The sequence below is a fragment of the Canis lupus genome, chromosome 28, assembly GCF_011100685.1.
Source record: "Canis lupus familiaris isolate Mischka breed German Shepherd chromosome 28, alternate assembly UU_Cfam_GSD_1.0, whole genome shotgun sequence".
NCBI classification, from domain to species: domain Eukaryota; kingdom Metazoa; phylum Chordata; class Mammalia; order Carnivora; family Canidae; genus Canis; species Canis lupus.
The window spans coordinates 30,506,033-30,650,211 of NC_049249.1; the positions used below are offsets into that span (position 1 = coordinate 30,506,033).

At 41.5% G+C, this 144,179-nt stretch overlaps 1 long non-coding RNA gene and 1 pseudogene across 1 annotated transcript; one reads left to right on the plus strand and one right to left on the minus strand.

Annotated features, from left to right (window-relative positions):
• Nucleotides 1-27,018: 27,018 nt before the first annotated feature.
• LOC119866504 lies at nucleotides 27,019-82,679 on the minus strand (annotated as a pseudogene).
• A 22,409-nt stretch (nucleotides 82,680-105,088) lies between these two features.
• Nucleotides 105,089-125,121, plus strand: LOC106557946. The gene is made up of 7 exons (XR_005380300.1): nucleotides 105,089-106,605; nucleotides 109,362-109,875; nucleotides 114,393-114,471; nucleotides 115,090-115,264; nucleotides 120,049-120,201; nucleotides 124,487-124,601; nucleotides 125,039-125,121. It is a non-coding gene; the product is annotated as an uncharacterized LOC106557946 (long non-coding RNA).
• The last annotated feature ends 19,058 nt before the right edge of the window (nucleotides 125,122-144,179 follow it).

The window sequence follows — 144,179 nt, forward strand, 5'->3', positions numbered from 1 at the left end:
TAGCAAGGGTTAGGGTCAATATAGAGATGGCGGCACTAGAAGGGGAGTCCTTGATGGTACTCTCACAAGTTTGCATGGATTACTGGGGACTTTGGGTAAGTGGCTTGGCCATTCTGTAAAATGTTATAAACATGTTAGTCGGTGGTCTTGGTCTCTACTCCTGAAACCAAAGACAATGCTGGTGAGAACCCACGGAATCCATGTGCCCTTGCAAAGATCCTAGAGAATGTGTGTTGAGCCTTAAATGACACCCAGCTCCATAGTGTCACTCCACATGCAGACCTCTCTTTCTATTGCCAAGATGTACCTTGACTCTATTTCTGTGTTTCTAGCTCTCTCCTGGGTATTCCCACCCGGAGGTAATGCTATGACCCTGCACATAGCACAATCAAACCCAGAATAACTATCTGTCATCTGCCCTCCACAGAGAGCTTTTTCTCCTAAATCCTTATTTCCATCCATGGCATCACCCAGTTCAGCCAGCATCTGACTCGAAGCCCCCTGTCTGACTGTTGTTTTCCTTGCTTTTTTTCTTTTCATTTGGCCATTCTCTGATTTTTCCGTCCCAGAGAGCCCTCCTATGTCACCCTAGATCTCTTTTCTTAGACTTGGACAAATAAACTGCCACCCAAATTTCTTTTCTCAGGGTAACATCACCCTCCCTAGTTTGGCATTCAAGATCCTACCTAATTGGGCTCTCTCATCGATTCAATCCGACCTCCCACTGCTCCCTTAAAGTTCTTAACTCTAACCAGCCGAACTGGCCTCCTCCCCACTCACCGAACACACAGTGATTTCTTCTTTCTCCTCCAAGATTTCTCGCCTGCTGTCCTTTCCCCTGCAATAATTCCCACTTCTCCAGCCCTGGCCCTGCAGCTCCAAAGCCCGTCCACTCTTCAAAGTCCAGCTCAAACAGAACCAGCCAGGGAGGCTTCCTCGATGTCTTGTACTGGAAGCTTGGTCTCCCTTGCGTGGTGCCAGGGAAGCAGATGCTCTGGAGGCAGGCAGACCAGGGCTTGAACTCTGCCTCTGCTATGACAAGCTTGGGCCTATGAGCCTCAGTTTCCACCTCTCTACAACGAAGATGATAATACCTATGTAGGATTCTTATGAGATGGTGTTCACCGTTTCTAGAACAGGGCCTAGTACGTCTGTGTAGCCTGATGAGCGAGCACTTCATCCTCTCCATCCTCTGGGTATTCTTGTTTGGCAGCCTCTGCACTGGCACGTATACACCAGGCTTGAGTTTACGGTTATTCTGGAGAGGCGTCATTAAGGGGAATTCAAATTCTGGCTCTGTTGCTTGTGAGCTGTGTGGTTTGAGGTAAGTTACTTTCCCTCTCTGTGCTTTAGGTTTTTGATCTGTAAAATGGGGATCATAATAAGAGTACTGACATCACAGGGTTATGTAATGTAATGTCATATAATCACCTAATACATAGGTTTGTCAAACATTTTTTTTTTTTTGGTAAAGAGCCAGCTAGTGAATATTTTAGGCTTCATATGGATCATATGGTTTCTGTCACTACCACTCAATACTCAACACTGCCGTTGCATTGAGAAGGCAGCCAGAGACAATACATAGATGAGTGGGTGTGGCTGTGTCCCATAAAACTTTATTTACAAAAACAGGTGGTGGGCTGTGGTGTGCCAACCCCTTTGTTAATATATATGCTGCTCAGAATGGAGCCAGTACTCAATAACTGTTAGTGGTCATTATTATTGTGGAGTGTGTTACATTTGCTTTATTTGCTTGAAAGTCTTAAGAGCAAGTTTTATGGCTCATTCAACATAATCCGTGTGGTCAGCAGAATAACAGCTCCCCCCAAAGATGCCCATGTCCTAATGCCTAGTACCTGTGATTATGTTAGGTTATATATTATCCTAGTGAGTTTGAACTGCAAAAAACAAAAAGATCATGGGCTGGGTGGCTTGAACAACAAACATTTACTTCTCACAGTTCTGGAGGCCGGGAGCCCAAGATAAGGGTGCCAACGTGATCAGGTCCCACTAAGGATCTGCTTCTGGGTTGCAGACTACTGATTGCTCATTGTATCCTCACATGGTAGAGGCGTCAAGAGAGCTCTCTGGCCGCTTCATATAAGGGCACTCATCTCATTTATCAGGGCTCCACTCTATGACCCAATCAGCCCCCGAAGTCCCCACGTCCAAATGTCATCACATTGGGGGTTAGGACTTCAACACATGAATTTTGCAGGATGGGTATGGGAGGGCACATTCAGTCCATAACACAAGACAAAGGGAATTAATGTTGCAGATGGAATTAGTTTGTTGATCAGCTGACCTTAAAATTGGAGGATTTTCTTGGATTGTTTATAATCACATGGGTCCTTAGAAGAAAAAGGAAGAGGCAAAAGAGAATCAGAGAGACAGGGTCTGTTTCGTGTTTCTGGCTTTGTGGATGGAGGAGTGGGGCCATGAGCCAGGGCATGTGGGAAACTTCTATTAGCTGGAGAAGTCAAGGCAACGGATTCTCCCCAGAATCTCCAGGTAGGAGTGCACTCTGCTGACAATTTGACCTTAGCCATGGGAGACCTATGTGGGATTTCTGATAAGCAGAACCTTAAGATAATGAATCTGTGTTGTTCTAAGTCCTGCAATTGTTATAATTTGTTATAGGGGGAGTAGAAAATTGATATAATCTCCAGTGCTCCTGGTGCAGAGAGCACACCCTAACCATTTGTTGAAGGGATATACTTACTCCTGTCTCGTGTCTGGGCTAAGAAGTGCTTTGACAACAAGTACTCCTGTCATAAACACTGATAGGCTTATCAGGCATTTATCGTCAGCTGTCTATCACCGTGTCATTGCGGAACAGTAAATAATTATTGACTCCTCACAGCACTCCAGACAGAGTCTGCTCTGGGACATTCATTTTCCTTTTTTTCCCCCTCTGTTCAATTTCCATTTCATAAATTATTTTTACTAACCTCTTCCCAGGACACCATTTGAAATGTTGTTATGTAATACTTCATCTCTCCCCAGACTTAGTGATTTACCAGAAAATTACTTTTCCCTCTCCTCTCCATTTCTATGCTGTGTTTTAATTGTGCAAAAATGGAATTTGTTGATTTTTGAAGTTGCCTTGTCTATTCTGAATCCGTTTGTCTCTGCTCTTCCCTGTTGCCAAATGTGAGCACTTTTCTACCCTTCTGGAAGTTTTTCCCAACCTCTTTTCCCTGATTCCCAGAAGAGGATCACTGGTACCATCCCCTGAGTTCTTGGAGAGCAGGTGTAACGATGTTTCTTAATTTTGCTTTGGCTTAACAAAGACTAGAGTTCCCCAGGAGACAGAATCTGGTCTTACTTGGAGCTGTTTGGATATTAATGGTTCCTCCTGATTCTCACTAAATTGGCTCTTGTAACAGCAAAAGGTTGGAACACCTCTTCTCTGCTATTGACTGAAATGTAGGTATCCTGAAAGGGCACTTACTCCTGGGGCTGTTGTATCAGCTGCACGACACATGCATCTTTAGCTACAGTGAGGCACCTGCGAGTGGTTACCAAAAGGAAAAGGCTGCTCCCCGCTCCTCAAAATGTGCAGACACTAGTGAGGAATAGATTTCTACATGCAAAAGGGTTGCTCCTCTTCTCTTCCCAGATTGTAGCTATATCACATTCTTCAGCCTCTGCTGGAAGGTAAGGGCGACCACACAGCTGAAGTCTAGCCAAGGAATTAGAGTGGATATGATATGGGGGGTCTCCTTCCGGCCTGGACATGACAACCCCAGTATGCTCCCCCACGTCCTTCTCCCTTGCAGGCTGGCTGGACTGGACATGACCCCCAGGGTGACCTCAGCAGCCAGGTGCTGCAGAGGGCACAGCAGGGCTGTGTGGAGGAAGATGGTCCCGCCGTCCACTTCCCCTGCCCAGGACTTCCCCTGCCCAGGACTGTCACTCGAACAAGCCATAAAGCCCACTGCGTTGCTTTAGTATGTTAGTTGGCATTACCCTAAGGAATGTATTAGGTAAGGCATTTTGAGATGGTAAAAGTGACATGTTAAATTTTTAATAGTTTTATGTTAGTTTCCATGTTTAAGAGGAAGATAAATCTGGCACGCCAAAATCATGATTTCATGCATGTTATTTTAGGGCCTGGCTAAAGTAGGTATTTAAGTTCAGAAAGGGAGAACTCGGGGAAAAAAAAAGGTAATACGGGTATTGTGTAGCAGAGTGTCTGGCCAACGGTGGCTGACGGAGCGGTGCCTGGGGAGGCAGGGGGCTGTTGTCACACCTGTGTCTACAGTTCCGGGGACTTGTGCCAAATTGTTTCTTCAGTTTGGGCCTTAGGTTAGTTAATACATTTGGACACTTCCAGGGGTTCAGGTGTTTATTGCTTTTTTCTTGATACTTGGTCCCTTTGCAGTGATTTTCACTTATAAATAAAAAAATGATCATAAAAGAACAAATACCTTCTTATATTTTCCTCCTGCGGAGCTGCGGGGGTGGGACTTCTGAGTTGTCAATGTCCCCTCCTCTCTTTTGGGCCTCAGGTACAGCTCTGAGTTGTGTTCTTCACTGTGACTGTTGTAGACACTGCCACTGTCCGTGTTGGAAGGGCCTGCATGCTCCCACGCCTGCCTCCCCCCTCTCCCTCCCCCCTCCCCCATTCCTTCCCATCTAGGCACTGGCTCTCACAGATTTATATATGTGATAGATTTAGATGTATCCTTGGAAATATTTAATATTATTTTGTATATGTTTTGGTTTACCTAAATGCTACCATGTCATAAATTCCGTGCTGTTGCTCACCTTTTTTCTTCAATGCTATTTGTTTGCGATCTATTTTGGTGCCAAATGGGCATCTTATTCACTGCTGGTTTCTTCAGCATAGCGTTCCATATCACGTCTTTCTATATTTCTCTTAACCATCTCCCCAAATCGTAGGTGTTGCAGAGCTGCATGTCCTTTAGTTACATGATCTAGGGCAAGAAAGAGCCTGGGCTCTGCCTTACAGAGAAGACCAGCCTTTCTTTCAGCCAGGATAAAGTGGGGCTGGCTGTGTGCTGCCTTCACCCCTAGGTTTTCATCTCTGCCTTTTGTTTGTTTCTTGTCTCCTCTGTGTTCTCAGGGATGACCCTGGGTTGTCCAGAGTGTTCTTGTGGAGGTCTGCAATCATTTCGATGGGCTTCTGGGGGACATCAGAAGTACTCTGATTCGTTGGCCAAGACTAGTGGAGGATTTGCAGTATTCTCTAAAGGCCCGTCTATAGAGGAACATCAATACTGGCACATGCTTGATACATGCAGCTACAATACCCACCATTTAGCCCTTTAAGTATTACCTTAACTTCCCTGGCATGAAGCGGTTCCTAATTCTACTGAAGCAATAGAGGTTGAATTAGTTGGGCTGAAAGGGTTGCTTGCAGGAATACAGTTTAGAAGGTGAGACATCTTGGCCAACTGCATCATTAGATATTTAACACGTGATTCCATTTATTCTTCCAATAGCTCTGTGGGCAGGTATTCTCTCCTTTTTATCAATGAATACATTACATATCTGAGCGGTAGCAAAAACAAACGAGTGTGGGCATTTCAGAAGAGTTCAGGATATGTCACCTGGGATTGTCAGAGTTTGTTCCTTAAGACAAATGGATTGAATCTTAGAATGTGGTTTCTGATCGGTTGGTGGTAGTTGCATGGAAAGTTGTGTTGAATGGATTTGGAAATTGTAAACAGTTGGGTTTGGAACATCTGCTATCGGCATGTGGGAGAGACAAAGCAATGACTGTGCCACCTTTCTGCTCTGCAGTTGTAATTTTTATTTATAATCACAGCAGTGTAAGTTGGTGCTGAAAGCCCTGGACAGTGGTTAACATGATCTGAAAATGAAAATATTTCACATGAAATACTGAAAGCCTGAAAAATCATCTAGGCCCTAAAGTCTATAATTTGAAATCAAACTGTTCCATATCAAATTTCTTTAATTAAAAAATTTCTATTTGCCCAGTCTGCTTCTCTGAGCTCAGAAATAGGAAGGGCATTATTTTTGTGAGCTAGTAATTACAGGCTCTGGGTTGAAGCCCTCTGTAAATTCAGAGTCTACTTGACTGTATTTCATTTAGCCATGCCCTGGATCTGACAACAGATGCTTCTCAGCAAAATGGCAGAAATGGGGTTTTGTAGAAATGAACATAAAAGAGATAGAACAGAATTTCCAGTATTAAAATAGTAGAAGCAGTTAGAAAAGTAGAAAGCATAAAGACAAATGTTTTATTTATAATTTTATCAGCTGCCTTTATAAATATAAATTTAAATTTATAAATATAAAACATTTATGTTTATAAACATAAAACATAAATAATAGAAACCGAAAAGTAGAGAAGCAGAAACAGGAGAACTTTTGGCTTGTATTTGTGATCCTTTCCCAGGAAATCCTTATTTTCTAGATCTCGCAGAATGAGCCTCTTGCTTCAATAGTGGGCTTAAGTCAATGGGAGGTTGAAAGCCGAGGCCAATTGTTTAGAAAAGCCAAGAGTGCTGATTTTATACCGCAGGCTGGAGAAGTCAGCTCTGTGCTCTGGCTGGAGAGGAAGGTAAATCTCTGCATGCAAGATTTCACACTGATGCAGTAATTTCTGGAGCAGAAGTGTCCAGGATTGGGACTGTGGTCTTTCAGGTACCAATGATGAAGTCTCTGGGTTGATGGATAGGGTCCACTAGAGGGGGGCTGCCCACAGGCTCTGAGTGACATGCAGGGCTCTTGCCAAGAGAGAACACATTGGTAAGGACAACTATTTTATATTAATTGAATGGTTCATTTATTTAGCATTCAACAGTGAGTTATTGAGTCCTTAGGGAATGTCAGGCACTGAGCTATGTGTTGGGATTCATTAGGGAGTAAGATAGATGCATTCCTGCCCTCTTGGAGGTTACCCTTTGAATAGGGAAAAGACAAAACAAACCAAGAAAGAAATGACTGGGCCATTTTCAGTTGCAGTGGAAATGACCACAAGGGTGGGGGTGTGTGCAAAGCCGGAATGGACAGAAGCACACCTTCTGTGTGGGAGACAATGCTAGAGGAGACCATTTGAAGCTGGCAGTGGGAAGAGCAGGGAGCCAGATGAAAAACACATGGAAAATTTGCAAACCAGTTATAAGAAAAACTCGTGCATTTGGATAACTCTAGGGAATATTATGGAGGCAGCAGCAGTCTTTGGAGGCAGCAGACTGAGCTTCTAACCCATGTTGCCATTTATTCTCTCTGTGGTCTTGGAAACATGACAGTCTCTCAGAGCCTCATTTTGTAGGGAGTCAAGAGATTAGAGGTAATGATGTAGGTTCTTAACCTAGTCCCTGGAGGTGCAGCTCTCAGCTCTGGATGCTCATTAGAACACCCAAGAAGCCTTTCAACATCCCAATGCCAGGGCTGCTATCAGGCCAATTATAGCAAAATGTTTACAGGCAGGGCCGAGGCACCGGGGATTGTAAAAGCTCTCTCCAGGTGATTCCAACATGCAGCTGGGGCTGAGAGCAGCTGGTTGAGCTCTCGGCACTCACTCTACAGCACCGAAGCACCTATACCTAGGATTTGAAAATCTGGAAGTGCTCAAATCTTCCCAAATCCTGAATTCTGCTTTATCTCTCAGTCCCTCCTGGCTTCTGGTCAGTTGATCCACTGGTCAGTTGATGTACAGTGTTCACACTGAGAATTCCCAAAGAAACTTTTTAATGAAGTATAATATGCACACATACCCTTAAGTGTAGCTTGAACAAATGTCATGGAGTGAACACACCTGTGGAACCAGCACCAAGGCCAAGAATCAGGGCATTATTGTTCCCCTAGGAGGACTTGGCAGTAATTACCTCTACCACACCCTATCCTCAAGGCACCTCCATGTTGTAGGGTATATCAGAATTCTCCTCCCTCTTAAGGCTGAATAATATTCTGTTGAATGTACATACCACATTTTGTTTGCCCATTTATTTGTTGAGAGGCATTTTGGATACTTCCAGTTCTTGGCTATTATGAATAATGATGCTGTGAATATGGGCATGCAAATATCTTTTTTAAGATGTGGATTTCAATTCTTTTGGATATATACCCAGAAGTAGGATTGCTGGATCATAGGGTAGTTCTATTTTTAATTTTTTAAAAAAGATTTTATTTATGTATTTGACACACAGAGAGAGCACAAACCGGAGAAGCAGCAGGCAGAGGGAGAGGGAGAAGCAGGCTCCCTGCTCAGCAGGGAGCCCAATGTGGGGACTCTATCCCAAGACCCTGAGATCATGACCTGAGCTGACAGCAGACGCTTAACCGACTGAGCCACCCAGGTGTCCCTATTTTTAATTTTTTGAGGAACCTCCATACTGTTTTCCACAGGGGATGCAACAATTTATCTCCCCACCAACAGTGCACAAGGGCTTCTAATTTCTCCACATCTTTGTCAGCACTTATTATTTTCTGGTTCTTGATAGTAGCCATCCTAATGGGTGTGATGTATTGATTTCTTTTGAAAAGCACACATTTCTGCCTGGCTTCAGTGCCCTCAGGCTTCACCTAGATGCCTCCTGTGTTGGATGGAAGAGGAGGGCAACTGATGACCAATGCGGCGATGTCCAGAGTGGCCACCCGAATGGGTGATGGCAGAGCTGACATTCAGCCAATGGCGGGTTTTAAAAGATGAGAGAATGCACAGAAAACTCTGTTGAGTGGCTTGGAATTGACTGCGTTACATGTTTGTGCTCAAGTTTTAAAAAATCTGCCACAGGGGAGCATCGTCAGGCAGAAACAAAAATTATCAAGCTGAGAGGCTGTTAATTCTGTATTGATGGTACGTTTCAAGGTTTAATGATATTTTTCAAATATTTATTGGGATCACATTTTTGTAGAATACAAGACAAGAAAGAGCTGCAGATTGGTTGGTATTGAGTGTGTCTGCCTGAGCCCCCAAAATGAGGAGTATTTAGTGAACGTATTTTTTCCCCCACTTACAAAAATGTATTAGCTTAGGCTGTCTTAACAAAATACCATAGACTAGGTGGCTTCAACAGAAGACAATTGTTTTCTCACAATTTTGGAAGCTGGGAAGTCCAAAATCAAGATGCCAGCTAATCTGGGTCCTGGTGAGAGCTCTGTTCCTGGCTTGCGGACGGCTGCCTTCTTGCTGTGCACTCACAGGGCGGAGAGTGAGCTCTGGTGTCTCTTCTTCTTCTGATGAGGCTGGTGCCCAATTGGATTAGGGCCTCACCCTTATCACCCCAGTTACCTTTTATTCCCTCCTCATTGGTCCCTATCTCCAAATAGAGTTACACTAGGGGTTAGGACTTCAACATATGAATATTTTTTTTCGAGGGGAACATAATTCAGTTCATAGCAAAAGGGAATAAAGGCTTTTCATAAAGAACCTAAACATTACAGAAATAAATAATGTAGAAAGTGAAAACCCCTTGTACTTATATCCTCCATATGAAACCACTGGCTAATAGTTGGTGTATGTTCTTCCAAATATCATTTATGTGTGTGTACTAACAGTTTTTGAAAACACGCACTTAAATGCTGAACATCAATGTGGTTTTTAATGACTCTGCTTTTTACTGTGACTTCCCGGAGAGAGAACTCTGCAGTCTGCTTTTCCTGTAAGAATCAAAGACTAATGCCACAACCAGGGTCACAGGAGGCTCAGCCAGAAGAAAGCCCTGAGTGAACCCAAACATGAAAGACAGTCTGAGGAAGAGAGACTAATGCACACATCAGCTGAGATTCTGCTCTCTTGAAATTCCTAGGCTTGCTCCTCTGCTTTCAGAAATAATTGTTGAGCTGATAATACATTTTCTCATGCTGGCCTCTCTCCTGCTCAGGAGCAGGCATGTGATAGACTTGCACAACGCCCACTTGAGGGACCTGGTTCTACCCAACAAGCACTTATAAACCAAGAGCCACTCACAAAGGAGAGTTCCCATAAACACTCTGCCTCATTTTGCAGATGCACCTGCCCATGACCTGGATGTGATCCTCCCACCTGCCCTGCCTTGTTTTAATACTTTTGTTCTCTGGTTCTCCTGTCCGTGTTGATGTCCTATTCATGTATACAGGCGATTCTTGTTATTAATGGAATTCATGGTTTATAAAGTTGCTGTGAATTAGCAAATACTGAACCGTGGTTCCTAGAAGAAATATAGGGTTAGGTTCCTGTGAGCCTCAGGTCACAAGACTTTTGTCAACCAATTGATATATAACTTTGTTTTATGTGTGTTTCTTTTTAAAGACAACTATGTAATATATACTGTTGATTAAGTAACACTCAACTCACTTTACCTCATGCCTGAAGGCAGCTTTTATCTGCCACCTGTATTTTCTCTGTAAGGCACACCACCACTTTCTTGCCCTTAGAAATGCTAGATGGTGCTTCAGCACTATAATGTATGACATTTTAAACAGTGAAATCACAATAAAAAGCACAAAAATGTAAAAAAAAAAAAAAGTGCATTAAATGGGCCGTAGTGAGAACTGCAGCAAGGGGACAGAGGGGAGCCTCATGCTAGGAGCATGCATGTCAGGTGACTCAATTTTTTTGCTGCTTTGTACATGCCTGGAATAATCACAAAAGTGATTAGAATAATCACAACAGTGCTGCAATGATTTGGGGGTTACAAGTAAATTTTAGCAAGTAGGTGAATTCACATATGGGAATCTGCAAATGAATCTTGCAATGTATGGCCAGCTCAGGAATGGGGAGACCTTTGAAGAGTAGCATGTGGAAACAAGGAATTCTAGCCTCAGAGGAGGATTCCCGGTGGTGACCTGGGAATCAGGCTGGCTCTGCCCCCAGTTAGCTGTGTGATGATGGGCAAACCCAATGTCTACTATGAGCCTTTGTCTCCTCCTTTATAAGCATGGGTTTGACTTAAGTCTAAGATGCCTTTTGCCTCTAAAGTTTGGTACTTCTGAGTTCTACTCTCAGGTAGAAACCAAATGGGTATAATGTGGATCACTGTGTTCACCTGCTGCTTTGAGTTAAAGAAATAATCACCTTTCTGTCCATGTCAACCCTGTGGCATTGTGTTTTCTCACATCAAGATCTTGGGCTTCAAAATAAAGTGCAGAAAAGGCTTTTCATACCTTGATGTGTAAAAAAATATCCCAGCTTGCAATTGCATCAAGAGCAAAGTGACAAACAAGACTTTGACATATGGAAAGAACATACAATTCTAGAGCCCAGGGTGCCTTTTCCAAGAGGAGGAGCAATTGAAGGTGTTTTTAGCATGAATTCAGGTTAACATAATCAATAGAGATGAGTAGCATGGTTAGCTCTTCACAGTGGAATAGATGTAATTTTGCTCAGCAGGTGAAATGGTAAGAAAACCTGACAATGCTTTCAGAGGGAAGATATCCAAGAGTAGAACCACAATGCCATGTTTATTGTGAAGTGAAATGATTTTTTAGAGGAATTAATGACTACCCAGCATGTGAATATTCAGCCAATAATTTTTAATTAGAGTGGGACATGTTGTCATAACACAAGTTTATTAAATTATTAGTTGACTAAAATATTATGCAGTTGAAATTTCCACTTTTCCTTTTTATAGCTATGAGGAAAGGTGTCAGAGGGTTGGGATGGAAGGGAAGGTGACCCTTCCAGGTAGGCAGGTGAGAAAGCCACCAAGGAATATCCTGAAACTCATGCTTTCTACCATGTTTTTAATTAAGTTGGCCCAGTTCCCATTGAAAGGTGAAGAAAATCCATTAATGTGTTAAGGTGCTTTATTTTTCTTCTCAAATCAGAACCCCATTTGTCACTGCCAGATAAGAAGTGAAAAGGTCATCTTCTCACTTTGAAATTTCTGAATCATTTAATAGCTAATTTGTACTGCTAATTACTACCTTTCACTTCTGTAATTATTTTGAATTATTGTCCTCCTGCTATTATTAATGGGTAGAGCAGGGGACAATAAAATTTGGCTCCAAGTTCCAATTGGTTAGCCTGGCAACTGAGCCACTTCAAAGTGACTGGCAGAGAAAAATTTGCCATCGAACTCAGCTTTGCTGGGTTGGTGACAAAAAATCAACAGCTGAAACGTTATTTGCATTTCCCCAATCTGGAACTACTTTTCATTAATATTTTGTGTGGAGACTCTTTTTTTTTTTGGCTGAGCACCAGCAATAATGAAGTTAAGCACACTTCCCCTGCTATTCTAATTGCTTTTGTAGTCCCTAGATATATCTGGGGCTTAATCAACTATCCACAGACCTTCCGGAATCAGCTCACCAGCCACGTGGCCAGAGTGCTTAGGAGAAATCCTGGTCAAAAGCTGAGAACTAATTAGATGACATCTTGGGAAGAATTTCAATGTTATGTTTCTGGAATGAAATTTCTGTGAACATAGCCCTCTTGGCCTGGATTTTAAGGCAATTTGGTGAAATTTTCTGGATTGACCTTAGACAGACAATCACGTTGGTAGGATATAAAAGGTACCAGAAAGGTTTTCCTGTCTCAGATTTCTCCCAAGCAATAGCTAGAGAGTCTAGATTCATTCTTTAAAATCCAAGGCTCTTTTTTTTTTTTAAGATTTTATTTTATTTATTAATGAGAGGGACAGAGAGAGAGAGAGAGAGAGAGAGAGAGAGAGAGAGGCAGAGGGAAAAGCAGGCTCCATGCAGGGAGCCTGATGTGGGACTCGATCCTAGGTCTCCAGGATCAGGCCTGGGCTGAAGGCGGCACTAAACCACTGGGCCACCAGGGCTGCCCGGCTCTTTTGGTTCTTAAAATGCCCTGTTTATGAGAAGATATCACCAGGAAGCCCAGCATTGTAAACATTTATCAACTCCCACCTCATCAAGGCTTCCAGTTTGGATAGGGATGGGGAGGCCCCTGATGGGGAAACAGTTGGGAAACAAACTTATCTTGCTCTGTAATTTTGCCAGGGTAAACCCTTCTCATAACATTAATTTTTTTAAATTGGTGCACTTTCTACATTATATAGATTCATTGATTTTATTCAAATAGATTGAGGTGGCTACTGCTAGATGTAAGTGGAAGAAATGGTGTAGATCTGCCAGGTGGAGGTTTGAAAGTGTAGAATTTGAGAAGTACAGCTTGGACTGCCTTAGAAATGATGGCTGAAGGGTTAACATGGTACCAGGTTCGTTTGCTATGGAATAGAAGTGACAGCAGCAGAGAGCATAATATCTTCGTTTTCCAGCATTAATGATTACCATCTGTCAGCTGTGGAGAGACCTCACAGCATTGTGGAATAAGTATAGGGTTTGAGATAATAAATATAATAGCTACCATTTATTATGCTATTGCTTCTGAGTTCTTGCTGTGCTCAGTTTTGTTGTTGTTGTTGTTGTTTTTTTTACATGCATCATCTCATTCCCCTGTCTGATGGAGGTATCATGATGATTCGATCCTACAGATGAGGTACTCAACCAAATTCTACATCGTCATGTGGCTAGGAAATGGCAGGGTTCCTGGACTCAAATTTCAGACTCAAGTTTGTCTCCAGAGCCTACGTTCCTTAACATTATGCTGCTATTTTGAAGGACCCAGAAAGTTCTTTCTCTGGGTAACAGGAAAAGGAATAGTTATATTGTAAGTAATAAAAAGAAGGCTTGTGCAGATCACAAAAAACCAACAAATGTTGAGGAATGAAGGGCCTGAATTTGTTGCTGCTGTGACTACAGGTCCAAGTATCTGACCTTGGTCTCCTCCTGCCCCCCACCCCCTGCTGGGTGCCTCTAGTGCCCCCATCGGTGACTGTTCTCCATCCCATTCTTCATCTGGCTAATCCATGGGGTTCAGTCCCACCTGCTGCCAGAGAGACCCCCACCACAAGGGCTTAGTTATAGAAGTAAGAGAAAGATAACCCCTTCCACCTGGTCTTCTAGTGTGTTATTCCCACAACATGATCTGATCCCAGGTGTGTGCATGGTGTGCTGGGAAGTCAGGTTTCGTGAGTGAAGGCCTTCAAAAACTGAACTGCTGTGTCCTATTTCTTTTAAAATATTAATCAACAGACTATTTTTTAGAGAAATGTTAGACTTCTAGAAAGTACAGAGCTGAAAGTACAGAGTTTCCATATCACCTCCCCCAACTCGGCCCTAGTCTTCCCTACTGGTAACATCTTGTGATAGCCTGGTACGTATATCAATATATTACCAATATCGACATATTATTAACTAAAGTCAGTAGTTGACATTAGGGCTCACTCTATCTTGTAGTTCTAGGGGTTTCGACAAATGTAAAATGATCCCTATAAAAATGGCTATTCCCAAATAGTACAGTCTCACTGCCTTCAAAATCCCCTGTGCTCCCCTAATTTTTCCTTCCTCCTCCCAAACCCCTGGGAACCACTGATGTTTTTACTGTCTATAGTTTTGCCTTTTCCAGAATGTCATATAGTTGGAATCATACAGTATGTCGCCTTTTCAGACTGATTTCTTAAACTTAGCAATATACATTTTGAGGTTCCTTCAGAACTTTTTGTGGCTTGACAGCTCATTTTTATCATGAAATAATATTCCATCGCATGGATATATCTCAGTTTGTTTGTCCATCCACCCGTTAAAGGACGTCTTTGTTGCTTGGCATTTATGAATTAGGCTGCTACAAACATTTGAGTGCAGGTTCTTGTGTGGACCTCAGTTGCAACTCATTTGGGTAAATACCAATGAGCAAGACAGCTGGATTGTATGGCAAGAGTATGTATAGCTTTGTAAAAACTGCCAAATTGTTTTCCAAACTGTCTGTACCACTTCGCATTCCCACCCACAATGAATGAGAGTTCCTGTTGCTCTGCATTCTTGCCAGCCTCTGTTGTGGCCAGTGTGTTGGATTTTGGTTGTTCTAATTATAATTAGCATGTAGCTGTATCTTATTACAGTTTTAATTTGCAACTCCCTGATGACACAGGATGTGGAGCATCTTTTCATATCTTTATTTGCCATCTGTATATCTTTCTTGGAGAGATGTCCAGATCTTTTGCCCATCTTTTAACTGTTTATTTTCATTTTCTTATTTTTGAATTTTAAGAGTTCTTTGTGTATCTTGGAAGCTGGCCTTTTTTAAGGTGTGTGTTTTGCAAATATCCTCCCTCTGTCTCTGGTTTGTATTTTCATTCTTTCAATGGTCCTACTTTTTCCAAGATGTCTCTCTGGGTGCAATATCTAGTGACTGCTTTCAAGAAAGCACTGGCTTTCTTTTTTCTGTCTTTTATTTATTCTTTATAGCTGTGTATCACTTTTTAATTTTTTCTTCCAAATTTTCATTTAAATTCTAGTTGGCTAACATATAGTGTAATATTGGTTTCAGGAGTAGAATTTAGTGATTCATCACTTACATAACATGTGCTCATCATAACAGGTGCCTTCCTTAATGCTCACCCCCCACCCACCTCCCCTCCATCAACCCTCAGTTTGTTCTCTATTGTTAACAGTCTCTTATGGTTTGTTTCCCTTTCTCAAAAAAGCACTAATTTAACATTCTTTTTCTCTACACCCTCCTTGGCAGAGCTGCATCTGTTTTGAGATTTCTAGTAGGTGTTGTATTTCATAAGCAATATTGTGGTCAGTTTCTTGTATGCAGAAGGAGAGTTTAGGAGTCCAAATTAACTGATCCAACACCAACTGGTTGAATGTCTGCAGTGTGTGCTGCTCCCAGGAGGGCACTGGGCGATGGTGGTGAGCAAGGCACACACAGACTCGTCATCTTGGGGAACTTAGAGTCAAGTGGGAGACAAAGTGAAGCAATTGCAGCCTGGTGTGGAGAGGAAAATGGAAAGGGAAGGTGTTCTAGGGGTGCACAGAGCATGGACTCCTGACCAAGCCCAGGGTTTCAGAAAAGGCTTTGCACAAAAGTTTCAGGCTACAGAGGTCACTAGGTTTTTGAAAACTAGGGAAGGTAATGGAATTTGCCTTAAATTTCCCTTAAATTTCTTTAAAAATTCTACTTTAGGATTCTTTAGGGCTGATCCTAAATCAGTGGTTCTCAAACATCCTACGTTTGGGAATCCTCTGGGAAGCTCTTAACAATTATCCATGCCAAAAAAAAAAATTACCCTTGCCAAGCCCCATGCCAGCCTGCTTAAATCAGTCTCTGGGGGTGGTGCCTGGGCCCCCGGCATTTGTTCAAAGCTCCTAAGACAGTCTGATGCATAGTCAGGGTTGGAAATCATTGCCCTGAAGGGAGGGGATCTTTGCCAGACACTCCACCTCTATTTTTGTGATAACCTTGTGTTTTTAAGTTCAGGCAGGCTCTGTATATGTATGTATATATACATATGCATGTAGACATATGTTTCTGGGTATACAAACCAATTGTGCTAAACAGGGTGTATTTGCATGCTAGATGAGAGTGTATCCTGCAGATGAGAATGCACCACACTTCCTTGTTTTCTTTGCTAGAGCTCATAGCCAAATCTGCATTTAGAATTAGATTCACTGCAGGGCTCATGGCTGCAGCACACCTGTGTTTTGATGGCTTGCCTACTCTGGCATGGGTCTTCTGTTCTCATTTATATTTTCTCTGGTTCTGGCTTTTGTTGGTGTTATACTTTATTTTAAAATTTTTACCAAAAATTTCATTTGGTATTATATTGTGTTGTAAATCTCTTTCATATCATTTATGGAAAATGAGGTTTGATTTGAGTAAAGAAATAGAGTAAGTTTCATAGCATCATGCCAGGCTTCTGGTAATGACTTAATAAATGTTTATGATTGAGTCGATGTGAAAACATTTTTGTCGAGTTTCCAAAGTTAGGAAGGTATGAGATAGCGTGAAGCCCAGCCACCTGTCATTACACCCCCTTTCCACATGTCTTAAGGAAGCCCTGGCCCTGCCTTTGACCTATAATGACCAAAACCCACAGGTGCTGAGGAGAGGGCTAATGAGAAATCTCTTCTAACTGATGCTCCATGCCCACCATCCAGGTAGAGAGACCAGCTAGACAGTGAAATGCATATAACTGGGAGACTAAAGCTCAACTTGGCCTTTATAAGAATTTCTAATGGGAACTTTCTGCTGATGCCAGGTTCCAATGGCTGCCTCCACCAGCCTGGAGCTCTGCGGTTCCTGTAGAGGCTGACACTTTTGAATTGATTAGTGGCTTAGAATTTTGGCTTGTTCAAAGACCAGGGTGCACTGCTGTGACTGGAGTCTGGGTGGGACAGGATCACAAGGAGTAACACATGGGTCATGGGCCAGGTAACCAGAGTCTGTGCTCAGGACAGGTGGGCATATGAGGTACTTTTGAACATAAAAGAGGGGGGATTATTATCAGTGGTGCCTGGAAAACAGGCTTAAATCATGTGACCATACTGTATAGGTCATGAATGCCTCTGGAAGATACTTTTGGCTTGATGAGCCATTGTCTATATAAACCTGCCACTTTTTGGCAGGACCTCACCTACACTGCACATGTGTTTAGGGACTTTGCCTTGATGGCTGGTCTTGGAGGGGTACCTAGGTGTGTCTAGGTAAGCAAGATGTGCTCCTGCTCTTGAGGGGACAAATTGTGTATTCAGGACCTTGCAGTGGGACATGTTTCAGGATAGCACAATGACAGAGTGAAGGTATGCACAGAGGAAGATAATCAAGTTTTTTTTTTTTTTTTTTAGTGCAATGGAATAAAATACATGTTCCAAAATTTTATTTTATTTTATTTTTTAAAGATTTTATTTATTTATTCATGAGAGAGAGAGAGAGAGGCAGAGACACAGGCAGAGGGAGAAGCAGGTTCCATGCAGGGAGCCCGATGTGGGACTCAATCCCGGGACTCTAAGATCATGCCTTGGGCTGAAAGCAGGTGCTAAGCCACTGAGCCACCCAGGGAACCCTGTTTCAAAATTTTAATATTTTAAAATTACACAAGTCACAAAAATACATTTTTATTGCCAAAACTTATAAAATAGTATTGAGAATGCAAATCGAAAATCTTGACTTTGCTATCCCTCTCCTTCTCCTATCTCAGACCCCTCCTGAGGGGATTGGTGCGAGGACTGCCAATCCTTTTCTCCTGTTTTTTTTTTTTTTTTTCTTAAGGATTTTATTTATTTATTCATGAGAGACACAGAAAGAGAGAATGGCAGAGACATAGGCAGAGGGAGAAGCAGTCTCCCTATAGGGAGCCCAATGCAGGACTCAATCCCAGAACCCTGGGATCACACCCTGAGCCAAAAGCAGATAGATGCTCAACTGCTGAGCCACCCAGGTGTCCCCTTTTCTCTGGGTTTAAAGGTGGGGGACAGTGTCAGTGGTTGAGTGTGTAGACTCTAGAGTCAGGCCAACCAGGTTCAAATTCTGCCTCTGCCAGTTGCCAGTGATGGGACCTGAACTTAGAAATGTCTCAGATTTTTCCAACTGTTAAATAAATGCGGAACTAATATACTTTTCTCATAAGATTGCTGCAACTGTCTAATGAGAGAGACGAGGTAAAACTTACGAAGAGCTCAATACAATGGTGGCTGTGGCTATTGTTACAGAAAATTTCCAGACGAGTTTGTGGGACCATGAATTGGGGTGGGTTTTTTTTTTTTTTTCTGTTAAACTCATCCAATGTTTATTGAACAGTGAACCGTTGCCAATACTGCTGGATCCTACAACTCACTCACGACTCATTCACTCAGATCCCTCTCCCGGCCACCCGAGATGGAAGCCAGAAGCAGGACCACCCCGAAGGCCTAATGCCGGGGAGTAGCCAGGGGGCTGGGGGATGCGGGGAGGTGGGGAAGGGTGGGGAGGGGAAGGAGCAAGGCAGGTGGGGTGCAGAGCTACACTCCTGGAGGCTGCATGCGCGCACACACACAAACACACACACACACACACACAGAAGCAAAGACCAGGGGCATCAGTTGCTGCCCCTACGTGGCAGTCGCGGGGACATCAGGGAAAGAGGAGAAGAGGGCAGGATTTGAGACATGCCAAATCTGTGGAATTGAGTGATGTAGCTACCATTCAGGTGTGTGGGTGTGGGTGTGATCTGATGGCCGCACTGTTGTCTTTTTTTTTTTTTGAGAAAAGGAACTCAGAAGCAGGTGGGGAGTCAGCAGAAGGGAAAGGGATGGAGTCAGGGAATCTGATTTCAGACATTATAAGCTGGATATACCTGAGATGGTCAGGTGGAAAGTTCTAGAAGGCAGTTAAATATTCGGCTTTGAAGGCCAAGAGAGGGTCAGGTCTGGAAATGGGATTTTTAGCACTTTTCTAAGTAATTTACATGTAAATAGAAAATGGCATGGAAGAGTGAGATATTTCAATTTCTGTCAAAGTCATGGATTCAACAGTATTATCATGAAAACTCATCTTTAGGTGGAAGGCAATACACAGATGGCTTTATACACAGCTAATCCGGGCAAACTCTCAAACGTACTCTAACAATATATGGGCAGCTAGTGACTGGCACCACACGTAAGATGATGTCAAAGTGCTGTTGACTCACCTTGATCAAAGAGTGTGAATATTGATAAGTCATGTGGCTTACAGTTTTCAAGTAAGTCTATATGTTTTTGTGTTATCTTACGTTGATATTTGACTAATAAGTGGGAAGCCACTTATTATTGGAAACTGACCAGTGTAAGAATTAACACAGAATATGTGCTATTGGTTCTTATATCCAAAATATTTATATTTGAGGTTTGAGTCTCCAATTTGGGTTGGTGAAATGGACAAAATTATGATATTTTTTGCCTTACGTGTTGCTGATGGGAGTAATACCAGGCAACACCATGGTTTTAATGTTACTGCTCAATTGAGGAGTATGATTAGAGCAAGACTATATCTGTATGTATACATGCCCCTATCTCTGTTATAATGGAATATGTATTATAGATAATATTATATTATGATGTTGTAATTATAGAACTGTAAGTTATAAGTTATAGTTAAATATTATATAATTATATATAATCATTACAATGTATTATATCACATATAATAATTATATAATAGATAACACAGAATAATATATGCAATATATTATATAAAAAATACATACGCCAGTTACAGCATCCTCTCTTTGGACCTTCAGATTAGGGGTTGTAACAGCTCAGCTGCTATGACACTATTCCTTTGGTTGTCTTAGCCACACCTCTGCAAGTAGTACCTTTGTAAATAAACCCATCTCAAATTATCCTATTTTAAGAATGCTCTTTCCTTGTGGGACGTTCTCCTCCTGGCGTGATTTTGGAGCCAATTTCCTTTCTGTGGAGTTTTGCCAAGGAAAGAGAAGAGGACGGTGTCTTTGGATGAACTCAGGACCCCCACGAGGTGCTCGTCTTTTCTGGACCTTGTGATGAGTCAGATACCAGGGTTGCTTTACCAGGTTTTCACACTGGGAGGGTCTGTCTCTGGAGGGCAGGACTTTGTGGGACCAAGGATGCAGTAGTGGGCAGAAAAGCCAAGCCTGGGAGAAGCCCTGATCACCAGCTGCAGACTGGAGCCACTCCAGGCAAAGGAAGAGCCACAGGGTGTGAATTAGGGTTTGGTCATGGCAGCTGCCCAGGCATTTACTGAGTCGTTTTTTGGGTTGTGTCCTGCAGTCCCTCCCGGTGACACAGATTTGGGCTGCCTTTGTTTCTGTGTTTGATGCTGGGTAGAAAGTCATTTTTTTTGTTCTCTCATCTTCTCTCAAGAGGATTGTCTTTAATCTGGGTCGCAGTGACAGTATTTCCCCCCAGAACTTTTTGGACAGTAACTTCAAAGTCAAATGTAAGTCCAGCTCCTGCTCCTGGACCTGGGAGGAGCTCCGTGGTTGTCAGTCTTTGCCTACTGGCAGAACTGCTGGGGAGCTTCTAGAAACTCCCATCTGGGTTGATCCAGTGCAGAAGTTCCAAGGCACCTAAGAACGTGATCCCCTTAGTTCCCACCACTCTGGAAATCTGCAGAAATCTTAGGTGTAGCTTTGGATTTGACATGATTTGCAAGTAGAAAAACCCCAGCTTGCATGTGGGTCCAATCCCCCCATTTTACAGATGGGGAGACTGAGAGCCGACTGATGTGAATGAGATCACATGCTTGGACTCATGTCACAGCTTGGACCGGGGACTAGGACTTCCAGCTCCAATCCGGCCTCCTGGAGGTGTCTCAGAATTGGTGACACTAGAGGTGAGACCTGGCGAGGAGGACATCAGGCACTTTTGGAGCTCAACTTAGTTCTCCTTGGCCCAATGGATGGAATCTGCTCTCGGGGTTGCACAAAGGAAGAGGGGAACGGAATTCTTCTACTCCTAGTGCAGGTGCCCTGTGCAGATGGGGTCACCTCCCTCGTAGCCACACACACCATGGAAAGCAGCAAAAGGCCGCAAAATGGGTGGAAATGGTTCTGAAACCACCTCCATTGCATTCCTCTCACCTCTTAAAATGTATGTCATTGCTGTCTGAGAATTCTCCTTTCTAGCAACTTCTCGGGCATGTTACCAAGCAAAGCAGTACCTTTGGGGAAATAAAAAACCACCTTTGAATTAAACCTTTTGACTATATATACATATATATATTTATTTATTTTTAAAAGAATAGCAGTTCACTGGCTAACACTATGCATTTGATGAGTGAATTTTATACTGTTAATGAGGTGAGTCAGAAGAGCTATTTTTAAAAAGGGGTTAGTTATGAATATGATATGCATATTTTTGGAGATAAAAAGGCCTTATTTCTATAAAAAATTGAAATGGGAAGGGACGAGGCAGAAATGCTGATAACCCCCAGGACTCCTGATGGGGACTAAATGTTACTGCCGGTGGCAGAAAATTTAATGTCTGAAATAAAAATAATTTCGTTGCTTCCTGGACAGAGACCAGAGAGCATGGAAGCTCCATGGGCCACTGTGAGATTTGTCATTTAGTTGTAACCGATTTCCATAAATGGGATTTAGAGCTGGATTTTATATATTAAAAATTGAGTGCCATGGATAAAGAGCAGTTCTAATTTCAATTACTTGGGCCTTTGTGGTCCGTGCGGTGAATATTTAGCGGCTGAGCACGCAGTGGTTTCACAGGTGCTGTAAGTGTTCCCTCAACTTGCCCGCTGGGCCCCTGGGGACCCTTTTCCTTCTGGTTGTAAACCTTGTTTAGAATACAACTCTCCCGTCGTCCCCAAAGTTTGGTGTTTTGGGTCACCGAGGCTGTCATGTTCTGTGACTTGGTTGTGGCAAAGATACCTCTTGGTGGCCTGAGATGAGGAGGGAGATGTGGTGCTTCTGGGTGCTTCCCATTAAATAGGGTATTTTTCCAGGAATGTATATGCCCCTGTCCACTGTTTCATTATCTGAGCAAGCTTTAAAAAATAAAAACAAAAACAAAACAAAACAAACAAACAAAACCTCTCATGCAAATAGTTTTAGCATTTTTCTGATTGTAGAAATAATGCTTATTGCAAACATTATATATATTATATATTTTACCACCTGTAAAATGTATATTTAAAGAAACAGCCATGGAGGCACCTGGCTGGCTCAGGAGGTTAAGTGTCTGCCTTTGGGGGCAGGTCATGGTCCGAGGGTTCTGGGATTGAGACCTGCATGAGGCTCCCTGCTCAGCGAGGAGTCTGCTTCTCCCTCTCCCTTTGCCCCTCCCCTCTGCTCATATTCCCTTGCTCACCCTCTTGCTCTCTTTTAAATAAATAAATAAATAGATAGATAGATAGATAGATAAATAAATAAATAAAATCTTAAAAAAAGATAACCATGAACACTCCACCCAAAGATGTCTTCTGTTCATATAATATTTTGATGGAGGGGCATCCAGGAGTCGTTTTTATGCTTAAAGATATCCAACTCTACACATATATATTTAGAGATAAACATGGTGCCACACCATAAATGTACTTTTAAAACCTGCTCTTTCTATTTAACAACACGTTGTGGACATACTTTGTTAATGCTAGGATTTTTTTAAATGCCTGTGTTGTATTTCATTGTATTGATCTTCTGTAATTTATTGAATCAGCATCTTATTGGTGGACATTTGGGTGATTTTCAGTTTGTCATTATTAAAAACGGCCCTGAAATATTTATACTCATACCCTGCATCCTTATAGATGTCCTCAGGACAAGTTCCTAACAGGTGAATTTTTGGGAAATAGTAAGCGATCTTTGAAGCTTCTAAAATGTACTGGCTCATCCACTTGCCCCACAATCTTTTAAATCTTTGCGCAGGAAGGGGGGAACTCATTATTTTAATTTGGGTCCCTTAATAGTTAAGGTTTTTGTTTTCTCCTCTTGTATTTATTCTTTGTTTACAAGAAGATCAGCTCATGCAAGTTGAGACTGTCATCTGCCCATTTTCCATCTCCTGTTCCTAGGCGAGTGTTTGAGACATAGAAGCAGCTCCAATATGTTGAACGTTGAATGAATTATCTTTCCTCTCCTTGACTCATTTTCCCCCCTTAAAGGTGCTTGTCTTTTTATCATTGCTTTTGAAGAGCTTTTTATATAGATATTAGCTTTTTGTCATAAGAAGTGCAAATATTTTTCCCAGGTGGCTCTTTATGTTTTAACTTTGAGAATTTTTGTTTTACACGTGGAATTTTTTGCCCAGGGTCACTGTATCAATATTTTCTTTAGCTTTACCCTTCCTGTTCAGCTTGAGAAAGGGCTTTCTCGGTCTAGAGTGGTAAAACTGCAACCTTGATTTTTTTATTCTAGTTAGTTTTAATCATTTCATTTCAACTTTTAGGTCGTTAATTCATCTGAATGTGTTTTGATGAAATACAGGGATTTACCTTGAATTTTTTTCTTCTCCCAAATGATTTACCAGTTGTCCCAGTAATCTCATCTTTCCCCCCATGGTTGTAAGATTTTTGCAGACAGGGAGCTGGGGAGAAGGAACTAACATTTATTGGGGGACTGCAGTTTCCCAGACATGGGTTACCTGTTCTGTATAACAGTTCTGATGGAACCCTGCAAGGTGGAAGTCACCTCCAATTTGCGGACCAGCAGGTAGAGGCTTAGAGAGCCAAGAAGTTTGACCAGAGTCCGTGAACTCAGGCCCGCAGGCCCCCAACCCCTTGCTCTTTCAATGGCATTCTGCTGCCCTTTCCATCCAGCCTCTGTGTATCTCAGAGCCCAACCTGAGTTCCACCCAGTAGTGGGGTTGCAGGCATTTAATTTGCTAACGCCAGACCTTGCTAAGGCAATAAAAAATGAAATTCTTGAGTTAAGAAGTTTAGCGAAAAGTAGTATTTTGGTGGAGAAAGCAAAGGTATATTTATAGCCTCCTTTCTATTCCTAATAGCTGAGCATATTTTTCTCAGCTCCTGGACTTGGAGTTTCCAAAGAAAGGTGCAGCAGGTAGAAGCAGAGAGTATACATTTTAAGCACTTACACGGAAGGAAGGTTATAGTGTGGGAAATAAGGATAATGAATGGTATTTAAGATGTGCAAAAGGCATTCAAAGTCATAAATGTTTGGTGATTTTAGGATGGCAAGCATTATTATTTTATTGTTAAGACACAATTTGCTCTGTTAAGCTGAGGTCCGGCACTAAAAGTGATAAAGTTATTAAAGAAGGCTGCTTTGTTCAGTAGCTAGCTGGGCTTTGTGTGTAGTTTTGAGGCAACAGCAGTATTTTACCATAATGCTGTTTCTGAATCGTGAGCTAAATATGAATAATCATTTGAGCATACTTTTCATGATGCCAAGAATTTAAATTCTGCAACAGTGTTCATCACTGACAAGGCGGCACGCTAACACCTAGAACAATGTAAAACAATTGTGCATTTTTAGAAGCTTGTATTTATGCATATTGGCACATGAATCTGCATTTTTATGTTCATTTATTTTATTAGGCCACAGTTAATCTGAAACAAACTTGGACAAAATAACAAAGATTTTGTATTTTATAAAGCTAAAATATAATATGTGATATATTTTGTTTTCATAATTATAAATAAATGTTTCAAAAATAAATAAGAATAAATATGATGTAATAGATAATAGAAAACAAATGCTACATAAGTCACAAATATACTCTCTATTACATATATTCTGTAATTATTATAGATTATATGAAATATATTATCAATAATACATTTGGGAATTGAAAGATGGCACGATGTCATCTTTTTTTAAGATTTTTATTTATTCATGAGAGATAGAGAGAAAGAGAGGTAGAGACACAGGCAGAGGGAGAAGCAGGCTCCCTATGGGGAGCATGATGCAGGACCCTGGATCAGGCCTTGAGCCAAAGGCAGACAGTCAAGTGCTGAGCCACCCAGGTGTCCCATCATATTTTGTATATATTCTCTCCTGGTGCTGCTGGCTTGCTTGTACATTTTCTTCCCAGTGTCTTTTTTTTTTTTTTAAAGATTTATTTATTTATTTGGGGGGGGAGAGAGAGACAAAGAGAGAAGGGGGGGGGGAGAGAGCGGGGGGAGGGGCAGAGGGAGAGGGAGCCAAGCCAACTCTCCACTGAGTGAGGAGCCCAATGCCAGACTCAATCCCAGGACTTGAGATCATGACCTGAGCTGAAATCAAGAGTTGGACGCTTTAAAAGACTGAACCACCCTGATGCCCCTTTATGGTGTCTTTCTAAGAGCATACACCTTCATTCTGAAGACGTTTATCATTTGTTTTCTTTGTAAATGCCTTCTATGTTCCAAAAATTGGTTGGCTATACCAAGATTCTGAAGATTTTCCTCCTATATTTTCTTCTAAAAGTTTTATGGATTACCTTTTACCTTCAGGTCTCTGATCCATTTCAAATTAATGACTGTGTATTGTGGGAGGTATATGTTAAAGTTCATTTTTTTCCATAGGGTTATCAAATTGTTCCTGTGCTATTTGTTCAAAGATTCTATTTCCCCATTAAATTACCTTGGAGCCTTTACCAAAAAAAAAAAAAAAAAAAAAAAAAAAGAAAAGAAAAAAAAAGTTATATGTATGTGCAGCTCCATTTCTAGAGACTGTATTTTGTCTCCTAGGTATGTCTTCTATTATCTGAGTCTGGTACCACATCTTAATTACTGTAGCTTTATAATAAATTTTGAAATCAGGTAGGGCAAGATCTCCAAATTTAACCTTCTTTTTAAAATTGTTTTGGCTATTCTTGGTATCTCTACATAAATTTTTTTTTAATAATTAAGAGATTTTATTCTAGTAGCTATAATTACAGTGCTTGTTTGTCGAAATGAAAACTGAAAGCAAGTATACAAAACAGTTGATTACTAATCGTGTATTGAAAGCAGTAAGAGGTTCCACGACACCAAATAAACCAGTTCTGAGAACTTCCCCAAGATAAAGTTGAACAGCTCCAGCTTCTTCAGTGTTTACCAAAATACAAAAGAAGACAGTAGAGGTTGTTGTTTCGATGGCAGATCTGACCCTTGCAGGCTGAGGGAGTGAAAGCACATGTAGACAGGGGCTCCCGGGGCTCGGGGCTGAGGCCCTGGGATGACTGGCCTGCCCGCCCGCACTCCTGCTGGTGAGACCCCAGGTGGCCCAGAGGAAGCCAGAGTGCCCACACTGCCTCCAGGGAGGCTTGGGTCCCTCCAAGGGGTCCGTGAGCGGTAATGCAGCCCCCAGCCCATCTCCTGGGTGGCCGTGTAAGCACAAGTACAAGCACAAACACTAGGGGGATACAGGATGACCCGAGACAAGAGCGATCACAGGGACCCTATTGTGACTATGCAGAATGGACTGTGGCTGGTTCTGGCCCGTCTCATGTTCCCAATGGGAAATGGCCCACTGGTGGACTGGACTCTGGCCGCCCCTGCAGAACCTACACTAGGCACATATCTCCCTTCTGTGTGTTCAGGTGTTCTCCTTTTCTTTTATTTGTAACGATTTTAAAAATGCACTGAGTTTGGGTTAAAAATCAACCACCAAAATGGATCTCAACATAGACCTAATGCCCAGAGGAGGCCGTGCCAGGCTGGTCCCACACAGCGACTCCCGGGGGCCCCGTGTGCCCAAATCCCTTCTCAGTATTGAACGGTGGGTTGATTCTCTTTGTACAATAGGAAAAGCTGAGTAATATTGCATAGGAGTACCAGAAACTGCCTCGTTGGGAACACAAAACTATTTACATTAAATAAAAACCCGGCTGCAGGCTGCGTCTGCACATTTACAGCGTGGTGGAGCACACTGTGACCGACCGTGGAGACAGCTTCTGGCACTCACACCACAGGAGAGCAAAGCAGGGTGGAAGGAGGGAGTGAGGGCAGGGGGCGCGGAGCGGGTTGGAGAGCCAGGCCAGTCCCTCATAGAGCCCATCCCCGCTGGTGGCACAGGTGGCCTGAATGCACCAGTTCCTGTGGCGCAGGGAGTGCAGCCCCAGCTTGTCCGTGATCTCAGCCACATCTGTGGCCTTCGGGAGGTCCTGCTTGTTGGCAAGCACCAACAGGACGGCATCCCTGAGCTCATCCTCCGCCAGCATCCTCATGAGCTCCTCACGGGCCTTGTTCACACGCTCCCGGTCATTGCTGTCAACTACAAAGATGAGACCTCATGTATTCTGGAAGTAGTGGCACCACAGAGGCCGGATCTTGTCCTGGCCACCCACATCCCACACGGTGAAGCTGATGTTCTTGTGCTCCATGGTCTCCACGTTGAAGCCTATGGTGGGAATGGTGGTCACCATCTCCCCCAGCTTTAGTTTGTACAGGATAGTGGTCTTCCCTGCAGCATCCAGGCCCACCATGAGAATGAGCATTTCTTTTTTTTTTTGCCAAAAAGGCCCTTGAAGAGGTTAGCGAAGATATTTCCCGTGCTGTAGACTGGTGGGAGCAACACTGGCCAGAGAAACCCTCGGTGGCCGCAGCGAGGCTACTGCTCCGAGCCAGGTGTTGGTTTTGCTCCCACCTCTACATACATTTTTGAAGCAGCTTGTTGATTTGTATAAAAATGCAGTCTGGTATTTCTATTTTATTGTGTTCATTCTGTAGACCAGTTTGAGAGAATTGATATCTTAACAGCATGGAGACTTTAAATTCATGAACACGGTGTATTTCTCCATTTAAGACTTATTTAGTTTTTCTCACCAATATTTTTGAAATTTCAGTATATGGGTCTTGTATATCTTTGTTTAGATTTATTCCTAAGTATCTTATGTATTTGATGTCGCATACAAATGGTATTTTTAAAAATTTCATTCTCAATTGTTTTTTGCTTATATCTAAAAATAGAAATGATTTGTATATGTCAATCTTATATTCTGGGGCCTTATTATATTTATTCACTCTAATGATTTTTTTTCATTCTAATGATTTTTAAATAAATTTCTTAGAAGTTTTCTGTATATATATAGTAATTATATATATATAATTATATATATGACATATATATATATATAAAATTATGTTGTCTATAAATTATGACAGTTTTATTTTTCCCTTTCCAATCCTTTGCCTTTTATTTTTTTATTTTGGTCTTATTGCATGGTTAGAACTTTCAGCACAAAACTGGATAGAAGTGGTAAGAGCAGGGGTGCCTGGGCGGCTATTGGTTGTATTGACTCTTGGTTTCAGCTCAGGTCATGATCTCAGGATCCTGGGATTGCCTGTGTCAGCCTCCATGCTCAGTGTGGAGTCTGCTTGAGGATTCTCTCTCCCTCTCCCCCTTCCCCTGCTTATGTGCTCTCTCTCAAATAAACACATCATTAAAAAAAAGAAGAAGAAATGGTGAGAGCAGACACCCTTACCTTGCTCCTAATCTTAGGAGGAAAGCACTTATCATTTTGTCATTAAATATGATGTCAGTTGTAGGTTTTGTAATATTCTTTATTCCACTGAGGAAGTTCTATTTATGGTTGGCCAAGAATTTTAATCATGAATGGTTGTTCAATTTTGTCCAACTTATTTTCTGTTAGTATTGAAACAATCATATTATTTTTCATCTTTGTTTTGTAAATACAATGAATTATACTGGTTGATTTTCAAATATTGAATTAATATTGCATTCCTGGAATGTACTCTACCTTGCTGTGATACTGTCCCTTTCATTAATTGCTGAGTTTTTCCCTTCCAACATTCTGTTGAGGGATTTTGCGTTTTGTTCATGAGAGATATTGGTCTGTTGTTATTTTTTCTTGTAATGTGTATGTCGGGATTTGGTATCAGGTTTATGCTGGCTTCATAAAATGAGCTGGGAAGCATTTCCTACAATTCTGTGTTCTGAGAGAATTTGTGTAAGATGGACATTATTTTTTTCTTAAGGTTTGACCATGTCTGGGAAGAACATGAACGACTCTTGCTCATGACTAGGAATAAAGTTGCCGAATCTCCACTGGGCATTGACAATGAGACTGGTGGATCAGAGGCAGGTTATTACCTACAGTACAGCAAAAAGCAGGAGAATTCCCTGCCTCAAGGGAATGTGGTGATATGGTGCCATCAGAGGGTGGTTATGCATGTGTGAGTTGTGCTGTAGCTGAGAAACCCAGGACCTAGAGCTCAGCACCTTCTTTTAGCAACCAAATAAGCTGGTCTTCCTTTTCTGGGGAGAGAGTAGGCCCATGGTAGTTACTCTGTGGTTGCTTTGTCCTATGTTAACTGCCCATGTGAGGGGCACAGACCCTCTCAGTGTTAGGGGATGATCCGGTCTTCACGTTGGCATGCTCACCAAGGACATGCAGGGATGCAGCATGCAGGCTGCCTTTTCAGCAAAATCATCTGGGCATGAGGTTTTCTTTACAAGAAAGTTTTTGGTTATAGGCTCAACTTCTTTAATAGATATTGAGCTTTTCTGATTTTTAAATTTCTTCTTGAATCAGCTCTGGTAATTTGTGTCATTTAAGGAACTTACCTATTTCATGTAAGTTGCCAACTTTTATTAGCGAAGTATTCATGATATTTCTTTTGTATTCTTTTGATATCTGTAGGGCCTATTGTCATTTCTGAGAGTAATAACTTGTGTTTTGTTTTTAAAATTTATTAGTTTTGCAAAGAGTTTATGAAGCTTGTTGACTTTTTTCCAAGATCAAACTTTTGACTGTATTAAATTTCTCTACTTTTCTAGACTATTTTTTATTTTACTGATTTCTGCTTTTACCTTTATTCTTAGCTTGTGTTTAATAAGTTATTTTTCTAGCTTCATAGTGTAGAAACTTCAGTCTCTGCTTTTAAATCTTTTTTCTTTTTTTCTAGGATAGGCACTTAAAAAAAAGATTTTATTTATTTATTCATAAGAATACACAGAGAGGAGAGAGAGAGAGAGGCAGAGACACAAGCTGAGGGAGAAGCAGGCTCCAGGCAGGGAGACTGACATGGGACTCGATCCCGGGTCTCCAGGATCATGCCCTGGGCTGAAGGTGGCGCTAAACCTCTGAGCCACCCAGGCTGCTCTAGGATAGGCACTTAAACAATAGTTTCCCTCTAAGCCAGTATATCCCACAAATTTTGATATTTTGTGTTTTTATTACTATTAAGTTGAAACACTTTCTAATTCCCTTGTGCCTTCTTTGATTCATGGATCATACAGCAGTATATTATTTAATTTCCAAATATCTGGAGTTTTATATTTATATTAATTTTATTTATTTTTGTTAATTTCTAATTTAATTTCATTAGGGGTAGAAAACTAAGATGTTAACCTGTTGAAATTTATTGAAACTCATTTTACTCTGGAGTACATTCTCTGTGCACTTGTAAAGAATGTATATATATTTTAAGATTTTATTTATTTATTCATGAGAGACACAGAAAAAGAGGCAGAGACATAGGCAGAGAGAGAAGCAGGCTTGCTGCAGGGAGTCTGGTGCAGGACTTGATCTCAGGGTCCTGGGATCAGGACCTGAGCCAAAGGCAGATGCTCAACCACTGAGCCTGCCAGGTGCCCCCCAAAATGCATATTTTGATGTTGGTTTTGGTGTTCTAGATATCAATAAATCCGATTGGCTTATAGTATGGTTCAAACCTTGTCTGTCCTTAGTGAATTTGTATTTACTTGTTCTATCAATTACTAAGAAACATATCAAAACCTCCAATTATGATTGTGGGTTTGTCTTTTCTCTTTTGGTTCTGTCACTTTTTGCTTCATATATTTTGAAGCTCTGCTCTTTGGTGCATTCATGTTTAGGATTGCAGTTCTACTTCATGCAGTGATTCCCTTATTGTTATAAAATCTCTCTATGTCTTGGGATATTTTATTCCCTGGAGTTTGTATTGTTTGATAATAATACAGGTACATCAGCTTTGTTTTGTTGCTGTTTGCATGGTATATTATTTTCTATCCTTATACTATCATCTTGTGTCTTTATTCTTATGTTCATAATAATTAACAATATCACTTTAAAAAATTATTTGAGACCGAGCAAGAGAGAGAGAAAGCACACAAGCAGGGGGAGTGGCAGGCAGAAGGAGAAGGAGAAGCACACTCCTTGCTGAGCAGAGAGGCTGACATGGGGCTCGATCACGACCTGAACCAAAAGCAGCTGTTTAGCCGACTGAGCCACCCAGGTGCCCCAATAATATCACTTTTAAAACATTATTTTTAAAGATTTTTATTTATTTATTTAAGAGAGCGAGGGAGAGAACATGAGCAGGGTGGAGGGGCAGACTCCTGGCTGAGCCCAACACAGGGATCATGACCTGAGCTGAATGCAGATGCTTAACTGACTGAGTCACCCAGATGCTCAGATAATATTGCTTTTTGTATACTCTCTGTCATTTCTGGATTTTATTCCTTAGTTACTTTTTTTCCTGCCTCTTTTGGGGAGTAACAAATATTTTTTAGTGTTCTCTCTTATTTCCTATAGTGACTTCTTGGCTATATTTTTTATTGTTTATATTATATTTTGTGGTTGCTCTGGGGCCAACAATACGCATCCTTACCTGATCTAAGCCTGGGTGCTAATATTGTTCCACTTCCTACTTCAGTTTTTACACTCTCCATTTCCTACTTCACCTTTTCCACCCAACAAACCTAAGGACTTTAAAACACTTTAATTTCTTTTACCCACAGCCTTTCCTTTGTGCTCCAGTGGTCATACATTTCACTTTTTCATAATTATGATCCACAGCTTACAATGTTTTTATTTACTTTAAGCCATCCTTTTAGGACTTTTAAAGGGATCAAGAGAAGAGAAACACAGCCTTTTATGTTTATCCAGAAATTTGCCTTTGCTGGTATCTGCACTTCTTCCTGCACTTGACACCCATTTCTCTTCAGTCTGAAGAACACCCTCTAGCCTTCCTCCTAATGCAGGTTGCTAGCAATGAATTCCCTCAACTTGAAAAAAAAAATGGAAGTGTGTTCATTTACTCTAATGTTTGAAGGTTGTTTTCTGTGGGTATAAAATTCTCAGTTGACACTTTATTTTCTTTCAGACTTTCCAGGTTGTTTGTCATGATACTGAGTTTATGCAGGACTATTTGTCTATACTCTTCTTTTTCCCAGGCTGGTTCTCCCACATGTGCATGTTCTTTGTCTGGTTTCTCTGCATTCTCCCTGTTTGGTGTGCAATTCTTTGCCCTCCTGGCTTCCTGCTCTTCTGTGCTGATTCCTATCTTGTTACTACTCATCTATACCTGAACATCTCTTTCTTTTCCACATCTCTACTGAAGAATAGTTGGGTGTGGTAGTGGCAGTGACCCAGGAGTCAACTTCAGAAATTACTTTAGGATGATTCTCTTACGTAGACACCACACTCTGTTAAGTTTTCTGTCCAAGGGACATGTTTCTTTTCTATTTTTGACATTTAGGGGAAACTGTACTTGTGATGGAGACCCTCAGTCATAAGCCTTCTGGGTCATGACGTGGATGGACTTTCCCGCCTTCTCCCTCTCCTTTCTCAGCCCTCTGGAAGAAGCACCCTTGGCCAAGAGGCTGGGTCACAGACAAACAGTACATCACATCCTTCTTCAGCTCTCACTTCACTGCTGTTCTGTACTGGCCTAGTAAGCATCTACAGGAATATCATTCCTTGCTTCACACAAGCCTCACCAGGCTCTTTCCATCTTGGTGTTCAATAGGTGAATCTTTCAGTAAATAACATTTTTCAGGAGGCTTGTGTCCTGCTATGGATCTAAGGTGTTATGTATTAACTCATAGAGTTCTGTTTCATTTTGGCCTATAATTTACAATATTTGATAGCTTTTATTCAAATTTTGTGTTTTGAGGTTATAGCCATTACTGTATTTCATTGACAATGAGTTTTTTGTTCTTTAAAAAATATGTATATATAATGTATATATGTAATGTATATGTATATAATGTATATGTGTATATATAATATGTATGTATATTTTGTAGGTTTCTATGTGAGTTATAAAGAACAAAAAAACCCCTTCCTTTATCATATCCAACTGAGAATCCACACACTGTTTCAAATGGCTTTCATCTAATTGGTTGATGTAGATAACTTTGATAAATAAAATGCCAGGGGAAAGGGCAAATCTGTAGAAGCTTCTGAAATGAAGAATTTAACTCTATGTAACTTTGTTATTTGGCCAGGATTATCTGTCTCTCATTCTAAAATTTGCATTGTGACAATTCTAACTATAATCAGTTCTCAATAAAAAGTGTTACTCATGCTCCATTTTATTTATTCAGAATATATTTATTTAGCACTAACTATATGTCAAGCACTGTGCTTTGTGCTACTTCAAAAGGGCAGTATCAGGTTGGGGAATGTCTGGATAATCTTTACAAATGAAAGTAGCGACTCAAGGTGATGGTCTATAGTACCTTGTGTAGAGTTGACTCTCAGCACACATATGACAGATTAATGTATATATTTCAGTTATCAGTTTTGGGCCATGAAGGATGATATCTTCCATTGTCCTTGGGGTTCTCACTCACCATTCATAGTCTGATGCTAAGACCTTATTTTCACTTGATCATATTTTGAGTTAATTTCTGAATTTTGAACTTCTTGACACTGCCTTAAAATAATAGAAATGGCACACTCCTAGAGACTCAGGGGAATCCAATACAGCTTTAAGATTGATGACAAGGGGACAGAAAGACTTCTGAATAGATGCTAAATGACTTATGTAAATAAGTGTTTATAAGCTCTTGACAGTTTTGCATGGTGAGATGGGTAGCATAGGGACTCCTTCTCAGCCATTTCATCTTAGCTCATTTATCCTTTTGCCAGTCTTGTTTTTGCATACTTTCATTTGTTTTCATTATTTCTTCTGGATGCTTTCCATATGAGTCTTAAACTTTTTGCTCCAAACTTTGTTGATACCCCCCTGATAATAATCTGAACTCAATCAGAACCCAAGTGAAACATATACTCCACATTCAAAGGGGAGAAAAATCAGATTCTGGGGATGCAGTTGGCTCCTAAGCAAAATACTGAATCATTTCCCCAAAAGGGGAAGGTAAACAAGTCACTTAAAACCTTTAAATGGGGCAGCCCTGCTGGCTCACCAGTTTAATGCCGCCTTCAGCCCAGGGCCTGATCCTGGAGACCCAGGATCGAGTCCCACATCAGGCTCCCTGCATGGAGCCTGCTTCTCCCTCTGCCTAAGTCTCTTCCTCTCTCTCTCTCTCTCTCTCTCTCTCTCTCTGTGTTCTCATGAATAAATAAATAAAATCTTAAAAAAAAAACCCTTTAAATGGGTAGCTCAGCTTTCCATTAAGCAGACTGTACATGTGAAGTGGGAGATAAGAGAACCTGGAGCAGTATATCTTGAGATGTGTCACTGATTTGAGTTAAATGGAGAGGTGGGATGCTGTTTACCCTCCCAGTGAAGAGGCGGTGTGGTGAATGCTTGGCTGTTTAGAACACGGAAAGGCTTATGAGTTTTTCTACACTAGGAGGTAAGGTGAATGCTTAAAATGGCCGATGTAAAGCCTAGCCAATTACAGAACCCAAAAGTGAGCAGCTCTGGTCCTCTGGTCTGTTGCATTTGGAAGAAGAGCTGACAATTAAACTGTCAGGCCAGGCAGATGACACACTGAAATTTAGAGCTGCATCAGTCAAAAATATAATATTTATAACCAACCAAATTTGAAAGAACATTGTTAGGCCTAAAATATCTGAACATGTAATCTCTCAGCACAGAGAACAGACTTGATAGGATCTCATCAGACAGCTAATGAGTATTTGAAAAATAGAATAGGAACACGAGCGTGGTCAGGAGTGATTTGAGCCTAAGTTGCAATGTGGAAAGGAGAACTTTTGGATGCTCACATAAGCCAAATGTTTTGGAGAAGCAGCAGTTGCATATATTAAGAGGATCAGTGATATTTTCTTGAAATGTAGCAAGTCACAGGGAGTCCTCTCCAAGCTACATACTGCAAGACTTCATCCAGGATTTGAAGGAGCCCTTTCCAACCAGATTTGATTTGATTTTTAAAGATTTTATTTTTTTATTTGAGAGAGATTTTGAAAGAGAGCATGAGTGGAGGTGGAGGTGGGGGGAGAGGGAGAAGCAGATGCTTCACTGAGCAGGAAGCCCGACATGGGGCTCAATCCCAGGATTCCAGGATTGTGACCTGAGCTGAAGGCAGAGAAAGCAGATGCTTAACCCACCGAGCCACCCAGGTGCCCTTCCAACTGGATTTTAAATTCCATGAGGAACATGGTAACTGGCCTTCTCTAAATGAATGCTCAGGTTTTTCCTTTTGGCCTTCTGGAGCTGCCAGACTTGATTTTCTTGTTTCTGATTTGCCCATTTTACATGACTTCATTGAGAACCTTCTTGCATTAAAATGGCAAAGATATTCAAATCCTGAACAAATGTCACTTGGGCATGCAGGGCAGGTCTTCCATAGATTATTGGTAATAACTTAAATTTCAAAATGAGTGCTGCAAGCTTAAGGGGACTTATGCTGCACTTGACCTCTGAAGAGCTCTCATTTTATGAGGTCTCCTGGTCCCTGAGATGCCTGAAGATAGCACAATTTTCATAGTTATAAAAAAAAAAAAAGGTTTGTACCTAAGCCTGGGGTGGATTTGAGTTTTCTCAGAGGTAAATTTCAGAAAGAACTCTTTCCATCCTTTTTTCCTCTGTTCTCAGGAAGAACCCTTGCAACTTGATTCTTCAGGTAGGATGTGCTACACCAGGAAATCAGCAGTGGATATGAGTTTTGCTGGCCCTGGTCCCATGTTTTCCTACTGATTATCAAGGATGCTGAGGGCAGATGGCCAAGGAATCTGATGTTGGGACTGAAAGGGGGCTTGGAGACAAATAGTCTGAACAAGTGCTTGGGATACGAGATCATTTTGCTCCATTGTGTTTAAGATTTCATTACTGTGTTAAGCTTGGAATCACATCTGTGGCTTTACATTAGCTCAGAGAATTACTGTCATCTTGCAATGGAATAGTTTTTTTTTTTTTTTTTTTAAACAAATGCCCCTAATAAATCTCTTAGCAGGTACTCTAGCAATGGAAATCTTATTTGAAAAATCATCTCAATGAAATCTGGAGCTTAATATGTATTGGAATTATCTATTGATTTCACTATACACTGATAATCTTTTTCCTACTTTTCATAATAAAGCTAAATACAATTGTTTAGTTAAAAGTTCTCTTTCTTTACATTAGGTTTAAATTAAAAAAAAGTTTTCTAATATTTGCATCTACAAAAGCAGTGTTTTTCATAATTTCTTTAGCTTCCCTAGCTGCTGACAATCTGTCTCTCTGCATAGTGCTGGAAGGCTTTCAGGCCTGGTGTCTGATTTGAGGTTGACAAGGAACCTTGACCTTGGCAGCCACAACAGAGTGGGTTTATGGAAAATTCTAGATACTGTAATAGTCAGGATCTATTTCATTTTTATTCCTATTTCCATTCCAGTGACTACAATTACTCATCTTTCTTAAAAATGAAGACATTCCCATAAAAAAATCCTAGAATATGATAATGTATAGACATAGCCTTGGCAATAAATTAAGTGGAAAATGTGAAGACTCAGGCAAAAATTTGGCTTCTGTATTAGTCAGGGTTTTCCGGAGAAAATAGAACCAATAGGATGGATCGATCTGTCTATCTATCTATCTATCTATCTATCTATCTATCTATCTATCTATCATGAAGGTTTGGCCCAAGAGATTATGGAGGCCGAGAAATCCTACAGTCTGCCATCTGTAAGCTGGAGTCCTAGGAAACCTGGTGGTATAAATCTTAGTCTGAGGGTGGGAGAAGATAAGACATCCAGTTCAACAGTGAGGCAGAAAAGGGGGGAATTCTTCCTTTTGTTCTATTCAGGCCTTCAAAGGATTCGATACCCACCCACACTGGGGAGCACAATCTACTTTACTGAGTCCAGCCATTTAAATGCTAATCTCATCTGGAAATACTCTTATAGACCCATCCAGAAATAATGTTTACTGGGGGCATCCCATGGCCAGTCAAGTTGGCAGATGAAATTAACCATCATAGCATCTTTTCGATAGTCTAAAATAGCATTTTTTGATTTCATTTTTTTTCTTTTATAACCTACCATCAGCCTCTGTTAGTATTGAATTTCTATTACATGGTAACTGGCAAAGCCTTGCTACTTATATCAGGTGGATCATAATGAAGAGTTGGTCTCTTAAAAATTGGTTCTAGGTTATGTGCACCAGGCATAAAAAGAAATAAAGCACTGAATACTTATCCAGTTAATTAGGTCATTGTGGACAGCCAATGTGAATAATCTAATATGGTGCTGAGGCAGAGGGCGAAGGAGTTTAAGGGTTCCTGGGATCAAAAAAGAGGCAGCCACCTCAGTGACCTCAGTGTAAAGGCACATTTCAAGTCCTCCCATATGCCTCATCCAGCAGGTTTATTTGGCTGAAGATTTAGGTCAGCCAAGTCCTGGGAAATGAGAAAAGGTTTTTGGACCAGGATGGATTCCCTTAAAGGAGCCAGGAATCCTCGATGCTGATAACTCACATTTGTTCTCTGAACATCTTATCTTGGTTTTGTAGCCTGGAAGGAATTTAACTGTCTCCTTCCTGCCCATCCTAATCTCATATCCCTTTTTTATTTGAGACCCATTGCCCTGGGCAGGTGCTCAACTTTATTTGCCCACTTGGATTCTGACTTACTTCTCCAGGAAGATTGTTGATGTGTGTGTGTGTGTATGTGTGTGTGTGTGTGTGGTGTATACATGCCCCTTGTTAGGGCCATTTGTCTATTTGCTGACCTGCTAATTTAGCCCTCCTAATTTTCCTTATTTCTCAATTCCCTGTTTTTGTACCTTCCAGGCATCCTAAGATTCCAGGGGAGATAATGGGAAAGGTGAGCAGCTGTGTGAGATTATGACAGCCCTCCCATGCCAATGTCCTTTAAAGTACTTCCACTCTTGGCAAGGCAAGGGTCTGAACCATCTTTCTCTTTTCTAATTGGACATACTTCCTTCTCTATCCCCAGGACTTATGTCTTAACTCATAGTCACTGGATATGTGGCCGAAGTGAGACACTCCAAGCAAAGTGTGAGTTTTAAACAGAGAAAACTTCATCCCTCCATTGCTGGAGACAAGCCACTGAGTCCCTGTCCTGTCTGATGAGGAGCAGGTGCAGAAGAAGCTGCTCTAATCAAAGCTAAATGCACACATCTTACTGAAACCTGAGTTTGCTGTGCTTTATAATACCTTAGTTTGATGGTAAATGCAAATGATAAATAGACCATTATATGCACTTCATTAAAAAGTGTGTTTTAGCTCAGTCATAACTGATGATAATGGAGTGCCAGCTGAACACTAAATGGTAATACACGATTGAACTGGAGAGTCTCCAGCTGTCTCCATGATATTCTGGATACAATAGAAAATAGATTAGATTATCCCCAGAGCATGCTAGGACTCTACACTAAGAGCTCTTTGTTGAGATATATGATAATATCCCTGGAATGGTGTGGAGAACATCTTGGTTTGATGATGTGTTAATGTTGAAATATGCATGGATGTTGATTTTTTTTGAAGAAGATGTTATTTACTTATTTATTTTAGAGAGAATGAGAGAGAGAGAGAGATAATGCACGCACACAAGTAGGGGGAAGAGCAGAGGAGGAGGGACAAGCAGACTACCTGCTGAGCACGGATCCCAATGCAGAGCTTCGTCGCAGGACACTGAGATCATGACCTGAGCCAAAATCAAGAGTTGGATGCTCAACCAATTGAATCACCAAGGTGCCCTGGATGTTAATTTTGATGGTGTTTTATGAGGCATCAATGCTATGGGGTTTTACCATTTTCCTATGAACCATTCCTTGGTATAGTTAATTTCTGTTGGAGATTTTAGTGATTTGATTAGAAGTTTAGAAGATGAGATTAGATAATCATCAAAAAAGATGATACTATAGTGCCAACATTAAGGTATGGAGGATAGGGATCAGAATTATTTGAGTTTGAAAGGCAGCCCTACCACTTTTTTTGTTGTGTGATATTAAACTTTAGGCTCCTCTGCTGTGAAATTGGGATAATAGTAGAACCTTCCTCCTCTAGCTGTCATGAACATGAAATTAGACAATGACTCATTCCTATAATGATTGAAATAGCCAGATGAACTGTACCTCCAGAAATGGATTCTTCTAGTCTATCTAAATATGAGGGAAGTGAATAGAGGCACTGGTCATTTAAATCTAGGGAGACTTTACAAATGGTTTTCATGTCCCAAATGATGTCCAATGTGGTTGAAGGTGATCATAACAACTTCAGACTCAGTGAGTTTTTGGACTGTAGACTCAACTGTTTTTGCTCATGCTCACATTGCCAGGACTTAGCACAGTGCTTGGCATATAGTAGCCATGAAAAATATTTGTCTCTCTGCTCTCAGTTTTGCCTTCTTCCCAACTTTCCTTTACTCTTCTTCCCAGAGTTTTCTTTCCAAATATGGATTTAAACCTGTCTTTTACTTGCATACAGAAATGAAAAGAGAGGTTCCCTCTTTTTAAAATTATTTTTTATTTTTTCTATTGGAGTTCAATTTGCCAACATATAGCATAACACCCAGTGCTCATCCCATCACGTGCCCCCCTCAGTGCCCGTCACCCAGTCACGCCCACCCCCCACCCATCTCCCTTTGCACCACCCCTTGTTCATTTCCCAGAGTTAGGTGTCTCTCATGTTCTGTCTCCCTGTCTGATATTTCCCACTCATTTTATCTCCTTTTCCCTTTATTCCCTTTCACTATTTTTTATATTCCCCAAATGAATGAGACCATATAATGTTTGTCCTTCTCTGATTGACTTATTTCACTCAGCATAATACTCTCCAGTTCTATCCACATCGAAGCAAATGGTGGGTATTTGTTGTTTCTAATGGCTGAGGAATATTCCATTGTATACATAGACCACAGCTTCTTTATCCATTCATCTTTCATTGGACACCGAGGCTCCCTCCACAGTTTGGCTATTGTGGACATTGCTGCTATAAACATTGGTATCCCGGTGTTTCACTGCATCTGTATCTTTGGGGTAAATCCCCAGCAGTGTAATTGCTGGGTCGTAGGGAAGTTCTATTTTTAACTCTTTGAGGAACCTCCACAGTTTCCAGAGTGGCTGCACCAGTTCCCATTCCCACCAACAGTGCCAGAGGGTTCCCCTTTCTCCACATCCTCTTGTTAACTTTCCCCATTCTCACTGGTGTGAGGTGGTATCTCATTGTGGTTTTGATTTGTATTTCCCTGATGGCCAGTGACGCAGAGCATTTTCTCATGTGCTTGTTGGCGGTCTCTTCAATCAAAGGTTCCCTCTTTACTGGGAGCATCAACAATTTGGAGAATCTCAGTCTAGACCTGCCAGGGCCCTGCCCATTGGTGGAGCAGAAAGCAAGAAAATCAAGGGCTCTAGCCAGGGTCCCAGCAGGAAATGGACAGTACAACCCAACAGGAGCAATTTGAGAAGAATTCAACCAATGGATTATATGTAAAGGTATATGGAATGGACTTAGGGAAACCAGTGAGGGATAAGACAGTACTCCAGGCTGCTGTCACCATCCCTATACCTAAATAGGCAAGGAGGGGACAGTTCCTGGAACCTGGGAGCACCTCCTGATGGGAGCCATGGCCTTTGGCTGCAGAACCTGACTGGGGGAGTAGCTGAGAAATAACCTCCCTGATCAATCTCATTTTCTTTCTGCTTTAATCTCCTACTGGTGACTCCCCCTGGGACCAGGCCAACCAGAAGCCAGAGTGCCATGCAGAGGTAACACAGCCCAGAGCTGGGCGGGAAAGGGTGGATATGGGGCTGGAAGAGCCAAACACGAGATACCCAGCATCTTATGGAAGTAAGTTTGCCATCTTGAACCTCACAGAATGAACTCCTCTCAATGGAGAACAGAAAAGCATGCTGGGCAAACAAAAACTAAGGGAATCTTCATTCTCCACATTGAGAAGAAGCTGGAACCAACGTCCGTTGACATTGAGCCTTATTTTCTTCTCCTATGGTTTCCTGAGGTTTAGAGCTTGTTGTTGCTGTGACCACCGACACCATATTTTATCAAAACCTTTCAAAACTTACACCTGAAACTATATATGCCTGGCTTTTAAGTGTCTATAAATAGTTTCTTTAATTTGAGCATTCCTTACAAATCTGAGGACATTTTTAGTTATTTTTCTTCTACCTCCTATAGGTAATTTATCTTATGTAGTATTTAAAAATTACCTATAGAATGCCATGGCTCTTAGATCAGTCTCAAATGAATCTCTGGGTATACTTTTATATCTCTGGTGTTAGATTTATACTTTTCCCATTGGGTCCTTGCATATCCTCTTCTATAAAGTTTTCAGGTCACAACTGATGGGCTTTTATAGATATTCAATTCACTCAATCAATTTCACCTTGTGTAGAGAGAATTAGTCTTCTGAGTTTTCTGACATTAGCAATACATAAAAATCCTATAACAAAGTATGCTCTCATCTCTTTGAAAATGAGTAATGAGGCATGACAATTTCTTTCTGAAGCAATAATCAAGAAAAAGAGCCCTGCATTTAATTCATTATGTGAACCCATAGAAAGAGCAAAGGAAAAATAAATATTTTCACCCATTTGAGTCAACTTCAAGCCTAAAATTATAGGTTCTTGCTACTTGGACTTAATTGCTGTGACAAAGAAGCACAAATTGCTGTGATCAGATCTCTCATGGAATACAAAAGCACGAATCCTTGACATTTTGGAGAGTAATATAATATAATCATCTTTGCCTTAACCTGAACTGATTTTCTTTCATAGTGTTTTTTTTCTTTTTTTAATATTAGAAATGAAGACAAACCCAAACCTCAGGAAATTTAAGTGAAAGTCCTGTTACTGAAAGATTGTCTGTAATAGGTGAGAAGAACTTAGGTCATACCATTTTGCAGTACTCAAATTTATAATAAGTAGTGAATATTCTTATGAACATCAGGATTTGGTTAATTTGAAAGTTGCACACTTTCTTAATACCCCCAATTTAAATGTCAGTCTTTGTTATCAGCATCAGTATGGTGGTTGGAACTGGGTGGGTCTCAGAAACAGTCGCAGGTTGAGGAGAAGAAAGGCCCCCTTACAGGGTCATGAATAACACTCCAAGGAGGGGCAGCAAGGAGTGTGGACAGTGGTGTGGGGAGTGGAGTTAGTCTCTCCTTGCCCCCTCCAAGTCTGTCCCAAGAGAACCTGCTTTTGCATCTTGGGGTCCTCTTCTGACTCTATCCTTGTTTTTAATGTCAGAGTTTCATTCTTTTTTAAGCTTTATAAAAATTGTGAAATAGTTCAAGCATGCAGAAAATTTCAGAAAATAAATGCATGTGCCTACCACACAACTCTCTCAAATATTATGATTTACCATAGTTGCTTCAGGATGTTTTTCTTTTATTAAGAGAAAAAGCCTCATTGTATGCCTGGTGTGGGGTGGGTATGTGGAGAGAGTAGGGCAGGACTTCTCTCCCCTACTCCTAAGGCTTTTTACTCCTGTAAGGGGCTTTTTCCTGCTCTTGTCATTATTATTACTTTGGGGCTCAGCCAGCCCATGATCTTAACCACCCCATACCTCTTGGATGCCATCTGCCAACTCCTGGTCAATCGTGAGGCTGAGCATTATTCATTTATTTTTGGCAATTCAGGCTTTTCCCGGGTTGTCTTTTCTCCTTATTGATTTGTAAGGATAAAGAATCTTTAATCCTTCTGTGTGATAGGTGATAGATATTGATCCTTCGTCAGTGAAACAAGCTGCAAATATCTTCAGCTGCAGTTCGCCTTCTAACTTTATAGCATCTTTTCTTACCAAGACCTTTAAAGTTGCAGAGTGCTTAATTATACCAATCTTTCCTTTTATGGCTTCTTGTCTGCGTGTTCCTTCACAGGCTAGTGAGGGAAAGGCAACAAAGGTGCTGAGGCCGAGACCATGGTTGGGTCTTTCCGGGCTTGGGTCAGTGGGCTCACCTAGTGGCAGGAGCAGAGGGGTGAGCTCCATGCTGTCCTCAGAGCCCGGGCCTGCCAGGCATCAAGCTCCCAGCTCTCTGGCCACCTGCTCTGGGTCCCCAGCACCCCAGTCTGCTGGGCACGTGAGCACAGGAGTGGCTTGGGGGCCAAGCTTGTCCTTTGGGGGTCCCTATGCTGTGCAGCCAATAAACTAACAGGTAGGCTGCACTTTTTGGAAGCAATAAGAAAGTTGGATTCAAATGTCCTTGGGAAAAAGCCTTTATAAAATGCAGCCAAAGAATCTATACTGACAATATGACTTTGCAAGGCAATCCTAAGAAATCCATTTATGTAATCAGAGCATGAGCTCTCTCCTTGTCCCAAGCAGCTCCAAGCTCGATTCAGTCTGCACAGTGAATCGAGAATCCCACAGCCTCAATTTACTGCTTGCAGCCGAGGCCAAGGCCATTTTTCTCTCTTCAGAAGCATTCATATGGCCTTAATATTGCAGGGGTGAGGGGCTTTCTCTGCTCCCCCTGCCTGGTGGTAGATCTGTGCCAAGGCAGAGATTTCATCTCTTATCAGCTGCATGTCCCCACAGGCCCAGCATAGGCCTGGGGTGGGCACGTCGCAGCTGGCAGCCCTGCCTCTGGTCAAGCTCCCTGTTGCATTTAAGAGGACAAGTGGCTCCTTGGTGCTTGTAAATAATATGTGGCCTTGGGAATTGGTGGGACGCTCTGTTCTGTATGTGAATGCTGCCAGCAGTGTGACCTGATCAGAGACAATTTGAGCCCGGGAATAAGGGGTGATCTCTATAGTCACACCCTGTAATTTGATTTTGGTTTTCAACAGGTAAGAGGACCCTAACATTGCTTTATTTATCTTTTTAAGAAATTATTATTAGCTGATGTATGGGTGACCTGATGGAAACAAACCTAAAAGCGGGTGCTGGTATCGAATGTAGCAGAAGGAATGGGACAACATGGGACAAATAAGCACACATCGAGGAAGGCCAAAGTAGCAAGCCAAGGAGGCATCCATTCAACTAGCATTTGTTTCTGGAACTTTCAGCTAAGTTATCTCACTGGCTTCTTAAAGGAACTGACCTTTATTGAGAGCCTTGTACCTGCCACCTACCTCCCACTTACTCTCCTCCAGCCCTCCAACAGCCCGGTGAAGGAGCAGATGTGGTTCCATTTTTAAGATAAACTTTTAGAGCAGTTGTAGATTTCTAGGAAAATCACTAAGATAGTGCAGAGAGAGCCTATGCACCCAGACCTAGTTTCTGCTATTGCTAACATCTGACATTAGTATGGTACGCTTATCACAATAAACGAATCAATACTGATCTATTATTGGGATGCCTGGGTGCTTCAGTCGGTTAAATGCCTGCCTTCTGCTCAGTTCATGATCTCAAGGTCCTGGGACCCAGCCCTGTGTCGGCTCTGCAATTAGCAGGGAGTCTGCTTGAGATTCTCTCCCTCTTCCTCTGCCCTCCCTCTCGCTCACTGCTCACTTGCGTGCGTGCACTCTCTCTCTCTCAAACAAATACATACGCACATACATAAAATCTTTTAAAAAATATTGTTGTATTATTTATTATTATTATTTTATTATTGACCAAGGTCCATACTCTACTCAGATTTCCTTAGTTTTTTACTCAATGCCCCTTTTCTGTTCCAGGATCACATGCAAGACACCACATTACATTTAACCATCATATCCAGTTTAGGCTCTTTTTGGCTATGATAGTTTCTCAGATTCTCCTTGTTTCTGACATTAATGGATTTGAGGAGTATTGGTCATATATTTTTAGAATGTGCCCCTCAATTGCAGACGGTATGTTTGTCTGATGTTTTCCTCATGATTATAGGTTTTTGGGTGGAAGACCACCCAGGTAAAAGGCTGTTCTCATCATGTTGTATCAAGGGCACTTCCTTTTGCTGACAAAGAAACTGAGGCAGAGAGGGGGCAGTGGCCTGCCCAGGCCTCCAGGAAGGTCCAGAACCCATTTGAACCTGGCTTTGTCTGGTCCTTTTACTCCATGACCTTGTTCTCTTGCAGGGCTCGAGAGGGGCATCGAGATTCCAGGAAGGTGGTCCCCTCCCTCAAATAGCTACCTCTTCCCATGCTGAGCCCTTGCTTCTTCATCTAGCCACTATAGGTGTTTCAAGTCTGTGAAGGAGGTGGAAGGGTGGGGAGGTGTGTCCTAAGTGGGGATGGGGTGACCCGGCCAACTGAAGAACCCAGATGTCCCCTCTGCCCTTAGTGAGGGCCCACCCCACCTTCAATGGTGTTTGAGATTAAAATGTTTATTTCCTTCAGGTTTTCTTTGTTTTTTTTTTTTTTTTTAAGATTTTATTTATTCATTAATGAGAGAGAGAGAGAGAGAGAGAGAGGCAGAGACACAGGCAGAGGGAGAAGCAGGCTCCAAGCAGGAAGACCAATGTGGGACTCGATCCCAGGTCTCCAGGATCATGCACTGGGCTGAAGGCTAAACCACTGAGCCACCCGGGCTGCCCTCCTTCAGGTTTTCAATTAACTTGATACACTTACAATCATAGTCTGACAGAGTTAATAGCCAAGGCAATGTCTTCCTACTACCAGTCATCTGGCAGGAGGAGTTCTGGATCAACTTTCTAGGCTGCTAGGATTCAGCTATGACTTTGAGAATCAGCTACAATGACTTCTAGTCTGTCTCTCTTCTTTCTAAGTTTCCAGTTCTTGAGAAAAACCATTAAACTGGCTTGACTTTGATAAGCTCCAAACAAGTGGCAGAGTCAAATGGCACAAACATAGCCTCTGGGGGCCCATCCTGTATACTGGGACCAGAGAGGGTTGGGGAATTGCTCTATGCTTACGTTTCTGATGTACAAATAATGGTTTTCAGAGCATCATCCCTGGACCAGCTGCATCAGTATCATCTGGAAACTTGATAGAATTACAAATTTATCTGCCCTGTTCCAGGCCTGCTATGTTTCAAACTCTGGGGGATGGGATCCAGATGTAGACATCATCGTGCTTAGCCTGTATTTGACTTTTTCATTTCGTGTCCCTGGATATTGCAAATAGAGTCTCCTTCAAGGCAGGTGCTCGGAGCCTTTGCGTTAGTAGATGTGCTGTTAGGGTGTGCTTGGTTGGCAGGAGTCCAGCCCTGCTATCTGCTCTGCTCCTTCCCATTCCCTCCTGGCAGGTAGCTGACAGTTTTTACTTGATAAGAACAAAAACTAAGCCAGAGCCCCACGGTCTACTTAAATCCTACTTGGGATGGTATGTAGGTCATATCTTTTCCAGTTATGGAAGGACCGAAACAAAGGACTTAAAATTTGTCAGGCCCCAAAGGGATTTTTCCACCCATGAATCTGAAAACTCCAGGAATTGGTTCTCATTTTAGGAGAATCTGGAGCACGGTGCTCAAATGATGTCACCAGTGCCCCTGCCTCTAATTTCCTTTTGTGCAAATTTCTCCTTCTGACAATTCCCTCCATGTGAAGATCCCCAGCAACTTCAGGCTTATATATTCGTCTGGCTTACGATCTCAAGGAAAGAAAGCTCCTAATGCTGCCTAAATCCACACTAGTCTTCTGGTCAAGCATCTCTGATTGGGTCTGTTTGGATTATGTGACCTTCCCTGGGACCATCACTGTCTCCAGGAGCTATACCCCCTATGTGGTGGATGTGGGACCTCCTGCTTGACAACTATGGAACCATGCCCACTGGAAGTGAGTTAGAACCAGTGGTGTCCTAAATGTCTACCAGCCCACACTGCTGAAGGGAAATGGAAAACCCTAATTTGTGTCATTGGCTGATTTCCACAGTGTAGTTGTTCTTACTGTGGCTGATTTCAAGTTACCAACATGGTATCACTGAAGGTGGGTTGGGAAGAAATGCACTATAGCACGGTGTTGTTATAGATCATTTTCTCTAGGCAGATACCTAGAGATCATTTTCTCTAGGCAGATGTAAACCACCTCAAAAGCAAAGATAATGAATTGCAAACTGTAGTAAAATAATTAGGAAGTGATGAGTTTGGAGGTACTGTTGCCTTTGTTTTTCCATAATTTGTTCAATTGTGAATCTACATAAGTTAGTTTTTCAATAATAGCAGTGTTTAACAACTAGCTCACAGAACTGGAAATTTAACGGTCACCTCTCTCAAGCTGGTACAAGCCAGGTCCAGCACACCACTGGTCATAACCCAAGAGAGCAGATAAAGAATGGTGTGACAACTCTACTAGCCATTTTTTCCCCTTCTTCCAGATGGGGACAATGTCAGATTTCCTCCTGGCAGGTGACTCATCAAGGTCAATGTGTATTAATAATTTAGCGCCCCCAGGTCCTTATAGATACCCTGGCCTGTAGCCAAGTGGAGCTCAGGTGTGAGAATACAGCATCAGTAGCTTTTGGGCATAAGGTACAGTTCAACATAAATTTCTCAGCAGAGAGAGACAGCATTACTTTATTTAAGTCTTAAATGCATTTCACAAAGTTTGAACTAAGCAGAAACCTAGTCTCTTGCTAGTGCCTAGCTCATCAGAATGATGAAAGTTGCCAAGATTTTCACTTATAAAAATTCACATGTGGAGGAAGGAGTATTGAACTTGTGCCTGCTAATCTTCTCATTGTTGGCAGTCTTGCTCTTCTTGAATTTACGGGGAAGGTGCAACACTTCATATCTCCTGTTTACTCCACCCCTCAAGCTTCCTCCCGCTTAGAGGGGCTGAGGCCAGAGGCCAGGAAACCAGTGGGAAGCTACTGCATTAGTCTCTGCAAAACACAACAGGGCCTGAACTTGAGCATGCCAGAGTGGATGGAGAAAGGTGCCGGATGACAGGCTGGGTCAGAGCAATGACCTAGTGACCTACCTTCTAGCCAGAAGAGAGCACAGGACACAGATTCGCATGCTTAAAAGAAGTAGATCATGTGAGTATGAATGTACTCTGTATTCCAATAAATTTAACACATTTCTTGGAAAAAGCTACTTACCAAGAAGAACTTAAATTATTTCATGATACAAGTCAGATCCTCTCCAGCCCCATCCCCTGCCTCCCATGCAGCATAAAAATTTCACTTGTACATCAGGTAATGTATAAGATTTAGAGATGCAAAAAAAAAAAAAAAAAAAAAAAAAAAAGAATGAAGCACTATTTTACTGGGGATATTTTCAGTAGGTAAAATTAAGAGAGTTAAAGAATTAATGCATACATAGTATGTGGTATATCTCAGTAAATATAGGACCACTTGCAGATGATTTATTATCTACAAGATACCTGGTAAAGGTCAACAGTAGACATTAAATCAAAGAAAACGTGTGATCAAAGAAAACTCCTAGGGCAGCTTGCTTAAAAAAGAGTATTAATGTAACAAAGCTGTGTTATTTTCCCTTGAATTGGCTGAAAGCATCAAACCATTTCTTCTATGGAAATTGAATCACCTCTTCATCTAGAGAACAAAGTGGTCAGACAGGGACCAAACTCAGGTATAAACTCAGAAAGGGCACTGAGTGTTTCTGCCAGAAGCAACACGGCTCCAGCTAAATCATGGTCGCATGATCTCTATTAAAGAGAAGTAAAAGGACAAAAGAATAATCCTTTAGTGCCTTTGAGAAACTGTTGAAAGTCTTTCTAATGTCAATCAAAAGCCCTGCAATGTACGTCACTGTACGCCACCAGCAAACACCCTTCCAGTGCACCCTAGAACAATCTTTATAAAGTGAAACCTTCTTGGGAATATGGAAATGTACCAGCAATATCTAACATACCAATAACTGAATTTTTAAAAAATGGCAGGTACATCTTTCCTTGGATCTTATTTCTAATACGTTAATGAATTAGTGTCAATTTGTTTATGTTCAGATTTGGCTTTGGGGTTCTAGGAAATTCTGCTTCTGCAGAGACCAGGTAGGATATTAGAGCTCCTTCTTTGGTTATGCCGCAGCTATTACTGGTTGCCACTGGCTGGATACCAAGTTTTATAAGCATTTTCTATGGGAGGTATCTCATATATGTGGTAACTGGGTCCCAGAGAAGTCAGGTAACCCCTGAGTCAAGAATTGATGGCTTTGGGCTTTGAACTCACATGGATCACCCTAGAATTTGTCCTCATAATTACTACCTTATATATATTATACCTTGGTTTATACTACCTTATATACTAGTAAATAATAATAATACCTAACATAAATGGTGTACTTTATAGTTTGCAGAGTGCTTTGCCAAAGACGCTCAAATTTGAGCATAATTCCGTGACTGTGGTGATTTAGAATTAATTGCTGTAGCACTCATTTTAATTGTTAACTTCACTTCATCCCTGGGGGAGAAGGTGAAATGATTGGGCTCCAGAGTGAAGGGTGTGTGTATACTCACCCTGGGATGACAGGATTTTGGTGGGGCTCTCTGTGTCTCTTCCCTTATTCCTGTAAAGCTACCTCTCTTGATATCACACCCAGCTCTTAGGCATCCAATTGCTGGCTGACTGCTCTACTGTTTTCAGCATTGCCCTGGGGCATTGGTTGCCCCACATCTGTTCCAACTTAATTAGGCCAGGACTAGTTTTGGAGGCCAACCTTTGAGGTTTGTTCTGTCCCCTGTAGGCTCTTCTTAGCTGCTTCTTTCCTTGGTTCTCTCTGATGAAGTGGCCGGCCTGTGCTTTAGCTTGTTTTCCTTAATTAAGAGGAGCTATCATCCCTCTCTTATTTTCATAGGATCAACATCTCCTTTGTTTCCAAGATGACCCTTAGGCTCAAACTTTCCCTTCAAATAAGGTCGGTTCCTTTGAGGACTGCCCCCCCCACTCCCCATTCCTTGCCCTTGCTGCCCCCTCCGCCCAGGCAAATTCTCTGAGTCACACTCCAGGCACTGGGTGGGCAGGAGCTCCTAGTCTTCTTGGCTTCCCTCTGTCAGCATGGAGCCTCTGCTCTCTGAGTGGGCTGAGTAAGGGCAATGGGGGCCCCACTATTCTTGCCCGATGAGCCCTGAATAGTGTCCATCCTATGAGCAGGGGATTTGTGGAGGAAAGAAAGACCCTGATCTTTTGACTGAACTCACCAGGAATTTAGCCTCTTCAGTTGGAATTGGAGAGGATGAGAAATGCTGGCAACCTGCTCCCCCTAGTGAGCTGTACCCTTGTTTAGAAGCTAAGGGGGAGGGGGAGTTCTCTTTTTGGCCACAGTGGACCAGAGTGGATGGGTTGGAGTAGGAGCTGAGATGGTGGGGGAAGAAAAAGGGTTATGGCTCAAGTACTATGGTCTTTTACAGTTCTTAGTAAGTTCCAGTAGATTTTCTTGAATAAATGTTTATTTGCTACATGCTCCTAAAACAATTTTCAGAGATTTTAAATAGTTGTCTGTTTTTAAAATAGTTTTTCACCGGTTACACTTATTTCACCAGGAAGCAGGTCTACAGAGTTCCTCACTTTGCTGTCCTGGAAGTGGGACTCCCCAGTACTACTCTTGTCATGAGCATTTTATAGATGAGAAATCTGAGGCACAGAGAGGTTAAGTGACTTGCCTAAAGTTACACAGTAAATGGCAAAGCTGGACTGCAAGACCATGCAGTCCAACTCATAAGTGGGCACTGGGCTGAAAGCAAGGAAATTTCTCCAGGAGATGGGACACCCATATCTTCAGGTGGAGGAGAGGCTTGAGAGCGAGTAATACATGGAAATTGTACTGAAACCTTTGCCCACTCCCCCAGCACATCTGTGTGTTGAGGCCTGTGTCACATCAGGCTGACTTCCTTTGATCAGCCTGAGGCATCCTGAGGGAGGCCATGTGCATTCGTTTCTAGCAGGCTTTTCTTTTCTTTCTTTTTTTTTTTTAATTTGAGATTTATTTATTTTTATTTATTTATTTTTTAAAATAAATTTATTTTTTATTGGTGTCCAATTTACCAACATACAGAATAACACCCAGTGCTCATCCCATCAAATGCCCCCCTCAGTGCCCGTCACCCATTCACCCCCACCCCCCGCCCTCCTCCCCTTCCACCACCCCTAGTTCGTTTCCCAGAGTTAGGAGTCCTTATGTTCTGTCTTCCTTTCTGATATTTCCCACACATTTCTTCTCCCTTCCCTTATATTCCCTTTCACTATTATTTATATTCCCCAAATGAATGAGAACATATAATGTTTGTCCTTCTCCGATTGACTTACTTCACTCAGCATAATACCCTCCAGTTCCATCCACGTTGAAGCAAATGGTGGGTATTTGTCGTTTCTAATGGCTGAGGAATATCCCATTGTATACATAAACCACATCTTCTTTATCCATTCATCTTTTGATGGACACCGGGGCTCCTTCCACAGTTTGGCTATCGTGGCCATTGCTGCTATAAACATCGGGGTGCAGGTGTCCTGGCGTTTCATTGCATCTGTATCTTTGGGGTAAATCCCCAACAGTTCAATTGCTGGGTCGTAGGGCAGGTCTATTTTTAACTCTTTGAGGAACCTCCCCACAGTTTCCAGAGTGGCTGCACCAGTTCCCATTCCCACCAACAGTGCCAGAGGGTTCCCCTTTCTCCACATCCTCTCCAACATTTGCTGTTTCATGTCTTAACTTTCTCCATTCTCACTGGTGTGAGGTGGTATCTCATTGTGGTTTTGATTTGTATTTCCCTGATGGCCAGTGATGCAGAGCATTTTCTCATGTGCTTGTTGGCCATGTCTATGTCTTCCTCTGTGAGATTTCTGTTCATGTCTTTTGCCCATTTCATGATTGGATTGTTTGTTTCTTTGGTGTTGAGTTTAATAAGTTCTTTATAGATCTTGGAAACTAGCCCTTTATCTGATATGTCTAGCAGGCTTTTCTTTAACTGACATCTTTGTCTCTGCAGTCAGGGATTCGGGCTGAACAAAAGCTGGTTTGGTTCAGGTACATGCAGGCCTTCATTGACACTCCTCCTGAGATACCTCCCACTCTGGCCACTTCCTAGGGCTGGCCTCAGACTTGTCTCTGGTCACCAAAAATGTCCCATCATGTGCCCTCCTCCCTCCCTCCCTCCCTCCCTCCCTCCCTCCAGGCTCACAGCCTCCTAAGGAGAAAGCTTCAGATCCCATCACCTGAGCTATAAGTACCCTGTGAGTCCTAGTACCCCCCTGGAGATCCAAAGCTTTTCCCCAATGACATGAGGCCAGCAGTGAGAATTTCAAACCATAGCAACTGCTGGAAAAGTCTTTTGGGGTGGGTAGAACTCTGTGGCATCATCCTGCCTTTCAAATCATACATGGCCTATTTTGCAGAGCTGTTTAGATACCTAATAGCCACCTTAGCAATGTTGAGCTCTTGAACTTCAGCCCCAAACCTGTTCTACCAGGTTTCCTTCTACCCTTCACACCTCCCTCTACCACTTGCCAATCCATCGACCATCTCCTCTAAAACATGTCTCGCATCTCCTCCTTCCCTCCGCTGCTGACCCCATCCCCACCATCGTGCTTCCAGAAAACCAGTCACCACCTAACTGGTCTCTCCACTTAATACACTTTTGCCCCTCCCCCATCCATTCTCTACCCAGCTGCTAATCATTAAAAAAAAGTCAATCAGGCACATCTCCCCTGCTTACAAGCCTTTCACAGCTTCTCATAGCCCTTAGAACAAGATCTCAACTTTTTTTTTTAAGATTTTATTTATTTATTCATGAGAGATACACAGAGAGAGGTAGAGACACAGGCAGAGGGAGAAGCAGGCTCCATGCAGGGAGCCCAATGTGGGACTCGATCCCGAGTCTCCAGGGTCACACCCTGGGCTGAAGGCGGCACTAAACCACTGAGCCACCTGGGCTACCCAAGAGCTCAACTTCTTAATGGCTAGCAAAGCTTGTGGACTCTGGGCCCTGGCCTCCCTCCAGCCTGGGCCAGCCCTCTTTCCTCGCTGTGCCATCTTGCTCTCCTCTGGCCACACTGGCCTTCTTTTAGCACCTGTGCCAGTGCCAAGGCCTTTGCATGCTTTGCTCCCCCTGCTTGTGAGGTAGGCAGAGGGGCTTCCAGAGACAACCTCTTCCTAGTCCCCAAACCTGTGAGATGTTTTTTGGATGGCAACAGGTGTTATTAATGCAGATGTTATTAATAACAGGTGTTATTAAATGTTTTGTATTTAAAACAGTGGCCTCTCTCATCCAGGTGGGTGCAATATAATCACGTGAGCCCTTAATAGCAGAGAACCATGTGGAGTTGGGGGTAGAAGGGATGTAGTATGAGGTGGAGATGATCATCGTGTGCAGACCCCATGTTCTGCTGCTGGCTTAAAGCTGGAAGGGGCAACAGGATGAGCTGAGAGGGGCTGAGCACTAGTGAGAAGAAGGGAACTCGGCCCTCTAAGCACAAGCAAGAAAGTTCTGCCACCAACCAGAATGAGCTTAGAGGCTCATTCGCCCCCGGAGGCTTTAGATAAAGCTCAGCCAGCTGATGCCTGGATTTTGGCCTCGTGAGACCGAAGCGGAGAAGCCAGTAGACGCCTTGGATTCTGACCTACAGAACTGTGAGATGGTAACTTAGCATTGTTTTGAGCTGCTAAATGTGTGGTCATTTGAACAGCAGCAATAGAAAACTCAGTTTTCTGGAATGTTCTCTTCCTATTTTCTGGAGGTAACCCCTTCTCATGCTTTAGGGCACAACCATTCTCTGATAAACTTATCTAGTGTGGGTGCACCTGTTTCATGCCCCCCTACTCCTTTTCTCCCTAACGTTTTAATCACATTTGGCCTTTTGAGAGGCAGTTTGGTACAGGAGAGCTCGTGTGGTGCCACGCAGCGCCCTCCTAGGTAGGCTCTGGAGCTGCAGGGCTCAAACCCTAGCTCATCCTATTTGCTACTTGTTTGACCTTGGTTTGAGTTATTCACCTTTCTATGCCTTGGTTTTTCCCATTTGTAAAATGGGCATAACACTAGCCCAGAGGGTTGCTGTGAGGATTGCAGGAGGGAAAATCTGCAAAGCATGTCCAACAATACTTAGGGCACAACAGGCTCCAATCACTGTAGTTACTGTGTGTCTGATGGCCTTCTAGACCTGGGGTTGTGACAAACCTACTTAGCCTGCAGGTCAAATCCAGCCACCACATAAAGCTTTATATGCCTGTTCATTTACATACTGTCTTCATTTACATATAGCACGTCCAGGTCCAGACCTGAGTAGTTGTGACCATGTGGCCTAGAAAGCCTAAGTTCTTCTTCTCTGACCTTGAACTGAGCCGGGAGGGTTGGGGCCACGTGTCTTGTTCATCTCTGCGTTCTCCGTCCTCAGCACACTACCAGGCACACAGTGGGTGCTTAGTGCTAGGGGCAGAGTAATGACTGGGGTGGGGGGTGGGGGGTGGGGCTGGCGTGCTAATCCAGTATTCCCCAGCCAGGTGTGAAAGAACCTGAGCTGTGCAAATCCCCCCCCCCCCCCCCCCCCCCCGAAACCAGCCAATCGTGGCAGGAGAGCTGGTTAGGGCCTCGCTGACGCCTAGGTGGTCTCTAGGCTTTGGCAGCAAGCACCGTCCCTACTTTCTAAATTAAAGCCGCTCTGTTGCTCGTAGTTAATAAGCTCTGTGTCCCTCGGCCGTTCATCTCCAGGATCCCTACCTGAGTTTCTGGGACGTTTCACAACGTCAAACTGGCCAAGTCCTAAATCGGTGGGAGTCCTGGAACATGAAGCTTTAATGAAACTCTGATAAGAGCTTTCAGTTGCCTGTTCAAGAGCTTTAAATCGCCCCTGTAGAGGCCCAAAGATAGCACCTGCCTTTGACCTGTGCTGCTGGAAGGGTGTCGCGTCTGAAGCTTCCCTCAGTCCCACCCCCCGCTCCGTGCAGCTGTGTTTTATGGGGCTGGTCGCCTGCCACCCAGCAGGGTCCGTTCAGGTTTCTATTCTCGTGCTCTTTCATTTTCCCCTGGAGCTTGGAGAGTTTTTAATGATCAAGTATATTCGACTCGCAGGGAAATCAGGTTAGAGACGGAGAAACCGCGGTTACTTAATTGAGTTGTTTGCCACCAGGATCTGTGGGTTCAACAACAGCCCCGTTGGTTTGAGGGGATGGAGGCTGGCAAGGCCCCTTCTCAAGCATTCCCTCAGCTGATGCCAGAAAGGCTTCCCCTGCTTAATAATGATCTTGCATTATTCATTGTCTATTTATTTGTTAATAATGCTGATCTATAATAAGGCTTCACATCTTTCACTTCTAGAAACGTCTGCTCACACACAGATGGGTGCTGTCAAATACTGGTAACCACCCATGAGCCTCGGCTTTTCACTGAGCACACGCATTGCTTGGAAGGCAGATCACGTAGATAAATTAGGCATCACTTCCTCTGAGAAGCTGTTCCTTGTTCTCATGCCCCCCACTCCTCCGTGTGTCCTCACTATTTGCTCCTGTGTTTATTATTGTCTAGGGAGATTGTTCTTTAAAGATTCTTGACATAACCCAGGGCGAGGTGTTTTAGAGTGTCCGCTTCTGGCCTGGCCCTGACAATAACTTGCGGTGTGACTTCAGGCATGTTGCTTTACGTCTCTGTGCTTTGGTTTCCATATATTTACAGCCTGTATGGCTGTTAGGACAAGCGAAATAATTTTTGTATACCTTTCACATACACGTGCTCTTCTTCCGTATAATTTTATGTTGAATTAAGAAACATGATCAAGTATGCAGGAGGAGCTAATTTCCAACCATTAAAAAATGGTAAAAACCATTTTTTAGCTGTGGATCATATGAAAACAGTAAAAGGGGACACCTGGGAGGGTCGGTGGTTGAGCAGCTGCCTTCAGCTCAGGGCGTGATCCCGGGGTCCTGGGATTGAGTCCCACAGCAGGCTCCCAGTAGGGAGCCTGCTTATGTCTCTGCCTCTCTGTGTTTCTCAGGAATAAATAAATAAAATCTTCAACCGAACAAAACAGTACAAGGCCAGATTTGCTGCATAGTCTGTAGTTTGCTGACTCCTAGTCATGGAGATGTTGGGATTGTGTTTTTACTGTCATATGAGATTTATATATACATTTCTATATATGTAAATCTCAACATGTACATGTTTGTTGGAATTTGGTATTAGCGCTAACTTTGAAGAAATAACTGGGAATTTTTGTCATCTATTTCTGTACTGTCCAAACTTCAAGCAGATATTGCTTATAAGGTTTACTAGAACTTGCCTATTAAACATATTAAGCCTAGAGTATATTTTAGAGTATACCTTTGACTACTCTCTGTCATAGTTGCTACCAGCAATTTGTGATAACTTGAATTTAAATTACAATTAAATAAAAATTCAACTCCTCAGTTGTACTTGTTAGTTAGCAATATATCAATTACTCAATAGTGGCTTGTGGCCAGTGGCTAACCCTTGACAGTGCATGTAGAGAATAGTTCCATCTTTGCAGAAAGTTCCATTGCACAGTCTTAGAAAATTATCATTTTAATTGGGTTTCCCAGTTTTTGGCATATAATTATGGAGTATTAAAAAATTCTATTGAATCTATTTAGGTGGCGTTGTTCCTTTTTGTGTGCTTAATGTTTATTTCTATCTTCTCTCTTTGCCAGTCACAAATGCCAAGTTTCTTTTCTCTTTTTTTAAAAAGATTTTATTTGATAGCACCAGCAGGAGGTGAGGGGAGGGGCAGAGGCAGAGGGAGAAGCAGACTTGCTGCTGAGCCCAATGTGGGGCTCAATCCCAGATTCCCAGGATCATGACCTGAGCTGAAGGCAGACACTTAACTGACTGAGCCACCCAGGCAGCCTGGGAATGCCAGGTTTCTTTACTGAGTTTCTCAAAGAATGTTTGGTTTTATTGACTACTTAAAACATTTAATTCATATTTTAATTTTTAATATGACTCTTTTAGAATTTGGCTTATTTGGTTCTTTTAATCTAGTTTCTTGAATCAAGTGCTTTGTTTTCTTTCATTCTTTCCTGGTTTCTAATAAATAGTAGGAACTAATAAGCTAGGAACATTCCTTAATTTGTCTGCATGCTATGGACTTTGATATGTAGTGTTTATACTCCCATTCATTTCTAAATAGTTTGTAATTTCAGTTCAGTCTCTTTAACCAGGAATCCTTTAAAAGGTTTGAATAGTCTAAGAATAATTTGTTTTTGTCATTAATATTGTATTTATGGTCTGGCAAAGTAGGTTGTATAAATGTCAATTTGGAGAAAAAATGTTTTCATGGTTTCTATTGGTGGCCTGTTGTCACCTAACAAATTGCCCCCATACCTTAGTAGCTTAAAACATTTGTTATCTCTGTTTCTGAGTGAGGGTCAGAAACCTAGAAAGAGCTCAGATGAGCAGTTCTATATAAGGGTCTCATGAGGTTCCAACCAGGTGTTGACAGAACTCCAGACGTCTGAAGATTTGGCTGGAGATGGAACAGGAACTTCCATGGTTCATTCACTAGGCTGTTGGCAGGAGGCCCTCTGCGCCACCCCATACACAACCTTTTCTCACCTAGTGTGAGTCCAATGCCATCACATCTACCTTATCCTGTTCATTAAAAGGAAATCTTCTATTGTATTCACTAGAAGGGAATCACTAAGTCCAACCAGTATTTAGTGGAAGGGGACCACAGAAAGGCAGGATTCTAGGGAGATGAGGGTCACTGCGACTCATCTTGGAGGCCGCCTGCCATAGCCAGGTAAACATTCAATTTTGGATATTCCTAAGGTTTGAAAAGAACTTTTATTTTGGTCTCTGTTGGGATGTGTTCCGTGTAGGTCTGTTGGCTCCAACTTGTGTTAAATCCTCAAAATTATTTCTCATTTTGCTGGCTGTATCAGTTGATTTTGGTCTAGGATGAATATTTACCTTGTGGTACCTTTGAGAAGATTGTGCATTCCAGAAATGTTAGTGAGGTGAGTTGTTAGCTAGTATTATTCAAGTGTTTTCCATTCTTCCTGAGTTTCTATACTGCCCCCACCCCCACCCCTGAACAACCACAGAATGAGGAATGGCAAATTCTCTAACTAGGATGGTGGATTTATTTCTTCCTTTAGTTCTGTCCACTTCTGCTGAATGTGTTTTGAAGCACTATTATTACATGTGTCACATTTAGAATTCTTGATGAACTGACTGCCTTATCATATGAAATGATTCTCATTTCCCTTGTAATATTCCTTGTCTGCTCTGGCTGATTCTTTTGATCACCGTTTGCATGCCATATCTTTTTCCATCTTGTTATTTTCTACCTGTCTGCATTTCAAAAATTTAAATTCTGTCTCTTAAAGCATGTAGCTGGAGCTTGCTTTTTTTTTTAAATCCAAACTGATGATTTTTGCCTTTTAATTGTAAAGTTTAAGATCAGTTGACTTTTAGAAACAGATATATTGAAATCTCATACTGATGATTGCTTTTTTTTTTTCTTTAACAAATTTTGTGCATCTTTCAAAGCTAAATAGTTATACACCTTTTGAATTAGAAATTACATTTTGTTCCAGGTTCCAGGGTAATGGTTTGTTTTTCTTTCCTATAGAAGTCTGGCTGTCCAGGCCTGGTATGGTGGCTCTGTAAAGTCAGGAGGGACCTAGGCTCCATCTGGCTTTCTGCTCCACCAGCTCAGGATGTGACCTACCATCATCTCTTGAACACAAGATAGTTGCTGGAGCTCCACCCATTACACCCAGTGCAGAAGGGAAACGGCAAGGGACTAAAGAGAACAACCAACATATTAACCTCACCTAATGACTTTCATTTAAATGTCATTGCTGGGAATCCCTGGGTGGCTCAGTGGTTTAGCACCTGCCTTCGGCCCAGGGTGTGATCCTGGAGTGCTGGGATTGATTCCCATGTCGGGCTCCCGGTATGGAGCCTGCTTCTCCCTCTGCCTGTGTCTCTGCCTCTCTCTCTCTCTTTCTATCATGAATAAATAAATAAGATCTCTTTAAAAAAAAAAATGTCATTGCCTAAAATGTGGCCACTGTAGCCACACAGTCAGGAAGTGAATTTTAAGGTCAGGAAATAAATGTTAAGGGCTGGGTATATGATAAGTGATTTCTTTTCCTCCTTTGCTGTTTCACCATACACTTTCATGGACCTACCTTTAAAAAAATAGAACTTCATGTATTTAAGGAATTCTGTACATTTTTTTACTTGGATGTTTTACTTCCACTGGTTTGATCTAACCTAATCAATCATGTCGAGATTTGTGTGGTCTTTCAGGTTTTTTTCTTGCTGTAGTAAAAGAAGTTTATACAACATATATTTAATCATTTTATATAGGAGTTATTAAATTTTATATAACTTTTATATAACTTGCATCGAGTTGTAATACCAAGATTATGTAGATCTCCTCCACATCTCTGGTCTATCTGCTTCTAGCCTCGAGGTCTACACTGGGAGCTGGCCAAGACCTGTCCCCAGTTGGTGGGTTTTAATTCAATCTGGTACTGTTTCTCAGAGAAATTGGCTGTAAAGATACATGCTTTGTAATATTGCTGAGATTATGATGCATTTCTATCTGTATTATTGTCTGTCAATGTCCTCTACTAACTACTTAAATTACAAAATTGGGTAGTTTCCCCTTGTAAAATTTTTCAAGTGTTTTCCATGGGTTAAAAATGGTGGGTTCTTCAAGAGAAGGTAAAATAAGGCCTGACCTTCTATGGCATGATCTCCAAGGCAAGGTATCTCGGTTCATATGCCAGCACCCATTTTTCAGTCTAGAATGTATTGGGGAAGCAGGGGGCAGAGGGGAGGCCAGCATCCTTCCTATAGGGGCCCTTTAACAGTGGCAGTGATCATAGCAATCTTGCTTGAGGGATGCCTTGGGTTGCTCTGACACCAGGAACCTCTGACATACCACGCATGGGACACCACCTGGGAGTTGGGGGTGGGGAAGGAGGTGGATTTTCTTGGTAATGGACCTCTCTCTTTAGTTCCCGAGGACTCTCCTTTGGAATATCGCTTAACCCACTGGAAACAATTTGGATTGCAAAATTTAGGAAACATCCTATTGAGGCCATACAGTGCCTGTCAGTTGGCAAACAGGCCTTCTCTGAATAAACCCAGGTGACTGGAGGAAACATATGCCATCCCTAGCAAAGGATTCTCGGGTTCTCTCTCCCTGTTCTTCCTGATAGACCCAGGTTATGTAGCCATACCCGAGGGGCTTCTCCCTCATTTCCTGGGTTGATGGCTATAATTGGATAGCCAGTGGTCTTTTATCAGTCTACCTCAGGATGGGAACTTTAAGGAATATTCCCAAGTAACTGCTGAAACTCCTTTGTTTTGGGGAAATTCCCGGTCTTCTCCAGCCTGACATGGACTGCCCAGTCCCCCTTGTTAGCAGGGAAAACATGGTGTCTGCTCATCTGAGCTGACGAGGCTTAGAACCTGGAACCCTCTTTCTTCTGCCTTCTAGCAGCACCCCTCCTCTTCCGCCTCCCCCTCTGTTTCTCCATGACCTTGGATGCAGCCTGCATAACTGACTTCTATACCATCCTTGGTGTCTTCAGCACCACTGGCTCCTCCTCCTCCCCTTGCTATCCAGGAGCAAGAAGAGCACCCCCTGGACTTAACACTGCCCACTCTGGATTTCCCTATCAGTGTCTGAAGTAAAAATTAACCATGGGGAACAAACTGACTTTTAAAGTGGATCCAGGTGGAACATAGTTCATATTTAAACTAGTTTAGTTTGTTGCTTTAAGTTAGACCAGTCTTTAAAGTTATCAGCATTAAATGTGAAACTTATTCTACCAAGATCCACTGCAGGTCAAATAAGCCCATATTCTCTCTGTTGCAATTTGTTAGTAAAAAGATGACTCAAATGATGGTTGTCTGTCTCTAAGTTTTCCTGGGTAATTGTTAAGGTTGTTTCCAAAGTCTTTGGTAACCTGAAACTTTTTCTTGGATGATAAATGGGATCGAATTCACTGGACAGAAGTCTTTCAGAAGTAGGATGAAGAGCTAATGCATTGATTACTGAACAAAGATTTGTGCTTTTGGCTTCTTATTGCAGAGAAACTAAGGATATTTGAGTCTGATGGAAAACCTGCTTTGTGCTTTGCCATCTAAAGAATTCTGGTGTAGAAGTTCACATTGGTTACCTAGCTTTCACTAGAGACTAAGTTTTCTAAGAGTTAAAATTCTGCTAAATGTTATTAAGACTGATTAAAAATAAGGGAAGCAACACTATGTGTAAGAAAGATCTAAGGAGGGACGCCTGGGTGGCCCAGTGGTTGGGCAGTTGCCTTTGGCTCAGGTCACGATCCCAGGATCTGGGATCCAGTGTCGCATCAGGCTCCTACGAGGAGCCTGCTTCTTCCTGTGCCTGTGTCTCTGCCTCTCTTTCTCTGTGTCTCTCATGAATAAATAAATCTTAAAAAAAAAAAAAAAAAAAAAAAAAAGGAATGGGAATACATCTTTGTTGAAGGTAAAAGAAGGTAATTTTGTCCTAAATAAGACTGGCTGTTTGGAGAGAAAGGACTTGGGATAAAATCTGAATGCAAAGGAAAGTTGTAGAAGGTTTGTTGTAGGGAAATCTTTGGAAAGGAATTTTATGTGGTTAGAACAGACTAAGATTAAAGTGAAGGGATTCTAAAAGTATGTTGGTATAAGATTGAAATCCTGCTTTTCTCTGTTAAAGACAAAGCTTTCTTGAATTATTGGTCTACTTTTGATAAGAAAATGTAAACAAAGTTTTTTTTTTTCCCCCCTCTTTTGTTTGCCCAGAACACTACTTTCTGTTTTGTCTTTATCAGGTCTCTGATCACTTAGCTTCATTGATATGGAGTTCTTTTTTTTTTTTTTAAGATTTATTTATTTATGAGAGACACAGAGAGGCAGACTCCCCATGGGAACCTCGATGTGGGATTTGATCCCAGGACTCTAGGATCACGACCTGAGCCAAAGGCAGATGCTCAACCACTGAGCCACCCAGGTGCCCCAGCACTGAGAAGTTCTCTTTTTTGAGAAGTTCTAACTGAATTTTGCTAAGAACTGTATAACCCTACATATTTGCCTGTGGAATCTCTTATTGTCACTTTGGTTAAATAAAAATGAATTTTATAATAATCTGTAATCCTATTCAGGCATGTGCTATAACTTTGAGGTGTTTTTTGTTTTGTCTTGTTTTGTTTTAAACAAACCTCCCAAGATTTCAGTCGTAAATGAAGTCTCTGACTCATTAGGTCTTTTTATAGGGTATGTTAAGTTAGTCTGGAAGCATTATTAAATAATAAGCCTTAGTTGTATTGCTTGGGTAAACACTATAACTACTCTAGAGATGATTTGCAATTCCTAAAGTTTTAATATTTTCTAATATAAGGTTATCACTTAATCTTTTGATGATTGAAAAGTTATGTGTCACAGAAATAACTGAATTTCCTTGTCAATTGTTTCATAACGACCCCTCCTATCAGCTCGTTAACAGGGTCCATGGTCCATTTCTGAGTTCTTGTCATTTATAATTGCTCTTATTCTCTAGCAAAATGAGTTTCATCTTCAAGGAGATTCATATAAAGGACTTTAGAACAAATACAGGTATTTGATATCTTGAAGATCAAAAGAAAAATGGGTAAAAATTTCCAGAACTAACTAAAGCTGCATTCAAACTGAACAAGAATAGTAATTTGGGATTAAGTGAATTGGGAAAAATGAGTTGTGTTTTGTTTTGTTTGTGACTCTAGTTTGAAACCTTTCTGGTTCCTTAATGTTTGTTCTTCCAGATTAAGGAAATTTTCTCTTAAGATAAAGTACTTTCTCTTAAGATAAAGAACTGTGATAAAGTATTCATTTGTGAACAAATTGAAGCATTTAACTTTTCTCTCTACCTGAACCCTCTGAAATTCAAAAGGTCTCAGTAAGTATTCTTTCTTCCATGGCAAGCAGAGTCCTTTGCATAAGTTCAATAAGAATCGGTTCTGCTTGTAACAGGACACCATTAGAAACTGGTTATTCTGTATGTTAGTAAATTGAACACCAATAAAAAATAAATTAAAAAAAAATAAAAATAAAAAAAATAAATAAAAACACACACACACACACACACACACACACACACAAAAAAAAAAAAAAAAAAAAAAAGAAACTGGTTATTTTACCAAGGCTTGACTGCAACTCCTATTTGAGAGAGAGAGATGTGTAGACTCAGATGTGACCAACAGCTTTAAAGAAGTTAGGTTGACTTTATGAAACCTGGAGCCATAAAGCGACTTGGAACTGTTGGGCTGATATTACTTAGAGTTCTCAGCAACCTCACCAGGGGAGTAAAGAATGTCACTTCCTGGCAGGTGCAGGAACCTCAGGATATATTGGGGGGTGACGGAAGAGGAATCCACCCCACCCACATCTATAGGTATTGTAGGCATGTCTGCTGGCAAGCATTTGGCTTGGCCTCTGGCCTGGAGAATTTACTCAAAGTTCAATCTAAATTGCTTATAAAAAGTTCCAGCAAAGATGATTTGAAAAGATCTGTATGGTCAACTGCTCTTCTTGCTGAACTATAAGCATAGCAGTTGTAATAATTAGGCCTAATGTAAATAGGCCAAGTTTGTTAAAACTGCACTTGTTTCACAAATTAGTCCTGATTTGGCTGTCTCCGATTTAAAATGAGGGTTATAGAGAGAAAATGTTTCAATAACACATCTTTGTAGATAATTTTAATACTACTATAAACTAGACTAGATCCTGAATTCCAGTTTCCTCAAATATTTGGCTATTGCTCTCCAACTAAGGTTTCCAGTCTTATTCCATTCTCTTGACTTAGTCATTAAAAACTAAAACTGCCTTTTTCCCTAAAGCCCTAAACAACTGATGCTGGGCAACAGGGAAATTGCCCCAAGAAGTTTACCTCAATAGCTCATGTTAGATAGTTGTCTTGTTTCTTACTCTGTAGGTATAATAACAGGACCCCATGGGCATAGAGTTAAACAACTGGAAAATTGGGTCGATTCCCCAATGACCGTATAATTCAACTAGAACCTTGACCAATTCTGTGTAGCTGGGCTGATGAAGATTTTCCTTAAAAATCAGGGCATACCACACCCCATAGGGTTAACTATGGACTTGTGGAGATAATGGATGACTCCACTTTCTTCCTATTTGGATTTAATGATGCACTTGGGTATGCCCTTATCCCTTGAGACAAGTCTTCTCCCACTTGCCAGTGATTTCCTCCTTAATTAGTGTACTCTTAAGGCTAGACTTCAAACACAGAGGGCTTCTTGAAGTTTTTATCCCTAAAGCATATTTATTCCAGAAGCTACCTCTGAGTGCAAAACTGTGAATAGGGGTTTTAGTCAAGCATACAAGGACTACCTTTAATTAAGCCTGACATGCAGTCACCCACAAATAAAAAGGTGGCCCTCCAAAACTGAATAGCCCTTGATAATCCTGACTGCAGTTCAAGGAGACCTAGTCTTAGATGGCTGACTCTAATGGGACCCATGGCTATGTGGCTCTAACTTGTGTCCATAACTTTCCTCAGGCTGGATAGGCTGCTGTACTCTGGGCTTTGCCTAGATGCATGGACACATTATTAAAACCATTACCAACCAGCCAATCATCCATACTTGGAACAATGGTGGACACATGTTGTGTTACATTGGTATAACCACCTAGCATCCATCTTTGTTCCCTCTTTGAGACTGAAGATGTTTGGCCCATGAAGGCTCTTAGTAAGAACATGGTCAAAGCCCTAAATGACACGCAAAATAGCATTTCTTTATTAAATACTGAAGTAACACAAATATAGAAAGCAATTTTACAAAATAGAATGGCAGTAGATGTTTTAACTACTGTACACGGTGAAATGTGTACTATCATAAAAATGTGTATACCTTCCAGACTATCACAAAAATATTTCTGGGTTTCTGACCTGAATACTCAAAATCGGTGCTTTAAATAATCGCTCTTTCCTTCAGTGATTGCTTTCCCTTTCTGGACTAGAAGAAAGTCATGGTTAACTATTGAAGGCCTTTTATTCAGGCTTCTTTGTCATAATAATATTAACCTTACTTTGTTGTCATTTCTGGGGTCTCCCTGCCTGGTGCCCAGACCTCTTCACTGCCATAACTTCCTGCTGACAGATGATTCTTTCCACTCAAGGGGGTTCATATATGTTGTCTGTGTTGGGTTCAGCTGCCTCTGCCTTTTGTAACTAACTCCCTTATACGTTCCCCAACTGACCAATGGTGACCCACAGGTAGGGACATCTCTATACCCTTATTCAGCAGGAGGAAGTTACAGAAGGTGACACCTTCTACCCTCAGCAACCTTAAAGATTTAACGATCCTAACTGTTGGGGGGGGGGGGCGGGAGAAGAATGACATGGGAAACCAAGGCAGAGGGAAGTGTAGATAGGATTTAAATGTCCTTATAACCAGCAGCCCATTGACAAATATTTGAGGCAGGCAGAGTATAATGCTCCTCCAGGAAGTTCCCAACTGTCTCAATGTTAATGCCTCACTAGATGGAAAAACAACCTTGGTTTGACAACAGCAAGGCCTTCTCCTTCAGCATATGAAAATCCTTTTGGAACTTCTCTTATCTTTCCTTCCCCTGACCTCAAAGATATAATCAGTTGCTCCTCACAATCCTGGGACAGCAGCTCCTTCTGCCAATAGGTTCTGTCCTCAATCTATAATAAAACCACCATTTTGCACCAAGAATTCTTTTTCGGCCAGTGGCTCCAGACCCCACCCACCTCACCTACATTTCAAAACTATATCTGGTGTGTTGTAATATTTTAACTAGTGTTCAAAGCAGAAGAGCATTAAGTGTAAGTGTGGTGTGAAGTTAATATTCTTTTAAATTAGAACAAAATCACATGGGACCCAGAGTATGAACTTCCCTCTTCCTTAGTTTTACTCAGGCTGTATTTGCTAAAACCTGCTCTCAGATCCCTCTGCTAATAAGGGTGACTGCCGTCTGTTTTTCTTCTTTATAAACAAAAGTTCTGTGTGAGAGTGCTGCTGTAGACCTTGTTGGAAGTGGATGGGCAAAGTGAATGCTGGTGGCACTGGAGGCTCCTTTCCTATAAGTTGGAAGGGTTCTGCTCCCCACTCTGGCTGAGTTCTTAGTGCTGGGCTTACAACATGGCAGCCAGCTTATGCTTGGCTTTTAGATCTAGAAGGGAATGATAAGTCCAGTTTATTTTAAAATCTTTCTCTTAATATGAACAACAACAACCACCCCTTCCCCCAACAACTAAAATGTCACCAACAAATGAAGTTGAAATGGCTCAGAGGAAATGGACCCACTTCAGTAGAAGATTGTGTGAGTCACTGACTTAGGGACTCTCAGCTCCAAATTCAGACCTTTTACCTTCCCTGTAAAGATGGATCTGGATCCTTTAAGTTTTTTTTTTTTTTTTTTTTCTCCTTTGAGCCAGCCAACACTGACAGAGACTGTCCACAGTGGCTGCTGGAGAGCCTTTGCAGGAGGAAAGGATTTTGCCCCCTGGATCTGGTGAGCTTGCTTGGCATGCACAGCTTTCTCCAGCATCCACGGAGCTCCTGCAGCGTTGGCAGCTTCTGCAGCTCAGCTCAGTAGCACACAGCAGCAGGGGGGCTTCCCTGGTGTCCCCCTTGGGAGGTTTTGTAGCAGAGGGGCTTGGACTCTGCCACTAGTCTGCAGCCAGCAGCTTCCCCAGCACCTGGTGCTGACACAGGGGTGCCTCTGGCGAGAACAGGTTTTCCCAGCACCCTAGCAGCCACCCCCCCGTGTCTCCCCTGCCACCATTCAGCTACAGCTCTGCCCTTCCTGACAAGGTTGGATCTCAGCCCTTGGGGGAGCTGGGGAGAATGCTTCTGTCTCCTCTCCAGGGGTTGTGGCTCCTCCTTACATCTGCTATGCCTGTTTTCTTAATAAATTTATTTTATTTTTTATTTTTAAAATATTTTATTGGTGTTCAATTTGTCAACATATAGAATAACACCCAGAACTCATCCCGTCAAGTGCCCCCCTCAGTGCCCGCCACCCAGTCACCCCCACCCCCCACCCACCTCCCCTTCTACCACCCCTAGTTCGTTTCCCAGAATTAGGAGTCTCTCATGTTCTGTCTCCCTTTCTGATATTTCCCACTCATTTTTTCTCCTTTCCCCTTTGTTCCCTTGCACTATTTTTTTATATTCCCCAAATGAATGAGACCATATAATGTTTGTCCTTCTCCGATTGACTTACTTCACTCAGCATAATACCCTCCAGTTCCATCCACGTTGAAGCAAATGGTGGGTATTTGTCGTTTCTAATGGCTGAGGAATATTCCATTGTATACATAAACCACATCTTCTCTATCCATTCATCTTTTGATGGACACCGGGGCTCCTTCCACAGTTTGGCTGTTGTGGACATTGCTGCTAGAAACATCGGGGTGCAGGTGTCCCGGTGTTTCATTGCATCTGAATCTTTGGGGTAAATCCCCAACAGTTCAATTGCTGGGTCATAGGGCAGATCTATTTTTAACTCTTTGAGGAATCTCCACACAGTTTTCCAGAGTGGCTGCACCAGTTCCCATTCCCACCAACAGTGCCAGAGGGTTCCCCTTTCTCCACATCCTCTCCAACATTTGTGGTTTCCTGCCTTATTAATTTTCCCCATTCTCACTGGTGTGAGGTGGTATCTCATTGTGGTTTTGATTTGTATTTCCCTGATGGCCAGTGATGCAGAGCATTTTCTCATGTGCTTGTTGGCCATGTCTATGTCTTCCTCTGTGAGATTTCTCTTCATGTCTTTTGCCCACTTCATGATTGGATTGTTTGTTTCTTTGGTGTTGAGTTGAATAAGTTCTTTATAGATCTTGGAAACTCTTTATCTGATAGGTCATTTGCAAATATCTTCTCCCATTCTGTAGGTTGTCTTTGAGTTTTGTTGACTGTATCCTTTGCTGTGCAAAAGCTTGATGAAGTCCCAACAGTTCATTTTTGCTTTTGTTTCTTTTGCCTTCAGTGGATGTATCTTGCAAGAAGTTACTGTGGCCGAGTTCAAAAAGGGTGTTGCCTCCTCTAGGATTTTGATGGAATCCTGTCTCACATTTAGATCTTTCATCCATTTTGAGTTTATCTTTGTGTCTGGTGCAAGAGAGTGGTCTAGTTTCATTCTTCTGCATGTGGATGTCCAATTTTCCCAGCACCATTTATTGAAGATACTGTCTTTTTTTCCAGTGGATAGTCTTTCCTCCTTTGTCGAATACTGGCACAAGAACAGACACATAGATCAATGGAACAGAATAGAGAATCCAGAAGTGCCCGTTTTCTTTAAGCTGCCTTTCGCTTCTTATTGGCTGGTCCCTTGGAAATCCAATTGCTTTTATTGTTACCATTTATTTATTTAGATTTTATTTATTTATTCATGAGAGACCTAGAGAGAAGCAGAGACACAGGCAGAGGGAGTAGCAGGCTCCATGCAGGGAGCCCGACGGGGGACTTGATCCCGGGTCTACAGGATCAGGCCCTGGGCTGAAGGCAGTGCTAAACTGCTGAGCCACCCGGGCTGCCCCATATTGTTACCTTTTAACATTAACCTTTTATTGTTGAAATTACTGTATGATTTCCTCTTCCCTGATTCTACTGCTTTGGAAATCTTCCTAGTTAGATGATTAATCCCTGATCATTGTGCAACAGATTTCTGGGAAGTTGAAAAGGGAAGAAAACAATGACAAGAGCATGGAATGGGAGGGAAACAAAGAACCGGGCCTCTTTCTTTCTCAAAGTCACTGTTTCTGATTTCGGGTCATTTGTCACAGGATGTTGTTAGTCACTTTTATTGAATTCTGATCTGCAGTTGAAACCAAACAAAGGACCAGCGAAAGATCTGTCCCTGGATTCCACCCTCCGCTCTCTGCTTACCTCTCCTGAGCTGTCCTCGTCGCTCCCAAACTTCTGTCTCTAGCTCTGATTATTCTCCTAGGTCTCCCAGCCCCACATCATGAGCCTCCTGTTGGCAGTTGCAAAGTAGACTATAAAACTGTGATCTCCGTTCAAGTCCCTACTCTGCCACTCCTGAAGGTGACCTTGGCCTCTGTTCTCCCACCTGTAAAAAAAGGGATGCTGGGCTTCTCTCCTGGAGCTTCCTTGATGATTGCATGGGCTAATATGCACAAAGGGCGGAGAATGTAGTTGGCCCATGGTGAGCTTTGAATAAATGAGTGCTTTATTGCTGGACATTTTTCTTCTAAAATTTGCAATCATCATATTTACTCTGCTTGAATCTGAACTGTGTTGATTAATGACCCCAGTCATCTGGGTCTAAAAATACAGTGTCTGCTTTCTTCCTGTCTCTGTCCTCCCTATCCAATCTGTCTCCAAACCAGAACATTCCTTCTTTTCAGGATCTCTTAAACACCTCCTTCCTCCTAGCCCCTTTGTCACTGCTTTGGCTTACGCATGATCTACTTTAGTAGAGTTCTATCATTCTCCCCCCCTCCACCCATCCTGTATTTCATGTCCCCACCCCTGCATTTTGTACAGTATAGGAACATTACTCCTTCTAAATCCTGACTAAATCCTCCTAAATTCCTTTGCTCAGCCATCTGCTTTCTTGCAGTTGTCTCCAGGACACTACCCAGACTCCAGCATGGTGTGAAGTGTCCTTCATTCTCTTGTGTTGACTTGTAGCTCTAGTCCCTTTTCCACCAAAGTTTCACTCCAGGTAAAGCTCTTTGTTCTGTTCTCCATATCATTGTACTTTTTGTTTTCCTTATTCCCTTTCTCTCCAATGAAGCTTGAAAACCTCTCTCCAGTTCCTGCCCTTTCCTATTCCTGCCCATCCTGTCCTATCCAACCATACCCACCTCCCTTCTGACAACCTTGGAGGAAAAGGATTATTTATCCCGTATGCTGCTTTCTGTGGGTATCTTTTTCCACAGCTTCCTTATTTTCCCAAGTTTCACTGAGCATTCAGCAAAGATTTTACAGACCTCTGGCAGCAGAGACAGCTTTTCAATTTTGTTGTCATTCTGCAGTGCTTCACCCATTCTAGGTGTGCTGTACAAATTAGGTTGAATTAAAATTTCCTCTGTATCACATTGAATTTTAACCATTGATTGAAAGTCATTCCCCTCAGTATATATTAATTAGGTAATTTTACCTGCTGTCCTTCAAGCAATACCCATTACTACAAGTTGTGGAAGAAAATGAAATGTGAAACTGGGAAAATTGTACCTGTTTTTGTTTTCCCTTTACAAGTTAGGGAAAGGTAGCCAACATTGGAAGCATTTTAGTCTGAATCGCAGCACACCTGGGCACTAGAAGGCAGAACTTGGAAATCCCTGGTGTTAGGTACAGATTTTTAAAAAGTAATAAAAAAGGAGGGATCCTTAATTGCAGAAAACCTATTTAAAGTTATGAGGTAAAATGAAATGGTGCCAAAGAATTTTGGACTTGTGGTAGCAGAATCCTTTACATTCCTAATGAGACAGTAGGGAAGTTGTGTCTAGAGGGCTTTACATTTGCATCCAATAAACCATTGACTTGAGGGCGTTCTACATCTAGAAAGTTCCCATTTGTAAACATGAACATAATCACTGGCAAATGAGAAGCATCTTGAGCAATATTCCTGTAGACAGGAGGAAAGGACCCTGGGTTCTTGCTGGCTGTGAACACAGTGCAATGAAAAGTATTCTTAGTCATTATTTCAAAACAGATAAAGCCTGGGGTAAATCCCACCTCTATCAGGCCCTTGGATTTACTCTTAGGCTGGCAGACCGTGTGGATCTTCAACTTCCTAAAGGGACAGAAAGGTACCTGTGGTGATTTTGATTAATGAAATAACACCAGGTAATTTCCAAATTGAGTTTCATTAGAGGCTTAAAATTTTCATAGGGAAGTCTAGACTTGAGTGATTATTTTGCAAATCTAAATTACTTACTTTTTGTTTTAAATGGCTTCTGTGCTCAGTACGTACCAATGATGATGCTGACAACTGAGTTTAGAAAAGTTTTAAAATTACACAGATATTTGATAAAAAGTGGGGCACTCCAGAGGCCTCTGAGTGGCTCAGTCATTATGCCTCTGACTCTTGATTTCAGCTCAGGTCTTCATCTCAGGGTCATGAGTTCAAGCCCTGTGTTGGGCTCCATGCTGGGTGCAGAGCCTACTTAAAAAACTTTTTTAAAAGTGGGGCACTCCAGTGGAAATCCCAGCATGTAGCATTTGTTTACTGGACTAGGGCCATCTCTTTGGTGCTGGGAGGCAGCTGGAGCATCTACCACCATGATGAGCCCCCTTCACTTTCACCAGAGGAAGAGACCCAGATTCTTTCATGTATTACCATTGAACTTTATACCTGTGGGTATTGGAATTATGAATGGCATGGCAAGACTTATAAAAGTCTTACTAAAAACCTGATGACCAAGGAGAAGATATCTCTAGCAGGCATTTGAATTTTTTTCAAGTATGGATACGTTGATCATAGTCATGAAATTCAAGCATACGCGTTGTCAAAGATGGCTTTTGGAATAGGACTTAGGCTCATTAAATAGATACAACAAGTAAAATATACACCGAAAACACCTAAAGCACTCATAAAATGCAATCTTATTGCTAGGGATATTCAAGGAAAGGCTCCTGCAGGATATGTTTGGTTCTAGGACTCTGGTGCTCAGCCCTGTCCTGTAACCTTTTCATCCCTTAGCTATGTAGGGTGAAGCTATTACTTTATAACAACTCATTATTTTATCTGCCCATTTGATACAGAGCTGAGCACTAGAGATAGAGGACTAAAAGGAGTTCTTCCCAGAAGAATATGGTTATGGGGACCAGTCACTAGAGTACAGTGAACTAAACACTAAAGAGGAGACATGTACCAAGAGCCATGGAGTATAGAGAAGGGAGGTGAATCAGAGAGGGGCTCCCAAAGGAGATGACACTTACGGAGGCGATGTTAAGTCAGTGACGGCCTGAGGACTTCTATGAAATTAGCTTAAAATTAAGTAAAAGCTACAGAGATTTATAGAATCACCTGGAAAGACTTTAGAGGTTATTTCTTTATTTTACAAATGGGGAAAGTAACTCATAGCCACTTATCCAAGGTCACATAACCACTCCCTCTTAGATCTCTACTGAGACTTTTCTCTCTAAATTCTATGCTTAGGAATCCAATAAAATGACATCTGTTCTCTCAACAGCTCTATTTCACTACCAAATATTTTCTTTGTAGAAGAAAATAACTAAATTCAGTAAGCATTATGGACAGAAAACAAATGTAGTCTTGGGTTGTATATTAGTTTTCTCTTGTTGCTGTAACAAATTACCACGGACTGGGTAATAACATAAATCTATTCTCCCATGGTTCTGGAGTGCAGAAATCAAGGTATCTGTGGGGCCATGCTCCCTCTTAAACTCTACACTCTTCATTTTTCTAGCTTTTCTGTGACTCTAGGCATTCCTTGGCTATATTGCTCTAATCACTTCTACCATCTTCACCTTACCTCTTCTGTGTGTAGAATACCCTCTGCCTCTCTCTTATAAATACTCTGGTGATGGCACTTAGGCCGCTCACATGATCTGGGATAAACTCATCTCAAAGTTCTTAATTCCTTAATTTCATCAACCTCTGTGAAGACCCTTATTCCAACTACATTAACACTCCCAGGTTCTGGGCTTTAGGATGTGAATATATCTTTGTGAGTCCTTCTTCATATCTCATAGGGTGCCTTAGTGGTTGTGTGTGGGGGAGTAGTGTGAGAACAATGCAGGTGCTAGTTCTACTCTCTTTTCCTCAAGCCTAGACATCAGCATGATTTATACATTCACTTCTGAGCCCCACAAACTTGAAGAACAAGGAGAACCTGGGGATCATTCAGAAGTAAATAGGATGGTAAAGGGCCTTTCCAGGAAAGGACAATGGGACATTTAGTAGGGAGAAGTGAAGGCTCAAGGCAGCAGGATGGGGCACATGAGTGGAAATACTGAATGCAGGTTGAGGGATGACCTCTGTGAGTGAGGCTGGAAAGTGGCCCGTGGCCTTTGTGTTTTTGCCGAAGTGGCCTTGTGAGGTAGAGTCCAGAGGAGAAGTTGGAGGAATGGACTTTGAGATTCCCTTTGGTCTCTGGTTCCTGTGATTCCAGAGGGTTTTCATCCATTAGGGAGCTCAGCTCATCACCTTAGTTTCAGGACAGGGACTGCATGCTGGCAACTTTTGGATGCAAAGGTATTTTCACCTGTTCTGGGAGAGTTATGGAGCCATCACAAATTGAGAAGAGAAAAGCAACAGTATTCAACATATTTTTTGCAAAAGTCTGTGACCATTTAAATAGGTGTATTCACTGAAGAAAGGACTCCAACATGAAAGCATTAAATACATGAGGAAGTGCTTCTGTACTAAGAACTGCCTATGGCCAAAAATGATTTTTCTAGCATCACTGGAGAAGTTTTAAAAGAATGCTCTCCTGAGAGCATAAACACTTTCAAATAACTATAGAATAATTTACTGAAAACCTATAACTAGACATAAAAATACAACTATATAAAACTATATGTAACTATATATATGTGTGCACATACTTTTTGCTCTAAAGATCCTCAGTGTAGGTCTTTTGTACTGAAAGCTGCACAGATGTTTCTGCGCATCTATCTTCTCCAAATAGAATGACTCATTCACCATATGCCTGGCACTTGGTAGGTCATGGTGTCCCCTGTAGCAATAATTTGGAACCATTTCTGTGTTGTCATTCTGGCCACAGATTGGAGGACAATGGGGAAGTAAGAGGTCTTGGATCTTGGCTAAGAGACTGTTTCTGAGTGCCCCTGGTCTTGGTCTAGAGGCCAATTTCCTGTCCCCAGCTGACTGCATATTTGTGTGGTTGTATTGGGTGAGATTGGAATTTTAGCTGTGGAGAGATGAACAGAGAGAGGAGCAGCTGTCAGCAGTGGGTAGACGGTCTCCTAGGATTACCTGGGTGTCCAGCAGTGTTCCAGCAGCATTACTATATCTGCACAAGAGTCACCCACCCCTGGAAAAGGTGTAATCTCTGAGCCCAAGGAGTCCAACTCATTTATTTGCTGAACTTCTTAGTGAAGGATTGCCCACTTTCAGGTAAGTAAATAAAGTCTAAATGTACAGCCTGAGCTTTTCCTAAGTGTACTCAGCCTTTCCTGAGCACACCTTCAAGTGAGAGAACACTACCATCACCCCAGAGATTGTTTTGGTCTCCTCCAGTTCCTGGACACCAAGAGTGATCAGTTTTTTGACTTTCTGACAGAGTATATTAGAACAATCTTACCTGTTTTTGTACATTATATAGATGGAATCATGCCCTAGGCACTCTTGGTTGTCTGGCTTTTCTGCCCGTGTATGCTGTGACATTCAACTGTGTTCTAGTGGCTGTTTGCACATTCTCCTGCAGAAGAGGAATCCAGTGGTGAGTATACCACAATTTATCCTTTCTATTATTGATGGAGTGGTCAATTTCTCTGTTGATGGCCAAGTACTGTTCGTTCTACTCTTTGGGTTGTCTCCGGTTTGGGGGATATTACAAAAACTATAAACATTCTTGCACATGGTGAATATCTATACACATATCTGTTGGCTACATACTGAAGAGAGAACTTGCTGCCATGGTGTAGGACTATGGTCACCTTTAGTAGACATGGGGGCCTTACATTCATGGGGGCAACAGGGAGACCCCTCAGCAACACTAAATGTAAAGGATGTGAGGACAAAAAGTAAGTTTCATGAACTAACTGCATTCTTTTCCTTTCTTCTTGCACAGAGCTTTCCATCCTTTCTGCTGCTCTGATTTTTGGGCACTTACACACTGTGTCAGGGGCTGGACATGCAGTCATCTTGTTCAATCTTCATGATAATCCTAGGACTCTCGTACTACTTCAAATTTCTATTTTACAGATGAGAAAGCTGAGGCTGCTAATGACAGAGCCAGATTCAAATTTGACTATTAACTCATGTATATGCTACTTTAAAAAACCCCATGAGTTTAATTCCTTAAGACAGTCCAGGGGGAATAAGCCAGTGGGTTGTCATCTGTATACTTTCCTCCCTCCATTCTTAGACGTGTTTATGTAAAGATGAAATAGGATTAGATCAGTAATTAAGGCACATGTCAATTTTTAAAGAGAATTAAAACCATGACGTGAGCCCATTGGGACTTTTCTATCAGTCTATTTTCTTTCCAGCCACCATCCAGTTTTCTACAAACACTTTAGGATGATGGACATTTAATTATCACACCAATTTTATTGCTCAACAGTGCATGGGTGAAAGGGAGCCTTCACCTGCCCTTTGCACCTTTTAGCAAATTTGCCTTATGGTGTTTTGAGCTGGGAAGTGAAAAGATAATTACCTATCTAATAGAGTTTATAAGAATGAGTGCAAATATTTCAATGGCCTGTTTATGAAACAGGCCACTGAGATTTCAGGAGTCAGGGAAAAGTCACACTTTCCTTAATGCAATTAAAGTAGAATTATGCTTTAAGCTTGTTTTCTGTTAAAAGTTTATAAAATTTAACAGGTTGTAGTATCCTGCAATGTATCATACTGCATAGTAGCACCCAGATATTACTTACAAATGGAATGTATGTAATTTAAAAAGGTGGCCGGGGTTTATAGGAGAATCTTATGATAGTATAGTCCAGTTAATGGACTGCCTGGGTATGGTATAACCCAATCAGAAGAATGTCTCATTTGGCAGATGTGATCTAATTCCCTGGCCAAGAAACAGTTGTGGGCCTGCTGTATACAAAGCCCTATACTGGGAGCCCTGGAGTCTAGAAAGTGAAGAAGAAACAATCTCTTCCTTTAGGAGCTCATATTGCCTTTAGAAAGATAAGTGTGCAAACAACTAAAAGTAATATGAGGTACAAGAGTGTTGTACTAATGGAATCCTAAGGATGTTAGAATTTCTGCCCTTCCAGCACCCCTTTCCAGGGGAAAATGCCCCACTTGCATGGGTAGGGTTTTCTAGCAACAGATCTTGAGAAAAGAGTGTGACTGCAGGTAGTTCATTTTGGAAGGTGATCCTAGGACCCTGCAAGGAAGTAGGAAGAGAGACCTGGAAGGCAGCCAGTAAAGGGTGTTATTAAGCAAATAAATGATTCTGCTGGGCAGGTCTGGGACAGTGTGATAAACAGCCTGCATCATTATCCCAACAGAGCTCTAGAGCTGGGCTAGTTACTATTAGTCATTGGTTGAAAGTTTTGATGGGGTACCAGTTCCCCAGCACATCTGACCTTCTCTATGAGGCAGCCAGAGAAAGCTCTCAGGACAGTGCTTTAGGTGCTGGCAATAGGGCACCATTGGATTGGTGTGCAAAGGAATGGTGGGAGGAAGGGAAATGAGCAGGGTGTCCCCAGCAGATGGGCTTGTCTTAGGACACCACTCAGTGGTGTACCTAACCTAGGAAGAGGCAACATTGGTGGGGTGAGAAAATGGGCTTCTCTGGGAATGTGAATAAGTGGCAGAGACCTGTTGAGGTGGCACTAGACATTAGTCTTCCAGAAGGGTGGGAGCTAGAGTAGGGACCACAAAAAAGATAGAAGGCTAGGAGAAGGTGGAATGTGGGCAGAGAGAAGAGCTTTGCTGAGAATGTCAGTCTATGGAGGGAAGCAAGTGATGGAGGAGAGAGAAATAGAAGGGATGTCGGGAGAGTCCAGGAGATCTTGGGGAGCCAGCAGCCTTGAATCCCCAGTTGATGGTTTGAGTCTTCATGTGGCTTGGCTGCCCTTTATTTCTTGTCCTAAGAAGCTGTGAGACTGAAAACAGTGTCCCCTGGTGCACATCTCCTTTACCTAAGCTACCTGGGGAGGGTTTCTGTTTTTTGTAGCTGGTCAATCTCTAACTAGAACCATAGTGCCAATGCTGCCAGCACAAGGAGTGGACTGGAAATGATGTTTGTCAGTGTCTGACATCTTGTAAGTAGTCAATAAATGTTGTCATAATTTGATATCCTTATCTAAGAATTATGGTCTAAGAGTAGCTAGCTATTCCAGGAGGATGTAGAATGAATAGGATACTGTTGTTACTCAAATGAGAGCCTGAACTATTAGTGTGACTGAGAAGGAGGGAATGAGTTTGTTTTAGGATTACTGGATTGGGAGGAACAGAAAACCCAATTCAAATTAACTTAAAATATAGAGAGATCTAGGTAATCTAAGTGGAGTCCAGTGGGAAGCCTTCAGGCAAGGCTTGATCTATCAACAGTGTCACCTGGCTCCCTTTTCATATTTCCAATCTTCTTCAGGTGGGTTTCCTCCTAGACTGGCTGCCCATGAGGTCACAGGATGATCACTGGCAGTAACCAGTAGATAAGTGTTCTCTTATCCATCTAACAGGAGAGAAAGCATTCATTTCAGTAGTTCCCATGGAACACTGAGAATATTCCTTTCCCTGGTGCTTTCATCAAACATCTCACATTTCATTGGTCTGAACTGGATCTTGTGCTCACTGTTTATACTCCTTCCTGGGGCTGATGGTGGCCAAATCCACCTAACTGAACAGCATGATTGGGAAATTCAGGGTCCTGTTGGGAAGGGGAAAGTGAGGAAGGGGAGGGTGGTGGGATCACAAACCATTCCAGGAGTTAAGACACATTTCCGAAGGATCCTCATGAGTATGACATGGGAACAGATTGGCTGGGAGGGAAGTGAGAGAGAGGTGGAAGACAAAATGCAAGTTTCCAGCATGGGCATCTGGTAAACAGATAGGTTATTGACTGATGATAAAAACAGGACAGGTTTTGTGGAGAGCAAGTAGGGAACAGGCTACTTTGTTTAACTTTAAATGTATTGATTTCTAGTTATCAATTGATCACTCTCCTTGGTCACAAAATATCAGATTAATTTTAATCAATGGAATGGACATACAAACCACCCTGAAGAAGTGCTTTGTATCACTTTTGAAGTAGAAATCATAAATATATGAAGAGATGAGGTGTTCATGTGCTTTCTATTTCAAGCTTTCAAGGGCTTGCAATTTTAGAGCGAGTGTCCATTGGCACCTTAGCGTGGTGTTCCTCAGGGGCTTTTTGGCTTGCTCCTGTCAGGATTGTGCACACATTCTCTGAAAGGCTCAGGCTTTACAGAGATAGCAGGAACAGAATAGGTCCTCTGGGCGGATCTGTCCCCACAGTGAGCATTCCCTCTATGCCAATGGAGCTTTGGTATGGGGCTTTTGAAAACTGAGTGCTTAATGTGTTCTCATAAATCCTTATGTGGCACCTGAATGGTCTGAAAAACAGATTCTGCTTTGTAAAGGACCAGAGAATATATTTTTTTCAGTAGGTTGAAGTCCAAGGACATTGGACTCAAGTCATGCGGGGCAAAGAGCCCTGAACTAGGAATCTGAAGTCCTGACTGTAGCCCTGGTTTTACCACTGACCAGCTTACTGGTTTGGGCAAGACAGACGAGCTCTCTATGCCCCACTTTTACTGCAACACAGCAGCAACGAACTGGATTTCTACCGTATTCTATCTCTCAAGTGTGAAGGTCTATAATTCTAGTGCTTTTCTTAGACATAAAAACCTCACCTAGGAGAAGGTGAGTGATAAGTAAATGGGAGATATGGGCTGTTTGACACATATACCACCAAAAAAGAATGAAAGGGCAATATGGAAAGACATAGCCCTTATGTTCTTGGTAAGTTAATAGCACAGCAAAATTACCATGTCTGTATCTATCTAGACATAAATAGATTCATCAGCCAGCTGCTAATGGGTCTGAAACAAATTTTCAAAATTGCGTACCTGAGAAGCATGTTATTTCTGAGGACACGGAAAGGTGCTCATTACGAAACAGTGATGGAGGAATTATTACTAGTATGAAGTCCATCTCAGAGACCACACTTTTTTTTTTAAGATTTTATTTATTTATTCATGAGAGACACAGAGAGAGTGAGAATGAGAGAGAGAGAGAGGCAGAGACATAGGCAGAGGGAGAAGTGGGCTCCATGCAGGGAGCCCCACGGGGGACTCGATCCTGGGACTCCAGGATCATGCCCTGGGCCAAAGGCAGAGCTAAACCACTGAGCCACCCGGGCTGCCCAGAGACCACACTTTGATGCAATGTGCTTACAAGGCTCTTGTTAAATCACTCAAATTTCAGGTGTTATGTAGAAAACAGTCTCTTAAGTTGTTTCTTCCTCCCTGTTTTTTGATTATAATATGGCTCCTGAATGGCTAATCTTCCCTGGGGAGAGTCTCTCATTACATACCCAACTTGAATGTTATGCAGATGGGTATAAGACAGTTAATGGAAAAAACATAGGTTGCCACACCCTTGGGCGTGATTAATCGAATAACACTAAAGACATTGTTGAGTTCATGAGTTCATGAGGTTATGTATAATTTGGATGTTCATTCTTGCCAACAACAAAAGATATAGAAAGTAGAACTCTTCTCAGGCGGTATAGCTGGTTGAGATCAGAAGCATGCATTCTGCAAAGCTCGCATTCGCAGTATCAGTAGTTCTAGACATCCTTGCAGTTGTTAGGTGAAATGAGAATGCTAAAAACTAGAGAAAATTCAGTTCATGATGATTTTGTACTTGAAGCCTAAACTCTGAGCAACTGAAGTCAAGACAGCACATTCCTGACAGCTATCATGAAAAGCCCAGTCTGAGGAAGAAACCATTGGAGCATTGACCAGACTGATGATGTAGATCTTTTTCTTTCACTCATTCACTCATTTATCCAATTTGATGCATTCAGACGTACTAGGTTTGAGTTTTCCCTAGCACGTTCAGAGGGAGATGACACATAGCTATAAAACAGCTACTACCCTTTGGTGAGGGCATGTCCAATGGCACAATAGCGTCCAAGCTTCTTGAGAGTTTATCCTAGGCTAAGCCATGTGATTTCCATTTCTCAAAAAAGGGGCAGAAACTTACAGAGTCCTAATTGCTTGTCCCAAATCACACAATTAGAAAGCTGGCAAAGCCAGGTATTTTTTAAAAAGGCTTTTTGTAACATTCTTTAACAAGATTTTTATTCATGAGAGACAGAGACAGCAGACTCCCTGCGGGGAGCCTGATACGGAACTCAATCCCAGGACCCCAGAATGACGCCCTGAGCTGAAGGTAGATGCTCAACCACTGAGCCACCCAGGCGTCCCTGTAACATTTTATTATAGAAAATTCCAATTCTCACAAAAGGAGAGAAATAACCCACGTTATTTATATAACCCATATATTGATACTAATGTGGTGTCACTCAGCTACAGCAATGATCAGGTTATCTTGTTTTATTTATACCTACCATTGGATTATTTTGGTAGCAAATACCATTTCATATATAAATATTTCAATGTGTCTCTAGAAGATAAGGGCTTCAAAAATCCCTCTAATCCTATCTCCCCCCATTAACAGTAATTTCTTATCAGCAAAGGTCTAGCATATGGAGTCCCCATTGTCTCATACTTTAAACTTTTGTTTAAATCAATCTCTAACAGGGTCACATATTGCAGTAAATTGATGTCTCTTGTCTACTTTAATTCATGGTTTTCTCTTTTATAAATTGTTGAAGAAACCTATAGAATTTCACTTGTGTATTTCTCTTATTTTCTTCCCACAGGGAGCCACTTTCAAGAATTATTTAGTCTAAGATCTTTTCATGCCTTACATATACACATATACAAAATATGTGCATTTTATGTGTAAATGTGTATGCCTTGACAATCTCTGTGTGTTGGAGGATACAGATCCATATAATTCTTTTTAAAAATTTTTTAAAATTTTATTACTATTATTTTTTTTACATTTAAAAAAATTTAAATTCAATTTGCCAATGTATAGTGTAACACCCAGTGCTCATCCCATCGAGTTCCCATCTAATCCTTCTAGGTGCTCTATGGTAATTCCATGGGGTGAGGTCCTATGCTACAGTGTATTCCAGTGAGGCACATTTGAAAAAATTTTTTTTTTAATATCTCTAACTCTGGCTATGGAGCATAGTGGGCAGGCTCAAAATCTTTCTGTTCTGTTGTCATGGAAGTAATAGAAATAATAACTGTTAGAATTTGTAGAGGGCTTGATTTCTTTACTAAATAATTCTATACTAAATATTTTCATAACCCTTTTCTTGTAGAACTTTGTAACTTAATTAAAAATATTTCTCTTACTCATTGGAAAGTAGGTTTGGTATAGGAATGAAAATTCTATTTTGGAATTATTATTACTCCAATCTATTTTAAAGCATTTGTCTGCCCAGCTTCCAGGGGCAATATTAGCAAGAGTACTATTGGTGGGGCCCTCTTGTGAGAAAACTGTATTGTCACCCAGGAGCATGGAGGGCAATGGGTCAGGCAGTGAGAAGTATGAGCCAGAATCAAGGGGACAGAGGCAAAGGTTGGTCATTTTGGTAAGAGTCAAGGAAGGAAATAGCTCGCCCTTGGTGATTATAAAGACGCAGGAAAGTTTATCATTTCAGAAGCCCAAACTGGGAAACTGAGGCCGGCCCTGCCTCTCTTCTACTCTTACTGTAGAACTGTACCCCCATTGTAATCCCCATAACCCAGAGTCTCCGATGCTATCACCAAGATCCTGACAGTACCTTCCATGTGCTAAGAAGAACAAGAGAAGTCAGTCTAAATTACTGAAAACTCTGAATGGCATCCTACTAATATAATAATGTAATAGATTGAACCAGATGAGATGGTAATATGTCTATTTTTGACCTACAAAAATGCCAAATTTGGGGGCATCTGGGTGGCTCAGTGTGTTGAGCATCTGCCTTTGGCTCTGGTCATGATCCCAGGTCTTGATCTCAGGGTTGGGAGTTCAAGCCTGGAGTTGGGCTCTATGTTGGGTGTGGAGCCTACTTAAAAAGTTAAAAAAAAAAAAAAAATCTGTATTGCCCTTTAAAGAAATTACCATGGTATCATTATATTGTACACCCAAAGCTAAAAAAGTCTCCCACTGCATATTAACTATACTGGAATTAAAATAAGATTAAAAAAAAAAAGAAACTGCCATAGACAAAAATCATTTAAATCAAACTCCCCCAACAGTTGATGGGAATATAAGAGCATTTTAAAAAAATTCTTTTGAATAGACAAAATTCTTGAAAATGATGGAAGTATGCTAAGTGGAGTAGTATTCAGACTTTTTTAGAGACATGATTAAAAATGTTTCAGATGATGATAATGTTGAGGCCTGAAATTGCAGAAGAGGTGAGAGGCAGTTGATGTGAAAATGGGACTTGTGTATCAGAACACATTTATGTCTTAATGACGTCTCACAGGTAGTGTGAGAAAATCTACCAGCCTATTGTACTTTTTTTTTTTCTTTTCTTTCAGGTTCTGGTTTCCAAGAGCTGTTTTTATCCTTCTATAGACCCTTTAAGTCTATCTTATGTATATGGAGTAGCCTCAATCCCCTGACTTCGTCTCTTTCTCTTTCGACCTATTGTCTATGCTACAGTCAGAATGACTTTAAAATACAGTTCTGATCACACTACTCCCTGGTGATGAGGCTTATCCATACCCACACAATAAGGCCTAAAGCCTTAATATCTGAATCCAGGCTTTTCATCCTTTGCAGTAGAGAGGTATGAAAGAGCCTGGTCTCCAGAGCCAGACGGCCTGTAGTGTACGCGTGAAGAGCTGAGGAAAGTGCTGCACACAAGGAACACTTAGCTATGAGGATGATCTGGCTCTGGCATATTTCCCATCTCCTTTCCATCCTCAACCCCTCATGTCATCTGTCTTTCTAAGCACTCTCTAGACACTGAGTATTTATTACTCACCCCTCACGACAACCCACAGAACTGAGTTTTTAAAATCAACTCCTATTTATAGTGAGCTCTGGGGCTCATATCGTATTGGGATCAGTTGGTACCCTTTTAAAAATGCTGATGCCTCATCCCACACCTATTGATTGTGGTGTAATTGGTTTGGAGAGGGACTCAGGCATTGGTTTTTATTTTTTTAAGCCTCTGATTGATGCTAATATGTGGGTAGAGATGCAGCATTCTGGGTTACTTTAGAGAACTGGCCCAGTTCTTTTTCCCTCTGTTGGACTTCTGGGAAGAGAAGTTCTAAAGTCTTGTTCTGAACATGACCTGTATTATCCTCCACTTGATATTTTGTAGGTCAAATCCTTAATGTAGGAAATGAGTCTGAGTTTTCATTTTCCTCTGGGTCTTTGGAGGGAGGCATGGGTAACAAAAAATGTAGTTTCTTACCATGTCCTTCAAGAAAAAGTCTGGCTATTTTTCTTTCCTGAGAATTTCAGGGTCTCTGAGAAAGATAGTTGAACTTATGAAAAGCAGCAGTTCAGGAGAAGGAGAGATTGGACTTGTCCCTTGGGAACAGAAGACTGTGTTGTGTGGGTGCTCTACCCTGGAGTTACTGTCCTTCATCTCCAGCCACGTGAGAGCCGATGGTGTCCTGTGGTTCTAAGCTTTGGGAAGGTTGCTGACATAAGAGCCTTGTGCTCAGGGGGGGGGGCCTTGTGAAATTAAGATGCCAATTCTGCTTGGAAAATGCAGTTAAGATACTCTGTATATCCAAAATAAGATTCCCCAAGTCAACAAATTGTTTTTCTTTCAACTGTAAGATTTATTATTTTATAAAAAAAGTTGAAACAGGGACATGCAATGATGATTACTTACTGTATCTGAAAGAGAAATTACATTGTTTTCAAGTTTATATCAAGAGAAGTTGATTCTCTTTGTGTGTGTGAAACCGTTAGGGATTATAGTTTTGGCATGGTAAAGAATATTTTCTTACTGTGTTGACTATTCACGTTACAAAATTACCATAAACTATGAATAAACATTAACGGAGATGTTAGAATGTTATCCTTTCAAATCCTCAGGGTGTATTTGTGGAAAGCTGATTATTTTAACCCACCTTAATAAGTTCTAATTCTTCTAATAAAACAAAGGTGTTGAGAAAGAGTGGCTCGAGACAAGTTTTAAATGAATCAGCTTTCTGTGAATGTTTTAATAGATAGTTTTGTGGGGTTCAAATTTTAATAGTGTTCTAGTGCCACTATGGATTTCTTTTCCCTCATTAAGACACTTTGATTTTTATAAAGCTTATTGGAGAGGTTTGTAGAGCGGAGAGACACACAACTTATATTGATGTGTCTATATAGGTAGAGGCATTAAAAGTGGCTACCAGGTGTAGAAATAGCTGAATTTTGGGTGCCCAGCCATCTGCATTATCAGCTATGCAATTTAGGCCTGGGTGGACACATTTGATCTGAAAGGTTCTCCATGACCCATTTTGTAGTGATTGTTTTGTTTTGTTTAATCTTTTTTTAGCGAAGTTGACAATTATTCTTAGGTGGGTAGCAATCACTTTTTTTTAAATAATAAATTTATTTTTTTATTGGTGTTCAATTTGCCAACATACAGCATAACACCCAGTGCTCATCCCGTCAAGTGCCCCCCTCAGTGCCCGTCACCCATTCACCCGCCCCCCCCGCCCTCCTCCCCTTCCATCACCCCTAGTTTGTTTCCCAGAGTTAGGAGTCTTTATGTTCTGTCTCCCTTTCTGATATTTTCCTACCCATTTCTTCTCCATTCCCTTCTATTCCCTTTCACTATTATTTATATTCCCCAAATGAATGAGAACATATAATGTTTGTCCTTCTCCGATCGACTCATTTCACTCAGCATAATACCATATGCCTCTTGTGTTTCAGTGAGTTAGTATTTTACCACCATCAGATTGGGGTCAGTTTTATTTCAACTTAATGGCAAAAGCAGAGTGGTTGGTTACCTGAATCCCCCTGAAAGACATAAGACACTCAAGGAAGAACAGTTTGGCAAATATATTCTTCACATGCCATAAACAGGGATCCAAAAAAGTATATCTCCCTCCTGCCCAGTGACTAATGTGCTTGCCAGCAAAGATTGTCTCAGGATGGGGCTCTTGTATTTCTATCATAAATTATACTTCTCTTGGTAACCTTTTTCATACCAGACTTCTTTTTTTTTTTTTAAAGGCCAAACACCTAATCGAGGCACTCTTTCCACCTTAATTACCTTAAGATGGTAGTTACAATAGCATCTAGAATTTCCTTCTAGAATTTTCCAATCTTTAATCAGTAGGGTAGAAATAAGTGTTTAATGATATTTTTAATAGAAAACTTGGTTCCTAACCATTAGCTTTTTGAGAGTTTCTTTGGTTTCTCCATGCTTCACAGAGTTTCTGGGGTCTTTAAGGCACCTAACAGGTGTTTGTTAAATAAACAAATCTTTTTGCCTGGCTTAAATCATAGGAAAAAAATAACTTTAAAAAAATTTTTATTACTTGACAGAGAGAACACAAGTAGGCAGAGTGACAGGCAGTGGAGTGGGAGAAGCTGGCTCCTCGCTGAGCAGAGAGCCCAATGGGCTCCATCCCAGGATCCTGGGATCATGACCCAAGCCAAAGGCAGATGTTTAATTGAGCCACCCAGGTGCCCAAAAAATAACTTTTTAAAAGCAAAAAATAGAAGTGGGATGGAAGTGTTATAAATATGGGGATTTTCTTTTATCTGCAGCATGATACAATCTGTGGTAGAAAATGTGAGGCAGGTCCTATATGATTCCTTGCTCCTTCTTCCCACCCTGTTTTTTCAAAGTCATGCCCTTTAAATTCTTTGGTAAAGAAGGAAATTGTAACCATTAGTTAGAAGTTGACCTATTCATCCCCTTTAGAAGTGCTCCTGTGAAATACAGACATGTGATTAGTTCACTGGTTCAGATTTAGCATGTGTCAGATCATGTTCCCTAGACAGAAAGAGCCTAAGAATGTGGCAGTTGCCTAGGGTTTGTTGTGTTCCTGTGAGAGGTATTGTGCTCTGTAATGGCATTGTGGGAACCACAGGGAGGAGAAGGGAGGTTACTTTCTGCCTTTCAATGGCAAATTTTTAGACCTCTCCATTTTTTTAAAAGATTTTATTTATTTATTCATGAGAGACACAGAGAGAGGGGCAGAGACATAGGCAGAGGGAGAAGCAGGTTCCCTGCTGGGACCCTGATGTGGGGCTCGATTCCAGGACTCTAGGATCATGACCTGAGCCAAAGACAAATGCTCAACCACTAAGCCACCCATGTGGCTCAACCTCTACTTTTTAGAACAAGCAAAATTCCTTATAAGGACTATCTAAGCTATTTTAACCCTAGAACTTTGTATTAGTTGTCTAACCTATCTGGATTGAAATTTCTTAGTTTCTATGAGAGATATGTTTATATGGCTACATTAAATATTGTCAAAATTAATGCTTAAGTAGTTTAGAAATATGAATTTTTGTAAAAAAGACACGAACTCATTACATTTAAAACTCAGAAAAATATACAGATGCAAGGTAAAAAATTCTTGCCACCTAGAGATAACCAGCTTTTAAAAATATTTGAACATATGTATACACAGAATGACAGATGAGCAAAAATGGCTTGGGAAAAATTGGATTATAGTACATTTGCTTTTCATTAACAGACTATTAAATTACAATTGTTTGAATTTAATTGAAGAAAAATAAGTGAAATAAAATGAAAGGATTGCTGGATTTTAGAAAGATGTCTCTGTGCCGCTGTTGGTGAGATTCTTATTGCTCTCCATTGTATCCTGCAATACCGTGTCTAAAGCAGTGACCTTACAGATGTTTGTTGAAAGAGTGTATGAATATGTTTCTGTATTGTTTTTTGAGAATTGATTTTTTTCTCAAGACAATAATTCAGCCTTGCGTGGCTTTGAACTCGAGGTTGATTTTGTGTTTGTTCATGGTTTATTATTTCTTTTGTGAACAGTTATGGAGACCTTATTTCTCAGGCACCATGCAAAGGACTGGAATGCATGTTAACATGTCCCCTCCATCCTCGTGTGATTTATTCCTAGATCCCCAAACTCCTGCTAGACCTGCCTCTGCCCCTCTTCCACCTCAGCTGTGGTTGCCCGGCCCCGCAGTCTGGTACTCTGGCCACGCTGACTTCCAGTCTTCTTAAATCCTTCTCCCTTGAGGCTTTCAAGTAGGTTACTCTTTTCTTGGCATGCTCTTCCTTATCTTCTTGCTGAGAGTGAGGCTTAACTATTTGCATCAGCACGACTGGGTGCCTAAGTATTTGGTTAGGCATTATTCTGAGTGTGTCTGTGACACTTGAATCAGTAGACAGAGTAAAGCAGGACTGCCCTCCCCAATGTAGGTGAGTGTCCTCCAATTCATTGAGAGACTGAATAGAACAAAGATCAAATAAGGTAACATTCACTCGCTCTATCTTCTTGTTGGGACATTGATCTTTTTCTACCTTTGAACCTGGATGTGAACTTATGCCATTGGTTCTCCCAGGTCCCCAGCTTGTCAACTGCAGATCTTGGGACTTCTCAGCCTCCATCACTGCATGAACCAATTGCTTATAATAAATTTCTTTGTCTATGTCCATAGATCTATAGTTAGATACATAAATTTATATATAGATATATATATATTGCATATGTATTTTCTTCTCTGGAGAATCCAAATATACCCAGCTTCTCTCAATCCCTCCTTTAACTTAAACATTTTTTCCTGAGGGAAGCCTTCTAGAACAAACCAAATCTCTTTGTGGTACACCTTGTACTTTTTGTGTATAGGGTTTTCACAATGTATAATTGCACAATTGTTTATGCGGTCATTCCATTGTCTTTCTCCCTAACTACATGCCATGTGGGCAGGATGCCAGGGTCCTCACATTGTAGTCCCAATGCTCAGTGAGGCTTGGCCATGAGGTAGCTACTCAAACGTTTTATTTTCTAAAACACATGAGAGTTAGATAAAACGTGGTTCTTATCCTCCAAGAACTTACACTCTGCTGAGATCAATGAATTAATTATTGTAGCAGATGTGAAAAGTGCTAGAAGAGATGTGTATTTGTAGATATTGTGGATTGGGTAATTTGGGTGTTTGAAGGATAGCTAGGGAGGTGCTGGATAATGAAGTGTTTGTGTGGAAGTGGAGGTAGAAGTTGTGTTGGGGGGAGACATGGGATGAGATCATGCAGAGCGAAAGCACTCTGGCCAGAGCCACTGTGTGAAAATGCTCAAAAGCACTGAATATGTCAGGGGTCTGCAGGTCATTCAGCACTGCTGCAGCCAAAGTCAGGGAGTTCAAAGGGATGAAGGTAAAGAGGATCATGGGGCAGAATATGATAGACTTTAAATGCTCCTGGAAACTTATGCTTCATAATAAAAATGTTTCCAAATGGAAAAGAATCCTTGCATTTAGGGAAAAAAAATATGCATAGCATAAGAAATTTATTTATAGGTTACAACAGGTCACTTCATTTGTCTCACTAAAAATTAAATTAATTTCTTATAATGTCAAGTTTTATTTTGGTATTTATATGAAGCCATGGAAGTAACACTTGTTATAAAAATTAAAACCATAATTAAACCTGTGGGTGATGGATTTAAAATTAAATGTAGGGAACTTAATAGAGAGCTAACCTGGATGCCTAGATAAAAGAAGAAAGGAGAAGGTAAAGATCTCTAATTTTTTTCATGTAGGACTTTTAAGAAAAAAGTTTCCCTTTTGCGTCAAATTAGACTCTTTCTGGTGATAATTTAGAGGATTCTATTCTTGGAAAAATGGAATAGTTGGATTAGAGATTCATAAGAGGAAACTTGTTGTAGGGAGGGACATTACCTAAGAAAATGATGACATGTAGTGTGTGCTTGCAGCTTATTACTTCTAACAGGTGGACTGTTAAGCTATACTTGTTCTGTTTATGGAGAAAGTTTCTTGAAAATACTAAATTGCTTCCCTGTTAGAGTTTCTGACACTAACATTCTCTTAGGAAATAGATTTTCAACCTGTCTTTGCCAATAACTAAGGTAGTAAAACCAGGGAACATAATCAATTTCTGGGCCCCACACTCAGACTTTGGGTTCAGAAGATCTATGATGGAGCCCAGGAATAAATTTTTTAAAAAGATTTATCTATTTATTAGAGCGGGGAACAGGGTGGGGGTGGGGGGTGGAGAGAGAGAGAGAAAGAGAGAGGGAGAGAGGAAATTCCCAGCAGACTTCTTGCTAAGTGTGGAGCCTGATGCCGAGATCAATCCCAGGACCCTGAGACCATGACCCAAGCTGAAATCAAGTCAGACGCTCAACAACTGAGCCACCCAGGTACCCCCAGGAATCAATTTGTTAAAAGCTCCTGACTGGGGGCTTGATGCCTTAATCTTAAACTATAGGATAGGAGAAAAAGTCTCAGTGCCATGCAGGACAGAAGTCTGTGCAATGCTGGGAGCCAATAAATGGGGTATGAGAAGTTCCACTGACCTGCCTGTGGAAGGAACAAGAAATTAGGGGCTATGTATGGAGTGATAGAAGGAAAATAATCTACTATGAGAATGTGGACACTGACCAGAACATTAGGACTCCCGTGAAAAATGATGTCACTTAAAGATAAGCTCCCCATGTAAAAAAATTAAAAGCTCACATGAGAAAGCACCATGAAGGAGGAAAATTATCACCCTGGGAATTTACATCATAAGAACTAGAGATAGTAGCACAATAAGATATCAAGAAGACAAAAGAAGAGCTAGAAAACAAGGCACGAACAGGACAGGAGGATAAGTGAATAGACAAATTTGAAAAGGAACTGAATAGAAAGGATAGAAACCATTACAGGTAGAAAAAGTCCCTCAAATGAGGAGTCTAAGTATAGATTAGACACAACTACAAGAGATTGGCTTACCTGGGAGAAAGATCTGAGAAAATTATCCAAGATGTAGCACAGAGAGGAAAAGAAAATATGAAAGAGAAATTAGAAGACATAAAAGCAGAGATTGAAGGAGTACATGGAGTCTCCAGTAGGAAAAGAAAACTCACAGGCAGATGTCATACATAGGGAAATGGCCGAACATGAATATCCAACAGAAATCCTAGATGCTGCCAGAGATAACACATAGATTATCCACAAAGACTGACTATAAACTGTGATGGTAGGATTCTCATCAGAAATAAGATGCCAGAAGACCACAGAATGATGGCTTCCTAATGGTGAACATGACACTCAATTAGAATTTTATACCCAAACTATTCAGGAGAGATGATTGAAAAAAAGACACATATAAACCTACAGAGCCTGAGAGTTTGTCTCTTGCAGACCCGGTGGATAGGGATGCCTGACAGATGTTTCCCTCTTGCTGAAGCACAACACAGAAGGAAAGAAAAACTTGATGGGGATTTTGTTAAGAATGTTAGCACTTCTAAAAAAAAAAAAAAAAAAAAAAGAATGTTAACACTTCTAAATAGAAGTTGACTTAGGAAAGACCAATTTAAATGGGTTTTAAAACCAAGTGAATTCAAGAGCAGGCTATGGTAACAAATACAGGAAAGAAAAAAGAGCCTTGGTAGTTAGGAATTATTCCAACCTTGTATTAATGTAAGCAGGATTCTTATTAACTTATTAACTTTAGATCTGTCTAAATGTTTATGGAAAATATGAGTAGCCACAAAGAGAATAAAAATGGGAAGCATGACTTCTAAACCAGTATGTTTAAAGAGACAAAACTCAATAGAAGACCAAAAAAAAAGTAGCAAAGAAAAATCAAGGTAAGTAAACACAAAATAAGATTGTAGAAACGTTATGTTATTATTCACAATTGTAAAATTCTTGATTCAAAGACAGCCTCAAAAGTCATGAAGTTAAAAAGAATACAGCTTAAGAGATATATCAAAAATACAATGACCATTTCAATGAAAATAAATGAAATGCATCTTTATGTATCATGGATAAATTTAGAATAAATGTTCAGTAAAAAAAATATGTACAGCACTATATGTATATTTTAAAACTCAAAACCTAAAATAATATAATATGTTAGGGACATACACATTTATACTAAAAATCTAAAAATACATATGAGAAGGGAACATACCATCTTCAAGATAATAGTTGTCTTGGGAGAGAAGCAGAAATTATGGAGGGATGTAAAGCATACTTGAAACGTATCTACTGTAAATGTACTGATTTTTCATGTAAAAAAAAAATCCTGAGAAAAACCTGGAAAAGGGGACAAAGTGTAAGTGATCAGTGCTGGGAAGTTGATTACATATACTGCACTTCTGTATGTTTGAAATGACCAGGGATATTTCAAAGCTCTAGAGTGATTCTTTTGTGCTACTAGTTTGGGAATGAGTAGGACCAATGACCCTGTGTCCTTTTCCAGTTCAAATCTTGTTCAAGTCCACATGTTATTTGAAAAGTGCCTTGTTGGTGCTTATGTAGACCCAACTGTCTGTTCCTGGAGAAGCTAATAAGGATAGGGCCACAGAACTGCTGAAGACTTAAAGGGAGCAATTTAATCGTGGGCTGTCATGTTGAATTGGTGGCTTCTGCTTGAGCCATCTGTTCCAGTCATAGTGCGTTGAATCCCATCCTGCGTGCTTGGCAGGGTCTCCTTCCCATCATTATCCTTCAAAGAGCTCCAGATTGGAATTTTAAAAAATTTCAAATTGGATGTGAGGGAGAAATCGGTGGGTGAAAGGCTCTAGATGACATGTTTTCACCCCTGGCATTTTGCATGGGGAAGAGTAGGGGGTGTGTAAAAGTATATAATTAGATGGCACTTCAAAATTTTGTCCAATAGAGCTCTGTGGGCAATTCCCCCCCTCCCCCAACCAGAATTATCTCCATTTCTTGCCAATGTGTTCTTTTCAGTTACTCTTAATATCCAATCCAGAATTAGAAATGGAGAAAATAATTGGGTCGGCTCATTTTTGCTTTGCCAATGCAGGTGTTTCCCAACAACATGTTTTTCATGGTGCTGCCCAGTTCTTAATAGCAAGCCTAAGCACTGTGCAATTATTGTGAAAGGAGATGATAAAGCAGTGCCTGTTTTTGTTCAGAGAGGGTGCTTTCATCACAGCTGTTGTACGTAACATCGTTGGGGAGCTGATGGATTTCCATATCTGCTTTGAAGGCCTTTGACAAACTCCCCTGCACATCAGGAGTGAGAAGGATCTGGATGTTTGAGATAAGCAGAGCTTCAGGTTGCCTTATTTTTGAAGTCTTGCTCTAGCCAGGTATGGCCATACTCCTAGAAAGTAGTATGACCCTAATCTTAAGTATTTCAAGACAGCCTTGATTTGACAGGATCTGTCCGATGGTTCTTTTAGTACTCGACAGATGATGGTCGTTTTAAGTATAATTCTTTCCAAAATGGAATCAACCACCTTCAGTGATAGACCTATCATTTTGTGTTCTGGTGATCTATCTGCCTCTCCCATTATATTGATAACAGAGATTGTGTCTTGTTTGTCCCTATTTTCCTAGGACCCTAGCACAGTACTTGGTACATAATCGGTATTAGTAGATATTTTTGAGTGGACGAATTAAGCCTTAATTTTAGACACTCATGAAAGGGAGGTGGTTAGGATGCCCTGATCTATTACGGGTTACCATGGTTACATAGTTAGTGCTGGCAAATAACTTCAGAAAATATACAAATTTTACTAATCACAGTAAGAATTTGAGTGTTTTTGAGCTAGTAAGATAAGGTTTTAGAGGCCATGCAGGGTATAGAGGAGACCTCTTCCCTCTCCCACAGGGAAGATAAGACTTAAATAAAAACAAGAGTAATGAAGTGATGCTAATTGGGAATGTTGACAAGAATGCTTCAAAAGGCTAGAAGGTGATAGGAGTATTGGGCTAGTTCAAAATAAGTTGGTATCATCTCTTTAGGTACTGCAAGTTGGAGTTTCAGGTGGACAAGAAGTGGCATTCCTTTTTCCCCATTTACATTGTAAAAATATTTTATTGTGAATATGAACACTTTTATATGACCACAAGGCAATGATTATCTCAAAAATTTAAGATGGCACACAAAAATATTATATAGTATAACATCCATATTTCTAGTTGCCCAATAATGTCCTTTATAGCTGACTTTCCCCCCCATATATTATATTTATTTATTATGTTTCTATAGTTTCCTTTAATCTAGAACAGTTCCCTTAGTGTTCATGACAGGATACTTGGGAAGTCCTGACCTGGGTGTCTTGTAGAATATCCATAAACTGGATTGGTCTATGTGTTTCCTTATGATCTAATAAAATTAAACATTTTTCCTAAGACCTCCATGCAGGTGATATGTCCTTCCTATTGCATCACATCAAGAGGCACAAGCCAGAATTTTGTCCCAGTGGTAGTAATGGCAAATTCTCTCACTTAGTTCTAGTATGCCTCTCTAGATTACTGCATTGTAAGAATTCCCTAATGAATTCATAATCTGCGGGGTAGTGCTTTGAGACTATCTGAATATCTTGTCCTCGATGAGCTTTACCTGATAAATTTTACAAAAGGATGTTAGCGTTCACAGATGATCCTAATTGCCTAAATCAATTATTACATCAGTGGTGGAAAAACAGTGATTTTCTAATTCTTCCTTTTACGTTTCCCAGTTGACATTGTTCAATAAAGATCTCTCTCACTAATTTTTTAAGTAGTAGTTTGGATTAATGGGTTTGTTTTTAAAAACCATGTCATTATTCTTTTTACTCAATTTGTTTCAAATTTGGCCAATGGAACCCTTAGAACTGATTCTAGTGTTCTTTAGATATGCCTTCATTCTTTAGGCATTTCCTGGTTATTTTTTGCCCAGCAGGATGGTCTAGGCTCATCTTATACTCTCCCTGTCCCAGATATGGAATCAGCTATTTCTCCAAGGAGCCCTGGCTCCTTTTTTTTTTTTTTTTTTTTTTTTTTTGAGAATAATATTTAGAACAAGAACTGGACACCAGGTATGCTTATTGCTGCTAAGGTGTATTTGATTCTAGACCCTTTCAGTGGACAGAGCTAGGGGAAAAATGTTTATTTTAACTCATGAGCTTGTATTGATACCTCTACTTCAAGTAGACTACCATAGAGGGCTTTTTCACTGTCACTCAATATTTCCCTTCTCCTTTTGATAACTGGTCTTATCGCAAGTCACTATTTATGAATTTGTTCTATCTTTTTTAAAAAAGATTTTATTTCGTTGAGAGATAGAAAGAGAGAGAGTGTGCACGAGAGAGCGCATGAGAAGGGGGATGGGCAGAGGGAGAAACTGACTTCCCACTGAGCAGGAAGCCTGATGCAGGGCTCTATCCAGGGACTCCAGGATCTTGACCTGAACCCAAGGCAGATGTCCAACTGACCCAGGCACCCCATAGTTTCAGGATTATTATGCTAATATCACTGCCTTTGACAAACCACCAACTAAAGTCCAAGACTTTGGGGCAATTCTTTTTGTTCTTAAAATGTATCCTAAATCTGTGCAAAGGATTGTGCTATAAAAAAATTGAATTAATTCCTTATCTTTTCTATATGGCATTGTTGTCAACTTGATACACAGTTATATTAATGTGTGTCTGTGTTCAGTTTTATAATTTGTTTTTCATTCTGTTTAATATTAGTTTTGAAAAAGAAAAACAGCTATATAATTCAAAAGTCAAAACTACACAAAAGGTATAGTTAGAAGTCTCCTTGCCATCTTTATTCTTTCTAGAACTCTATTCCTGCTCTCCCCCTAGATAACTTTTATTAGATTTTGAGCAATCCTTGTGTTTGTGAAAAATGAAGTAAAATGCATACATGTGTTCATGTATGTGTGCATTATTTTCCTTTACTGTTATGCAAAAATGATGCTAAGTAATTATTTTGAACTTCACATTTTTCTTTTTTAAGATTTTATTTATTTATTCATGAGACACACAGAGAGAGAGGCAGGTTCCATGCAGGGACTCCATCCTGGGTCTCCAGGATCACGCCCTGGGCTGAAGGCGGCACTAAACTGCTGAGCCACTGGGGCAGCCCAAACTTCACATTTTTCATTTAATAATACATTCTGGAAGTTATTCCATATCATTTTGTAGAGATCTTCCTCATTTTTTTTCAAGGGCTAATATTACTGTTATGTATATGTACCATAGTTTATGAAACCAGTGTTCTGTGAATAAGCATTTGAACTGTTTCCAATATTTTGCTATGTCAAACAACACAGCAGTAAATAAGTTGTGTGTATGCAGTTTCTCACTTGTAGAGGTGGCTACTCAGTGTAAATTCTAGAAGTGAGATTTCTGGTAAAAAAGTTACTCACTTGATTTCTGAGTCAATTTGAAATAGAGAAATCAAGCAGTTTTAAACGAAAATGTCAGCTCCATCATTCTTAGAGCAGTTGAAAAGCCATGGCTTTGGTCCTTTCTATTGCAAATCCCCAAGTTGGCAGACTTAATCATCTAGTCCAGCTCATTCTGGAAAACTGTGGATTGGTCCCTGTGGGCAAAGTTTCTACTGCTAAGCCTACAGCTTTGCCCAGAGGAGACCAAAGCACTTAACACACTGCAGGAAGGCGATGCTAAGGGAAAGCAAAGAAGCAGAACCACAACACCCAAGTCTTTATTCCAACCTCACCCATCAATGAAGCACCTCCTCCTCCCATAGATAGGGAAGGTGAAGATCAGAGAGAGGAAGACGGTGTTACTCTGACAGATTTCCTTCTATGTGGAAACAGGGAGAGAGAGAGCGAGAAAGAGGAAAGTCTTCCTTCTTTCCCAATACCCTCTAGCATCAGAGTCCTTTAGGTGGACTCTGGTAGAGTGAATGAATGCTAGGAACATCTGAAGGATGGATAAAAATGAGTAAAACCTAGGAAGCATAGAGACTGCTATTCACATACTCAGTTGAATGGCCTAAGAAGCTCTGTGCCAATTTCCCTCTGTTTGCCCAGGTGGTATAATTAAAATGTAAAATTCTCTGCCATAATGGCACCTGTAGGGTGGGGATGGGACATCTTCATGGACACCACCATGCTGGAGGTTTAGTTCTTTGCTTGCATGTCATGTGCTACCATGATCTCAGGGAGGATTTATCATGGTACCCATGGGTTCTAACTGAAAATTTCCTGCATAGGTGGGTGGGAGGTGGGTAGGAGGGGAGCACTATTCCTTCTTGTCTATAGAGTGTTGCTGAGGCATTTTGGATGCTGGTGTGGGGGAGGGGGTGATGGTGGTGGCATTTGGGGTTTAAATTCTCCAGAGGCTGTTTGGCAAATAGCTATGGCTTTTAAATATTTTGTATAAAGGAGGGCAGTGCTTTAACTTGTCACAGTCACACTAGTACATTGAAAAATATACTCCAAAAAAGTTTAAAGAAAACATTTCCATGTTTTCTTTTAGATGATTAAAAATTAAACATTTTCAATAATGTTTCATTGCAAATATGAAAAATTCATACCTGGAACCTGATGATAAGATTTTGGGCTTTTTTGAAGTTTTATTTTGAAATAGAGGAATTTTTTCTTACTCATGTGGTAAACATTGAAACCCTAGAGAAATGTGTAAAGGAGAAAGTGGGAATTCTCCATAGTCCTGCACTATGGAGACCATCTTCTTTATAGTTTGGTTAGAGCCCTCCAGCTTTTTGTCTATTTTCTTGCTAGTTATTTTTTTTTCTTACAGTTGGATTGTTCAGTCGAGTTCCTTTTTCTTGGATTATAGGTACCAATAAACTCCTTTTCTCTCCTAACCTCATTTGGATTGTGTTTCTTGCTACTTATACTCAAAATTATCTTTACTGATACATATTTCTATGCTAATAAAATTTCTATGCTATGTCTGTTTTCCTCGGTAGATTTTCTTAATATATAAACTCCTATTTTAAAAATCTATGATTTCTATTTTGAAGTTTTGACTTTAGACAATGAGGCAATAAGTAGTTTTATATACTCACACAGTTGTTGAATAGATCTCTAGAGAAAAAGCTAGTAGAAAAGTAAAAAGGTTCAGACATTTTGGGGATAGATTATATCAAATTACCAAAGAAGAAAATGGCACCAATTTATGTTCTATCAATAGGGCAGAGAGTGCCTGTGTCTTCCCAGCTAGATGGTAGTTTAAATCTTTGCAAATAGAATAATAATAATAATAATAATAATAATAATTAATAATAATAATAATAAATAATGTTTTATAGTTTTTACTTATATTTTAAAATTCTGGAAGAATACCTTTTAACATACTTATTACATATAGTGGGACAAAGACAAAATGATAGCAGATTTCTTGTTGAAAATGATACAAACTAGAAGACCATGGAACAATATCTTAAAGTACTGAGAGAAAAACCAACAACCCAGAATTCTTTTTCCATTGAAACTCTACTGGGCTTTTTTGGTTATCATATAAATCGGTAGGCTGATTCAATGCAATTCCAATAAAAATGTTAATAGGCTTGATTTTTAAAGGAACTGACAAGTGGATCTCAAATTCATATGGCAATGCAGTGTCTGGCATAATTAAAACAACTTTATTGAACAAAGTTGGAGGACTTACACTATCTGACTTCAAGTCTTATTCTAAAGCTATAGTGATCAGGGCAGTGTGGCATTGGGATATACAAATGAATGGAATAGAACAGGGTCTAGTAATAACCTATGTGTAGATGGTCAACTTATTTTTTGATAAAGCTACAAAGGCAATTTAATGAAAGAAGGATAATTTTTTTCAACAGATGTTGGAACAATTAGACATCTCTCTGTAAAAAATTAACTTTGATACCTGTCATACACATGTACAAAATTAACTCAATGGATCACAGACCTAAATGTAAACATAAAACTACAAACCTTCTGAGAAAAAATACTTGCGACTTGGGATCAGGCAAAGATTTCTTTAAAATGGCATCAAAAGCAAAATCCATAAAAGAAAAATTAGACCTTATCAAAATTAAGAACTAGGGCAGCCCAGGTGGCTCAGTGGTTTAGCACCACCTTTGGCCCAGGGTGTGATCCTGGAGTTCCCGGATTGAGTCCCGCATCGGGCTCCCTGTATGGAGCCTGCTTCTCCCTCTGCCTGTGTCTCTGCCCCACCTCCTCACGAATAAATTAAAAAAAATTATGCTTATAAAAATTAAGAACTGCTCTACTTTGGTGGACACTTGTAAGAGTGAAAATACAAGCTCTGGAGAGAAAACATTTGTGAATCATTCTGACATAGTATTTATGCCCAGAGTATAATTTTCAAACTCCTAAAACTCAGTAACCAGAAACAATGTGTGAAGATTTGGACACTTTGCTAAAGAAAATATATGGATGGCAAATAGATGTATGAAAAGATACTCAACATTATCCTTATTGAGGAAAATGCAATTTAAAACCAACAGAGGCCATCACACCTTGTAGAATGTTCAAAATTAAAAATGACCATCATATCAACTATTGGCAAAGATATAGAGAAACTGGAATTGTCTGATACGCTGCTGGAAGGAATATGAAATAATGACAGGACTTTGGAAAATAGTTTGGTAGATTCTTTAAAAGTGAAGCATGCATTTATGATCCAGCCACTTCACTTTTAGGCATTTACTGAAGAGAAATGAAAACATACATCTACACAAGTATGATGGCAACTTTGTATGTAACAGCCAAATCTGGAAACAATCCAATGTTCATCAATGGATAAATGGAGAAACAAATTTTGGTTGTATGTATGTAATGAAGTAGGCAATTCATGTGATGCATTATTGATACTTGCAACAATTTGTAGGCCTAGTGACAGGAACCAGACCACAAAAATGACATGTTATGATTCCATTTATGTAAAATTCTAGAAAATGCAAACTAGAGGGATAGCAAGTTGTGGAGAGTGGGAGAGAGGGCAGAAAATGAGGGGAGGATTATAAAGGGATAGAAGGAAACTTTGGTTATGTTTAATGGATACACTCATTATCTTGATTGTGTTGTTGGTTTTATGAGGGTGTATATGTCGAAACTTCTAATGTATTCCTTACATTGTGTAAGTACAAGTGTATAGTTCATTATATGTCTAGTATATAAATTATATACCTCAAAGTTTTTTGTTTTATTTATTTTAAAAAGATTTTATTTATCTATTTGAAGGAGAGGGGAGAAGGGGCAGAAACTGAAGCAGGCTCCCCACTGAGCAGGGAGCTCAATGCAGGTCTCATTCCCAGGACCCTGAGATCATGACCTGAGCCGAAGGCAGATGCTTAATCTAGAGAGCCACCCAGGAATCCCAAGAGTTTTTTTTTGTTTTAAATATGGCACCAAAGAAACCAATATTAACCACAGGTGCATTGATCTAGAACATAGACTTAGAGGCTGATACACTGGGGTGACAGACCCAACTCTGCACCTTGGACAAATTTCCATCTGTAAATCTCCATTTCTTCATTAGAGAGGATAATGGTGAATTAAAAATGTATTCTCACAGAATGGGCATAATGCTTCAACAGACTTAAGGCAAAGATCACTTGTACTAGTGTATATAAATCATATGTAATTATAGAAGTGGGAACCCAACCCCACTGTTGGTGGGAATGTAAATTGCTTTGGCCACTATGGAAAATGGTGTGGAGATAACTCAGAAAATTAAAAGAACTGCCAGATGATCTAGCAATTCTACTGAGTGTGTATCCAAAGGAAATGAAAATATCAAAGATACCTATACTCCATGTTTATTGCAACATTATTCACAGCAGCCAAGATATGGAAACATCCCAAGTGTTCATCAGCGGATAAATGGATAAAGATGACATGGTATATGTACATATAGTAGAACACTCAGCCATGAGAAAAAAGAAAATCCTGCCATTTGCCAGAACATGGATGGACCTTGAGGACATTATGTCAAGTGAGATAATTCAGATATAAAAAGACAAATATTGTATGAAATGGTTTATAGGTGGAATCTGAAAAAGCCAAACTTGTAAAAAGCAGAATGGTGGTTACTGGGAGCTTATAAGAAAAGAGGAATAGGAGTGGGAAAAATTAAAGAGGGAGACAAACCATGAGAGACTTCTAATTCTGGGAAACAAAGAGTTGCAGAAGGGGAGGGGGTTGTGGGGGTTGGGGTAACTGGGTGACGGGCACTGAGGGGGGGCGCTTGATGGGATGAGCGCTGGGCGTTATATGTTGGCAAATTGAATTAAAAATAAAAGTTTTTTTAAAAAGAGGAATAGGAGAAATGTTGTTTAAGGGTTTAAACTTGCAACTGGCAGATAAGTAGGTCCTGGAGAGTTAAAGTACGGAATAGTGATTATAGACAATACTGCATTATAAACATTCAGCTTGTTAAGAGACTAGATCTTAATTACTCCTTTCACAATGAAGTGAAAATTGGGTGATAGGTCAGCTAATGGTACAGGGTGATCATGCATTATTTGGGTGTGTTGAACCCCACATTTGTACACCCTAAACATACACAATGATCAGTCTATTACATTTCAGTAAAAAATTGCCTGCACGATAGTAACTACTCAGTAATTAGCCTTTTATTGTTAGACTGGAAACTGAGGGATAATTCTTAAGAAATACACTTTTGGATCAGTGGGGGACTGAGGCCATGCAGTAAACACAAATGCAAGTGTCCGTGAAGTTGGTGTCTGTCTTTGCCACATAGTGAAATTCAGCTGCCTCACTGCTGCAAGCTTGCTCCGAAGCTTTGCAGAAAATACAAGTTGCTCTTGTACCAGGAGCCAGTCCCTTTGGAATCTGCATTGCTGGATTGATCTTGAGAATTCTATAAAATAAGTTATAAACAAACTCTTTGCGTGGTGAATGCTAATCAGCTGAAAATGAGACCAGTGTCTAGAGCCTGGTTTAGAGATCCTGTTCCTCTGCTGCACAAATCCTGCCTTGTTCCTACAGATACATCCTGTAAGGATGGATTTTGAGGGTGGACGGAAGTGGCTTTTAACACAGATGGCAGAAAGGGAGATGCCAGTCAATTTAAGCCTGACCCCCAGGGGCCTCATGAAGGCCGTCTGTGCTTTCAGATTTTAGAAATTGTAGTACTTGAGGCTGCACTTTGGATAGGGTAGCATTTGTGCTGGATTTGTGGGAATCATGATAATATGTTATTTGTGAATACTTCACTTTGGGTGCACTGTGGTCAAATTTTCATCCCAGTACCAAGGAGCAGTGACTGCTAGTGGGGGAGAAAATAAACTTAAAAAAAGTGATAGACTAGAGTTGTTTATAATTACCCCATAATGCCTTCAGTTGGAGTGTTCTTAAGACCAGTCAGCCTTCAAAACCGTAATGCATCCATCATCTTGTTACTCTTGTGTTTTTTTCCACAGATAATTGAGCTGATGACACATATCCTGCTCAATCCACATCAAGATGGCAGTGATTTGAGCATGTCCAGTACATGGAGACTTCATGCTTTCTTGGAAGACAGCACTGAGGGCTCTGTGAGACTAAGAACCCAGTTTGAATGGTTGTGGTCATAACCATAGCAACAGGCCCAGAGCCTGCCTGAATTTCCTAGGTGTTGAATCAATGCTTGTTGAGTGGCTGATTGATCTCTGAAGCCTGCTACTCTCTCAATGACTTATTTTTAAAAATCTATTTATGCATCCTCTGTCCACTCATCTACTATATTCCTTCATGGAATAGAGGTGCTTTTCATGTATTCATGCATATAATTCCCACAACCCTATGAGGTGGGTACTATAATCATATCCACATCTCACAGATAAGAAAACTGAGACACAGGGAGATTAAGCAATTTGAGGTCACGCAGCTCATGACTTGTGGAGCTTGTACGAATAACTTTGCGGCATTTTCCATACCTTGATTTCATTCATTTGTTCACTCATTTATTTTTACAAAGACCATCTTTCTCCAGAGGCCAAAGACAAGGTCCTTGGGATGTAGGAAGAACTGGAGTAGGATAGGTTTTCTCCCTCTCTCTTAAAAAAAAAAAAAAAAAAACAAAAAAACAACAACAACAACAACAATGTTTATTTATTTATTTATTTATTTTAAGAAAGGGCACTTACAAGTGGGGTGGGGAGGACAGACAGAGAAGGAGAGAATCTCAAGCAGACTCTGCTGAGCCTGACGCTGGGCTCCATCCCATGACCCTGTGACCATAATCTGAGCTGGAATCAAGAGTTGGATGCTTAACAGACTGAGCTACCCAGGCATCCTGAGATTTTTCTCTTTTCACACTTATCCTAACCTATGATTTTAATTTATACTGAAGGTAGAAAAGGCAAAGGCCCAAAGAAATTCAACTATGTGTATGTGTATTCAAATGGTGCATGAGTCCACAAGGTATGCCCTGTTTGGGGGCGGGGGTTGGGGAGGCATGGTGGAGAGAAGTATAGAGACTCAGAGTAACCTTAGGATCCTAGTGAGAACTTGGCAATGAATCTTTTTGGAAACATAAGAGTAAGACTTTTCTGACATTAAAAATTTTTGTTCTCATGTCTTGGGTGATGACATTCGCCTTGAAGAGAAGATTAACATTAACATAGCTGAAAATTCTCTTGAAGCTAAGAAAAGTAGCATTTAATAACAAATTTTGACCCTTGAGCCTTAAAATATGTATCAGTGACTATACATAATCAATTAGATTTGGCTTTTCTGTAACATTAACCATGGTGATGTTTGGATTTTAAGGAAAAAATAATTAGGCTAAAAGCAGCAGTAGTGATTGTAATCCATATTCCATTTTCTAAAACTTCTGTGGGTAAACTTCCCCTAACAGACATGGTTTGGTTTTGCTGATGGCATAATCTTAATAATGAATAATTCAAAGAAGCACACAGCAAATGTTAGCTGAAGACAGGAAAAAAATACCTTTGAATTCCTATTCCTTTTATGGGTCTTTGGAAACCACTGCCTATCTATATAGAGCTTCTCTCTAAGGGGGAAATGGGCGCCCTTCTTAGGCTTAATGAGAAATAATGGTGTGATCTGTGAAGCTCTTTTCCTGGAAGCCTAAAATAGAGATAAACCTGGATCTCTCCACATCTCTGCTCTAGCATTTGGAATATTAGCAAATGAGGGATGTCCAAGTGGCCTGCTTTTTCCAGGGGAAGCCAACAATCCACCTGAAGTAGTGCTGGTCTCTGGTGTGCAGGTCTGGGGGGGAAAACCAAAATGAAAACGGATCCTGTAAGTGCAAATTCCAGCTTGTGCTGTTGTTTTCCAGTTTCTCCATGCCCAGAATGAAAATCCTTTGCTTTCTGAATTCTGAGACTGTTAGGCAGCCGGCTCGCGGAGGGGAGCCAATGGGATTGCATGCGGTCAATCAGAGAGCCTAACTCCCTCCTCCAGTCATCAGGGGGCACAAGGCTGCTCCCGATTTAGCTGACCCCCTCCTGTAAGTGATCTTATACTTTGTTGGTCACATACATAGAAGCAGACATCTCTGCAGAGGCAAATGTGTTTAAGTGAATCAAGTGGATGAATGTCTTTCTCTCCATATACTCACTGTTTCTGCCTTTGCTATGGAGCCCCAGTTTCTTCTGGACGTGTTAGGAGCCTTTTAGACTGATGAATTGGCACCGACAGAGGAAAAGGCAGGGGTGATGGAAGCTTGAGGAATTGGGAGCAGGAAGGAAAACTTTGCTTGTCCCCTGAGCAGTTGTGCTCAGTGGGCTGGATGCTCCCTCCCCTGCAGTGAGCATTTGAAAATGTGGAGGTGTTTCTGGTTGTCACATGACTGGGGGGCGCTACCAGACCTTTCTGGTAGGTCCTGTAATGTGGAGACAATTGTATAAAACAAAGACATGCTGTATCAGTTTCTTATGGCTGCAGTAACAAATTGCCACAGACTTACTGGCTTAAAATAACATAAATTTGCTGTAATTCTCAGTTCAGCCTGGGTCTCTGGTTGGGCTAAGGTCAAGGTATCAGCAGAGCTGGCTCCTTTCTGGAGGCTCTAGGGGAGAGTCTCTTTCACTGTTTTTTCAAGCTTCTAGAAGCTGCCGGCATTTATTCCTGGATCCTGGTCTCTTCCACCATCTTCAAAGCTGGCAGGGTAACATCTTCAAATCTCTTTGAATTCCACCTTCCATTGTCACATTTCCTTTTCATGCTCCTGTCTCCCTCTTTCCATTACAAGGACCCTGTGATGGCACTGGGCCCACCCTGATATCCCAGCATTATCTTTCCATTTCGAGATTTTCAACTTAATCACATCTAAGTCCCTTTCATTGTATAGGTAACATATTCAGGAGCCCCAAAAATTAGAGCAGAGAAATCTTTGACAGAGGGCATTACTCTATCTACCACATATGCCTTCCCCCAGTGCCAAAAGCCATGTTGGACTTGATTTGCCAAGAGTTGGGTGGTGGTCTTTTCTTTTTGGTGATCGCAGGAGTTTTGTTTCCTTCTGATTTGATAGACCCGATGCTTTGGCAAGGGCTTTTGAGTAAATGAGTGGGATGCATGAGTAATGAGTGGGATGTTCCAGGCCAAACAAACTTTCTGGCCTCCTAAGACCAGTGCTGGGCAGTACTGATCATACCCATTTACCCCATCTTTCTCTGAACTATCAGTATGAGGTCCCAGATATTTTTCAAGTCTCAACAACATATCTTTGACTGGAGATTCCATAGTATGGCCAACTGAATTACTCTTTCTTCCCAGAAGCAACCCTCATGACTTCCCTTCATCGCCTGGCCCAGCTAAGTTGGCCAGTTTCCTTACTGGTTTCACTTCCATCCCTGCTCAACCACTTCCTCCACACGTACTTAAATTTGTCAACCTAGATCACTGGTGGGTTTTGTATTCTTTATGCTCTGTGTAACGTCCAGGTTTTTTTCCCAATAAGTATTTAAATAATTAGAAACCCCTTTAACAAACTCCCTGGTTAAGAACCATCAGGGTGTCTTCCCTGTCTTCTAGGATTTGACTTTCCTTTCCAGTATGAGCTGTGTTTTTTTCCTCAGGGCCCCTCTGGATCTTGCATTCCACCTCTACTATAACACCCACTCATTTCATCCATTTGCAGCAATTATTTGAGTATGGGCTGTGAGCTGGGCCCTGTGTTGTCACACTGCAGAACGTATATAGTTTACACTTCTGTCTCCCTTGTAGACTGAGTTCCGTGTGATATATAAATTTATGCAGACGGAATCTCTCAAAACTATACTGACATAAAGATATCAAGTTGACTACAATGCAGGAGGAAACACATTTTCTAAGAGGAAGACAAAGTTTTACAGCTGCTCTAAGCTGGCATGCTATTTTGCTGTATAATAGCTTGACTATATAATTGCCAAGTGGTTGGTATGAAGTGTTGGGCTCGAGAGATATCCATCTTGAGATCTCCATTTTGGTTCCTTGGCCTAGATATTCTCATATCTTTTTCTGAGGTTAAAATCGCCAGAGTGACCTTGAGCTCCTAGTCCAAGGCCAGCTGATAAGACCTTGAGGTAGCTCTGGGGATAGAAGTCGAGGTTAGAAATTCAGTCAGGGGTCTACCCAGCCTTGATTCCAGCCCTGCCCTCCCCTGGGACAGCCCTTCTACTGGAGTGGACAATGTGTAGAAAGGCCGTGCCCAACAACTCATGTAAGGGAGCCATATTGGGCACTTGGACCATTTGGAACTTAGACTGAGACTTGTCAAGGGGAGTAGCTAAGGTCTTAAGACTCCCAATCTGTGACAACTATTGTATCCCTGGCTTTGTCCTTTCTTTATTCTACATGTTTCACCCTCCCCAGATCTAATGAAATTCTTGATCTGTGGCTTCTCATCAACCAGTTTACCACTTGTCGTCTAGTCCCTTCCCGGTGTCCCTGTCTTTCCTTATCTCATCTCTCTTCCTCTTCCTCAAACATTTAATGAGAAACTATTCCTGTGTCAGGCAGGCAATTTGATAGACAGAGAATGGCCTCATAAATAAATGGTTGATTTCTCTCTTTACCAAATATGGGTATTGAGGAATTGCTGTGTGTCTGACATTGGGACTAGCATGTTCAGAAGGTGAGAGATGAGAGATGATGACGAATTTGAGGAACTAAGACAGGTCCAGCCTGACTAAGCACAGAGTAGGAAAAGGGGGGCAATCTGAGCAATGATGCAGGAGGGGTAGCTAGCAGCCAGGGCATGCAGGGTCTTGAGAGCCATTTTGGACACTGGCCTAAGAGCAGTGGGAAACCATGGGAGCATTTAAGCTGAGGAGCGACATGGTAAGATATGTATTTTGTTGGTGTTTCTGTGGACAGCTGAGCTAAGAGGTGGGCTCAAGGAAGGTGGGGCAGTGGGAATAGATGGGAATGCAAAGATTCATGACATGAACAAATACTCAGGAGTGGGGCCCACCTCCCTTGGGAACTTATCAAATGTGGAGCCCCCTGCATTTAATTCTGTTATGTGCTGCTTAAATTTTGGTAACAGATCTCTCTAGTTTCTGAGGCTGTGTCCATGATTGGGGATTGGGCAGATAGGGGATAGCTGGGGTAGGATGGTGAAGTAGGTGGGAGGCAGTCAGGTGTGCCAAGTGAGAAGCTGGGGGTGAGTGGAGTGATGGACCCTGCATGTCCTTCTGGAGATGTTCTTGGGAACACTGATAAGGATATCTTTGGTGGTGGTGCAGAAGGGAGCTGAGGTTATTATTACTTGGCTATTAAAGGAATAGTGGTCTCTGGAGGGCTGTGAAACTCAGTTCTCACATGTTGTCATAGAGGACTGACTCTCATGTGACAAGAGGAAGGAGTCACCAACTCTTAGGATGCATTTTGGTCCCAGAATATTTGTGCATTTTCTGGCTGTGCCCCACCTGTTTGTTTTTCACTGGAATGCAGAGCCTCAGGACTGACTCGGTCTCACAGCCTTTGAAGACTGCCAGCCAAAGGAACTGGAATCTAGTTCGGAAGCAATAAGAGGTGATTATAAAATACGGAGAACTTATGGGCATGGAGTGCTTCCGTTCTAGGTATTGTGCTGTGGATTCTCATAACTTTTCTATAGGGGAGGGGAGGCTCAGGAGAGGTGAAGGCTGCCTGGCTGCTGGGCAGGGATCTCTCAGATCCTGAATCAGGTTTCAGTCAAGTGGGCTGACTGTGACTAAATGCTCAGCATTTGGAAAAGTGAACCCAGGCTGGGTGGGCTCCCACCCCAAACCTGTGGCCAGTTCATCCATGTATGAGAACTGAACTCCAGCCCCAGAGCCCTCTGCTGGGACCCCTGTGATCCTCACCTTCTGTCTCCACTACTGACCAGTGGCCCGTCTGCCCAGGGGAAACCCTGGTCAAGGCCAAGGTGTTCCTTAGGTGGGCTTCCTGCCTGCTGTCTAGGAACCCCAATGCACTCAGCTAGCTTGGTTCTGCCTCCCAGGCTCAGGAGCCACAGGTGTGCTGTGCTTGGCACAGCCCAGGTGAATATTGCTCCTGCAAAGCAGGTGCTCCACAGAGAGTTTTCTGGCTTCTGCATGAAAACAACAAATCACAGTCCTCCTTAAGGATGTAATAAATCAGATCCCTTTGGCACCTTTGTGAGGTAGACCAGTTGGCAAATCGTGCTGTGGAGGAGTTGATCAGCACTTAGGATGCTTATTGCAGAATGAATGGACCCAGTCAAAGGATCTCCAGGAAATAGAGGACCGTGGTCCCAGGGGTGGAGATGGAAAGTGATCATCCTGGCTGCAGTATGGAATTTCTGGAAGGCTATGGGTTCACAGGATGCTTTGTAGACTGTGTAAACTGTTGAGGCTCCTGGCCCCAAGGATTGCAGGCCTCACCAAGACCGATGTCATTGAGGATCGAAGTTCAAATATACTGACAACCTTGCGAGATCGTTACTGGAAATACTTTAGACAGAAAGGCTAAAGACAGCTGTTGGCTTTGAGCAAGTGTTTAAAGGAGATTAAGAATGATGAGCTACGAAGAAAGGCAAAATGTTAACTTAGAGTAAAAAGGAAACGTCTGTATGTCTTGAATGCCTCAGAGACACGGAGCTATATTAAATGTCAAATTAAAAGCCAAGTAATCAATGATAATAAATGCCAGCATCTTTAAAATGCAGCAGAAGTCGGCCATGGGCTCAGTGAGGCATGGATCATTTCTGTTCCACTGATCAAATTACCTTGGTTATATCTTCTCTGGGGGCAAAAGCCTCCACATTTGGAAAGATTGTGGTCAGACATTTAGGTGAACCTCCTGGCATGAAGTAAGAATTTGAGAACAGGGAAGGAGAGTGCTTAACACACACATCCTTGTAGTGAACACACACCACTGAGCTGCTTTGCTAAGTCTGATAAATTATAAAAGGCCCCTCCTGCCCCTCCTCACTTCCACACCATCTCCCTTCTAGAAGTTTTGAAAAATTAGCACTTGATCACGCATCATCTGGTAGATGTGACACATCTTTAAGTCATGTTGTAAAACCTCAGAACATATTAGTTGTGCCTACCATTACCCGCTGAAATCCATGTTTCTGTTTTGAAAGCTGCAATTTTCCAACAAATGTGTATTCCAAAGGATAGGCTGGACCGATAACTCCTGACCTCACTCCAGCTGAGCTCTCCAGTAGGTGGGGAAAAAGGAAAAAGAAAAGCTTCACTTGGTGCTCATTAGCTTAAGGAAAATGCACATTATGTTTTCCGGGCACAGGGTTTTATGCATCGCCCATATCCTGCCATGTTGAACTTTGTGCTTCCAAATGAGTCTGTGGAATTGGAATCCTATGTTTCTGCAGTTCTGAGTGGAAGGAAAATAGTCTGGCAAGCAGTACCTGGGCTGTGTCCTCCCCTCCAGTGTGAGCGCTCCTGGCTCTGACATTTGGAGGGCCAGTGCTGGGTCCCCCCAGGAAAGTCCTGAAGGTGGTTCAAACACTGTACAAGACTCTGGTCACTGGGAGGCTAACTGGCTGCTGGTCAGAAGTGATCCTGTCTACCTTCCCTCCTCCTCTCTCTTATTTTTTTTCCCACTATTTCCCTCTTTTTAAAATACCACAGTTTGAAGGGCAGGTTGGATGGCTTTGGGACTCCCCTCAGTTGGCCTTGGTCCCAGTATGCCCCCGTCACCTGATGTCCAGGGGGCACCATAGCACAATGGCAGAGAATGCCCTGTGTGCTGGTTGATTTTATGTGTCCCCTTACCTGGGATAAGGAGTGCCCAGAGGGCAGGGAAAATAGTTCTGGGGGAGTCTGAGGGTGTTTCTAGAAAAGATTAGCATTTGAATTGGTGAACTGAGTAAGCCTGGCTGCCCTCTCCCATGTGGGTGGCCCTTCAGATCTATGGAGGGCCCCAGTAGAACAAAAAGGTGGAGGAAGGATGGACTCACCCTGCTTGAATTGACCTCCCATTTTCTCCTGCCCTTGGACACTGGTACTCCTGGTTCACAGAGGCCTGTGAATGACACCACCAGCTTTCCGGGTTCTGACAGATGGCAGGACTTCTCAGTCTCCATAGTTGTGTGAACTAATTCCTGCAATACGTCTCTTCTTATATATCCCTGCATGTATTCCATTGATTCTATCAAGCCCTGACTAGTATACCCTCCCAACACTCGATTATTGGTCTTCGGACCTAAGACCCAGTACAAATCTCCCTGGTAAGCGACATTTGATCTTTGACCTTTGTTTCCTTTCCTTTTTTATTTTTTTAAGATTTTATTTTATTTTATTTTATTTATTTTACAGAGAGAGAGAGAGAACGAACAAGCAGGAAGCGTGGCAGGCAGAGGCAGAGGGAGAAGCAGAATTCCTGCTTCTTGATCCCAGGACCCCAGGATCATAACCTGAGCTGAAGGCTGTCACTTAACCAACTGAGCCACCCAGGCATCCTGAGGCCTTTGTCTCCTACACCTGAACAGCTTCAGAGGAAAGCCACCTACCATTGCCACCATCTCCAGGGACCTCATACACAGAAGCAGATAGCAAGAAAGAGCCCTATGTGTCCCCACGCCCAGGGCTACCATGGCCCGGCTCCTGTGTAGAAGACAGAGGAGCCCTCATACCCCTGCAGCCCTCAGCAATAAGTGTGGCTCACCTTGGCCTGGAGGCCAAACAGCTGGCCCTAACAGGGCCTCGTCTCCACCGCGGGCAGACAGGGATGGAGTGTGATGGACAACCCTTGAGCTGCTTTCTCTAGAGGCCACTGAAAATCACCCGTCGGAGGATCTCTATTACTTCCACCGTGCAGAATGGTGCCGAAGTAAGGATTTACACAAATCTTAAAAAACATGGAGTAGTGTGTATTTTAGATACTGTTGCCACATCTAATTAGCCATTGAAGTCAAAATGTTTCTAACGAAATAGGGAGTTCGCAAACGATTAAATGCGAGGTCCCATTTTTCCTTTTGTACATTAGAAACAATTGTACTAGCCCCATAATGTCGTCTTGAGATGTTATCTGAAGATGAGATTGCTTTATCAGGATTGTTCTAAATAGTCAAAAGAGCACACAGCTTCATTTTCCAAAAGCTGTGAATCAAATCTGTTTTATACAATCAATAATGAGGGCGCTGACCTCATTTCTTTGAATTTGCACCAATGTAGTGTTTGTGAGACTTCGAGGCATGGATTAATGGTGAGAAACAAGGTGTTTGCTTTCCTCCCTACTTCTTCCAGCCAGCTGGGTGGTGGCTGTGCCCATCTGACCCTGAGACACAGGCCAGAGCAGATCCTGTGAGGCCGCCAGGGCTTCTCTGCAGAGAACCTGACCTGGGCCCTGCTGCTGCGAGCCTCCTGTTCATCTGTGGGACAAGTCACCACAGCTGAGGGCCTTACAGCAGCAAACCACCCACATGTAGGAGCTCCCAGTTCTGTAGGTCAGGGGTCCTGCTGGGCCTCACTGGGCTAAGGTTGAGAGGTCAGCAGGGCCCGCCCTCCTTTCTGAGGCTCTAGACAGGAATCTGCTTCCTTACTTTCCCGCTTCTGGAGGTTGCCTGTATTTATTTCCCTCTAACAACTTCAAAGCCAGTGACAGTAGGTGGAAGGGCGTGTCCACGGGAAAACCGAGCAGGGAGCCTGATGCAGGATTCGATCCCAAGACCCTGAGATCATGACTTGAGCTGAAGGGTGATGCTTAACCAACTGAGCCACCCAGGTGCCCTTCTCTTTCCACTCGTAAGGACTCAGGCAATTAAATGGATCCCACCCAGGGAATCCAGGATGACCTCCCATCTCCAGGTCAGCTGGCCAGCAACCTGCATCATGGCATCTGAACCCTAAGTCCCTTTGCCATGTGACACTCATAGGTTCCAAGAACAGGATACGGGCCTCTTGGGGAGGCATTATTTTGCCTGCCATGCTGACCGCAGGCCTACGTTTCTGCGTGCTCCGTGCTGCTCAGTCTACCTGCTCGGGGCCTCCTGGATTCTTTGCTTTTCACATGTAGGTCAGCTTCTCTACCTGGAGCCCGAGTAGCTGCAGCTTTGGGGAAGCTGGGCCAACTGGAACACAACCCGGAGACTGCGGGGTGTGGGAGCTCGGGGCCTTTACAGAGAAGGTGGGAGGACCCGCAGAAGGTGTGGTCCTGTCTGGTCTGGGAGGTGACCCAAGGCCATGGTGGAGGGGTGGGGCTCTGGGTAATCTGCAGGGCCAAGAGCCCACTGCCGAGTAGTGAGGCCTTAGCTGTGCTCGCCTGGACTCAGCAATGCCAGACAACCCGTCTCTTCCTGGGGACCACGCCGCGGTGTATACAAACCATCACAAAGACACAGCAAACAGGGCAGCCCGGGTGGCTCAGCGGTTTAGTGCTGTCCCTTCGGCCCAGGGTGTGACCCTAGAGACCCAGGATCGAGTCCCACGTCAGGCTCCCTGCATGGAGCCTGCTTCTCCCTCTGCCTGTGTATCTGCCTCCCTCTCTCTCTTTCTCTCTGTCTCTCATGAATAAATAAATAAAATCTTTAAAAAAAAGACACAGCAAACACTGGGATTATGAGGTGCAGTCTGACAGCAGCTTAACTCAGGAGAATAATTTACTTAACTCTGGATGACTAGGGGCTGGGTCTCCCCTTTCCCACTTACCGGAAAATCTATACTTGGCTGAAATTGATGTTTGATTTTTTTTTTTTCTTCTGTATTCTTACATTCCTGAAGGTGACAAATAGTCTTTTGGCAAATACTGAATCTCTCTGAAATCCTGCTGACTGTGGCCTAATTTTCTTCCTCGTGCACATTGACGAGACTCCCTGCAGAAGAGATTGATCCAGCTTGTTTACAGTGGGGGGAAGCAATTGATTTTAATTAAATCCTCTTTTTAGAAATCAGCAGAACGTGTCCATTTTGGGGCCCCCTCTTTTCTCAACATTAATCAACTTGTTAAATAATTTCTTCTAATTTATGGGCCCCAATTAGCCTCTCTCTGGAGACCTGGAGAATTAAGTGAGACATACCATTCATTTCCAGTAACCTTGAGTCATTAATTTTGAATCCTCACATTCAGAGTTCAGGGAAATTATTCAGTAAGACTTTAGACCATTTTCTAGTTTTTCTTTTTTTCATTTTGCATTCCATGTGTCAATAATTGGCACACAGTGGGTAAAAGTGCTGTGGATTAGAATCCCTTTGTTGAAAGGGGTCCTACTACTGGCTCATCTGTCTCTCCACTGCTGGACTTCTCTCTGGTGGTTTCTCTGTCAGGGAACCTCAAACTTGAATGTACATGAGAACCGCATAGGGATCTTGTTAAAACAGCATTACAGGTCTCTGGTTCTGCTTTACTGGGTGGAGGTGAGGCTTGAGAATTTGCATTTCTTATTTTTTAAAATAAAATCATATATTTGAGGTGTATAATGTGATTTGATACAGTGAAATGATTACTACAACCAAGATCATTAACACATCTATCTCCAGTTAACCACTTTTTTGTTTTTTTTGTCATGGAAAGTATCTGAAATCCACTCAGCAAATTTTCAGTGTTCAAATTTTCAGTGTATTAATTATAGTTCTCATGCCCGGACATTAGATCTCTAGACTCATTCATCCTACACAACTGCAACCTTGTCCCCTTTGACTTCCCCCCACCTCCTCACCCCTGGTAACCACTGTTTGACTCTCTGGTTCTTTGACTTCAAGTTTTTTAGATTCCATATATAAATGAGATCATGCAGTTAAAAAATATTTTTAATGATTTATTTATGAGAGAGAGCATGAGCAAGTGGGGGGGGAGGAGCAGAGGGAGAGGGACAGCAGACTCCATGCCGACTGGAGAACCCAACACAGGGCTCAATCTCAGGACCCTGAGATCATGACCTGAGCTGAAATCAAGAGTTGGATGTTTAACTGACTGAGCCACCCAGGTACCCCTGAATTTTTGGAAAAAAATTCTGTCTGCCTTATTTCACTTACCATGATGTCCTCCAGGTTCATCCATTCTACAAATAGCAGGATCTTTTTTAAGGCTGAATGATCCATTATGTATACACCACAATTTCTTTGTACATCTGTCTATTTACTTAGGTTGTTTCCATGTGTTGGCTATCGTGGATAAAGCTCAATGGACGTGGAATGTAGATCTCTCTTTGAGGTACCGATTTTAGTACCTGGAGAATTTGGATTTCTTTTAATTTTTAATTTTAATTCCGTTTGCCAACATATAACACCCAGTGCTCATCCCATCAACTGCCCTCCTTAGTGCCTGTCATCCAGTCACCCCATCCCACCACCCTCTTCCCCTTCCACAACCCTTTGTTAGTTTCCCAGAGTTAGGGATCTCTCATGGTTTGTCTTCCTCTCTAATTTTTCCCCATTCATTTTCCCTCCTTTCCCTTATAATCCCTCTCACTATATGAGTGAGACTATATGATGATTGTCCTCTGATTGACTTATTTAACTCTGCATCATACCCTCCAGTTCCATCTGTGTCAATGTAAGTGGTAGGTATCCATCTTTTCTGCTGGCTGAGTGGTATTCTATTGTATATATAGACCACGTCTTCTTTATCCATCATCTGTCAAAGGTCATCGTGGCTCCCTCCACAGTTGGGCTATTGTGGACATCGCTGCTATGAACATTGGGGTGCAGGTGTCCCATAGTTTCACTACATCAGTATCTTTGGGGTAAATCTCCAGTAGTGCAATTGCTGAGTCACAGGGTAGCTCAATTTTTAACTTCTTGAGGAACCTCCACACAGTTTTCCAGAGTGGCTGCACCAGTTCCCATTCCCACCAACAGTGCAAGAGGGTTCCCCTTTCCCCACATCCTCTCCAATATTTGTTGTTTCCTGTCTTGTTAATTTTAACCAGAGAACTTGAATTTCTAACAAGCTTCCAGGTGATGCCTATGCTTCTGGTGCATGGCCACACTTTCAGCAATGCTGGTATATCTAGACAGAATGTTTTTGGAGATCTGTGTAAGGAGGAACTTTGATGGGCTATGGGGAAGGAGGGCAAGGTGATTCTGTGTCATCAGACATTTTAATGCCACAAATGGCTACTTCTGAGGGACTCTAGGAAGGAAACATAAGATACTAGGTCTCCAAAAGGTAGAAATTGAGTAATGGAGGTGAGCTAAAAAAATAAATCTTATCATTCTTAACTTTGGTAGCCCAGTTTTCTCTCCGTGTGATAGTATACATGAAGAGTTTCTGTGTATTATCCCTCGTTACTTCTTAAAGTTTCTTTTGAAGTAATAGTTGCCACTAAATGCATCATCACTTTTGCTCAGATCTTTCGTGGTAATCCAGATTCATTGAAGTTCATCTGTATGCATTGCCTTTTTCTCCAGACTTTTCCGGAGAGCATAATTTGGGGAAGAAATGGAACTTCATTTGAGAATATAAATATCTTACGAAATTGCCTCTAAGGTAGGTAAAAATTTAATTGGCTTAATTTTCAGAGGTGCCTTAAAAAATCATTCTATCACCAGTTGATGTCAATGAATAAGGACACCCCTCTGAGTTTGAGATTTCCTGCCTATACTTTCCATGTCTTATAAAAAAAATTTGGAGACCGATGTTTTGCCATGTTTGGGGAAGAAGCAATGATTTTGATGGAATGAAACTCTTTATAAGGCTTATTTTTAATGAAAATCATCAATGACTGTAATAGGGACACACAAAACTTGAAGTTAGTGAAGGTAGCATCCTGATTTTTTGATACTTAAAATATGACTTATAAAACAGATTTGTGAGGGTGCAAATATCTATAGGACACTCTGTGTAGTCTGTAAACTATTTTAGTTAAGGGTTTTCCTTAAGTAGAAAGATACCCATCTGTGACGTAGGGTCTGATTCACTTTTCAAAAATTGAATGGCACTATTTTTGGAACAAAATCATTGTGAGACATGAGGTAAAGATGTGCTGGGCAGTTGGAGAGAGAAGGGGTGAACAGATAATCATAATTAGGAATTTGTGGAGTGTCAAGGGTTTCAAGTTTTTCAGTTACGTTGGCCATGACTCAGCACTGTTTTTTCTCCTGGAAGTGAGAGGAGTTTGAAGAGACAAAGCTTAAAGAAAGTCCCTGGGCGACTCAGTGGAAAGTGCTTGGAAAACCTGCAGATGATCTGGGGCCATAGTAAGGAAGAAACAAGAAATACGGAGAACCGTCAGAAGGGAGGAGTATGTGGAAGAGGACACGAGCCGGATTCATTGCTGCAAGTTAGTGATCCACACTCTGAATTAGGCTCTGGTCTCTTGAATTTGCAGCCCAGTTTTAGCTTTCCTTCCATATGTCCTTTTAATCGTCATAGTTGGTTATTTTTAAGCATAATTCCAGATTTTCAATGCCACCTCTACAAGGCTTTGTATAAATGCCAGGAGAGCCAGGCCAAGGAGGAGAACCAAGCAGGATTCTTCAGTTCACAAGGTGACTTTGTCAACTCCTGCTGGCTTACTTCCATGTTTTTTTAGTTCTCCTTTTCCTTTTTTTTCAATTTATTTTTATTTTTTTTTTTTAGCAGTCCTATCAGGAGCAGAGAACTGCTCCTGGGCTCCAGAAATATAGAGTGACAGAGAACAATTCCTGTTAGAATGTTTAAAGATTTTATTCATTTATTCATGAGACACACACACACACACACACATACACACACACACACAGAGAGAGAGAGAGAGAGAGAGAGAGAGAGAGAGAGGCAGAGGCACAGGCAGAGGGAGAAGCAGGCTCCGTGCAGGGAGCCAGACGTGGGACTTGATCCTGGATCTCCAGGATCACACTCTGGGCTGAAGGCAGTGCTAAACCACTGAGCCACCCAGGCGTCCCAATTTCTGTTAGAAGGTTAAAGGCTCACCGACCCCTCTCTTCTGGACTCTCAAAGAATAAATAATGACTGCCCCCTTGTTCTGGGACTGTGTGTTTTTTGACTTGCAGCTGGAGCATAGAAGAGCTGTTATCCATGCTCCATTCGTTTCACGAGCCTGGAGGCCTCCGGTGCCTCACCTCCAGATTGCTAATTCAAACCACACTGCAGAGAAGGAGAAGGAGGGTCAGCCTTGCTTATTAAAGAGAACTGGAGCATTCCTAACAGGAGCATTCCTAGCGCTTCCCCTGGTTTCCTCAGGTTCCTTTTAAATACAGACCTTTCTCAGTAACCACCTCCTACTGTGCTTTGAGGCTCAGTTCAAAGAGTGCTTCCTCTGAGAAGACTCAGCAAGCCACTCAAGCACAAGCTGGCACTGTCCGTCTGCGTCACCCTCCAACTTTCACAAGTATCTCTAGGGTGCAGTGGCCTCGTTGTTTTAGGTTGTTTGCACTTCTGTGTTTACAGCTCCTAGCGTAGCACCAGGCGTGCAGCACTTATTCAGTATGTGTGACCAAACATGCTCCTTCATCCACGTTCAGCGCACATAACACGCATCTCAACACACCCCTTCAACTGGACCAAGGCCAATGTCCAAGGATAGAAGTATGCAAACTGAAACTTTTCCTCCAACTATGTTGGAGCCTTCATAGGATGAGTCCAATTCTCTTTTTTGAAAGGGCCAGTGTAAATAGAAGGACAGAGGTATCTGGGGTTAGACCTGGATGCAAGTCCTAACTTTTCCTAATAGCCACGTGCATTTGGACAAGCATTACTCCTGTTTGTGGCCATTTCTTCATCCATGGAATGGAACAGAAATAGCATCCATTATGAGTTTAATGGGAGGATGACATGAGATAATGCATGTCATGTGCTTGGTCTAGTGACTGGGATTTCTCAGCAGGGAGTGGTGACTATTCTTAATATAGAGGCCATGGCACTTGGATGCTTGCTTTCCCATCTTAAAATTTCTCCACAGAACACACACAGGCACACTCACACTCCTGTTTCTTTTTCTTTTTTTTTTTTTAATTTTTTGGGTATAGCTCAGTCTGTTTGCTTTTGTACCCTGATCAGTTTAAACCATTTTGCTTTTACCCCAGTCCTGAATATGGTTGTCAAGGACCACGTGCCCTTTCATTGTTTTTCAGTCTCAAAATTTGCTCTAGTCTTAAGAATGCGTTTCCAGTAGTATCTTTTGTGAAATGAATCTGTCTCCCTGGTGTAGGAAGGGTTTGAGGTGACAGGTTCCCACTGGGAATCATGCCCTCTTGGCTCTGTCCTGCAGCACAGATGGACTTGTGATTTATCCATCTGGTGGCCTTAAGGGAAAATGACAGAATAATGGTGTATCCAGATGACTCTATTCCTGAGACTGAAGGAAACATGATAGAACAAAAATCAGCTGGAGCACAGCAGTGACAGCATCCTTGTTTTGCATCTAGGGTATAATCTCAGGGAGGGCTAAGACTATTCCTCTTTGTGTGAAAAAGTCTAGTGTCCTAGAATGCCAGATTTAGAACTAGAAAGAAAACCTGTTGTCCTCAAGAGCACCCCATCCATCCCTGACCACTTCTTCCATTTTACAGACAATTAGACTGAGGCCTAGAGAAGAAAGGGAATGGGCCGCCCAAGGAATTAGTGGGAGAAACAGGAAAACAGGGCCCAGGTCTCATGACTCCCCTAAACATAGTTTTTCCATGGAATTTAAGGCTCTTTGGCCAAACTTAAAAATATTTGGAGATCCCCCCATAGACCTGGATTTCTGTGAATACCAACAATGAAAAGGAAAATAGGCTTAGATGACATTTTTCTTCCTTTTCTAAACTCTCCTTTACTCAATCTTTCCATTTCTTAGAAAGTCTGTCTACCTTGGTTTTTAGGAAAATGCCACATCCACTCTCTGAATGCTTTATCTCTGCTTATAGACTCAACACTCTCAGGTCTTAGTTTATGTCCCATAGACACTTCACCCATACAGTGCTCCTAGCAAATATTAGCTAAAGGTGTGAAAGAATATGTGAACGTACATTTCTCTTACCTCGTCTTTATAACACCTCATCTGATTACTTTAGCATTGCTCTCCTATCCTATATGAGCTGAATATAAATAATTTTCAATCATAATGCTTTTAAAACTAGTACTGGAATCTTATGCTCTTCTGGGGATTTGAAGCAAGTTATGGTACCCCTAAATTAGCATAAGTATTAAATTTAGATTTTTATGATTCCAAATATTCTTTAAAATGTTCCCTTCAAAACCAAATTCATAGATTCTATGCTTTTCATTTGTGAATGATTTAGGATATTTGAATCTTGTTTGAAGTTAAGGTTATTACAGCTTAGTGATTAAGAGAAAGGACAAGGGAGTCAGATTGACTGTTTGGATGCCTGCCCAGCCTCTTACTCTCTGTACAGGCCTGGAAAGCTATGTAACCTCTCCGCAAGCTTTAATTTCCTCATTAGTAAAATGGAGACATAATAGGACCTACCCCATAGGATGATTGTGAGAATTAAGTGAACTAAAGATGCAAAGTATTTGGTTAATATCTGTCATATAGTAAATGTGTGATGAAGATTAGCTGTGATGATGATCATAATAAAACATAATAATTGTAGTCAAATGAGTATGAATGTCAAAGAAAAAAAAGTGACATTGACTAGGAAACTTATTCCTGAAAAACTGTTCCTAGAGGTTCCCAGCAATCTAAGGAATGATTTCCATCCTTGTGTTGGCTTTATATCATGTCAATGTAGGTGGAACTTTGTTTCCCAGAATTCCTTGCCATGTCTTATTCTTGATTGAGGCTGGTCATCAAAGGATTTTGCACAAGATTTACTAGCAGAAGTGAAGTGGCAGCCACAACCCTCTGAAGGTCAGTGTAGCATGCCCCTGCTACAACAGGCCCGTTGCCTTGTTGATAGTTCACTTTATTGGTGCTGGTGAGCTCACAACTCCTCCACCTTTCCTAGGACCGCTTCCACCAGCTTGTCCAGGTCCTGGGGCGGGTGCATGTGCAACTCAGTGGCAAGGGACACCAGCTTCTGCCAGTTACATCATCGGGTCTGATGATTAGATAGATACCTGTTCTAATCTGTGTGTGGGTTCCAGTTTGTCAGTGTGTGTTCTAGACAATATTTATAGTTCCCATTGTATCCTTACCTCTCCCTCTTCATTTTTCTTTTTTTTTTTTAATTTATTTATGATAGTCATACAGAGAGAGAGAGAGAGAGAGAGAGAGAGAGAGAGAGAGGCAGAGACACAGGCAGAGGGAGAAGCAGGCTCCATGCACCGGGAGCCCGATGTGGGATTCGATCCCGGGTCTCCAGGATCGCGCCCTGGGCCAAAGGCAGGCGCTAAACCGCTGCGCCACCCAGGGATCCCCCTCTTCATTTTTCTTCCTGACTTTCATCCCTGTCACCCTACAGTTACTTCACCCTACAGACCCATCACAAATGTGAAGTCAGCAACCTTCCATAGATTTCTTTACCTGCTCCCATAGTTTTACAGGTAACCAAGTAGTTGCTGCCACAGAATATTTTAGTGAAAATAAGGAGCACTGGATAACTTGAGGCAAGTTATCCAACTTGTGTGTGTTTTTCTTGTTGCTGTTTTATCACAGATATCTGCAAGTGCTACTGGGCAGCACCAGATATTTAACCGCAGGCCATTAAGTGAGCATGTGACCTGAGCCACCTACCATAAATTGGATGTTACCCACCCACCAAGCCATAAGGTTGGGTGTACCTAGTAGCATTCCATCATCCAATATAAGCAATGTATATGAGATTAGGATAGAGCAGATAAAGTGTCAGTAGATGCATGCTCATGGAACTTACTCATTTAACCATATCCACATTGCCCTGAAGCAGCTAACCTGGTAGACCCTGAATTGCCTTTTAGAATATCCATTTACAGTGCCAGTTGGGCAAAAACACCTTGTAGGGCTGGGATCATATGCTCTAAGTCAGGAGCCAATATATGGTGCTGTTTTCATTACCTTCTTGGGACTGGGAATCAAAGAGTGAATGTCAGAGTGGCTCTTCTTATCCCTAGTGACCTAAAAGTTTTACTTTCCTGTCTGAGGCTTTGGGCCTGCTTGTCTAGAAATCTTAGTTCCCAACGGATGATTGCTTCCACCAGGAGACAAAGCAATGGTTCCATTAAATGGGAAGCTGAGGCCACCAGCCAGCCACTTTGGGCTCCTTATCACAGTGAATCAACAGGCAAAGAAGAGTTTTATACTGACTGGACTGAGTGATCCTCACTGTCAAGTGTTGCTTCTATGCAGTAGAGGTAAGTACCTTTTGATACCTCTTAAAATACCCATGCCCTATGAATAAAGTCAATGGAAAAGCACAATAATAAAATTCAGCTTTGACTTCTAATAGCCTAGACCCTTTAGAATCAAAGGTTTGGGTCACCTTGGCAGGCATCATGACTAGCTGACATACTTGCTGAAGACAAAATGCATATGGAGTAAATAGTGAAGGAAGAAAGTTATGTCAGCTATAACCACATGGTGACTTGCAGAAATAAGTTACAGAAGCCATAACAGTTATGAGCATTTCCTTGTTATGACATGTCCATACTTGTGTATGTATTGCTTTGTTCCTCTCTTCCCCTTCTCCCACCATCCTACATAAGACGTATTAATAGTAGTTAACTTTATATCTCAGTATTTAAGTTACAGGATTTCAAAAGGAAAGTATGACTCAGAAGAGGAATGAAAATGACCCAAAGATGCATAAAAAGATTCTGTATCCTCTTTTTTGGGGGGACTGTGTTTTCAATGGTTCAAGGAATATTTGCTTGAGGGCAAGTGGAAGCATGATTTTGCTATTGTCTCTATTTGGAAGTTAAGTATGGTTTAGAAGAGGTATGTACGGATGCTTAGCTGACAAAGGGTGGACTGTGGTGGTTTTATACTCTGTCAGTTGACCTAAGCTAAAATGATCAGTGAAATTTCAAGAAATGAGATGAAATTACTATACAACACATTAAGCTGCTGTAGATAATTTTTGCAAGGAAATAGAGTTTAAATAAAATAAAACCTTTAAAAATCCCATCACACGTATTTTGCCCAGAGTCTCTGAAACATTAGCAAATGGGGAAAATTGTAATTCTGATTAATAAGTGTTGTGGAAAAGTTGGGATTTGGAGCAGTCAAGAAAGAATTCTTGAGATGTCTTTGGGTACAAAAAGGTGGTTTTATCAAAGCATGGGCGCAGGACCCATGGGCAGAAAGAGCTGCACTGGGGTTGTGAGGGAATGGTCTATTATACATTTTCAAGTGGGGAGAGGGTTAGGGGTAGCATAAATCTCCAAGATATTTTGAAAACAAGGCTTCCAGGACCCTCAGGGGGCTAGCTATTGTTAGGAAAAGGTCATTTATTACTGTTTAGTAAAAACTCAGTCATGGGACCCTTCAGATGTATCTCAGGGGCCATATGCTTGCAGGGTGACTGCCAATGTATATCTTGGGGGGTTGAGACAAAGGAAGTTTTTGAAGGAATTTCTGTATGTTTGAAGAAGACTCACAGGATCCTGGGGGGGTCGGACTGAGATTACCTTTTACCTTTAGCAAAGTGTCAGCATTGAGGCAGCTGAGCAGCAAGAGGAAGGTCACTCTGCCTATTTCAAGGACTTATCAATGGGCTGTTAAGTAGTAAGGAGATTCAATTTTTTCTTTTGCCTTTGTTTCCCACATCGATAAGCACTCAGGAGATAAAATGAAACCTGGCGAGTTTTGGCAAAAGAAATTGGCTTCACTGGGTTGTGTATTGAATATAGGATTTTTTCAGAAGTCTTGAGAAACAGATGAAGCAAACCTGATTCCCCATGGTCAGAAAGCTGAGCTGAAAATAGTTGAATATCCAACAAACTGAAAGACACAGCAAAGTCAGGGCTGTGTCTGCAAGTGCAAGATGAACAATGACCGTGAAGCAGGCTCACATGAGAGAGGTGTGAATTAAACTCCTCTCTTCCTTGGCTGGTTGGGGTGTCTTGAGTCTGTAAGAAGGAGGGCATTAGCAGCCCTACTGATCCACTCTCATGATATGAAAGTCAAAAGAAGGTGAAAGAATCTTTTCAACAAATTGTGCTGGGAAAACAGAATTTCCTAACACAAAAGAATGAAGTTGGACCTTTTTCTTATACCACTTACAAGAATTAACTCAAAATGCATTAAAGACTTAAATGTAAGACATCAAACTTACACAAGAAAATGCAGGGAAAATCTTCACAACATTGGACCTGGCAATGATTTTTTTTTTTTAGATATAACATTAAAAGCATAAGCCACCAAAAGTAAATAGATGAATGGGGCTATATCTAGCTTAAAATCTTTTGTGCATCAAAGGACACAATGCCTAGAGTGAAAAGACAATCTTTGAAGTTGGAGACAATATTTGCAAACCCCTTTCTGATAAGGGGTTAATATCCAGAATGCATCAAGCAGTCCGGCAAGTTGTCAACAAAAAAATCAAATAACCCAATTAAAATATGGGTTTAAAACTGAATAGACATTCCTCCAAAGATTATATACAAATGGCTAATAAGCATATGAAAAGATGTTCAACATCACTAATCATCAGAGAAATGCAAATCAAAACCACAATGGGATATCACTTCATACTCATTAGGATGGCGACTACGGAAAAACCCCTGCAGAAAATAACAGGGTTGGCAAGGATGTGGAGACATCAGAACTCTTGTGCACCGTTGGTGGGAATGTAAAATGGTGCAGACACTATGAAAGCAGTATGAAATTTCCTTAAAAAGTTAAAAATATGATCCAGCCATCTCACCTCTGGGTATCTATCCGAAAGAATTGAAAGCAAGGCTTCAAAGAGACAGTTGCACACCCCTGGTCATAGTAGCACTGTTCACAACACTTGAGAGGTGGAAGCAACTTGGGGCACCCAGGTGGCTCAGTCAGTAGAGCAAGACTCTTGATCTTGGGGTCATGAGTTCAAGCCCTATGTTGGGTGTAGAGCCTACTCAGAAACAAAGGTGGAAGCAACCCAAATATCCAGAGATAGATGAATGGGTAAATAAAATGTGGCATATACAGACAATGAAATATTGTTCAGCCTCAGAAAAGAAGCACTGTCACATGCTACAGCATAGAAGAATCTTGGCATTCTGTTGTATGGAATAAAGCAATCACAAAAAACCAAATACTGAATGATTCTGTTTATATGAGGCATCTAAAGTTGTGAAATTTATAGAAACAGAAAGTAGAGGGGTGCCTGGGTGGTTCAGGAGGTTGAGCATTCGACTTAATTTCAGCTCAGGTCATGATGTCAGGGTTGAGAGATTCAGCCCCTACACGGAGCTCCACACCCAGCAGGGGGTCTTCTGGAGATTCTCTCTCACTCCCCCCTCCCCTGACCACTTGCAGGAGTATGAAACAGAAGGGCGGCTGTCAGGGGCTGAGGAAATGGGATATGAAGATGATAAATTTTGCTGTGTTTACAACAGTTTTTTAAAAAGGGAGAGATGGTGTTCAGTGGAGTTTTTTTTTCTTTCCTGCAGTATCTCCTAAAGAGAAAACTTTATAAAAGTCTTCCTTCTGCTAAGCCTCAGGGAAACCTGATCAGAAATGCAGCAATTCATATGCAAAACAAGTTGCCCTGGAGCATTTCACCTTCCTTCTCCAGCTGTTGCTCATCTTGAAGGGCCTGTGTACCAGGTGCCATCTGCTAGCTCCTAGAACTCTTTTGTCATCTGTGCCCTAATAAGACTTTCACTACCTCAGAATTAACCAGAAGTAGCTGTTGCTTCTTTGTACTGAGGCCAGGGAAACAGCTGGACCCCAGTAGTTCCCAATGATCAAAGCGTTTCAAGATGTTTTGATACATTCAAGAGCCAGTGATCTCACCTCCCATCCAGTTGAGTAGATCCTGATGAACGTAGGTATAAGTCTTCTGTAATCTAAATTAGAAAAACGATCAAATGGTGAACCCAAATATAAGATGGAGTAAGCCTTGTCTAACTGGTATCAGTACCAAGACATAATGTCTTGGAAGCCAACTAACTGGATATACTAACTGACCAGAAATTCCCCCTGCATTCTGTTTCATTTATTTAACAAATTTAAGCAGTAGTTACTGGGTATAGGTGCCACTCTGTTTTGCAAATACTAGTTCATTTAATCTTTTACAAGAGTCCTAGAGTTCACTACAAACATGATCCCATTTTATGGATGAGGAAATTGAAGTACAGAGAGGTTAAGAAACTTGCTTGGGTTCACCCAGCTACTAAGTGGTGAATCTGAACTCAAACCCAGGCAGTCTTGTTCCAGAATCATGTCTCACAGGGGAAGAAAAACAGAAGATCTCAAGGAAAGCAAATATCAAGGAAACAGACATACTTTAAAAGTAAATTTCTGCTTTAGGATTCGTTTATTGTTTCCTTTCCCAGCTAAGGTATCCATAATAATGACTATTAAATTTCACTTTAGCTAATATTGCTTGAAGCCCTACTATGGACCAAGCATTGTGCTGTTTCTTCCATGCATTTGTTCACATTTTATGCTACAGCTGTTTAGTTACTTATCTTTATCCTCCTTTCACAGATTACAACACTGAGGCTTAGAGAAAGAATAGAAAGCCCAGAACCACATGGATGTGTATGAAGAATCATGATTGGAACTACCTGCTTTTGGACCTCATGCTACTTACGTAAACTCTGTAAGATATCAAAGAGAAATGGGCAGTCCTGTGCTTTTATATATATGAATGCATTCTTTAAAAATAGGGTGTTAGAGAGGGGTGACTAGAGTGCTGGCCCCATGAGAAGAACAGGCTCTGGCAAGCACTGGGCATGTATAGGGTCTGCAGTCTCCAGTGGAACACGGCACTAAGGTGAGTGCCACCACCTGTGCCAATCATCACCTGCCATCCTGGCTAAAATGGTTGTCAGTGGTGCCACCATTTATCCGTTCATTTGACATTTTTGGAGCACTTGCCATGTTGCAAGGGATCAGACACAGGAGGTATCTGCTTCATTAGTCTCTTTGGAGGATTAAATGGGATAATGCAAGTACAAGTGTTTGGCTCCTTGTAAGTGCTCAGTAAATCTACTAAGTAAAAGCGCCAACCCTCATTCCAGATTATATATGTTCTAGATCCACTCAGTGTTAGACAACAATCCAACGGCAGATCTACAACAGCTGCTTCAGCAGGTGCTGTGACCATCTCCATATCACAGGTGAGCAGACTGAGGCACATAGAGGTTAAGTAACTTGCCCAGGGTTACACAGCTTAATGAAAGACACACCCCCCTAATTGACTGATCCAGGGCTGGAGATACCTTTCTCATCAGGCCAGTCCAGTAGCTTATTTCCCTGCTAGCAGGGGAAGGGAAGGGAGATAGAGGTGAGACACCTTGAAGCTCTCAGAAGGATCTTGGACACCAGCTGGGCAGTGGCACTTTCCGGGGTCCCCCCACCCCATTCTGCTTTTCCCAAACTCTGGCTGTTCAGTTCTGCCTTTGATTCTGTAAGCATCCTACTATCCTTCCAGAAAGCTTTCCCCTTTTGTTTTTCAGTTAGTTATAATCAGATTTGTGTTTTGTTTTGTTTTTTGAACTCATGAACCTGAGGTAATGTGGGGCTTGAACTCATGACCCTGAGGTAATGATCTGAGCAGAGATCAAGAGTCAGATGCTTAACTGACTGAGCCAGCAAGGCGCCCCTGTAATTGGATTCTTTATTTGTACCCTCAATAAACATAATGTGCCTATGTTGAATTAGAAATTTGGAGGGTCAGCCTGGACATTTACTTTTGGAAAAGGCCATGGGAATGACTCTGCTCAAGGTTAAGAAACACTGCCCAAAATGACTGAGAAACTATTTCATGCATATTTAAAGATTTCTAACTACACTATGATCTCTCTGCACAAATGGACTCCAACTAATTATGTCCAATGGAAACAGATTGGTCTTGCTTATAAAGCTATGCATCAGGTATGGGTAAAATTTCATTTACACGACTCTGTTCTTTTTGGGAAGAAATGCCCTTTGAATCAGTGGAATTTAGCTGGCTGTGTCCTGTCTACCGCAGTTCATAGTTCAATCCTACCCAGCAAAACAGGCCTTAGGGACATTTAGAGATAGGAATTATTGGCTGTGGTAGAGGCTGCTATAGTAAAGTCATTCTTTGAGGTTAAGAAACAAAAAACAAAAAGCACCTAGGTTCTAGGTGACTGACTAATGCACTGCACAGGATATCATTGGATAACTAGCCATGTAATTTCGTCGCGGCGCAGGTAGGTTTCTGCATCTAATAGAATATAGCATCACTGGGCCATATGAAAAGAGTGGTAGGATTATTTACTCTTCAATGTCTGTTGCATTCCCCGACCCCCGCCCTCACCCCCTGGCAGTTAGATTTCCTGTTCTGGCCAATGGGTCATGAGTTAAGGTGAACAAGTGTCACCTCTAGTCTGGAGTATTTAAAAGATTGCATGTAATTCTCCAGCTCTTGCATCCCCTTCCTTAGCATCCTGGTGATGTCACCTAACGGGAAGGTCTGGATTGCCAAGTCATGACAGAAAGGACAGTCACCAGTCCGCAGTAGATTTGCAACAGCAAGTTGCAAACCTTTGATAAGTGTTAAGCCATTGAAACCTTCAATTCATTTTTTCCTTCCTTCCTTCCTCATCTTCATTTCCATCTTCATCCTTTTGTATTACTGCCTGGTGTTATCCTAATGTGAAAGATAACTCAATTTTCTCTGAATCAAATTTTCTAAACCTTGGTGCTATTATTTTGGGCCAGATATTTCTTTATCATTGGGGGGCTGTCCTGTGCACTATAGGATGTTCAGCAGCATCCCTGGTTTCTACCCTCTAGAAGCCAGTAGCATCCACCCTAACACCTCTACCTGTTGTGACAACCAGACATTGCTACGTGTCCTTTGGGGGCCAAAATTGCCCCAAGTTAAGAACCACTGCCCTAGGTAATAAACTAGCTTTTTATTTATGGTATTAGTCCTGCCATCTTTTCTGTGCTGGGTAAGATATTAATATCACTACATCCTACCGCATGGCACAGTACAACCAACACGAGTGATCTTTGTTCAAGACTGAGAGCTTAGGCAAATTGCAAACATATTGTTAGGTTCTTGGTCATAAGCAACAAAAACTATGATTAACTCAAAGAAGAGAAAACAGATCTGTTGGGAGCAGACTGGAAGTGTTGCAAAAGAAAAGAAGATTTAGGCAATCAGGTCACTCCAAGGATCTTAGGCATTATGGTCTGTCCCTCAGTTCCAACAGCCTTGTGCCTTGAGTTCTCTGCTTGGTTCCAAGTTGTGGGAGACAGAAAGTCTGATTGGCTTTTTTTATTATTATTTTTTAAAATTTAAGTGACGACCCTCTCAACATAGGTGACATAGGAAGTAGCAGCAGTGTCTTGTGATTACCAGCCTCATGGAAACCAAATGTGAGGTGGGTGGAGGTTTTTCCTAAGTGAGAGGTAGACCTCAGTATTAGAGAAGGGAAGGGAGGTTTGATGAGCAGAAAAGTTGTCTACATAGAGCCTTTGTTTTTGTTTTTAAGATTTTATTTATTTGAGAGAAGACAAAGAAAGTAGGAGTGAAGGAAGGGGCAGAGGGACAAGCAGACTCCATGCTGAACAAGGAGCCCCAATGTAGGGCTTGATCTCAGGACCCCAAGGTCATGACATGAGCCAAAGTCAGACACTTAACTGACTGAACCACCCAGGTATTCCAGGAGCCTTAGTTTCTGTATCTCTAGGATGCAGATGATAAAAACAGCCCTTCTTGCTTCATAGCATTTTAAGGATCAAATGGGATGAATGTGAAAGCAGTAAATATCAAACAGAAAACTGGACATGTCAGAAATGAACATGATCCACAGATTTGTGTTAACAGGATGTTGCCATACAATGGTAAGTCAGGAGTCTGGGACATACTAGAACTTTTTCATTCTCAGTGCTTGCAGATAGCCAGAAGTTTTGGTTTCAGGTGAAGTTTTATGAGATTTAGGGTTTCTTAGGACATCTGTGAGAGTAATGAGGAGTATGAGAAACTTGCAACTGTTCTTTCCCTTCTTTGGGCCCCAACATCAGACCGAGGAACTAGGCTATGGGGAGGACACATTATGAAAGCAATTCTATCGTCCCTTCTGTTTAGAAAAAACAGTATCCCATCCTGTTCTGTGTCCTTCCTTTCTGTTGAACAAAGCATATACATGGTGTTAGAGCAAAATGAGAGATTTTTAGAAACATACAATTTAATCCCTTGAGGTAAAAAAAAGGTAAAAATAAACACAAATGCCAAAAGGAGAAAGTTAATTTATACTCAACCCCAAATCCTGAAAGCTATTAGAATCAAATGAAGTCATGAGAAACAAGAGAAAGGGCCGGGGAGATTGTAGGATTGGAAGGCTGTGGCCTCTGCAGGCTGATCGTGGGTCAGTGCAGAACAAAGAATGTTTACCTGAGATCTATTTGGCTCAGGATTTAGAGGGAGTTCTATTATTTATTGACAATGATAAAATTAAATAAATGAAAGTCTCTATTGTTGTCTCCAAGATAGGAGAGGTGGAATTAAAGTTAGCATCAGCTTTGGGGTGCCTGAGTGGCTCAGTTGGTTAAACATCTGCCTTTGGCTCGGGTCATGGTCTCAGACTCTTGGGATTGAGCCCTACATCAGGGTCCCTGCTCAGTGGGGGAGTCTGCTTCTCCTGCTGCCTCTGCTCCTCCCTGGTGCTTGTGCTCTCTCTCTCTTTCAAATAATAAGTAAATAAAAATTTAAAAAGAAAGCTAACGTCAGTTTTTCCCAAATCCTAAATGTATTTGCATTCATTTGGAATGACCACTTTGATTCAATTGTGCTCTGTCACTGATTCATAATCCCATCAGCCTAATTTCATGTACAAAAACCTCAATCTGAGCTCCAGGGAGGATGTGGTTTGTAAAAATCCATTTAGCCACAGAGGCAGACAGGAGACCATGACAGTAAAACTATGTGCATGGAAGAATGACAAACATCACACTTTGGATATTTGATCAATTTGTCATGGAGCCAAAGAACAATTGTTAAAAGAAATCATGATTAAAATACATCAGAGATTGAGACCCTCTAAGCATTAGGACTGAAGATGGTTCCTCAGCACTTTGATCCCTCAGGTGGGAAGTTTCCTGAGGAAGGAAGAGTAACATATCCGGTGAGAGATGAGAAAGCTAATATCCATTTTGCAGTCCATCATATCACTCGTATCACTCATCACACCTGGGTTACCAGGCTGATTGTTACCCATTGAGTGAATGCCTATTGAGGGCCAAATCAATAGGCATTCACTAGATGCTGAGGACACAAAAGTGAGACAGAGTACTTGTTTTCAAGAAGTTTAAAGTCTAGTGGAGCTCAACACTAACCTCAAAAACCGTACAATGAACACAATACTGTCATTGTGACAGGGACTCTGGAAGGGCAGGCACGTTTTGCTCTTGGAAATTATAATGGCTCATTGGCAGGTCAGGCAGGGGTGACCTCCTTGAGAAAGAGGGAATTTAACTGAAACCTGAAGGAAGTGTTGGAATCCACTAGGACTAGAGATTTGGAGGCTGCGGGGACAGAGAGGACTGTAAGGCTGGGAATTGAGAGATGCTTAAATGGAAAGAGGGTGTAGAGCCCATGTCTGACATTCAAGGAAAGGTAAGAAGAGAACATCTTAGAGGTGGAACAGCATGAGCAAAGACAAGAAGGGAGAGGAGTAAGAGCTGTCTGTGAAATGGCCAGGGGTCCGATGTGGGATTGAGAGGCAGGAGAGTAGTACCTATGGGCACACACTGTGGACCCAGACTACCTCAGTGCCAACCTCTACTATAACACTCCTGACCTTTGTGACCTCAAAGAGATTCCATTACTGCCTATGGCTCAGTTTCTCCACGTATGAAATAGGAAGAAAACCGTTCACTTTATAGAATCATTATGAGCACTAAATCTTCACAGATAAGCACTTGTATAGGTTTTAGCTGTTATTATGGCAGTAGAGACAATATTATTATAAATAGTAGTTGAGTCTATATTATGAAGGAGTCAAAAGCCAGGCTGCAGAGTTTGCGAATAGTAAGGATTTCCCAGATATTCTGTTATTTCTAATTCAAATCATTCAAAGTATATTCTCTCATCAGACTGGAATTAAATTTAAAATTATTGAGTCCTTTATGGCTGAGGATATTAGAAAATGTTCCATTTTCATTTGAGATCAATGTGTATTCTATGATTGTTGAATAGAGTGTTCTATAAATCTTGATCAGGTCAAGATGGTTGATAGTGCTATTCAGCTAGTCTATTATCCATACTGATCCTCTGTCTACTTGTTCAATCAGTTGTTGAGAGTGGAATTGAAATCTCTAACTATAATTATGGACATGTCTATTTCTCTGCACATTTCTATTAGTTTTTGCCTTATGTTTTTTAAATCCCTGCTAATGGCAGCAGCATGAATATTTATAACTCTTATATTCTCCTTGATGAATTGACTCCTTTATCATTGTTAAATGGCTTTTAAAAATCACTGGTAATATTTTTTTGCTCTAAAATTTAAATTAAGTATGCCACTCCAGCTTTTTTTTTCTCAGTGTTAGTATATATTTTTTTCATCCTTTCAATCTTTTAGTGTCTGAATATTTAACGCATGTTTCTTATACACAGCATATAGTTGGGTCTCTCTTTTTTTTTTTTTTTTTTTTGGATCCAATGGGATAATCTGTACCTTTTGGTTGGAGTATTTAGACCATTTACATGTAATGTAACTATTCATATGATTAAGTTTAAATAATTTTGCTGTCTTCTATTTGTTTTGACTGTTCAAACTATTATTTTCCTGTCTTCTTTTACATTAGTTAAATTTTTTTTATTTTTATTTTTACTATTTCATCTTCTCTGTTGGCTTATTAACTATACTTTGTTTTCTTGGTGGTTACTTTAAGGGTTATGGTATGCATTGTAACTTATAGTCTATCCATACTAAAGTGGTATTATGTCATATAAGAACTTGACAGGGGGATCCCTGGGTGGCTCAGTGGTTTAGCACCTGCCTTTGGCCCAGGGTGCAATCCTGGAATCCCGGGATCAAGTCCCATGTTGGGCTCCCAGCATGGAGCCTGCTTCTTCCTCTGCCTGTGTGTCTGCCTCTCTCTCTCTCTCTCTCTCTATCTCTCTCTCTCTCTGTGTGTCTATCATGAATAAATAAATAAATCTTTAAAAAAAATCCCCCCCCCCAAAAAAAAGAACTTGACAGTAGTTTACTTCCATTTCTTTTGTCCTGATACTTTTGCTGTTTTGTCATACATTTTAGTTTTACATGTTATAAATATTATTGTTATTGTTCTAATAGTCAGTTATCTTCTAAAAATTTTAACAATAAGAAAAAAATCGTTTACCCAGAAGTTACCATTTCTGGTGTTCTTTACTCATATTTCTTTTTTCTTTTTTTTCACTCTTATATTTAGATCCATATTTCCAACTTTATATTTTTTCTTCTGCCCAAAACACTTTCTGTAACATTTATTGCAGTGTGATTTTGCTGGTTATATACTCTTCCTACTTTTGTATGTCTTAGAAAGTATTTCACTTCTGTTTTTAAAAGATATTTTTTGCTGGTTTACAGTATTTTCTGTCAGTACTTTGAGGATTGTTTCTACTGTCTACTTGCTTCCATTGTTTCCTTCAAAAAAATCTCAAAAGGATTGTTGATCCTTTATATTTAACATGTCTTTTTTCCCTCTGAATGCTTTTAAGATTTTATCCTTATCATATCCTTATCATTGGCTTTGAGCAATCTAATTATGATGTTTTCTTCATGGTGTGTGTGTGTGTGTGTGTGTGTGTGTGTATGTACGTACGTATACACACGTGTGCTTTGGGTTTATTGAGATTCTTAGATCTGTAGGCTCTAGTTTTCATCAAATTTGGAAATTTTTAGACATTATTTTTCAAATAGCTTTTCAGTCTCCTCTTCTTTTGTCTCTTTAGGAATCTCCAGGAACCACATATAGTAGGCCACTTGAACTTTTCCTGCAGTTCACTGATGCTCTGTTGATTGTTTTAATTCTCTGATTTTGGAGAGTTTCTACTGTGATATCTTTAAACTCACTAATATTTATTTCTGCCATGTCTAATCGGCTATTAATCTCATCCAGTGTATTTTTCACCTCAGACATTGTAGCTCCTGGAAGGTGCTTTTCATCTATTCCTTATCTCTACATAGTATTTGAACATATGAATTATCATTGTAACAACTATTTTAATGTCTTTGCTAACTCTAACATTTATGTCTGCTAAGTGTTAATTTTGATTATTTTTTTTCTCCTCTTTGGGGGTTATATTTTTCTGCTTCACTTCATGCCTGGTAATATTTGAATGTATGCTAGACATTGTATATTTTATTTTGTTGGGTGTAAGATTTTTTTTTTTTTTTTTTTTTTTGCAAATTTTGTTGAGCTTTGTACTGTGACAAATTTAGGTTACTTAGAAGCAGTTTGGCCCTTTGGATCTTGCTATTGATGTTTTAGGTGGGACTAGAGCTATATGCAGCCTAGGTTTAATTATTTTTCATTAGTAAAGTAAACTCTTCTGTGTACTCTACTGAAGGTTTCATGAATCATGGAGTTTTACAGTCTGACTAGGAGAGACATATTCTCACTCCCATGTGAATACTAGGCACTATTACCTCTAATCCTTCCAGATGATTTCCTGGCCTCAGGAAGTTTCTGTACACACATGTGCTGACCAGGATTCAGCTGATGAATGAAAATAAGGAACACTGTACAAATCCAGAGTTCTTTCTGTGCATCTTTTTTGTCCCTGGCACTCTGTCTTGTGAACTATAGCTGTCTTGGTCTCTCTGGACACTCAGCTCTGTCTCTTCAGTTCAGGGACTTTGCCAGGCTCTGTCTGGTATCCCCAGCCTGTGTTGTGGCCCAGAAACTCTCTACAGTATAGAGGAACAATTGTAGGGCTCACCCTATTTCCTATCCCTCACTGTTTTTCATTGGCTAATGCTCAGTGTTTTGGAAACCATTATTTCCTATATTCTGTATTTTTTTTTTTGTTAGTTTGGATGGGAGGGTAAATCCTCCTGCTACTCTATCTAGTCCAGAAATGCAGTAAATTCCTTGCTGCAATACTTCAATGTCATTCTATAGATGATGTGGAACCATCAAACTTAGAGAATGATGAGCAGTCCTAGGTATCCAGAAAGTACTTCTAGCAATGTTTGGAGGAGGGACTGGAGAAGAGAGTCAGAGGTGGGGAGGCTTTGCAAACCTTAACTACAGGCAGTGAAGACCTAGAGAAGGTATGAATTTGAGAACCCCTGAAATCCTATATGGGAAATATCTATCCTAAAATAAAGTGCACAGGTCCAAGCTTGCATAATAGAAACATTGCATATTTATAGCATTTTGTGTGCCCTGACAACACATATTGAAGGCTGGATTAAGGCAGAGATTGTGTTTTCCACAGTGCCTCCCAAATGCTAGGTACTTAACACCCTTAGAATTGGAGATTGAAGGGAATCATCAGAAGCAGTCCCAAAGGCTCCTGCCGATTTGGATGGCTGGAGTATCTGTGGACTTATGTAACCTCAAAGGGCTTCCAAGTGGCTTTTCTTGTTTGGACAACATTTTAGGCTATTTCCCATGAGAAATCATGATGTTTTATTCATGGGCACTTATAAACTTTGTGAATAGCAGAGAATATTTTCAGATTTTAGAAGGCAAATCTCCACATGTGCTTATCACAAAGGCTTTGAGTTTTCAAATCACATTGGAATGATAATATTTTTCTTCCAAACCACAGTCTAAATCCAGCTGGGATCTTTACATTTGAACATTATGTTTCTTCAAGTGACTAGTGTGCTAAATGCTAAAATAATATATTTAAGATAATAAAATGGGCAATAAAAAAGTACAAGCCACAGTCAGATAAAATCAGTCTTGAGAAAATGTGCCTGCCCTTCCCACTTTGAGAAAGCTTGGGTTCACATGGATCGTCCTTAAACTTGAAGCAGGGAACGCTTGTCCAAGAAACAAGGATATGAGAACATTAGGAAATTAGTGATGGAGAAAAACCATTAGTAACATTTCAGCATTCATTGCTTTGGGGGTAAATCAGTTCTAGTCCCAAAGATGCTCTCTCTCTGTTCAGAAATGAGGATGGTAAAGAATATTGGGTGCCAGCAGCCTGTGGTGGCTGTGTGCTGGCTTCCTCTCCACTTCAGGAGCCTGGGGCCAAAGCCACACATGTTCACCTTGAATTCCCATAGCTTTCAAAACGATTCACAGACCATCCCCCAAGATTCTTACTGATAACACCACAAGAGGACCTCCAGGAAATATAAACACCCTCATGCACAAACCCTTTACAAAGAGAAAACACCAACAAAAATAGTTCCCTTTCCAGAAGCTTAAATTTCAGGAAAGAGAACCTGCTATTTCTCAGACTTTTAAAATTTTTTTTTTTTTTTTTTATGATAGGCTCACAGTGAGAGAGAGAGAGGCAGAGACACAGGCAGAGGGAGAAGCAGGCTCCATGCACCGGGAGCCCGACGTGGGATTCAATCCCAGGTCTCCAGGATCGCGCCCTGGGCCAAAGGCAGGCACCAAACCGCTGCGCCACCCAGGGATCCCTATTTCTCAGACTTTTAAAGATAGTATAGCCATCAAATAACTTTTCATTATGAATAGGGAAATGGGGGAACAAGGCAGCAGGAGAAAGAAGGAAGAATAACAGAGAACCTGGATACATCAGTGAACATGGTAGAAAAAAAGTCCTAAAACTTCCTTTAGCGTGGTTACTGATAATATACACTTGACGACCATAAGACAAGGAACATGCTGTTAGCTACTTTACAAGATTGCTGCAAAACCGTGGCCCCCTGTGTGGTGCTTTTCAATGCTGGGGTGGTGGAAATACCACCCCCGCCCCACTTTTAATGGGAATGTCTTATTTCCTTTCCCATCCTTGTTGATGCTCTTGGAAGCATCATGTTTGAGGGCTGGCGTGATGGTGGCAGCTACAGTTCCCACTGAAGGTTACAAAGCTGGCAGGATCTATGAGTCCAGTTGCTGGCTGAATGCAGTTGAGGGAAAGAAGGATGCCACCAGGGAAATGTAGATAGTGGAATCAGAACCTGTTTTTATAATTTTGTTAAATACCCTAATGAAGCCTGTTTTGTAACAGATGTAACAGGATTTTAAGGATTAATGATTTTTTAAAATAGCTTTATAATTGCAGACACTTATTTTTGATACAAATATGCTTTCTATCACGTGGATTAAAACTATCATTCAATTGCTTTCCTGTCCACCTGTCAAGATGACAAATGACCCATATCAGAAAAGTACCAGCTGGCAGGAGCTGTCAGCCCATAATTTCACCACTACATCAAGGGCGGTGGCAGTGGCTGCTATTGGCGGGTGTTGGTCCCTCCAGGAATTGATTTCTCTGTGGAAAATTATTCCCTAACATCCAGTGTACATGGATAGTTGGAACAAGAAGCAATCCTCTTACATAATTGGTAAAGTTTAATAGAAATTGGCTGCCCTTCTAGTGGTTGGCTGTTCTTCGTGAATTGTGTTAGCCGAGAAGAAGGCAGAAATCTACAATTTCTGAGAAGCTAGAATTTAAATCATCCACTAAATGCAGGATTGGCCAAACCCACTACTGAGCAAAGCAGTGAGATTCTTTACAGTTGGTTTCCATTTTGAGTATGTGCAAGGGTGCAGGGACCATGGGCTGTGTTTCTAATACTTGAGGAAGAGAGAACCTGTTTGGTGTCATTTGTCAGGTTGATACAGGATGAAAGATGCAGATTCATTCTCTTTGGAGGCCCATCCAAGGCTATGAACTTTGCTCTGTTCCCCAGGAATCTTTCTTTTCTTGGTTGGCTGAGCAGTCATGGGAAGTCTCTCGAGGTACACCACAACTCATTATCTGTCATTGTCATGAATGAGAAAGGTGCGTCTTTTCCCCTCTTGTGAACACACACACACCCATTGGTAGCACATGCTTACTCTATGGCAACCTGGGGAGGAGTCAGAGAATTTGGAAGATGTCATAGAAAGGAGTTAGTACTAGGATTGGCTAACTTTTTCTGTAAAAAGCCAGATAGTAAAGAAGTGACATGGCCGTGTGCCAATAAAACTTTATTTATAAAAACAGATGGCAGCTGGATTTGGCCCATAAGCCTTAGTTTTCTTACCCCAGCAAGTCCTATGCCCTAAGTAAGGAAACTGAAAGTCAAAATGATCTACTTTGCCACATTGCTAGTAAGAGGTCCATATTTCAGACCCCTGAGGCCCAATCAATTCCATTCCTACTGTCTTATATAGCAATTTTTGTACTTAAATCCAAGCAGGTGAGTTATCTAGGCCTTCTTTCGATAGAGAGTTAAACACAGGTGTGGGGGATGAATTCTCTTAGGCTAAGCACTGCCATCTGGGTGCTTATGGCTCTGTTCCCATGTATGTGCCGTGTGTTGGAGGCTGGCCTGTGTCAGGTTACAGCACAGCCTTTAAGGGAGACCCAAGAATCAGAAGGTGTCTCTAATGTCATCCCTTCCTGGTGAGTGGGGACTAATGCTCTAATACACAACTTGTACCTACTTATATAGGCCAACCTCAGAAACTGCACAGTTACTTCTGTAGATAATTCTGCAAATTCCTGCAGAGGGATAATTTTGCCTTCTAATGGAATTAGCAATATTCACATTTTTTTCTGAACTTTCCTGCTCTCTTCTTACCTACTGTGCCTCTACACCACCCCAGAACCTCTTCACACAGTTGTTTATTCCTTTTAGGTAGTCAGACGTGCTTATCTCTACACCTTTACTCTTTATTTAGCTTGGCTGTAGCATTAATTATTTTAATCTTGTCTCATGAATCACACTCCCCTGATTTTGAATCACTAGCCTCTCTTTGCCTTGAATATTCTCTGGTTCACTTTTATTCCAGAAATGGAATTTGAACTGTAAATAGCTGTAGGAAAATACATGAAAGTCCAAATCTTCCTTCCACATACTAGAATTTTGTCTTATGAAAGACTGAAAAATATTTTATTAATTTAAGGATTTGCAGATAAAAGGAATGCCAGGATTGTTTTGGCCCATTTGATGTCTTTTTTGGCATGAGCTGAAGGAGATAGAAATGTCATTAAACCTAATTCTGCTAATCTGTTTAGGGATCATTTGGTCATAAGGAACAGACACACAGCCAAGCTAACTTTTAAGCAAAGGTCAAAATCAAAATGAAGTTTACTAGAAGAAAATGATACAGACCACACAGACCAGCTAGGTGTCCACAGGACCCAAACCAGGATTTGGTATGTCATGGCCAGGATCACCTTCTACGTATCTCTGGGACTTTATTTAGCTCTTGCCTCCTTATATCTCTGCAGTTTACAAAGAAACTGGAAGCAGCCTGGTCTAGAGCTCAGGTCTCTAACTTTGAGCCCCATCCTCTGTATTCTTCACCAGTATTTACCAACTGAGTTCTGCAGGAATGCCACAGAGCATCTCCAAATAACTCCAGAATCTCCAAACCAGTGAAGATGCAGACCACCTGGAGAATCCCTTCATCACTTCCCTTAGCTTTATATGTCTGGGCTCTATGTAAGAGAGGCATTTGACAAAGGGGTTCTGCTACCTATTTTGTGCTCCCATGGAATCAGTACTGGAAAGAATTGAGTTAAAACAAATAAAACAATCAAGAGCTATAATTTATTGAGCAACTTTTTTGATAATTATACTTGATGGCAAATGAGCTAGTTGTCTTGTTAGCCTTTAGAATGTGTTTCCTTTTAGTTTCTTAGGGCAAGAGTCCATCAGTTTTCTGGCTCTCTAAATGTAGGGCAAAACATGACTAAAGCAGCACACTATAGTCCTCGTATGAAATCCGATAGCTGTCTGTTGACTAAGTTTTATTAAAAGACACCATGGCCATTCATTTACATACTGTCTATGTTTGCTTTTTGGGTGACAATGGCAAAGTGGAATAGTCGTGACAAAGACTATCTGGCTCACAGAGTCGTAAGATATTTACTGCCTGGCCCTTTACAGAAAATTCATTGGTCTCTGGACTAAAGACATAAAAACAAGAACAACTTTTTGCTTCAATATATCAGACAGAGAGATGTCTCAGATGGCTCTGGAGCCAAAAGACAAATGGTGCAAGAGTCTCCAGGGAGGAAGCCATGGACCCAGCATCCCAACTTCATGGTGAAATCTGGCCATGGACTTGTTTCAAGAGGTCTGCCTAGGTGATGTGCTAGATCAAAGTTTTTCAAGTACAGGCTGCAGTTCAAATGGTTTGACCAGCAATAAATAAGCTACAGGGGAGTGTGAATTATGACCAGATTCTGGGTGTAGGTTATTGTAACATCATAAACTGTGGATTGAATAGTATCATCCCAAGCCTTGCTGAAACTGAGATGTACGTTCTAAGGTAAAATCTGACAGAAGGTACAAAGAAAACATGATGGGTAATGAGAATACAACTTTTAGGTGGCAAACTGGATGATTCAGACAAAAATTTTGATATTTTTATTTCAAGTGTTAAGGAACAAACTTTGCTTGGGGCTGGCAGGGATAGACTGTGTGGGCTTCCATGACAAAGTACAGCCACTGCTGTTCTTCTACAAGTAGAACCTCCACGAGCACATCCAAAGGAAAATGTTGTCTGGATCCCCTCTTCCTTCTGGCACCTGGTTAGCACCCCCAGTCTCTTACCTAAGGGAAACTTTCCTCCTTATCCAATTTACCTCTCTATGCCTTCATTTTAATCTGATAGATTTCCCACATTATTAAGTATTTCCCAGAGGTCTCTTTATCACATGGTTTACCTTTTTAACTGTGTTCTCATTTTAGTTTTAATATTTGAATAAATTAGCTCGTTATGTCCATAATATCAATGATAATGATATTAGTTATTAGTTATAACATGGCATTCGTCTCTCAAACACCTTTTATGAGTCAAGCATTTAAAAAATACTTCATCTCATTTGACCCTAATGTTGGCCCTTGGGAAATGAATATAACTATAATTTTTATTTTACAAATGACAGAGGCTTAGGGAGATTAACATTGTATTCAAACATTCAACCTATATATACTTACCATCTACACGTGCCTGGTATAGTGCTGGATGTACTGCAGTGAGCAAATATTCATAAAGCAGGAGGTTGTACTGGAGAAGAACAGAAAGATAATAAAGAAAAAAAAACCCACACAATTCCAAAGTAGGATGAGGGGTCAGTAGGAAAGGACAGACTTACTTATTTGAGAGAGCATGAGTTGGGGTGGGGCAGAGGGAGAGAGAGAACTCAAGCAGACTCCCCACTGAGCGTGGATCCTGATGTGGGGTTTAAGCTCATGACCCTGAGATCATGACCTGAGCTGAAATCAAGAGTCAGAGTCAGACACTTAACTGGCTGAGCCACCTAGGTGCCCCTCTGAGATCTCTATTCTTACACACCTGCCTGTCCTTCCTCCTTCAGTGGAACATTCTAGCCTAGAGTCAGATGGGATCTTGAGATCCCCTGGTTCTGCCTAATTAACTCACAAGGTGAGTTTCTCCATTATCTGTTTTTGTCTCTGTCCTCTTTGCATATAGAGACCCTTAAATCTTCCCAGAAGACTTTTCTACTAATTTTTTCTTTCTCATTTTTGAATGAGCAAGTTCCTTCCTTCCATTTACATTATTTTATTTCTACCAGGGAGTGTAAGGTATTTAATTCAATTCAGCCACTATGAGAGATGCCTGGGGCTTCTCGGAGTGCTCTCCATAAATATTTATTGAATAAGTGAATGTATTAGGCTTCAAACAAATTTAAACCAGATGGGATCCCTGTCCTCAGGGAGTTGACCACTGGCAGAGCAGACCGACCCATAAACAGCTCCTCATAGTCTAAGGCAGGGAGAAGCAGGCATTGATGTGGTCCATTTAGGGTGGCTGTGCAAAAATTGTACTCTTCACAGTTCCAAGAGATTGAGTTTGTCTTACGATTCCATTAAGAGCTCACTTCGATGGTCAGCATTGATTTGTCTTTTGTCCCTGAATTGTGTCGAATGATCTTTTGACTTGAAAGGAGGACATTTTTCCAAAACTCAGATAAGGCTCTGCAGGTCATTGTCCAGGATGGATTTAATAGCACTGTTCTCAGTGGCATAAATTTGTTCAGGTGACATTGCTGGCAGCAGTGAGCAGAGAGGTAGTGAAGGGGAAGGGGAATGTGTACATGTGAAACTCCCTCAGCTATGGGTGATCGATTTGGTTACACAGGGCTCCAAAGGTAGGGGTTTTCATTTGCATCATCAGCGCTCCAAGGAAGGGGACGGGGAGCTGCAGCTGGGTATGTAATTTATGGCCACAGAAAGTTCCTTCCATCATTAGGATATGTGTTCCCTTTGCTCTAGCTCTGCAGAACTCCATACCATTCTCAGAAAGCGTGCTCTTCTCTCTCACAATCTTGTACTAATTTCCCAGGGCTGCCAGAACAAAGGACTACACACTGGGTGGCTTGGAACAACAGACATTGAATCTCATACAGTCTGGAGCCAGAGTCTGAAATGAACGTGTCACTAGGCCCTGCTCCTCTGGAGGCTCTCGTGAAGAACCCATCCTTGCCTCTTCCAACTTCCAGGGGTTGCTGGCAATCCTTGTCTTGTGGCTGCACCCATCCAGTCTCCCTCCCTGCATTTCTCTGTGTCTTCACATCTGTCTCCTGGTGAGGACACCGGCCATTGAATTTCGGGCCCCATCCTAATCTGCTGTGACCTTGTCTTGATTGTATCTGCAAAGGCTCTACTTGCAAAAACGATCGTGTTCATAGGTATTGTGGGTTAGCACTTGAACATCGGTTTCTGGGAGACACAGGACAACCCACACAGCCCTTCCTCCTCTGAAATGTCTGGAATCTGAGCCATTTCTCATTATTTCCAATGTGACCAGCCCGGTCACCACCACTGTCTTCTCTCTCCCAGGTCAGGCACCCCTGCTTTGTCTCCGGTCTCCCACAGTCTGTCCTCTGCCCCTCAGCCAGTACAACCTGTCTAAAGTACAGATCACAGTGTTTTTTTTCAGGGACTGAAAACCAAACTAGAACCACCACCACAAACAACCCTGTAGTGACCTCCTGCTGATACTGGAGAACACCAAGTCCTTCCTTGGCCTCCCATTGCTCATTGCTGCTGGCCACTGTGGCCACTTCTGCTCAAATGCCCTGAGCTGCCTCCTGTCTCCAGTCTTGGCACTTGCCATGGCTTCTGCCAGGAAATCTCTGCATGACTTCTGCAAGTCAGGCTCCACCTTCCAGATCTCATTTCACATGTCACCTTCAGAGAGATCTAGAAGACTTGTCCTGCCCCTGATTCCCCACCGACTCTTCTCATCCTTCCATCACTTGGTTTTCCACACAGCAGTTATAACCGCTGCATCATTTTGTTGATTTAATTAGGTGTTGTCATCTCTGCTTTCCACCAAAATGTCAATACCATCAGACAGGAGCCCAATCTCTCAGTGCCTTGATGTCCCCAGTGCCTGGACAGTGTCTAGCACAAGCAGATGGTGGAAATCATCCGTTGAGTGACTGAACAGAGGAATAAAGTGTGCCTTTGTTTTGCTCACAAAAGAGCTGTTCAAATAGTTGGTGACATTTGGTTTTCTGATTTCCTAGACAGGAAGATCCAAAGAAAGCAATGAGGAGAGGAGAGCTGTGAGAGGGGAGTGGATGGACCCAGCTGGTGAGGCAGGAATCCAGGAATAGTCATCACCACCAGAGCTCACACGGATAGTGTGATGGGACGTTTCATGGTGGGGGGTGGGGGGTGGGGAGGAACTGACCTCCCAACAGCCCACAAAAATGTGCACAGTGAAGTTGCAGGCATAGTGGGGACCATGATGCACCTGTTCCTGTCCTCACCTTGCTCTGCAGTGACCCCCCTGTTATGGCCGGCCGGCCCCATGCCTTCCTGGTTTCCACTGGAGTTGCTCTGTGGGATTGCCATCTCTGTGCTGGAGGGGTCCCTCTCCTCACCACCTAAATCACCAGTCCTTGGGGGCCCCTGTGTCCTGGGTCCCAAGTGGAGCTGGAGGGAAAGATCTATCAGCCATGGCAGACATGCCCATGGCTCCTTCTCTGTGCCAGGCACTTTATAAACTCAACACATTTCACCAAGTCAAAGACCCTTCCCCTTCATTCCTCACATTTTAACATCTTGGCATCTGCAATGTGGTAGAGCCAGTGAAATCCAGCCTTCTGTCCTGCCAACGGCCCTGTGAGGAGGGCACTATTACTGCCTCATTTAGGGAAGGTGCCCAGGGATCTAATGTAACTTCTGGTATGTGGCGGAGCTATGATCGAGTTAGAGCCCAGGCTCTTTCTTCATGGTCACACTTTCTGCCACACCTGGACACCAAGCCACACAGTTACCTGCCCCTCCTTCCTACCCATCATCTTTGTGAGGCAGATGCCTGTGAGTGAACATCTACACTCTCTTTCATCATTCATAGTCCAACGAAAGATCACCTTGAATATCAACTTGTGCAGTTACTTGGAATGGCTGCTGGGTCACCTGTTCCACAAGTAGTCTGGCTCTGAACCCCAATTTAGCCTCTCCTGGAGACCTTGCCTATCAGCTAAGCACTTTTAGATGCAAGAAAAGGATCCTCCTGACTGCAGTGACTTTGCAAGAGGATATTTATTTTCTCACCTGCCCAGAAATCCTGGGTCCTATCCAAGCTTAATTCAGTGGTTTAGTGATGCTTCCAAGCACTCAGGTATCTGTCATCCTCAGGGTGCTATTCTGGCCTCCCTCACTGCGGGCTGCGACTATGTACAGAAGAGCATCTTTGTTTCCTTCTCATCTCTTTTTGTTTGGACCCCAAACAGTAAAACCCTCAGTTACTCCCACCTTTTCCTAATGTGCCCCAGAATGTTCCATTGGCTAAGTTTGGGTCACATGTTTAGGGTGCAGCTGCAATGCAGGGAAGGCTAGTGCCTGACCATATCAGCCTGGACAGTGGGTATTCAATAGTGCTGAACTTGATTTCCCAAAAAGGTTTAATTGAGCTCATTCTCAAGATAAGCAGACAGGGAAACAGGGCTTATATTTTGGAAAGCATCCAATCCTTCAGGCTTAAAAAGAAAGTTTTCATCTTTGTCAGTTTTCTGGAAAAACCGTAGAATCCCTCAGCCTCTGACAATTTCATATCAGTTAGATATTACTGTAAGTGAACAAGTTGCTCTTCCAATCGGCCAATCACACCAAAGAAATCCTAGTAAGTGATTGCAGATTTCTGAGCTCTGACAAATTTATACAGTCTGGTCGATTGTTAAAACAGACTTCACAGATTGCTTATAAGGCTTCTCCATATTCTCCATTCTTTCAACTTTTCTAGCAGAGTAGCAGAAAATGGATAAAAACTGAAATTTAAGTAATGCCCAGACATTTTTGCTCTGGATGGAGTATTGATGGAGTGGAATACTTGAGACTCATGGTTTCAGAGAGTTTTGGGCTTATTCTTTAGTGGTTGAGTAAAATATGTCTATTTTTTTCTTATTCTTAGATGCCTATTATCAAGTAGATGAACCATTGTGCTTTATTTAACTTTAATTTAAAAAAAAAACCATTGTGTTTTAGGGTGATAATGCACACAAGTTCAGAGTTTTTAAAAGATGAATGATTAAAAGTACACCAACAATGCTTGCTATTTATATAATCTTGAATATTTTTTCTTGCTGTTGAGGAAACTGAGGCCTAGATGACTCATTTGAAGTCATAGGTGGTTGCTGGCAGAAGATTATGAACTTAACCAAAGCACATTGTCACGCCTCTGCCTGATGGGAACACGTAATGAGCATTGCAGCATGATAATGTTTTCTTAGCCTTTCTCTCATTTCCTTCTTGTGTTCTATCTGGAAATTCATCTGAGAAGCAGAAACACCAAGAGCCAAATAATATTTAATTATGAATAAGAGTCACAGTGGCCTCCTTTTCAGTGAATTTGTTTTCTTCTAACCTTCTAAATGTACTGCCCAGAATAAATGAAGCTGGATGGGCCTGTACAATCACATTTAGTTCCCTTTGTGACCTTATACTGGAAGACCTTATGAAGGGGTGTTTTTCTAAGTAGTGTGTATGGGGAATGGTATAGGATACAAGATTTCTGTCAAAAAGCCCTCAAATGATTTTTAAACAATTGATGTTCAAATATGAACTGTTTAGGATCATAA